A 144,179-nucleotide genomic window follows, 5' to 3' on the forward strand; every position below is an offset into this window, starting at 1 on the left:
TTTAAAAATTTCATTCTTGGTTTCTTCTGCTATCTATTCATCATTCAACAGCATATTATTTAGTCTCCAGGTATTAGAGTAGCTTTTATTCTTTATTTTATCATTGAATTCTAATTTCATTCCATTACAGTCTGATAGAATGTAGGGTAGTATCTCTATTTTTGTGTGTATTGGCTAAGAATTGCTTTGTGGCATAAGATATGTTCTATTTTAGAGAAGGATCTATGTGCTCCTGAGAAGAAAGTGTATTCACTCATTGATGGATGAAATATTCTATACATGTCTGTTAAGTCTCAATTATTGCATTTCTTAATTATATAGTTTCTTTATTTGGTTTTTGTTTTGAGGATCTATCCAGCAGTGAAAGAGGCATGTTAAAGGCACCATTGTGTTATGGTCTATTTGATTCTTGAAATTTGAGAAGGGTTTATTTGATTTATGTAGTTGCTCTATTGTTTGGGGCATAAATATTTACATTTGTTAAGTCTTGTTGATATATAATTCCCTTAAGCATATGAAATGTCGTTCTCTGTCCCTCTGATTAACTTTGGCTTGAAGTCCACTTTATCTGATATGACAATAGAAACCCCTGCTTATTTACTTGATCCATGTGAGTGATATGTTTTTTTTTTTCCATCCTTTCACCTTCAATCTGTGGACATCTTTGCCTATGAGGTGAGTCTCTTAGAGACAGAATATTGTTGGATCTTGGATTTTAATCCAATATGCCAGTCTATTTCTTTTAATGGATGCATTTAACTATTTGCATTCAAGGTTATTTTGGGATTCCACTAGTATTTTAAAAGTAATAATGCTAGTCCTGTACAGCTTTTCCAGAAATACAGGAATAGCGAAGATTCCCAAATCCATTCTATGAGGCAAGAATTGCCCTGATACCAAAGCAAAGATATGACAAGAAAAGACCAATATTTCTCATGAATACATGTAATTCCTAGTAAAATATTAGCAAGCCAAATCTAGCAACATATAGGAAGAACTATATATCATTGCTGTGGTTTGAGTGTGTCTCCAAGTGTTCATTTGTTGGAAGCTTTGTTCTCAATGCAGCAGAATTAAGAGGTGGTGGAACCTTGAAGGGGGAGCATCTAGTGCAAGATAATTAGGCCAGTGGATGCATTACCCTTGTTAATGACTAATGCTGGATTCAGGGTAAGTTAGTTCTTGTGAGAACAGGTTATTAAAAAAGAGCAAGGCTGACCTCTGAATCCCTCTGGCTTCCTGTCTTGTTATGTAACTTCTCCCTCTTGCTCCTGTTGTGATGCCACCCATCATGTCATGCAACACCCAAAAGGGCCCTCAGGAGAGCCAAGCAGATGTGGGCATCGTGCTTTTGAATTCTCCAAACCATAGGTTGAATAAAGTATTTTCTGTATAATGTATTCAGCTTCAGGTATTTTGTTATAGTGACAGAAAATGGATTGATGAAATGATCAAGTAAGATTTATCCCCAAGAATGCAAGATAGGTTTGTCATTTTAAAACGTTAATATAAATACCATATTCATAAAGACAAATTCTTGATAGATGCAAAAAAAAAGCATTAGACAAAGGCATTTAGCACCCAATCATAAAAACTTTCAACAAACTAGGAATAGGTGGAAACTTCCTCAACCTGGCAAAAAGCATCTTCAAAAAAAATCTATAATTAACATCATACTTAAGTAAAGGATGAAAATCTTCCTTTTAAGATCAGGAACATGGCAAACACTTCTCACCATTCCTTTTAACATTGTAATATTGTTTCTAGCTAGTGCAATCAGGTGTGAAAAAGAAATACAATGTACCCACAAATGAAAAAAGAAAACCCTGTCATTATTTAAAAAAGAACATGATCTAATATGTAGACAATTCTAAAGAACACAAAGAGACAGACATATACACACATACCTACTAAAATAAATGAGCTTAGCAAGATCACAGAATATAAGACCAATATACAAAAATCTATTGTTTTGAAATTAATTCCATTTGTAATAGCACTAGATAGAATAAAATACTCAGCAATAAATTTAACAAAAGAAACATAAGACTTGTAACTTGAAGAGCATAAAACATTTCTAAGAAAAATTTAAAAATCTGAATTAATGCAGAAATTTACAGATTCAAAGACAATATTGTTGATATGGCAACTCACCCAAAATTGAGATTCACTATAGATCACTTTGGAAATAATTAATCCCCATCAAAAATCCCAGCAGGCAATTTTTTTTTTGCAAAAAAACCTTGACAAGTTAATAAACTGACCCTAAATCTTACATCAAAATGCAAAGCATCCAAAAACCCAAAATAACCAAATCATCTTGAAATATGGAGGATTTTCATTTCTCAATATCAGAACTTACTATAAAGCTATGGTAATTAAGATTGTGTGGCAATGGATAAGGAATAACATAAATCAATGGAGAAGATATGAGTGTAAAAATATTCTTAAAGTTGATTTTCAACAAAGATGACAAGACAATTCAAAGAAGGAAAGAAAAGTTTTTCTTTTTCAGCAGATGGTGCTGAGATGATTAAAAAGTTGAATCCAGATGTTTATACCCCACAAAAGCATTAAGTAAAAACGGTTATAGACCTAGTTTAAAACCTAGAACTAAAAAAGTTTTAGAAGAAAATAAATGGTAAAATCTTCATAACCTTTTGTCAGACAAATATTTCTTAGATATGAAGCCAAAAGTATAATCCATAAAAGAAAAATATTGATGAATTGCATTTCATCAAAATTAAAAATGTATGTGCTTCAAAAGACAAGATTAAGAAACTGAAAGAAGCCACAAACTGGGAGAAACTATATTAAATAATATATCCAATAAAGAACTTTTATATGAAAGTTTTATGCAAAAATAAGTTTATATGAAAAATTCTTCAAGTTGAAAAGAGTATTCAATTATAAAATGGGCAAAAGATTTTAATGGATGTTTCACCAGAGAATATATGTGAATGGTCAAAAACCACACAAAAAGATACTCAACATCATTAGTCATTTGAGAAATGCAAGTTAAGATTGGGATGAAATACCACTGCACACACACACACAGACACACTGAAATAGCTATAGTAAAAAAAAAAATTCAAGCTGGGTGTGGTGGTGAGCACCTGTAATCCAGTCACTTGGGAGGTTCAGGCAGGGGGATGGCAAGTTTGAGGCCAGTCTCTGCAACTTATCAAGACTCTGTTTTGAAATAAAGACTAAAAAGGATTGCAGGTATGGCTCAGTGGTAAAGTGTCCTGAGGTCCAACCCCAGTATTGTAAGCAAAGGGGGAAGACTAACAAGTGAGGAAGAGGATTTGGAGAAACTGGAACTCTTACCATTGCTGGTGGGAACATAAATGGTGCAGCTACTTTAGAAAGAGTTGGATAGTTTTCTTACGAAACTTAAGCATGAATATACCATGTAACTCAAATTCCATTTCAAGGAAACTATTCAATAGAAATGAAAACATACATTTATACAGAAATTTGTATGTCAATGTCCACAGCAGTTTTGTTTGTAATATCCCTGAACTGAAAACAAAGTCCATCAGCTGTTGAAATGAATAAAAGAAATGTGGTTTATTCATGCAGTGGAATACTATTGAACAATAAGAACAAAATACTGCTATAATATATGAACCACAAAAACATTATGGTGAGAGAAGCCAAATATAAAAAGCCACTTATCATATGAATCCATTTACATGAAACGTCCAGTAAATTTCTATAGTAGTTCAGTGGCTGCCTGGGTTTGGGCATGGGAATAGTGAGACTGAAAATGGGCCCTAGAGATCTTTTGGGGGTGATGGGAACACTGTAAAAGTGATTTGTGGCAATGATTACACAACTCTTTAAACTTAGTAAAAATCATTAAATTGTACCATTGAAATGGGTGAATTTTATAATATGTAAAATAGTTCTTAATAACACTGTTAATGATTAAAGTAGTTTAACATGTAGTGGCATATTGTCCTCAAAAAATGATAGTATTCTTTAAGGACATTTATATCTTCTGGGCTCAGACCTAATGCTTCAGAAGGAAGGCGGACACGTGCTCACAGTCGGCCTGCACTGAACACGAGGCACTCTGTGCATACTATGGCCTTTCATCCTCCTAAACCTCTGACATGGGTAGTGGTATTCCTATTTAAAGATGAGGATATGGAAGCTCTATTAAGGTCACAGGGGCATGGCATGGGAAGCCTGTCTCCAACACATCTAACCTGTGGTACTGATAGCCTTAAAGACCTAAACATTACTGGTCTGGCCCTGGAATCAGTTGGTAGCTCTCAGAATCTCCTTAGTTCTGTGTGTTGCCTTGCTGAAGCCTTCCCTCTTTGAAAACAAGCTGACTTGGCTTTTGAAGTGTGTGGGGAGTTGTAACATTATCCATGAAATGGTTTCTGTGGGAAAATGTGTTCTGTGTAAGGTAATGACAGTATCCCTGTTAGTCCCTTCCATGATAGCATCCATGGAATCCCTTTGGCATACGGAGGGCAGGAGGCTAGAAGAGCTAAGAAGGGCAGGGATAAATAGCAGGGAGCCCCACTCTCTTCCTGTTTTTAAAGCTCAACTAGAAGTCCTTGTTTTTGATCTTGGTTATGTATGTGTTGGACTAGGGCATAGTCCAACATATACATAACTTGAATCTTACTGTTGAACACTGAATCTTACTGTTGAAGCAAAAATCATGCAAACCACTGTTTTAAGAAAGAAGGTATTGAGTGGAATGTTGAACTGGTGACTTAAAACAAGTTTTCCTTTGGTCTTCATGTAATAATCCACAAGGGCAAACTCAACATTAGTCCTGAGCACACTCCACATTCGTGCTGTCGTGACCCTGCTAACTTCTAAGACCTCTGCAGCCTAGAACTTTATTTCAGAATTTTCAGCCACGTCTTTATCCTGAAGAGACTGCTTAGATATAGAGGATTACAAAGATACATAGTATAGATATATTTTGCACTTTTTCATTGTTTCAGTTTGCATGAGAGAAACAAAAATTATATCATTTGTTAAAGGAATGCTGCTTTCCTAAATATACTTTTTCTTCTCATCTTCTTAAGATGACATTGAAAAATGTTTGGTTTTCTTTACATCCAGACTGGAAGAAATTACTGAATTATTTAAAAGTACTACAAGATCCTATTCTTTTCCTCATGTGGGGTTTTTATGGGAATATTAGTGAATTTGTATCCCTGAGATTTTGTCATCAAACCTGGCTTTGTGTACATAGCTTTGTTCACTGATGCTTGTTTATTTATTTTTTTTTGAATGACAGTTTATTTTTTTTAATTTTTTTTATTGTTGGTCGTTCAAAACATTACATAGTTCTTAATATATCATATTTCACAGTTTGATTCAAGTGGGTTATGAACTCCCATTTTTACCCCGTATACAGATTGCTGTATCACATCAGTTACACTTCCATTGATTTACATATTGCCATTCTAGTGTCTGATGTATTCTGCTGTGTATCCTATTCTCTACTATCCCCCTTCCCCACCCCTCCCCTCCCCTTTTCTCTCTCTACCCCCTCTACTGTAAATCATTTCTTCCATTTGTATTATTCTTCTTTTACCCCTCCTTTCCTCTTATATGTAATTTTGTATAACCCTGAGGATCACCTTCCATTTCCATGCGATTTCCCTTCTCACTCCCTTTCCTTCCCACCTCTCATCCCTGTTTAATGTTAATCTTCTTCTCAAGCTCTTCTTCCCTACCCTGTCCTTGGTTACTCCCCTTATATCAAAGAAGTCATTTGGCATTTGTTTTTTTAAGGATTGGCTAGCTTCACTTAGCATAATCTGCTCTAATGCCATCCATTTCCCTCTAAATTCTATGATTTTGTCCTTTTATAATGCAGAGTAATACTCCATTGTGTATAAATGCCACATTTTTTTTATCCATTCATCAATTGAAGGGCATCTAGGTTGGTTCCACAATCTTGCTATCGTGAATTGTGTTGCTATGAACATCAATGTAGCAGTGTCCCTGTAGCATGCTCTTATTAGGTCTTTAGGGAATAGACCGAGAAGGGGAATAGCTGGGTCACATGGTGGTTCCATTCCCAGCTTTCCAAGAAATCTCCATACTGCTTTCCAAATTGGCTGCACCAATTTGCAGTCCCACCAACAATGAACAAGTGTACCCTTTTCCCCGCATCCTATCCAGCACTTGTTGTTGTTGGACTTCATAATGGCTGCCAATCTTACTGGAGTGAGATGGTATCTTAGGGTGGTTTTGATTTGCATTTCTCTGACTGCTAGCGATGGTGAGCATTTTTTCATGTACTTATTGATTGATTGTATGTCCTCCTCTGAGAAGTGTCTGTTCAGGTCTTTGGCCCATTTGTTGATTGGGTTATTTGTTATCTTATTGTCTAATTTTTTGAGTTCTTTGTATACTCTGGATATTAGGGCTCTATCTGAAGTGTGTGGAGTAAAGATTTGTTCCCAGGATGTAGGCTCCGTTTATCTCTCTTATTGTTTCTCTTGCTGAGAAAAAACTTTTTAGTTTGAGTAAGTCCCACTTGTTGATTCTAGTTGTTAACTCTTGCGCTATGGGTGTCCTATTGAGGAATTTGGAGCCCGACCCCACAGTATGTAGATCATAGCCAACTTTTTCTTCTATCAGACGCCGTGTCTCTGATTTAATATCAAGCTCCTTGATCCATTTTGAGTTAACTTTTGTGCATGGCGAGAGAAAGGGATTCAGTTTCATTTTGATGCAAATGGATTTCCAGTTTTCCCAGCACCATTTGTTGAAGATGCTATCCTTCCTCCATTGCATGCTTTTAGCCCCTTTATCAAATATAAGAAAGTTGTAGTTTTGTGGATTGGTTACTGTGTCCTCTATTCTGTACCATTGGTCCACCCGCCTGTTTTGGTACCAGTATCATGCTGTTTTTGTTACTATTGCTCTGTAATATAGTTTGAAGTCTGGTATCGCTATACCGCCTGATTCACACTTCCTGCTTAGCATTGTTTTTGCTATTCTGGGTCTTTTATTATTCCATATGAATTTCATGATTGTTTTATATATTTCTACAAGAAATGCTGTTGGGATTTTGATTGGCATTGTATTGAACTTATAGAGAACTTTTGGTAATATCGCCATTTTGATGATGTTAGTTCTGCCTATCCATGAACAGGGTATGTTTTTCCATCTTCTGAGGTCTTCTTCTATATCTCTCTTTAGGGTTCTGTAGTTTTCATTGTATAAATCTTTCACCTCTTTTGTTAGGTTGATTCCCAAGTATTTCATTTTTTGGGGGGATATTGTGAATGGAGTAGTTGTCCTCATTTCCGTTTCAGAGGATTTGTCACTGATATACAGGAATGCATTTGATTTATGCGTGTTGATTTTATATCCTGCCACTTTGCTGAATTCATTTATTAGCTCTAATAGTTTCTTTGTAGACCCTTTTGGGTCTACTAGGTATAGAATCATGTCATCTGCAAATAGTGATAATTTAAGTTCTTCTTTTCCTATTTTTATGCCTTTAATTTCTTTCGTCTGTCTAATTGCTCTGGCCAGTGTTTCGAGGACTATGTTGAACAGAAGTGGTGAGAGAGGGCATCCCTGTCTTGTACCAGATCTTAGAGGGAATGCCTTCAATTTTTCTCTATTCAGAATGATGCTGGCCTGTGGCTTATCATAGATTGCTTTTACAATGTTGAGGTATGATCCTGTTATCCCTAATTTTTCTAGAGTTTTGAACATAAAGGGATGCTGTACTTTGTCGAATGCTTTCTCTGCATCTATTGAGATGATCATATGGTTCTTATTTTTAAGTCTATTGATGTGGTGAATAACATTTATTGATTTCCGTATATTGAACCAGCCTTGCATCCCAGGGATGAATCCTACTTGATCATGGTGTATAATTTTTTTGATATGTTTTTGAATCCGATTCGCCAGAATTTTATTGAGGATTTTTGCATCTAGGTTCATTAGAGATATTGGTCTGTAGTTTTCTTTGTCTGGTTTAGGCATCAGGGTGATGTTGGCCTCGTAGAATGTATTTGGAAGTTCTCCCTCTTTTTCTATTTCCTGAAATAGCTTGAAAAGTATTGGTGTTAGTTCCTCTTTAAAGGTTTTGTAAAACTCTGCTGTATACCCATCCGGTCCTGGGCTTTTCTTAGTTCGTAGTCTTTTGATGGTTTCTTCTATTTCCTCTATTGTTATTGGTCTGTTTAGGTTGTCTATATCCTCCTGACTCAATCTGGGCAGATCATATGACTTAAGAAATTTATCTATGCCTTCACTATCTTCTATTTTATTGGAGTATAAGGATTCAAAATAATTTCTGATTATCTTCTGTATTTCTGAAGTGTCTGTTGTGATATTGCCTTTTTCATCCCGTATGCTAGTAATTTGGGTTCTCTCTCTTCTTCTCTTCATTAGCATGGCTAAGGGTCTGTCGATTTTATTTATTTTTTCAAAGAACCAACTTTTAGTTTTGTCAATTTTTTCAATTGTTTCTTTTGTTTCGATTTCATTAATTTCAGCTCTGATTTTAATTATTTCTTGCCTTCTACTTCTTTTGCTGTTGTTTTGCTCTTCTTTTTCTAGGATTTTGAGATGAAGTATGAGATCATTTATTTGTTGGTTTTTTTCTTTTTTTAAGGAATGAGCTCCAAGCAATGAATTTTCCTCTTAGAACTGCTTTCAATGTGTCCCATAGATTCCGATATGTTGTGTCTGTGTTTTCATTTAACTCTAAGAAGTTTTTAATTTCCTCCTTGGTGTCTTCTAAAACCCATTGATCATTCAGTAACCTATTGTTCATTCTCCAAGTGATGCATGATTTTTCCTTCCTTCTTTTATCGTTGATTTTCAGTTTCATTCCATTATGATCAGATAAGATGCATGGTATTATCTCTACTCCTTTATATTGTCTAAGAGTTGCCCTGTGACATAATATATGATCTATTTTTGAGAAGGATCCATGTGCTGCTGAGAAAAAAGTGTAACTACTTGATGTTGGGTGGTATATTCTATATATGTCAATTAAGTCTAGGTTGTTAATTGTGTTATTGAGTTCTATAGTTTCCTTATTTAACTTTTGTTTGGAAGATCTGTCCAGTGGTGAGAGAGGTGTGTTGAAGTCTCCCATGATTATTGTATGGTGGTCTATTAGACTCTTGAACTTGAGAAGAGTTTGCTTGATGAACATAGCTGCACCATTGTTTGGGGCATATATATTTATGATTGTTATGTCTTGTTGGTGTATGGTTCCCTTGAGCAGTATGTAGTGTCCCTCTTTATCCCTTTTGATTAACTTTGGCTTGAAATCTATTTTATTGGATATGAGTATGGACACTCCTGCTTGTTTCCGCAGTCCATATGAGTGGTATGATTTTTCCCAACCTTTCACCTTCAGTCTATGTATATCTTTTCCTATCAAATGCATCTCCTGTAGGCAGCATATTGTTGGGTCTTGTTTTGTGATCCATTCAACTAGCCTGTGTCTCTTAATTGGTGAGTTTAAGCCATTAACATTTAGGGTATTATTGAGATATGGTTTGTTCTTCCAGCCATATTTGCTTATTAATGTTACTAAACCTGATTTGTTTTCCTCTTTGATTACTTTCCCCCCTTTACTGTCCTACCTCCCACTGTTGGTTTTCAATGTTATTTTCCATTTCCGCTTCCCGTAATGTTTTGCCAAGGATTTTTTGAAGAGATGGTTTTCTATCTGCGAATTCTTTTAACTTTTGTTTATCGTGGAAGGTTTTAATTTCCTCTTCCATCCTGAAGCTTAATTTCGCTGGATACACGATTCTTGGTTGGAACCCATTTTCTTTCAGTGTTTGAAATATATTATTCCAGGATCTTCTAGCTTTCAGAGTCTGTGTTGAGAGATCAGCTGTTATCCTGATTGGTTTACCCCTAAATGTAATCTGCTTCCTTTCTCTTGTAGCTTTTAAAATTCTCTCCTTATTCTGTATGTTAGACATCTTCATTATAATGTGTCTAGGTGTGGATCTCTTATGATTTTGCACATTCGGCGTCCTGTAGGCTTCTAGGATTTGGGATTCTGTTTCATTCTTCAAGTCTGGGAAGTTTTCTCGTATTATTTCATTGAATAGATTGTTTATTCCTTTGGTTTGGAGCTCTGTGCCTTCCTGTATCCCAATGACTCTTAAGTTTGGTCTTTTAATGTTATCCCATATTTCTTGGATGTTCTGCTTATGGTTTCTTAGCAGACTTGCTGAGCTGTCTATGTTCTTTTCAAGTTGAAATACTTTGTCTTCATTGTCTGATGTTCTATCTTCTAAGTGATCTACTCTGCTGGTAGTATTCTCAATTGAGTTTTTAAGTTGGTTTATTGCTTCCTGCATTTCTAGGATTTGTATTTGTTTGTTTTTTATTACCTCTATCTCCCTGTGAAATTGATCTTTTACTTCCTGGATTTGTTTATGTAGTTCCTTGTCAAAGTGATCTTTCATTGTCTGATTTTGCTGTCTCATGTCTTCCTTGAGACTCCAGATCATCTGAAGCATGTATATCCTGAACTCTTTATCTGACATTCCATCTGTTGCAGCTATTACCTCTTCTAAAGTTGAGTTGACCTGCATTGCTTGTGGTCCTTTCTTTCCTTGTCTTTTCATACTGCTCGCGTTTCTTTCTGCTTGGTGAAACTGTTGTGTTTTTGAAATTTTCCCCCTATTTATTTATATTGCTCTTGTATAGTTGGGAAATCTCCCTTGCAGATCTGTCTACCACTTTGGTCGGTCGCAGGTCTGCCCACCCTGCGGGCGCGGGTGGCGGCTCTGCTCTGCCCCCACTCCAATTGTGGTGACGTAACTACCATGCCCTCAGGTCGTTGGTCCTGGTCCGGATGTGGGCGGTGGCTCTGCTCGGCCCCTACTCCAATTGGTGTAACGTGTCTACCATGCTGGCAGGCCTCTAGGCCTGTTCCGCTGGTGGGTCGCAGGTCTGCCTACCTTGCGGGCTCGGGCGGCAATTCTGCTCAGCCCCCACTCCCAGTGGGCGTACCTGACTGCCTCTCCAACGGGTCGCTGGGCCTTTTCCGGACACGGGCGGTGGCTCTGCTCCACCCTCACTCCAACCCGTGTGACGTGACTGCCTCGGTGCTACTTGTCCACCACGCTGGCAGGCTACCGGGCCTGTCCTGCCAGTGGGTCACAGGTCTGCCTACCTTGCAGGCTCAGACGGCGGCTCTGCACAGCCCCTACTCCAAATGGGGTGACTTGGCTACCGCGCCGTCGGGTCACTGGTCCTGTTCTAGGCATGGGCGGCTACTCTCTTCGGCCCCAGCTGCAGTTGGGGTGTTGTGATACCACGCCGGCGGGTCACTTGGCCTGCTCTGGGCACAGGCGGCAGCTCCACTCTGCCCCTGGCCCCCACAGCACCCAGCAGGACCCGGACTGAGAAGCAGTCACCGCAGGTTCCCCAGCCCTGGGCCAAAGCAGCTTCGGGAGCCAGAACCTGGCCTCTCCAATCCCGGCCACGCTCCACTAGGAGCAGGCTCCATGGAGCGACCCCCGCGGGTTCCCCAGCCCCAGGCCAAAGCAGCCCCAGGAGCCAGAGCCCAGTGCCCGCTCCGCTGGGAGCAGGCTGAAAGACGCAGTCCCCTCGTGCTCCCCAGCCCCGGGCCAAAACTGTTCCGGGAGTCAGAGCCCAGCCGCCCCGAGCTCAGCGCCCGCTCCACTTGGAGCTGGCCTCAACACGCAGTCTCCGCAGGTTCCCCGGCCCTGGGCCAAAGCAGCCCGGGGAACCAGAATCCGGCCGCTCAAAGCCCGGTGCACGCCTTGCCAGGAGCGAGCCCCAAGGAGTATTCTCCACAGGTTCTCCAGCCCTGAGCCTGAGCGATCTGTCTGCGAGACGCAGGGAAGTACCATCCTGAAATCACCTGTTCCGTAGCTGAATGAGCTGAGATCAGTAGTGCCGCAGTCTGGCTGGGCACAATTCAGGAGCCTGAGCGATCTGTCTGCGAGACGCAGGCAAGTACCAGCCTGAAATCACCTGTTCTGTAGCTGAATGAGCTGAGATCAGTAGAAAATAGGGATGATTACATCAGCTCTCCAAGATGGCGGCTGCTGTCCTCCTCCGTGGTCCGACCAGTGTCGAGAATCGAACTGGACCGCTTCTCTCCTCTGTCTCAAAGCCGGAGCTCAGCACTAAGCACGGCCATTGCACCACTGGCAGGAGCCCCCAGAATCCGCATCGCTGCACTCCCGCTCCAGCACCTCGTCACTTCCCAGCGCGCGCCGCAGACTCCAGCTGCGGGGCGGTCCGCCGATCAGGCACTGCGACCCTCCGTGTGGAGAAATAGCCCGCGACTGAGCCCCCGCAGCCGAACCTCGCGCGATGGAAATCCGTCCACTAGATTCTGGAGCACCTCAATTTCACTGGAAATTCCCAAGATAGCCTTCAGCTGTTTCACCTCGTCTTTCTCCCGCACAGTGACGCGGCGCACTGGGGTGATGCACTCCCTTCTCCACCATCTTCCCCTCTCTTTCGATCCTTGTTTATAAGTAGTAGTACTGACAAGTAATAGAGCTAGGGTCAGGAACCAGAAAGCCAGCATTTCCTTTCTGAGCTTCTCTCTTACCATGATCTCGAGTACTTAATAGTTCTGGTTCACAGGGGCAAGGATAATAGCCTTATTGACACCACAGGCTTGTTTTAAATTTAAATGAAAAATGCTATATGAAGTTTTATGGGCCCAGTGTTGGTGTCCCCTCAAATTCGTGTGTTAAATACTAACCTTTGATGTGATGGTATTAGGGAATGGGGCCTTTAGGAACTAGTTAGTTCATGAGGGTGGCACCCCAAGAATAGAACGGATTAATGCTCTTATAAGAAGAGACATGAGGGCTGGGGTTGTGGCTTAGTGGTAGAGTGCTTGCCTAGCAAGCATGAAGCACTGAGTTCAATCCCTGGCACCACATAAAAATAAAACAAATGAAATAAAGGTATTTTTAAAAAGGGCATATAAAAAAAAAAGAGGAGACATGAAAGAGATGATTTTTTTCCTCCATCATGTGAGATTATAGCAAGTGAGTGGCTGTCCCTAAGAAAGAAACTGGGCTCTCACCAGACATCAGCTCATCTGGTACCTTGACCTTGAACTTTACAGCCTCCAGAGCTATGAGAAATAAATATTTGTTGTTTAAGCCACAGACAGCCTGTAGTGTTTTTGTTATAGCAGCCTGAATTAAGGAGACTGTTTCAAACACCAAGAGCTATACAAATACACGTGGTCATGTCACCTAAAGTGTATAATTCTCTGCATTTTTAACATGAAAATGACATTTGTTATCTATGGACATTTTGACTTCTCGTTCAGTATGTTGAGATTGTTTCTTTGAAAGGAAGGAAAACCATAAAAGTTGTAGGACTTAACTTGAATTTTCTTTCTATGTATAGTAGGATATAGAAAGATGAGCAAGAACAGATAATATAACCCATTTTTTAAGAAAAAATAGAATACTGGATTATCATTCTTATATATTTTATTGTTCACTACCATGCTATTACTGTCCAGTATAAACTTGGCATTTGTGTTTAAGTCCACTGAATTTGAATTTCTTTATTAATTAAAAACAGGTGATTACAAAGGAGAATGTAGAAACAGTATTGATTTATATTTTTTTTTCTTATTCATGTTTATGAAGTAACAGGAAAGCATTGATCTCTGACACATATTTTAAGTGTGTATACTGCACATTCTATGTCTTTTATGGTATTAAACCAGACATTACAAAGGTAAGTGTAAAAACAATATAGCTATATCTTTTTTTCCCCTAAAAGAAGTCTTACGATGTTTACATAGTTCAAAATATTTACATATTTTTCATTTTAAAAATTCCTTGAGTTCACACTTAGTACAACTGAGCTGCACTTGATTCATTGATATTTGAAATATGGCACTTCCTTTTCTCTCATTTTATGTTGTTAAAGAGGAAATGGGTTTTTAGTATACATGATTCAGGTGGGAAAAATTGAATTTTTAACTCCAAACTATTCCTCAGACTAGAAAAAAAATTCTCTTTTGGAGTAGTCATGTTTATTTTATAGCAATTCTATAGCAGAACAATTTAGTATGTTAATGCAGAAATACAAACAGTTTTATCAAACAAAATGCTATTTTCTAGCTGCCTTACAGAAATTATTTACTCAAGAAAATAGAACAAAATGTCTTAGCTCCTATACTCAGCATTGTAAATATTTTGCCAGAGCTTTTTTTCTTGGGGTTGGGGAGCAAATAAAAAAGTTTAAAAGCTCATATATGTCTATTTTGTTTTAGTTTGGTGTATTTATTAAGAGTAAATTCTGTATGTCTTTGCAGTTCATCAATATGTGTATTTAGAAGCTTTTCAAGTTCTTTTGCTCGCTTCTCTTCTTCCATAAGGAAATGCTGTGCAGCCAAAGAAGCAGGGAAGGAGATATCTGGGGGAGACTAAGGAGAGAAAGAAAGAAAAGTGAGATGAGGAATACAGAGCCTTTTAAAATCTTCATTTTTCTAGGCATGCTCCGTTTCTGACATGTTGTCAAATGCTGCAGCAGGTAATGAAATAATTCATGTTGGGCTAAAATCCTACCAGTGTAACATCGTCACCATTCATGAATCCTCATGGAACTAGGACACACATCACAGTACCATTACCTTAAAAGCTCTGGAAATGTTATAGTGGCCAATTGCAAATGCAGGGGCAATGTAATCACCAGGGAACTGCTTAAAACTTGTTCTACTCATTTGTAAAGCCAGTGATTCCCATCTGAAAATAGGCAACTCCAAAAACCTGAAGATTATAACAGAACTGGATTAAAGGTTTATGTAGAAAAATAAAAAGGATTAGTATAACACAGGAACCAACTGATACTTGGGACGTCTGGCTGCATGGCATATCTCAGGGGTAAGAGTGGTCCCATGTTAGGGAAGGCCATAGTGCTGAAATGCATCTTATCTGTTCTATTACAGTTGAGATGCCCCAACTCCATGTTTCTTATTAATGTGGAAATGCTATTTAGGTGTTTGTCATTTGTTTAGTGCTTATTTACATAAAAGAGAAAAAAATCTGTTTATTAAATAAAGGACAATATTAGATACTTTTTAAAATCCTTCATTATTAAAAAAAAGTTGGAGAAATTTGGACTTTAATTTTCCAATCCTGTGGTTCCTTCACTGGTCTTAGTTTTTATTTTATTACGAAGAATGAGATATTATGAAAGTGTTTGAAGAGTCAACAATCTGTATGGAGTTGAACCTTTTTATAAGGGGATTTAGTTTATAAATCTGGTCCCTGCCAAAACTAGGGACCTTTGCAGATGGTAGTGGAGTCCTAAAAAATTATCCAAGTGGCTGCTGCAATTATAACTGCTAGTACAGTATCTTTACTAAAGCAGCACATCACAGCCTTGGGTACAAGGCTGGTGTTGATCTGGCAAATGAATTCTTTCTAATATTAAATTTAAAGGAGGATCAGAAGCAATCAGCATTTGCATGGGATAGACAACAGTATACATCTATGGCCTTTGACCAAACTATGTTAATGATGTTGTCACAGTAAATTCTGAAGGGACCTGGACCATCTGGACCATTCCAAAGACTATCACATATAACATATGATATTAACACCAACATCATATGGATGAGGCCTAATAAGCAAGAAGTGGCAAGTTTGTCAAAGACATGTATACTCCAGATGGTGAAAGATAAATCCAATAAAAAATTCAAGGCCATGACATTGTTTTTAGGTGTCTAGCAGTATGGGGCATGTCAGGACATTTAAGTAAAGTACAAGTGAATCCATTGTGAAAACGCTCTACTTTCGGGTGGAATAATCTGACCCATTTATTGAGTGACACAGAAGTCCGGTTCTTGTTTTTTGAGCACTCCTAGAACAAGAAAGAGCTCAACAATAGTTTCAGCATAGAGTACAGAAATCCTGCTATTTGTGTCTTGGCAGTTCCCATAAGAGAAAAAAAAATCTCTAGTAGAAAAAATGCCATATGGAGTCTGGTAAGTTTCAGGGGAAAAGTTGTTCCTGCCATTCTATTAAGTTGTGACTGAGATAGAGCACTATCAAGTGGACAGGATGGCTTGATCTTATTTTGTCCTTGGCCACTCCAATGAAAATAATTTATGGATCCAACAATAAGGTTTCCCTTTCACCAAGAGTCACCTAACTTCTGTTGCTGTTGAACATCTGAATCTGCTCATAGTAGAAAATGCAGCTGAGCTCCTGAGATGCAGTACTCTTTAAGGGGACCAACCTGCCTCTTGGTGGCAACTTGATCACATCAAGTCCCTTACACCTTGGAAAGAGCAATGCTTTATCCTTACCAAAACTAATGTGCATTCTATGAGTCTGCCTTTTGCCTTTGCCAGCACCACTATCTGAGAGCTCATAGACTGATGGATATGCTGATGTTGAGTCCCGCTTAGTGGTAAAGGAACCCACTGTGCAGAAAACTGATGATCTTCAAATCCTAAATAAACTCACTGGATATTAGAATAATGAAGTAGTTAGCAGCTTATTACTTTTTCCCCCTATTGCTGGACCAGATACAAGATTTCTTTAAGTCATTAAAGATCAAAGTTTTTGCACAAGACCCTGGGTTTAATCCCTAGCAGCACACACACACATACATCCACACACACACACACACACACCACAAAAAAAAAAAAAAGATCAAAGTTTTTGTTGGTATAGATATTACAAAGTTTCCTTAGAGATTCCCATAATAAGTAAGGAAGTTTGTTTAGTTTATTAGTATGAAACTCTATTCTGTTTTAAAAGTTGACATTTTATGTTTTTATGAACACAATATGACGAGGCTTTAGAAATCTCTAAATCTTCAAAAGTTAATAGTTTAAAGCCTTCTCTTTCTACTATAATTGCTTAACTCTCACTTCCAGTCTCTACCAATATGAGGTGACATATTCCAAAAAAAAAAGAAAGAAAAATACTCATGGCACACCCTATTCAATTTAAATATTTTCTGTTGTATATTAATTTTTTTGTAATTTGTATGCTATATTAGGATACCATGGAGAGAACTCAACATTTACATAATATACTTTGAATACAAGGGAAGGTGATTGCTAAAAGTACTATTATTTCAATACTTTATGTACATATATTAAAACAAAAAGTATAAAAATTTCAGTGGAGAATTGTAAACTATAAAAAAAGTATCAAATAAAAATTCAAGAACCATGAAAAATGTTAAAACTAAAATTAAGAACACTTCCCTCCCACTTGCTTTATGAGGTCAGCATAATGACACTCGAACCTGATCAGGACAACTAAGGAAATCACAGGTCAATCTGTCTTGTGAACACCAAATAAAAATTCTAGACCAAATATTAAGAGACCAAATTTAGTGATTGAGTTAGGTTTATTCCAAGAACACAAATCTGGATTAATCTAAAATCAAGATAAAATATAATATAATAAAATATTATATTTTCATAGCAAAGGAGAAAAATTCTATGTTCATTTTAACAGAGATAGAAAAGGCATTTGATAAAACCTTGTATCGTGAAAAAGTTAGCAATACAGGAATAAAAGGGAATCTCCCTAATCGTTTAAAAGGGATCTACCACTTATCTACAAGAAATGTCATACACAATGGTGAAATGTTGAGAGCTTTCTTCTTGTAATGAGGCACAGGTAAAGGATGTTGGTAATATCATTTCTCAATATTTACTGGAGATACAAGTCAGTACAATAAGGGAAGGAAAAGGAAAAAATGTATAAAACTGGCATTATTTTGAGTGAATATAGAAAATCCAAAAGAATTGACAGGACTGGAATAAGTGTTTAGGGTTAATTGAACATTCCCAAAAGAAAAAGAGGCTGAGGATTTCCTTTGCATCATATGCAAAAATTAATTACAGTTAGATTATTTATCTAAATTTGAAACATAAATAAAGTTTCTAAAAGATAACACTATTTTATAACCTTCTGACAGGTTTAAATAGGAATCTTCAGAAACTATCAAATATATTAACTACAAAGGACAAGATTCATAAATTTGAGTATATTAAAATTAGGACTTCTGCTCATCAAAATAGAAGAGGCATGTAAGAGTAGAAGAAGGTATTTGCAATATATATGACCAATAAAGGACTTATATTCAGAATATGTTTAAAAAATCCTACTAACCAACAAGAATAAAGATAATCCAAAAGAAAATTGGGCAAGGACATTTAACAGACATGCCACAAAGGAAGATATAAAAATTACCAGTAAATATATAACAAGATGCTCAACCTCGTTTTTAGTAGAGAAATATTTATTAAAACAATCCAGTATTAACTATTGCAAGGCCATAATGGTCCAAATACAAAAGACTAATAACTGCAAGTGTTTGAAAAGATATAGAACAAGTGTTAGAGTCTGTAAACAAGTCTGGGTGGCGCCTGGCAAAATGCCAGAGGGAGTGGTTTGTGAAGTAACGCCAGCGAGCCATTAAGTGTGGAGATTTCTTATTGGTTGACTGATGTATCTAGTTTATGCTAATTAAGATAAGCTGTGTGGAATGTATAAATATCTCTCCAGTCCTACAATAAATGGCTCCCACTCCTGCTGTATCAATGTACACAAGTTGTTCATCACCCCCCGGTTATTTTGCTGCAGCCGGACTGCGGCAAACAAGGAAAGTTCTCATATACTACTTTATGAGGTATTCATTGGTTCAAATAGTAAACAGTCTGGTAATGTCTCCTATAGCTGACCATAACCATATCATATGATCTAATGATTCTAGATGCATCTTCAATAGAAACAACAGAAATGTGTACACATGTGCACCAAAAGGTATTGTTTTAGCAGCATTATTTGTAATAACCCCAAACTAGAAATAAATGCCCATCAAATGAATGCAGAATTAACTATAGCATCATTTTGTATTTATATACAATTTATATAGAAAAAATCTATAAACTAAAGTTATATAAAACAATATGGATAATGATTTTGAATCTCAGAAACAATATTGAGCAAAAGAAGCCAGGCATAAGAATACAGCCCAGTGCCATGGCACATGACTGTAATCCCAGTGGCTCAGGAAGTTGAGGCAGGAGGACTGCAGGTTTGAAGCCAGCATCAGCAACTTAGTAAAGGCGTGAGCAACCTAGTGAGACCCTGTCTCAAAATAAAAAATAAAAACAGCTAGGGATGTGGTTCATTGGTTAAATGCCCTTGGATTCAATCCCGTGTGTGTGTGTGTGTGTGTGTGTGATACAGTATGATACACTTTCCATAAAATTTAAAAATGGGCAAAACTGATCATGTTAAAAGTCAGGATAGTGGTTATTTTGGAAGAGATACAGGTGGGGCTTCTGAAGTTAATAATACTCTGTATTACCTGGGAGAGTTATATCAATATGTTTCATTGCATGATTCAAGCTTCCCATTTATGATTGGTACATGTATTTGCAAGTGTGTCAGAGTCTGTAAAAATATGCTTTTAAAAAGGAACAAAAGATCACTTACAGTTCTTAAAATATACAGATCTCTGAGGACTCATAGAATACCGAGGATGAGTTCCAAACACTTGCATTTTAAAAGAGCGTCACCAGTAATCCTGTTCTACACCAGAGGTTAAAAACCACTGACTGAAACACTCAATGAAATATTACGGGTCTCTTTTCCTTCCATAAATAGGTATGGCTGAGTGACTCACAAACTCATCTTGGAGTCTATTCAAGAAGTGACATTTTTTAAACTACTACATATATTAGTATATGGGTATCAGTACAAAAGTAATCACCCCTTAAAGGAAAAAAAAAATCCAGCAACCAGCAACTCACCAGTGGGAATACTTCATCATCACTAACCAAAGGACTTGCCATTTCTTTGGTTCGAAATGTCAAAGGTGGCATTGGAGGCGTGGTACTTCTATTTGGTTCATGATCTTGGCTAAGTCTATGAGAGAAAGAATAGTTGTCCTTATTGCTACCAAGGGTACGTGTTTGTTTATATTGTCAAGGATTTTAATATTCTGATGTCCAGCTAGGGGAAAACATAGCAAAATGTTTAGGCTTATTAACTGGTATTTCTTTGAAAACAATTTTTCTGAATAACAAAACAGTTTCTACTTTACATAAAAGACTGTGATTGGGGTTAGGAGGATGGGAATCAGTGGTAGAGAGCTTGTCAAAAAAAGACTTAGAAGTACTAATAATCATGCAGAAAACCTAATAATTCCTAAAGACATAATTCCTAATTCTGCTATCCTTATCACCTGAATTGCTCTACTCTCTGTGTTCTACTTTTGTATCTCTTGGTCATTTAAATAACTGAAGCTATTTGAGAGAAATCTCAAACAACAACTGCCACTGACATTTCTAAACAGACACACTTTTTTAATTCTCTGTTACTTTGACCTTGCTGGCTATCTTAATAGAACTATATATATTTTTAATGTTAAAACAAGTCTTTGTATAATGATAACTCTAATCTCAATAGGATTTAATAATTTATAGCATGTTTTCAATTTACATATTTCCCAAGCTCCTCCATTTACTAGTTTTGTGTTTTTGAGGAAATGGCTTTATCTTGCTGTGACTTTAATTTTATCACTTATAAGAAAGGGTTGCTATGAGAGTTAGATGATTAATATATGTAAAACATTTAGAACACAATGCCTGACACATACTAAATGCTCAATAAAGATTGGATGCTTTTATTTTAAACACATTTGATCTTCAAAATAATCCTAACTAGTGAACATTATCCACAGAAGAGGAAAGTAAAATTAAAAACTATATTTTTTATAGAATCATTTATTTTAAAATCAGGTTAAATTGCTAGGAAGTGATGATTCTGAATCTTTGACTCATTTCCAGGTTCACCTGATATTAAACTCCACAATTTTGATAAAAAACATAGCATGAAAAGTATGGTTTATGCCAAAATACAGGTAGAAGATGAGACTGAAAAAATACTAATAGATTTTAAATTTTGGTCTGCTAACCAGATAAATGAGTAATAAAACAAAGAAACAAATCAGTTTACCCTAAAAATTTTATTTTAAGAGTCCCAACAATATGGGCTATTTAGGATTAAATTGCTCTATTCCATAATAAATGTGGTTTACATTTAATCATCAAAGACCATGAAAATATAAAAATCTATCCAATTTGGAATTATTTATTTTTACTAACATCCAAATTTCCCACAGGTATTATGCATTTTCAAAGTCTTCAAAGTTTAAAAAATCCACATTATATTTCTCTGTTCTTATCCAAAGACCAATTCTACCTAGGCTTGTTTCTTATTATGCAAACATTTTCAAAGCTATTCATACAAATAGCAATAAAAGTTAAGTGAGGCATCTGTAAATTAGTACATAAAAACAAATACAACACGTTTCCCATTTTTACTTATCTTGAAATAAATCTTTTCCCCCATTCTTCCAAACCATGATTACCATGGAAACAGAACAGCAAATTAACTGAAATAACATGGTTTATGATGTGCACAATAAGATGGAACATCTCACAATTCAAACAGAATGATAACAGTTGCATAGTACATCTGCATTTAATCTTAGGCCAGACCTTTTAATTTGAGTGGCTGCCATCTATACTTCAGAGCAGAGTGGAAAAAACAAGATAATCATAGAAGTGATTCAAGAAACCTATATACATATATCTGTATTCTCAATTATACAGAGATTTCAGGCAAAGTATTATTTGTTCTAAATTATCTAAATAATTATCTCAATTATCCATTTTGCTATGGATGTATAGATACAGTTTTATGATGTTAATTACTAAAATTTATATAGGAACATTCTTTTTATAGTAAGATCAATAAAATGTAGAGATTGAAAGGAAAGACTACATTATGAACTAAAGTGCTTCTGTTTTAAATCATCTTTATATCTGACAAGCTCTTCTTCTAGAATATAGCTATTCAAATACTTCATAAAACCACCTTGCATAAAATGCTACATATATCAATTTAAAAGCTATCTTTAAAATTATTTCAGAAGGCTTCTAATATCCCTTCACAAGCTGATCTGTTCAATTAGCTTTCCCATGGATCCTATTTCAAGGCCCCAGTCCAATTTTGATAGGTCCCAGTTGCTGTGCTAGGGAGCAGAACTCTATCTACTGGAGTCTTGAGTCAGCTTTGCAGTTTTCTGTCCTCTGTATGTACAGGCAACCCTGGCTCCAGTGCTTTCCCTTTAGAATATGGGATCATCTCCTAAGCATAAAGCAAGATCCCATCACAAACTATGCCAGCGTTTTCCAGCCTCACATAAAACTCCACATGAGCTCCTGATTCTGTGAACTGTTCATTGTTGCCTGGCCTACAACCATTCAGCTGTGTTGCTTCTTTTTGAGCAATAGCATGGTATAAAATTTTCTCAACTTAGTTTTGGCTTCTAGGTGACTATTCACTCCCTGACAGGGAAACATGCAAGTGGTTATGACAAACCTATTGACTTTGTGGCTTTTTAGTATTAGAAACTTTTAATTTATTAGCTAGACTTGAAGCCATTTTAATGATTAATGTTTGTGACACTGAAATATTTCCAGTATATGATACAATTTTTAAAACCATAAATTCACTTTTAAGTGTATATCTCATAGATAGACAAGTTCCATTTATTATAAAATTGATTTATTAAAATTAGTTGAAAATTAATAGTTCTGAATACCACTATGCCAAATTTGCTTATAAGTCATTGAAACTTTAAAACTCTTAACTATTAAGGACAATACTCAGAACATCCTAACCAAATTCAACTAATTTGATAATTTTTTTAAAAAGTGCTGAGTAACTATCATATTAGAAAGTAAATGCTTTGGACTAGTGAGTGAACATTAAAAACATCACTTTGAAGAGAGTGAAAACCACCAAATTGGGTTAAGTGTGAATAAAAGATTACTTAATATACATTTTTTTCAGTTAAAAGCAAGAATTTCCCTACACTAGACTTTAAATTTTTGTGGAGCATTATCTTCATAAACCTTTATCTAAAAGGTTTTTCTTTCCTAAAATAGTTCAATAAAAATAGTTCAATAGCATTAGCTATTGATATATAACCATGACTTGTATATTTTCTGATCAATTTATGCCTAACAAATATATATCTATAGCATTTGACTACCTGACTTCACCAAGCTGTGTTTTGAGGAAAAGAATTATTTCATTTTTTACTTGCTAAAATAAATACAGAGGTTTCTGCTTTACAGTTCTCCACTGGTGAGTTCACAGTGTCCTTGCATCTCAACAACTCTTCCCCATACTGGGTTCTACATGTAATAATTTATTCAGAACATTTGAAATGCTGTTTCTTTTAAAAACGAGGTCACTGGAGAACACTGAAATCAGATGAGGCATTAAAACAAATTTAATGAAACTTTCAACAAATGAAACTGGCAGGACACAAGGCTTTACAGCAGGAACAGTCGTCCAAACTGCTTATTAAGATAATCTCCTGCTGAGCATTTTACCTCTTATGTTACTTTCTTTGTCCCCTACTGTCTTGTTTTTGTTAGGCACTTTTAACACATTCTGTACTGTCTGACAAAGAGAAAGAAAGGGGTACTGAAACAAGAAAAGTACTTTTTAGAAATAATAAAAGACACAGTTACTGTCTTTTTTTTCTAAATAACAACACCTGGACCCCTTATCTAAGGCTTTCAAAGTTATTTCCACAAGAAACTATAGGCAGCAGCGTGCTGCACCTAATGGGTGATCAGTACTAGACAGGTGACTGATGGTCACACAGGAAGACCCTTTATGGTATTTTTAGGGGCCTGTCTCTCTTTCCTGGGAGTCATCATTTGACCTGCAGAGAACTAAAAGTAGGGTAGCACTTTGAAAAGTGTTTATTTAATATTAGAAAATATATTCTTGTACCCAAATCAAGATTAGGGCCTTTGGATGGGTTTTCAGATAATGCTGGGTAATACACATTAGTATGGTAATACACATGAGCAGTTCTCATCAGAGAAGTGGTCTATGGCTGTGGCCAGTGAGTGGCCTCTTTCATCCTCTCTCTACTGCTTTTATACTGCTGCTGCCACCTTGCCACCACAGCACCCCACCACTGAGAACTCTTTTGGGATAGTGGTCAGTCTTCATCACCAGAAGAGGGTTATTAATTTGGCACTTTTGAACAGTTTTATTTCATGTAGCAGACGAATGTCTTTCCTTCTAATACGTACATAGGGCTGGCATGGTGAAAAGAGAGAACTGTGCTACACCCATGACAATCTTGAACAGACTTTGTTTTTTTTTTTAAATGTCCCATTAACTTTTGAATTTATCTCCTGTAGATATGCTTAGTTAACAACATGAGCCAAGCACACCTATCCCCCACAGGAGTATATTTGAGGAAATAACAGATCCGGCTATTAGTTTATTCACCAAAACATACAGTTTAGGTCCTGTGTGTTGTTAGAGAAGCACTACTATTATTATAAATACAATTTTGTTAGTAATAATATCAGTAATAACGGCTAACAACTTTTCTTTATCTTAGCCCAAAGACCAAGAAGCAATAATGACTAAACACCTAAAATGAATTAAAGATAAATGTCAATGTTTTAAACTTATGTCCTTATATAATGGAGCTGGCATACCTATCTTCATTTTTTTCCATTTTTATTTGGTTTTGATAGGAGTATCTTCCTGTTTCTTCATAGGTATTTTGATTAGACCATGCTGATTTTCCATTGATTTGAAGTTTTGCAAGATCACTTCGAAGTCTTTCGTTCTCATATTCCAGTTTGTTAATGGATGTATGCCTTGAATGTTCCCTGTTAGTGAAGTCCACACTCTAGAGAATGAAATAAACTATCATTGAATAAATTGGCCCTTATAAATGATGCATATTTTCTGTGTTTGGACACATGTGCTTTAAGGGCCTTTCATTTGAGCCACGTAATGCAGTTTTATTTTGCTTACTTCCTAAAAGCTCCTCCTTCCTCTCCTCACAAGAAGCAGATACTCAGTGAAAATAGCTGCTGAACACATTCGCAATGAAAGCAGGGCACACAGTACTGTCTGTGCTTCAATAGTGACAAGGTTTACTCTGTGCATTATCATTCTCTACAACAAATTGGCCAGAGTTAAAACTTATGTGTTTATAGGCATACCTCCTCGTGTTGATAAATAATGGAAACAAAATATAAAATTCAACTTTAAAGGAATATTTTTTCTGATTAAAATAACTCACATCCTTATATAAAATATGGATGATATTAAGAATAAATGTTCCATACTACCACACTCAGTGATAACTGGTAATATTATATCTTTCTGCCAATAGGAAATACATATACTCAACAAAAAAGTCAATATAATAATAATGTATGGATACTTATAAAATTAAAATAATAATTACAAAATTATAATGTACAAAGAGCAATAAAGTTTTGGAGTTTTGGAGACTGTTTTTCCCCATTGAAAATTAGATATACTTTAAAAATAAGATTTTTAATGACTGCATCAAAGAGGTATAAATGAATTCATTTAATCATTTCTATTACGGAAGATTTAGTTTGCCTTCAAAATTATAAATAACCCTCTTTGATTTTCTTATGCACGAATCTTGGTAGTTCTTTAGATAGATTCCAAGAGTGGGGATCACTAGGAAAAAATGTATGAATGTTTCTGAGGAACTTGATTAAGAAGTATGATTTTTTTTCCCCTATAAATTGGAGAAACCCAAGTATCATAATTTCACACCAGTAATGTATTAGGGGCCTATTTTATCACACTAACAATAATTTAATATTACTAACTTTTAAAATGTGCTACTTCGATACATTAAATAGTAATTTTTTAGTGAAGTTGGTTATATTTTCACACTTTTCTGGCAATATCTACTCCATCTTTAGTTGGTTGTCTATTTGTGTTCTTTGCTCAATTTTCCATTAGAGTGTTTATGTTTTTCTAATCTGAAATAATTTTCTAATATTAGGGATAATAATCCATTGTTTAATTGATGATTTTTAGTGTATGATGTGTTTTATCTAGAAAGTTTTTTTTCCATTGTTTAATTGGTGATTTTTTTAGTGTATGATGTGTTTTATCTAGAAAGTTTTTTTTTAAGTGAAATCTATTGTTTTTTTTCCTTTGTGACTTCTTCACTTTTAAATTGCAATTTTCTTTTTATCATAAAAGCAATTTTACTATCTTCTATTTGTTCATAATTTAATTCTTTAGTATACTTGTAATTAATTTGGTATGAGATTGAAAATAATAAATTATTCTAATTATTCAAACATCCATTTAATCATTAATGGATTATACTAAATCTATATAGAGTGGGGTCTGATTCAGGATTATTATATCCTGCTGATCCTACAGATGTGATTATGCCAGCACCACATCTGGTAGGGGATATTCAATTTTAATACATCCTCAAAATAGAAAGTGAAGCATGTTTAAATCACAGAAATGCGTTTTAGAGTAAGAATAGAGATTTCTGAGGCTTTTAAGTTAAATACTATAAGAAATTTCCTAGTGTCTAAACTTCTCAAAAAGTTTTAAAAGATAGTTTATATTTCAAAACAAAAACTCATAACATGCTTTACATGAAGCTATGTCATCCTCCTTATCCTATGATTTGCATGTCCAGGAGTAGCACAGCTGCTGATTAAATAATTGTTTTCTGATTTCAGAGGTAATATTCTTCCACAAAAAGCATAACTTAAGAAAGCATCTTTTTTGATATTTCAAAGTCTGTAAGACTATAAATGATGGAGCTTACACCTTTCTTTTTGAAGTTCCTAAGTATAAAGTTTTGAGTGCCGTTCATATAGGCTGCCACCCTATAAAGTCATTCTAAGTTTTCTAAATTTTTGACTAATTGCACATTGAAAATTATCCATATAATCTCATATTAATATCAAGGCTGATAAATATATGTAGAAATACATACATAGTATATTATGTATTAAATATGTTTGCCTGTTTATCTTTTTATTCAAAGGCCAAGTCTGCTTACTACACTTTCTTTTACTGCCTATTGCATTATGGAACTTTAGTAAATATGTAAGAAGATCTCATTATTGAATGGAAGAAGATGTTCCAGGAGAGCAAACTGTAAAATTTTTTTATTAGTCTATTATAGTTCTATATAATATGGTAGTTCATTTTGTCATAATCATACATGCCTGGAACATGATTTGCTCCACTTCAGTCCCTAGTACTTCCCCTTTCCCGCTCCTCTTCTCTCCCCTGAGCCTCTTCCTCTACTCCACTTGTCTTCCTTCTATTTATTTATAGTTTTTGAAAAAAAATGGTGCTTTATATATAAATGAAGGTGAAATTCACTGTGGTATATTCACATATGTACACAGCATAATTTGGTCAATTTCATTCCATCCTTCTTCCCCTTTCCTTTCTGTCCCTCCTTCCTCTCCTTCTTAATCTATTCCACTGATCTCCCTTCTATTTCACAAAACAATCCTGGGTGGGTTACATGCTTCTTAATCTTCAAAGAAGGTAGTCTTTGAGAAAAGAGGGGCTTTCTGTTAGGTATTTCTGTTAGGCCTTTGCCTTTAGAATTTTTCAATATTTACTCTTCTGAGATAACAGTGTAGATAAAAGAATCATCTATAATCTTTTGCTTTAAAGGAAGGATTGCTCATTTTTAAATTAGAGTAGATTTGCAGTAAACATAAAGAGGCAGAGTCTTATAAAATTTTGTCCTCCAAGGGGAAAAATTCATAAAGGCAAATCTGATTGAAAAAGGTAGACCACAAACTTATCTTTGGATGAGATTAAAAATATGACTCCAGATAAGACGTCTGTCAGTCAAAATATATAATTATTGATGGTTTGTTGCTCAATTGAAACTGTATTCAAGATTTTTCTATAAAATTAGATTTTATCTATGACTATTTTGGGTTCAGTGTTGATTTAAAGCAATTAAGAATAATAGCAATGATTTTTAAATACCCTCCAATTTTCTAAATGTACCATAATTAGATAAATGTTATGAACATAATCTAAAAGAATAAAACAGGTAATATATTTATGTTTTATATTTAAGAACATATTCCATTTTTCTTAACAAGGTTTATTGAGCTCTTGTTTTGTGTTTTCCTTAATTTTTTTTGTAATTTCAGAAATATATCCCCACTAGGTGGTTATCATTTGAAAACACACTTTAATTAAATTACATCTGTATTTCTTTCTCTACCCTCCCTTCCAACCCCATTCTCCACCCCTGCTTTTTTGGTAGTGCTGGGGATCTAACCCAGGACCTCATGCATGAAAGACAACTGAGTCAAGTGTTCTCCCACTGAGCCCCACAGGGCTACCTATGTATTTCTGATGGGTTCTTTTATTTAGACCTATTATTCAATTCTCATTTTTTTTTCAAAAATTTAGAGTTCTATAATTTTAATTCATTTCTTTGTTTTTAAAAGGGTTAAACGACCTGGTGCCTATCTATTGGGAAATGTTAGAATGAGGCAATTGAATTATCGAAATGCCTGAATTTTAGCATTTTGCATGTACGTTTTTTCTTTTTAGTTATGTATATTTGTTCTGGTTTGGAAGTGAGGTGTCCCTCAAAGCTCATGTGTGAGATAACAAGAAAGTTCAGAGGAGAAATTATTGGGTTATGAGAGCCCTAACCCAAACAGTGAATTAATCCCCTGATGGGATTCACTGAGTGGTGACTAAGGGCAGGTAGAGTGTGGCTTGAGGAGGTAGGTTATTGTTGTGATTCTGGGGTATATATTTTATATCTTTTGAGTCTCTCTCTGCCTTATGATCATCATGCGAGCTGCTTCCCTCCATATAATCTTCCACCAAGACGTCCTACCTCACCTTAAGCCCCAAGGAGGAATGGAGCCAGCTGTCTATGGACTGAGATCTCTGAAACTGAGAGCCCCTAAGTAAACTTTCCTCCTCTCCAGTTATTCTGGTCAGATCTTTTAGTCACAGCAGCAAAATAACTGACTAAAACAATATTCAACAATAATAATTAGGCTTACAAAATATTTCTACAGAAAGAAAGATTTTAGTATACTTTATGGTTAGCATGTTAGTTTACAGTACGTAAATGTATATTTAATCATTAGGAGGGTGCTAATTTTTATGCTACTACTTTATTTAGCTAACTTATGGATCCTGAAAAGCAAACTAGTTTTCTTAAAAAATTACCATAAATTCTAAGGTCTGATTAATTCAGTAAAACTTAATACAGTTTCCTTAAATCAAAGTAAAATTAATAATTACAATGATTGGACCAAGTAAATATAGAATCAAAGAAAATTATCAAGATAAACTTGATTATTTGTTAGCAATTGAGGAGAAGAATAAAAGAAAACCCCTGTTTTTTCTATGCAGTCGAATTTTAACATAAACTCAATGAAAACATCTCTTGCCAAGCCAGGAGCCTTTTGCTAGTTCTCAGATACTCTTAAGCATCTCACTGAGACCCGAGGGAACTTAAGACACCAGCTGGTTTTCCCAGCAGAACATTCCCTGCCTAAAAACAGGAACTGCTTAGCCCTGTCCATACACTGGTGACAACTGAGTGCAGACCACCTGCTCCTTCCACTGGGTGGGGTCCTTTTGATAAACTGTCTCCCCCTAAGTGAAAATGAGCAGGGAGCTTCACAGTTAGTAATGTAGAAATATTCTTGAAGCTATAGCTATTTAAATATGACCAATTAGAAGATCAGTAATTTCCTTGTCTAGAAAGGAAAAGGGAATTATTATTTTAATGTTATCCAAATATCACAAGCATTGAAGGCTTAAAAATAATGATGTAAATATTTTGTTTCTTATTGCCTGAGGTGAAATTTCAGTACCAGTTGTTTAAACCCATGTTTATTTTTCCTTTCCAATTATTTCAGAAACAACTACCTTGATATGGGATTTTTTTCACAAAACAGATATGATTTTTTAAGAAACTAGAAAAAGTACAACAAAATAAAACAAACTAGGGAAAAGAAATTAACTGATAAAAACTAAAAATAAATGAAGTGGGTAAAAAAATAAATTGATCTAAAAGCCAATGCTTTCAAACAACTAATAAAATGAATAAAACTCTTATGATTCAGAATTAAAACAAAAGATACATGTTTAGCTATATAACATTAGGAATAAGAAAAGAAATTTAAAGAATACAAAAGTGATGAAAAGATTGTAGGCTATTACTAACTGGTAACAAGAAAACAAATTGAAATGGCTAAAGATTTCCTAGAAAAATACAAATTATCAAAATGAACTAAGAAGTAGTGAAATTTTTGAATATACCAAGAACCTAAAAGAAAGTATAAATGAAATTTACCAAGTCTGGATGATTTTACAGCTACATTCTTTTTTTTTTTTAATGAGGTAACTTTTTTTCTTATAGCTTTATTTTATTCATTTATTTTTTATGTGATGCTGAGGATTGAACCCAGGGCCTCACACATGGTAGGCAAGTGCTCTACCACTGAGCCACAACCCCAGCCCACTACATTTTTTTAACCTTTAAGGAACTGATAATTTCAATATTGTATAAACTACTCTAGACTACTTATAAAATGAGAGAGCTCCCAATTTATATTATAAAGCCAGTTTAACTTTGAAAAAGAACTATATACAAATACCATGTATACATACAGATCTTAGTTTATAAGATCTGTTATTTATAAAACATTAACATAGAGAATCCAGGAATACATTAAAATTCCTAAAGTATGGCTATTATGAATTGAATTGTATGCTTTTAGAAAATATATGTTGAAGTCCTAATCCCTAGGTTCCTCATAATGTGTCATTATTGGAAAGAACGTTTTAGAGTTAAAATGAGGTCATAATGTGGGCCTTAATCCAATGTCATTAGTACATAAGCAGACACACATGGAGAGAAGACAATGTGAAGAAACACAAACACAGGAAGCAGATGCTCTTGTGAAATCAGAGATACATGAAGAGCACCATGCCAGCAAAGATTGAAGTGACACTTCTGCAAGCCCAGGAATACCAAAGATTGCTGGCAAACCCTCAAAAACCAGGAAGAGGTAAGGAAGAATCCTCCCATATGGATTTTGGATGGAGCACAGCCCTGCTGACTCCTTAATTTTGGACTTCAAGCCTCCAGAATTCTGAAAAAATAAATATTCTGTTGTTTGAAAGACACCCTGTTCATGGCCCTTTGTTATGGCAATCCTTATCAAATTAATACAATGACTGAAGATTTACTCCAGGATTCTAATTTGGGTCAATATCAACCATAGTTTATTACGCATGAAGATTTACTCCAGGATTCTAATTTGGGTCAATATCAACCATAGTTTATTACGCATTAACCATAGTTATTACACATCAACAAATAAAAGAACAAAATCCATGATGTCATCCATGCTGATAAAAACTGGCAGCAATTCTTAGTTAAAATTCTAAGTAAAACAGGAATAGGAGGAGTTAATTATCAAATGAGGAAGTAATGTTATACTAAGCAAAAATGTAAATTTAAAATCAGAAACAAGAAAACTTGCCAGCACACACTTTATTACTTAATATTTTCTTGTAAGTTTTAGCAAATGCAGTGTAACACACACACACACACACACACACACACACACACACCAAAAAAAAACTGTTATAAATAGCGGGAAAGAAGTGATACAACCATTTTTGTTGATAAGATTATATATCTTAAAAACATAAATACCTCTAGTAAAAATGTTATTAAAATTAATAAAATAATTTGGATTTTTTGTATATTGGAATAGGATTCTAGATATGGAAAAGGGAAAATATTTCCATTTATAATAATAACAAGAATTGTGAAATACCTGGGAAAAAGTTTTTTAAAAGGCACAGAACCAACATAAAGAAAAACTATAAAATACTTTAAAAAAACTATATGAAGAAACAGAAAACCATGCTCTACTCTTAGATGGAAAAACTAACTATAATAAAATTTCTAGCTGGGCACAGTGGTACACATCTGTAATCCCAGCAACTTGGGAGGCTGAGGCAAGATGATCTCAAGTTTGAGACCAGCCATAGCAACTTAGATCCTAAGCAACTTAGCAACACCATATTTCAAAATAAAAGATGATAAATAAAGGACTGGAGATATGTCTCAGTGGTTAATCACCCCTGGGTTCAATCCCCATGCCAAAAAGGAAGAAAGAAAGAAAGAAAATTAAAATGCCAGATCTTTTAAAATTAATATATAAATTTAATTCAATTCCAAATGTAATACAATAGGAAGTTATGAGAATAAACTGGATAAACTGAACTTAATGTTGATATAAACAATTAAATTTTGCTATTTTTTATCAATTCAAAATTCTAACTCAAATAGATTCAAGAGTTGGATAAAAAATATAAAAATCTTTGAAAAAACTCTAAAAGATTATATATTCATGTAGAGGTTGGGAAAACCCTGTTGTTCAAGAAAAGAAACTCCAAAGCAAGAAATTTTGGACAAATAAAAGTTTAAAACTGCATAATGGCAAAAACATATCATAAGCAAAGTTTCAATCAATCAACAGATTTATAAAATTGCTGCTATAAATTAGAAATAAAAAACAAATAACCCAAAATAAAAATGAGAAAAGACTATATTCTCATTCATATTAATACAAATTGCCAACAAATGAATAAAACTATGCTCAACTATTCTCAGAGAAGTGAAAATTAAAGTCTATTGAGAAATTATCTTATAACCATCATATTGACTGTGTTAGTCAGCTTTTTATCCCTGTGGCTAATACACCTGACAATAACTTAGAGGAGGGAAATTTTATTTTAGATAATTTTTGGAGTTTAGCCAATGGTTAGCCTACTACATTGCTCTAGGCTCAAGATGAGGCAGAACATCATGGTAGAAGGGTGTGGTGGAGAGCAGCTTCCCACCTCATGGCAGGCAAGAAGTACAAAGAGAAAGGGGAAGGGGCTAAAGGGAAGATGAACCCTTCCAGAACACAACCCCAATAGCCACACCCCACCCACCTACCAACAGTTATCACCCAGTTAGTCCATTAAAACTAGGTTGTATGAGATTAGGTCACAACTCTCATAATCTTTTTTTTTTTAAAAGAGAGTGAGAGAGGGAGAGAGAGAGAGAGAGAGAGAGAGAGAGAGAGAGAGAGAGAGAGAGAGAATTTTTAATATTTATTTTTAGTTCTCGGCGGACACAACATCTTTGTTGGTATGTGGTGCTGAGGATCGAACCTGGAGAGGCGAGTGCGCTACCGCATGAGCCACATCCCCAGCCCACAACTCTCATAATCTAATTTTTCCTTTCAATATTTCTGCATCAACACAGAAGCTTTGAGGAAGAACTCATTTCCAAACACTAACACTGACACAAACTAAAAAGAGCAATAACACATATTGTTGGTAAGGTTCAAAGAGAGAAAGTTAGAAATATGATTTAATAACAGCTATTAAAATGAAAATACATCCTGTGAATCAGCAATTCCAGTTCTAGGAAACCATTCCAAGACCGTGTGTGTGTGTGTGTGTGTGTGTGTGTGTGTGTGTGTGTGTATACATATATATGTGCATATACACACATATGTATATACATGTATATGTATATACATATATACATATACACATATATACACATATATGTGTGTATGTATATATACACACATACATGGATTTTTATATTATTCACTTAGGCAAAAAACTGAAAGCAGAGTTAAAATTATTATGAAAAATGTTTAATAGATTTTGATACATTTATATCATGGAATATTATAAAATATAAATAATGAAAGACTTGAACCAGTTGATTTGGAAGGATTCCAAGGGTTATACTTTTTTTTTATTAGTGCGTAATAATTGTATAGAATATTGGGTTTGATTTTGGTGCATTCATATTTGTCTATAACATACTTTGATCAATTTCATTCCCTAGTACCTCTCTTACCAATCTTTCCTCCGTTCTCCTGTTCTCCTTTCCCTACCCTACTGGTGTCTCTTCTATTTTTCATCAAATCCTCCCCACCAAGACCTTTTTTTTTTTTTCTTTTTAACTTCCACATAGAAGAAAAAAGGTATGACCCTTGACTTTCTGAGTCTGGCTTATTTCATTTAACATGATATTCTATTGTTGAGTGAACAAAAACAAGACATACAGAAGTAAGTAGTTCTTATTTTTGAAAATGATAAAATCCATAAATAGGCCCATGACTACACACACACACATGCATGCACACACACGAAAAAGTACAAAATGATAGCATATTTTAACTGGTGAATGGGGTATGATGTGAGTAGAGGAATGAAAGAAAGGGAAAGGGGCTAAAGCAAGCAAAAAAATTACTTCTGAAATTACTAGTATGTAACTTATGAATCAGTTTATAAAAATTATGTGTATTTTACATGAGTATATTTTTTTCCTAGAAAATTAGGAAAAATGAAGACATATTTACTGTCTTTTACAAATGTCTATGTAGGGCTGGGGTTGTGTGGCTCAGTGGTAGAGCACTTGCCTAGCATGTGTGAGGCACTAGGTTTAAACCTCAGCACACATAAAAATAAATAAATAAATGTATTGTGTCCATCTACAACTAAAAAAAATTTTTTTTAAATGTCTTTGTATATAGTCAAAGGCAGCTTTAGATAATGCATATATAATATATTTATATCTGTAAAAGAACACCCAACTCACCTTTCTAAAGTGATTGAATACTACACACTGCTTTGTTAGTACTGGATATCTCTGAAGTTCCAGTTGGGATTAGGGATAGAGATATAGATAATTAGCTTCTTCTTTACATATTGTTTGTATGTTTTATTTCTTTTTTTAAATTAAATTATTTATTCTAATTTGTTATACATGATGGCAGAATGCAATTCATTTCATATTACACATATAGAGCACAATTTCTCAAGTCACTGTACACAAAGTATTTTCACACCATTTGTGTCTTCATACATGTACTTAGGGTACATCCACCATCATTCCTACCCTCTGCCCCCTCCTTTTTTTCCCTCCCTCCCCTTTGCCCTATCTAAAGTTTCTCCATTCCTCCCATGCTCCCCTCCCATCGCCATTTTGAGTCAGCATCCTCATAACAAAGAAAACATTTGGCCTTTGGTTTTGGGGGGATTTGCTTGCTTCACTTAGCATTATATTCTCCAACTCCATCCATTTTCCTGCAAATGCCATAATTTTATTCTCTTTTAATGCTGAGTAATGTTCCACTGTGTATATACACCAAAGTTTCCCTATCCATGCATCTATGGAAGGGTATTCTAGGTTGGTTCCATAATTTAGCTATTATTAATTGTGTTGCTATACTCAACTCAAAGTGGATCAAGGACCTAGGAATTAAACCAGAGACCTTGCTTACACCTAATGGAAGAAACAGTAGGCCCTAATCTACATCATGTTGAATTTGGCACCAATGTTCTTAATAAGACTCCTGTAGCACAAGAATTAAAACCAAGAATCAATAAATCGGAATAGATTCAAACTGAAAAGCTTCTTCTTAGCAAAAGAAACAATCAGTGAGGTAAATAGAGAGCCTACAGAATGGGAGCAAATCTTTACTACAAGCACATCAGATAGAGCACTAATCTCTAGGATATATAAAGAACTCAAAAATCTTAACATCAAAAAAACAAATAACCCAATCAATAAATGGGCCAAGGAACTGAACAGACACTTATCAGAAGAGGATATACAATTAATCAACAAACATATGAAAAAAGTTCAATATCTCCAGCAATTAGAAAAATGCAAATCAAAACTACTCTAAGATATCATCTCACTCCAGTCAGAATGGCAGCTATTATGAAGACAAACAGCAATAATTGTTGGCGAGGATGTGGGGAGAAATGTACACTCATACACTGCTGGTGGGACTGCAAATTGGTGCAGCCAAAATTGAAAGCAGTAGGGAGATTTCTTGGAAAACCTGGAATGGAACCACCATTCAACCCAGCTCTCTTTTTCCTCGGTTTATATCCAAAGGACTTAAAAACAGCATTCTACAGGGACTCAGCCATAACAATGTTCTATGTTTTATTTATTTAAAAAATTTTTCAAAACAAATAAATAAACAAAACAAAATACCTACAGTTGCCAGAATGAAGCACCTCAGAGAGGGGAGAGGGCTGTGATGACCTTGAAAAAACACCTAAAAACATTCAGATTGAATCTTCAAAATAATACAAATACTATTTTATGATTTAAAAAATACACCCATGGAGCGAGGACCTTACTTAATTTTTTGTGTGGCTAGAGTTTAGAAATGAAACATCTTAGGTGACAAGCAGTGTTTTTCATGTAGCAGATAAGGAAACCATACATGTTTTACTTTTTACCCATTTGTACTCCAATTACAGGATCCATAACCATATTCAGAGAAGGTGGCAGAATGTTTCTAGATGCTTCTACTCTGCTAGAATATGGACTATTCTGAGAACAAGAATATCACAGAAATATAGACCCATGGCTTGAGAAGGCAGTGTGGAGAATGCCTAATCCAACTCCCTCACTTTATCACTGAAGAAACTGAGGCCAGGTTAAGCAATTATAATCTCATATCTTACCCTCTTCATTCTTGACTGGCAGAAAAATCATTTTAAAACTTCTCTCAGAGTAAGTAAATGATAAACATGGAATACTGGTATATCAGTTCAATGAATTAAAAATTCTCACATAAAAATCAACCATCAACTGTTAAACAATGGAATTGATACACAGAACCTGCTTAGGTTGCCTTGTGCAAACCTGTAAAACCATCAGTTCATTCATTCATTTATTCATGCCTCTTTGTATTCAACCAACATATATCAAAGACTTACTCTACACCTGATATTGTGAGGTGCTGCTGATACAAACAATAGAACCTGATCCCCGATTGTCATCCAGTGACAGGCTACAAAACAAGTCAGACCAAAACAGAAACCAAATGTTGATGAAATAATTCATTCTAACTGGATTTTGGGGAGTGGCTTCATTGAGGGGAAGGTTGACACTTAAATCAGGCATGTAGGATATAGGACTTCAAGGCAACAATAAGAGCAAAATCGAGGAAACAGCATATTTGGCATGTTTTGGGAAATTATCAGAATTGAGCTCAATTCAGGAAAAGAAGAAGGGAGAAAACTAGAAATTAAAATGTTCCAGCCTGAAGATAAAAGTGAATTCAACTGAAGTGTAAGACAATTTGCCACTCCAATTCCTGCATGCCTGATACATGGCAAGTGGTCAATAAACCGTATCTGGGTAAATCCACTGTGTAAACTCTTGTTCAATTTATTGAATGAATTCAGCATATTACCATATATTGCCCAGGGTCTAAATCTCCCATCATTCCTTTTAGATGTGTGTTTTCTGTTCTGATAGCTTTATATCTCATATCTGAGACCTGAAAAATGAGTAGATAAAAGGAAATGTAAAATTCATAGTGAAAACTTGTAATCTTATTAAAATTAAGGATGCACAGAAATATTTTCTAATTGCAGTGAAGAGAAACACTTCTGCTTAGGTTTATCTACTGGGTACTCTTATTTAGCTCTTCTATCTTTGGCCAGCCCCACTATAACCTCCTCTTATAAATTAAAAGCACATACTTATGATAATGATTCATTTACTTTTCCCCTTCCAGTCCCCAAATTCCATTTCTCATTGCTATTTTCTATTGTATACAAATTATCACCACAAAAATAGTTTAAAAATCACACTTAAAATAATACCATCTATTACATTTCTTTAATACCTAATTAAGTTTTCCAATATGTTACACATATCTTTCATATTTAATTTTGTTCTTTCTGGTATTTCTACCAAGTTTCCTTCCTTGTTTGTGACTCCTTCATTTTGTCTTCTAATTTTTCTTTCCCTGATATTTTCTACTTGAAAATACTTGGATATGGTACCTGTCCTTTTGTTTATTTAGGGCTAATTTCTATATAAAACACTTGCTTTAAAGATTTACTTTTGTAAATTACTAAGTATATGCTCATTGACAACATCTAGAAAATATTTAAGAGTAAAAAGTGAAAGTAAGAATCATTCATAATCCAACTACCCAGATCACTATACCCAGCTTTAAAATTCCTTTCCCACACAGCTACCACTGATGCTATTATCTTGTTGTTGCTGTTTTCTTGTGTGTTGTATATGTTAATCACAGTTTAAGGCTTATAATTGGGAAAAGGCTGAGTCTCTTCTGTTTCTGTAATATGCAGGATTTAATAGTTACACTATTTGTGAAGTGATCTTCGTATGCTTAGAAAGTTATTGAATTTTTTTCAATAAATGTTTTGTGCTCTGAAAACATCTAGATTTGGAGTAAAAAAGGCAGATAAATACTGTGTTCTCAATAGCAGGTTACCAATTTGATTATGAATAAAAGATTGAGAGATTTTAAAAAATAAATAGGAAGGAAGGAGGAAAGCTAGGCAGGCCTGGCAGAGAGGGAAGGAGAGAAAGAGAATAGAAGTTACTTGTGATATTTCAGTATTGAGATACTATTGCTGTTTTTCCTCAAGCACTAGGCTATTTATTGAGTGAGTGTTCAGTAAATATGAACTGATTTTCATGTTAGAGCACACATTTTTAAAACCCTAAAGGAATTCTTATAATGAAATGATGGGTAGGAAATGTCCCAGAAAAACTGGATTAGTTTTTTTTTAAAGAAAAATGTTAGTGAACAGGACATACAGAAAATAACTGAGAAAGAAAAGTTTAATTAGCACATATGTGGGAGGTGCTCAAAATATGGTTACAAGAAAATGGTAGGATGAGATTTGACATTACCTTGCACTGTTGCTTATTTCCCTAATTCTTTATTTTAGGAAACTTTATCTCACAATGGTTTTATGATTCTACAAAGCATTTCTATGACAACACAATAATTTCTGTGATGCCAAGTTCTAGAAACAATACCAAGCAATGCAAAGCTTTTATGAGTCAATAACAAAGCCCTCCGTGAGCACTGAACCAGAGTGTGCCCTGGAAAAGAGCTTTCTTCTTGCTTGCATACCTGTTGCTTTGCTAACATTTTTTCTTTTATTTCTAACTCCATCTTTAGCTGTTTTTCCAAAAGGGCAGCTTTCTTCATGACAGTTGCTATAGTGATCTCCTTCTGATGAAGCTCCTCTGTTAAGTCAGAGATTTCATTCCTCATTCTTTCCTGCTCAGAGCTGTGGAACTCTTCCTCTGGATAGAGCTGGCTTCTTATCTGCAGCACAGATACCATAAAACATGAGCAAATCCATTTATTTGTAGAGTAGCTCAAAGTTTTTCTTGGCCATGTTCAGTTCTCCTATCCTAAAACTTGAAGAGGACCTACTGTATCTTCCTTTTCTGACCCATGCAAAATTAAAAACAGGTACTTAGGGCTGGGATTGTAGCTCAGTGATAGAGCTCTTGTGTAGCATGTGTGAGGCACCAGATTTGATTCTCAGCATCACATATAAATAAATAATAAATATCCATTGACCACTAAAAAAATATTTTAAAAAAGGTACTTAACATGATTCATTTACTTTTTTCCTTCCAATTTCAACATTTTCTATTTCTTACTATATACAAATCATTATCTACTACTGACATTACTTTGGAAGGAACAGAAAGAATTATCAAGTGCTTTTTTATGTAGAAAAAAATTGGCTTAAAGAGGTTAAATGACTTGCTTAAAATCATAAAGCTAGTAGCTGATAGAGTTGGGACTGGAACTTACAGCTTTTGGCTTTTAATTTGGTGTTTTTTCTTTTTTAAACTAAATTATGCTGCACTATTTGCCACTAAATGCTGAGATTTTCAGAACCAATTTATAAAACATTTTAAGCTTAATGTGTTCATGAAAATGCATTACCTCCTCCCTGTGAACTCTCTTATATCCTTAATCTTGGCTATCTTTCTAAGCTCATCTGGAACTTCTCTTGTCCTTCCAAATCCAAGCAGGCAGCAAATTCTATCTATTCTATTTCAAGCTCTCCTAAATCTTGCCTCTGCTCTCCATTCCTACTGCTGCAATCTTGACTCAGCCTCCTAGCATCTTTCTAGAAACTACTCATTGTTTCTAATTCTTGAGATTCAGAGATAAAATAATCATCAATCTCAAAAAACATTGTCCATGGGGGAAACAGAAAAAATAGACAATTCCAGCACAGTGAAGTAATCAATGTTAGCAGTATGTAGTGGATAGTGCTTAACACAGCCTGGGGATGGATTCAGGACAGATTCCCAGAGGAGAGGGCATCGGACCAAATACTGATGAATGAATGGAAACCAGTCAGAAGGACTCCCAGAAAACAATGAAGTGAAAACATGGGGTGAATGAGTAATGCACACTTAGTGGAGTAAAAGGAGTTTGGAGTGGCTAGACCAAGTACATTATGAGGAATAAGGCTGCAGAGGCTAAGTGGAGTTGAGTCACAATGAGATTTGCAGGAATTTACCCCAAGGCAAGAGGTTTTTTTTTTTTTTTTCATTTAATATTGAAACTTTTTAGTCTATAAACTCTAAAAGAATAGGAACTCTGTTTCTCTCTTAACATAGCTAGAAAACATAATAACATATAAAAACTTAATTCCTTCACATCATTCACATCATCAAATATCCATGAAGAATTCAAATTTAAAATTGTATTAAAAATGTATCAAGTGTTCTTTAAGTTTTATTTAATTGACTTAGGCTCTAAATATGGTCCACCCCTTGAAACTGGTGCATACATCTTTTTAAATCCTCTCTTTATGTGTGTTCTAAATACTTTTCATGCTTCATTTTTTTTTCAATTCCCACAATCTTTTTCTGGTTTGTAGATCAAACCATTAAGGTGCATGACTTTTTAATCACATTACTGGTGAAAGACAGTTGATACCCAGACCTGTTGTTGTCTTGCCCGTTGTGCTCAGCAGCATGAAAGGGGCTTTTAAGATGGTTCACATGTTGGAAAAAGCTGGGTTCTAGGGAATGATACCTAGAATAGAACGACCTGACATGGAAAGTACACATGTCCAGAGGCAAATCTAACACATCACCAGGTTTTATACCATCCATCTTGTTTTAGTGAGCTTTTGCACTGCTGTGACTAAAAAGACCTGACAAGAACAATTTTTGAAGAGGAAAGTTTTTGGGGGGTTCACAATTTCCAAAGTGTCAGTCCATAGACAGCTGGTTCCATTCCTTGGGGCAATAGATGAGGCAGAACACCATGGTGGAAGAGTGTGGTAGAGGAAAGTGGCTCAGTAAGTTACCAGGAAGCAGAGATAAGCCAACAGAGAGGCCATATGGGCTGCAATCAGCAAAGCCATAGAGGTAGAACAAATTACACAGCCCTTTAGAGAGAGCATCATGATGCCATGTGCCCACATGCTGGACATGGAGCTACAAGGTTTGTTTGCCTATCTGTACTTAGGTCTTGCTTTAGTTCCATTCCTTCTTTCTATGCCCTAATTTCTCCTTTATGAGATGGAAATGTTTACTCTGTACCTGTACATATTGGATATATGCAACTTGTTTTTTACTTTTACAGGGGCTCACACTTAAAAGAGTTTGCCTTGAGTCTCAGTGGAGGTTTTGGACTTGTACTTTTGCATTGTGAGATAAGCATGAGGTTTTGGGTGTCAGGGAAAAATATTATGGTTTGTATTTTAGCTGTCCCCTACAAATTTATGTGTAAGACAATGCAAGAAGGTTTAGAGGTGAAATGATTGAGTTATGAGAGCCTTAACCTAATCAGTGAATTTATCCCCTGAAAGGGATTAAGTGAGTGGTGACTGAAGGCAGGCAGGGGGTGTGGCTGGAAGAGGTGGGTCATTAGGGGTGTGTGTCTTGGGGGTATACATTTTGTATCTGGTGAGTAATCTCTCTCTGCCTCCTAATCTTCATGTCTTGATCCACTTCCCTCCACCATACCATTCCACCAGGATGATCTGCCTCACCTGGAACCCTGAGGAAAAGAAGCAGCTGTCTAGGGACTGAGACCTCTGAAGCCTTAAGCCCCCAAGTAAATTTTTCCTCTTCTAAAATTGCTCTTGTCAAGTCTTTTAGTTTCAGCAGTGAAAAAGCTGATGAAAACACCTCACTTATCAGATTCCATTCTTATTAATAACATTTTTAGAGTTTCAAAGTTGGACATGACCTTAGAAATCACATGACCTTAACCATAACATTTAACAGAAGGTAAAGAAAAAAAGACTGAAAGGGAAGAAAACTGACTGGGCCTAATTCATACAGCTCCTGAAAGCAAGTGAGGAGAGTAGGAGACTGGAGTACAAACATGCTAACCCCAGGACAATGTAACAAATCTCCTTTCGTTTCTTCTGTCTTCAATTTTCTTCCCTTATAGTTTATTTGATAAAACAACAGCATTATTCTGGTGTTTGTCCCCATTTGGATTTTGCTGAGTGCATTCCTGTGGTACAGTTTAACATGTTCTCCTTAAAATGGAACTTTGAAAATGGAAAAAAATTAACACATTATTATGAAAAAGCAGTGAACACTTTTTATTATTTTTACAATGTTTAGATATTAAAACAACATGCAATACTGCAAAGCTTCCTTATAAATAAGATTAATTTACCTGAGCTTCAAATGACTTTTGGTTTATTAAAAATGTGAATTTTATTACAAAACAAATGGCTAAAAATAGTTTTGTATTGGAAAAAGAAAACACTTGCAGGATTCATAATACATGGCTCTTGTTGGTTTTATTGCAAGAGAATGAAAATGCTCTCCACAAACACTTCCTGGAAGCTATAGCTATTTATATACAATTCATTTTATCTTTTCAGTATAGTATTGAACTATCTATTGGTCTCCAAGAGCTCATAGAGACCTGAGCCTTATATTCTCTTCCTCCATGTCAAAACTGTGTGAAATCAGTAGGTTCTTCATATTATTGAAAATTTCATTACTACCAAATAATCTATAATGCTAAGAAGAGTATATCTATACAAGGCTTTAATCAATTTTTTATCATAATGCATTAACTAGAGACACATCAGTGAAGAACAGTTTCCTAAAGTTATATTCTTAAAATAAACAAAATCAGTTTCATGGGATTATATGTAATTACATATGAAAAATATAACAGAAATGATCATTAAGTTTTGGGCTAGGGTTGTGGCTCAGGGACAGAGTGCTTGCCTAGCATGTGTGAGGCATTGGGTTCAATTCTCAGCACCACATATAAATAAATAAAAAAATAAAGATTCATTGACAACTAACAAATGTTTTAACAAAAAAGAGAAATGATCATTAATTTGTAACTTTTCCTACACTGAACTTATATTTGTTCTCTGATAGTCAACTCTGTCATACAAGATCTTTCACATAATTTTATTTTCTATGGAAATTAACAGAATAGTTATAGTCCTACTAGATACTCAAAAAATGTTGACTTTACACAAACAGCAACTGAATTTATGGCTTTATGCATTTACAGGATAACTTAGTCTTAATTAATTCATTCTCTAAATGTTTATTTTCATTTACTATGTGTCAAGCCACGTGTAGGGCACTAGATGGTAGTTATAAGCCATGCTAACATTTGTTTAACAGTTGTTTAGATTTTATAGTATTGTATATTCTGTCTGATCCTCAAACCTAAAGACAAGAGAAATGAATAGCAGCTATGATAAATTCATGGAAAGAAAGATACTACTAAATCTTACTAGAAACAGAAGAGAAGAACATGCTTTTTGTAGGAGACTAGAGAATGACAGACGACTCTTTAAGAACAATGCCCAGGCCTTCCTCATTTTGTGGAAGAGTGCTTGACACACATCAGGCACTCAATGGAAAATGTGGTGTCACCCAAAATACTAACACCCAATATTTACTAGGTGCTTACTCTTAGCTAGGCCCTTGTTCTTTGCACTTCACAGGCATTATCTCAAAGATTTTAACTTAAGGTAAGAGTATGGAGTCTGGATGCAGGTTGACTAGATTCAAATTGAGCCTCACCTACTGATTAGTTGTGTAAAGTTGGGGAAAGTTACTTCTCTGTTCTTAGTTTCCTCACATGTACAAAGGAGATAATTTCAGGACCTATCATATAAGATGGATGTGAAGAATAAATGAATTAGGATTTGTTAAATCCTCAGAACAGTTGCTGGCACATAGTAAGGGCAATAAGTAGTAGTTGTTATTGGCTTTTTCTGTCCCCATCACGTACATCTCCTTATGATGTAGGTACAGATCATTCCCATTCTAGAAATGAGGATCTTGAGCAGTGTGCATAGGCAACCTTCCAAGGCTTGTACACATGGCCAAGCCCCAGGGTCTGTGCTACCAACCTTCTTGCTATAAACCATGTCTCACTGAGCCACTAGTCCTCCATATTTCATGGGCAATCTCCCACTGGCAGAGTGACAATCCAAGGTTTGTGTACATACAGAACAATGTCAGAATTATCAGACTGACAGATTTTTAATTTAGGAAAAAATACAGAAGAAAAAAGAAAGGAGTTAGAAGGAAGTTGTTGTTGTTGTTTTAACTGTTCATATTCAAAGACTTCTTCCTGGAAGAATAGAGCTCATTAGTTTCCATACCTTAGTTAATTCTTTTTCATGATTTGATTGGTCTGGGACCACTGGAAACATCTCTTTCCTTTTCCTTTCTGGTTCTTTAGTAGAAGGTGAATAAGATGGTTCAAGTCTACAAATTAAAAATAATAGGCTAAAATTAAGCTTAACTGGCCGACCATGGAGGCAGATGCCTTTACTCCCATGAATCAGGCAGCTGAGACAGGAGGATTGCAAGTCCAAGGCCAGCTTCAGCAATTTAGCAAGGCCCTGTCTCAAAAATAAAAAATAAAAAGGGTTGGGAGATGTAGCTCAGTAGTAAAGCATGCTTGGGTCCAATCCCTAGACGTCCCCTCAAAAAAATTAAGCTCAACTTAATAAATTGTTATGATTATATTATTAATTTAGACCATTGTAGGCTGCATAGATAGATAGATCATTACTTTGTTGGAAACATTTCTAGTTATATAAATTGCAAGTGCTAATACATTCAGATCCCATAAGTATTTACATCTTTAACTGAGTACAAATAGTTTTAATGGGGAACAAGTGTAGTAATTAGTATGAAATTTCAATTATTCATTAGAATTGCCAGAATACTGGAATTGCATAGGTAGATATGATTTTTGGATAAGAAGAAAAGCCTGCTTCCTGCGATAAAACAGCCCAGAAACCCATGCCCCGCAAAAGAAACAACCCAACTTGCTAATGCATTGCAGGGAGCATCTATATCATGAGTAGTATGAGGGAAACAACTATTCCATAAATATGCTTAAAAATGATTACATATGGCAGTCTAGTCAGATAAAAGGCAACTACCCTTTGATGACTCATTTATAAAATGGAATTGTAACCATGTATTAATACTGGAGAGGAGAAGCAGAGACTAGTATAAAAAGCACAATACCCCAAAAGAAGGTTGGAGAAGTATAGGCAAATAACGATCACTTCCATGTAAGGCAGGTTTATAAGATAAAAATCAGTAAAAAAAAAAATTAAAAAATAAAGATACCAGGTGGCAAAAAACATCAGCGTTCTCTTAGAAGTTAGGCTTGATTATGCCTGTATAGTCTGGTGTTTGAGGAATACACCCATTTGTAAGTAAAATTTTATATTGCCCAGAGTTTTTAGAAAGGTTCCACACATCAAAAAACACAAACCACACAAATAAAACAAGAAACCAAAATCTGAGTAATGATGTAGAAATAACTAATTCAAAGATTAAAAATAAAGGACCTCTCAAAAGGTAAAAATTATTAGTGATATTCCTGAAGTATAGATCAATTCTTTCTGATTATTGAGTATGTGTGTGTGTGCGTGCGTGTGTGTGCATGAGTGTTCATTCCACACAGTGTAGAAAACAGAGCATATTTGATAATATCACAGAAAGTTATCATCCAAGAAAAACTGTTGCTAACATTTTTGTGTATATTGCCTTTTTCCTTACGCATATGTGTGAATAAATAATATACATTTCCCCTATAATTAAAATACACTGTACACATTGATTTTCAATTTCTTTATTTTACACTTAGTAATATTTTGTGAACATTTTTCATCTTGTTTGATGTTCTTCTAAAAGATCATTTCAGGATTAGTTTTAAAATTTTCTTATTTGGTATGATTTGTAAAAAGTGAAAAATGAAATTTCCTATTTTTCAGTTCTTCCTATGTGATTTCAGGGGGAGTAATGCTGAACTGAATCCTCATGGTAAACTTGCAAAGTTCATTGAGTGAGGGGAAAAAATGTCAAACTCCAATTTAGAAAGGTGATAAAAAACAATAATTATGCTAATATAAGATGCTAATATGAATATGTAAAAAAGGATGTGGGAAAAGGATGTTTGAATTATTTTAAGAATTCAAAATATATCCATACAAGGTGCTTCTACATCTAAGAAAAGAAAAGGAAAAGCTAATGAAAATCTGCATTATTGACTAAGGTTTTGAAAAAGAAATGAAGACATTACTGTACTATTTATATAATGCTAGTGTGCATCTGCTCTCAGTAATCTGGGCTGCTTCACTTTAATACAGACACAAAAAGGAAACAAAGTCCAAATAAGAAACCAAAACAACAAAACAGAACAACATTTATATGAGAATAAACTAGAAGGATTCAAAAACTTGCAGTGGGAAGGATGGAGACTGAGAAGTCTAAAAGACAATGGAAACTGGAAATTTACATATATACCATTTCATCAAATCTCAGAATACTACAACTGAGGGATGCCCTCCAAATGAGAAAGATATGGCTTGAAGACCAAAATAAATACCAAATGACATGAAGGATGGCAAGGCAGAGCAAAAGTTTGTACTGACAAAATATGTGCATAAGTACAAGACTTTGGATCAAATTATGTCTTGAAGGAAAGCGGGCAATATTTACAGTTTAGCATTGGCCCTGTAAGAGTGGAACAGAAACTGCCTACAATATTCCTCACAAAACCAGAGGTAGACACTCGTTGGATGGTGTGCTTTTCTACAATTTTTTTTTTTTTTTTTTTTTATGTTTCTGGGTACATACATTTGTTTGTTTGTGTGAAGACATTTCTCACTGACTCACCACACTGGAACAGCAGCTTATACATAAAAAATAGCCAAGAGATTTATTAGTCATCAGGGATGATGATGTATAGCTTGTATACAGAGCACTCAATAATGCTGACTGGCTAATAGGCAGTCTACCATCCTTGGTGAGGCATACAATAGGTCACTTTGGGGGATCTTAGTTTGCCATTAGTTGTTAAGGATAGACCTCAAAGAAGTGCTAACATAACCCACAACTTTGAAGAAATTGAAACAATAATTATATTTCAATAAAATTTCCCTTACCATTTGGCTATTCAATTTTTAAAATCCTATCACTGCCCTAGCGTTAGCTTTTTGATCATGAGGAATAAAGTTCTATGCCAATGAACTATTAAAGCATTCAAACTGCCTATTCATAAGCAAAAACACTTAATAATCCTCAGCAGTCCAATTTTATTTGTGGTTATGGAGTACACAATATCTGATTTCAAAGAGGAAAAATTTCTGTTTAAAAAAAACCTTAATGGAATTGACAAGGTGTGAGTAAGGAGGTAAAATTACTACATTTACAAGTGAGAAAGCTAACATCAGGCTTATGGACAATAGAATGAAAAACATTTGGAAAAATCTTATTCTTTGCAAATATGTAATTGAATACCAGCTCTATACTATTGTTTTTTTAATTAGTGCATTTTAATTACATGGAGAAATGGGTTTTATTGTGGCATATTCATACATGTATATAAACACACTGTAATCATATCTACCCCTCCCCATATGTTCTCTTATGTACTATTGTTTTTATAATATGTATATTTTTTTCTTGGATTGAACCCAGGGTCACTTAACCACTGAGCCACATCACAATAACTAAAATTCAGTGTATTTTAATCATCTTATTTTGAGACAGGGTCTCACTAACTTGCTTAGGGCCTCACTAAATTGCTGAGGCTGACTTTGAACTTGCAATTCTCCTGCCTCAAGCCTCCCACGTTGCTGGGATTATAGGCGGATGCCATGATGCCCAGCTATGATATGTTGAAGAACAAAAGTTCTAAGAAAATTTCTGACTCAATGTGACAAATGCATCCACAGATCAGAATATTATATATGTTTCTGGGTAAATATTGAAAGATAAAATATCCATTATTTTTGTTTTAATATTTAATACTATCTACTAATAAATAGCATGTTAATTAAAAATAAATTTATTATTTTACTAGAAAATATAAAACTCTTAAAAATATACAAACATCATGTTTTAAATAGTTTCTCTCAGAGTATCAAATATTAAAACTGTACCTTTTTTTATTTTCTTGAGCATTTTGGCATTCTCCTATTTTTAATAATTCTCTGTGTAACTGCAATCGTTCCATTTCTATAATCCTCAAGAGATCATCACGTGACTGTAACTCATTTTTCACTTCTGAGAGTCCTGCTTCCATGGCCTGAATAAAAACATAAAATTTTTTGATGCCTACTTTTTACTGGTGGACTATAGTTATACATGATTGTGGAGTTAATTTTGACATGCTCATAAATACATAAAACATAGTTTGTTCCATTTCAATCCTCAATACTTCCTCTTTCCCTCCTCTCCTCTCTCCCCCTGCTCCTCTTCCTCTGGTCTATTGATCTTCCTTTAATTTATTTATAATTGATGCATTATAGTTATATATAAAATTAAAATACATCGTGATATATTCATACATGCACATAGCATAATTTGGTCAACTTAATTCCCCAGTTTTTCCCCTTTCTCCCCCTTCCTTCTTCCCCAGTGGTTCCCTTTTTCGACTCTACCAATCTCCCTTCTATTTTTTCGAGATTCACTTTTTTTATTCTTTTTTTTCTCTCTAGCTTCTATGTAGAAGAATAAACATTTGACCTTTTACTTTTTGAGTCTGGCTTATTTCTCTTAGCATGATGTTCTCCAGTTCTGTCCATTTACCAGCAAATGCCATAATTTCATTCTTCTTTATCAATGAGTAGAACTACATTGTGTAAATATATCACATTTTCTTTATCTGTTCTGCTTTTGATGGATTCCATAACTTGGCTCTTATGGGTTGTTCTGCTATAAACATTGGTGTGTATGTATTAAAATAACATGCTATTTTAGTTCTTTTGGAAAAAAAACAATGAGTGGGATAGATGGGTCATATTGTGTTTCCATTCTTGTAATTCCAGTTACTTGGGAGACTGAGGCAGGAGGATCCCAAGTTCAAGGCCAGCCTCAGCAACTTAGTGAGACCTTCAGCAATTTAGTGAGACCCTGTCTCAAAATAAAAAAAAAAAAAATAGAAAGGACTAGGGATGTAGCTCAGTGGTAAAGTACCCCTGGGTTCAATGTCCAGTACCAAAAACAAAACAAGAAAGATAATTGATCTTTAGAGAGTAGGCTGTATACTCTCCATATCCAGTCCTCAATATTAATTTTTATATCATAATATAAATATTTAAAAATATTTAACATATGTAAACCAGCCTACTTTTAAACAAACTGATATTTAGTCCTTTGTTTGGTCTTATAGAATTCCATTCCATCATTTATTTATTCAATAAATATTTATAGAGCTCTTATTATTTGCTCTTGGGATGCAGATACAAACTGTCCTCCATGAGCTTACTGTCTAGTGATAAAGACAATAATAATCATGCTTCTAATCAGTAACCAGAAATAACGGCAATCCTGTAGGGCCAATATTTTATATTGTTAAAGGGAGAGCCTTTCAAAAGTGCAAAAGCTATTGGGAAGGATCCAGTTAGGAACAAAGGCAGAGGTGGGGCAATAAGAGTGGTATTAAATTCCTGAGCAGGTAGTGGGATGAGCCCCAAAGCTCATCAGGCAAGTAGAAGAAATGCCTGAAGCAAAGGAGAGTCTTTCCTCTCTTGTAACAAAAAGGAAGGAAAATGTAATATAAACAGGTTTATGCATTTGGATATGGGAGATTAAGACTGGCTATCTGTTGGCTTCTATTTTCTTCTGTGAAGTAAAAGGTGACATGATGTGCTGACAGTGGAAGGGAGGTGGAGGTTAGGTATGGGAGTGATTCAGAGTGAAGGTTTGAAATGGTTTACAGTGGAAATGGGAGCATTTGAAAGGAGCAACAGTAGGATAGCCAGGCATTGTTGAATACCTATTTCAGGTTTATGATCATAGCCTATTAATTTTTCTGCAAAAGTGTTTGGCTATTCTTTAGGAGAAAACAAATGGTATCATTTAATATATGGCTTCTGTGATTGTGGCTGCTTTCACTTAGCATGTTTTCAAGGTTCAACGTACAGGCTTTTAATAGACATATTTTCTTATTTAGTAATTCTTATCCAAAAATTCACAATGTCTGGAAGAATAATTATGTAGGTGGTATAGCACATCTGAGTTCCCAGACAATTTTTTCCCCCAAACCTTGAGTATACACTGTTTTCCAGGAGTCCTAGAAGCTTGGGTCCAGTGAAGGGTCTAATGGCAATCAACACTTAAGCCCCAGAAATTACTGGTTGACTTGAAAATAAACATAAAAACAGATTCAAAATGCTGATTTAAGAGACTTGTTTGGAAAAGTCTGTTTTGAACAATAGATATTTTTCAGAAGGGGTTAAAATTTGAAAAATAAGAAAAGAGATGTGAAACAACAGATTATGTAGTAAACAAGCAATTCAATTTGTTGTCAGTGTCGCCCATTACTATACAGTTGAAGAAGGTATGATCTGGACTCCCTGGTTTACAAATTTGCCACCAGGAAATAGGAAACTGTGTATAAAAAGTGGGCTTACTTTACTTGGGGGAGAGAGGTACATGAATAGCTCTAATTCCAGGCCAATAAAATGTAGTGTCACCACAGGCCATAGTTAGCTTAAACTCTGAAATGTCATCATAAAAGAGTATTTGTTTGTTGTTAGTAGTATATAATATCTACAAGTTATCATGTTTAGAAAATAATATTTATGATGAAGGCATCATTGAGGAGGGCAAAACTCCTTGATGACTTAAATATACAGGTACAATAATGTATATGTTGAAATTGAAACTTTTTGTAATACAAATTGATAATAATGATTTGACAGATGAATGAATATTCAAGAAATTTTGATTATAATGGATTATATTATGTAAATTGACTGAGAAAGCATAATAAAAATTTGAAGGATTTGTCAATATTGGTACATTTAGGGGGTTGGGATTGTGGTAGCACTGTGAGGCACTGGGTTTGATCCTCAGCACCTCATAAAAATAAAGTTTCTGTGTCCATCTACAATTATATTTATTCATATACACACAAATACACACACACACACACACACAATTTATTTGTTTGCTTTTTTGTCATTGTTGGTGCTAGGGATTGAACACAGAGGCACTTTACCACTGAGCTATAACCCCAGGCCTTTTTATTTTTGAAAATTATTGCTTGGTACTTGATTCAGTTATTGGAATACTTCAACTTAGTTTGCAACAACTAAAGTATGTAAATCTATTTTTTTTTTTTTTTGGTGCTGGGATTGAACCCAGCAGTGCTTTGTCACTAGCTACATCCCCAGACATTTTTATTTTTTGAGACACATCTTGCTAAGTTGCTGAGGCTGGCCTCAAACTTACGATCCTCCTGCTTCAACCTCCTGAGTAGCTGGGATTACAAGCATGCACCACCATTCCCAGCTGTAAATCTTTCTAACTGTAAAATTTTATGAAATTTAGATGTCAATCAGACATTTCCAATGAATATTTCGCAACTAAATTTAAATAAGTTGTAAGTATAAAGTATACACCAGATTTGAAAGAATACATGAAAAATGTCAATATATCTTTAATAATTTTTATATGTTGATTACATGTTGAAAAAATAACAGTTTGGATCTATATATTGGAGTGAATGATGTATATCACTATTATATTAATTTTACTTATTTTTCTTTACTTCCTTAATGTGACTGATAGTAAAATTTAAAATTATATTTGTGGCTTGCATTATACTTTTTTTGGACAGTGTTGTTTTCATATCTTAATGACACATTAACTATTAACAAGCAAACAAAAAAAAAGATTGACTGTTTTGGCATGGACATTTGATAAATGCAGAAAATTTATTTTTTGTCATTAACCTCCAATGAGAAGTACTACATGTTAACAAACATAAATGTTGTGTAGCACAGCAAATAAATATACACAATTGAATTAATATGTATTTTGACACATTTCAAGGTTGTAGAAAAAAAAGAGGAGATGTGATTTATGTGACCATTCAGATGCATCTGACATTGAAATGTGTTGTAAACTAAAGAGAACTTGATATATAATAAATGATAATAATTCAAATTGAAATGGTTGTCTTTTTGCATTTATATGTAAGATGTTGAATATTCTGTCACGACAGTTTTGCAAAAGAGAAGATAAATTTCTTTCCAAATACATATCCTGGTTGTAGTATTATTTACCTCTAATCATTCCCGTTTGGTGAAATATAAATTTTGTAAAACAAGTTTAAGGCCCATCTCAAATAATGCTGGGTTTGAGATGGGGAACCCATCACTAAAAGAAGCTAGGAGCCTTGTGTTTCCATCCCCTCCCAAACGTGGGGAAAGAGGAGCACAGGAGAAGAGCAGAGGCTGGCAGACAAAGACGTCACAGGACTAATGCAACATATGACCCCACATACAATGTGGCAGGTAGAGGGATGAGCAGTTGGCCCAGGACTATAAAATGATTCTGGGATTTGAAGTGGCAGAAAATACAGGCATGCAATATCTTAGGGAAGAAGTAGTTTGCTCAGAGTGACTTCAAAAAGTGTATTTTAGGATGGGAAGGAATAAACAGGAGCATAGAGGTAGACCAATTAATTGCATGGAGGAAATGGTAAAAAGCAGCTGAATGTTTACAGTGAGAGAAAAAAAAAAACATAAAATGTTTCACTAGCTGGATATTTGTGAATAAGAAATGCACATTTAGTAAGAAACTCAGTAATAACCAATTTTGATGAATGCTATTTAATAACAATTACAAGAAGAAGAAAAGGTTCAAGATTGTTGGATTAAGAAAAAATGCTTGAATAAATAAATCATCAATCACATCTAATAAAATACAAAATAGGGCTCGGAAGTTACTTCTATGGTAAATGGTTATGATAAGGTCCAATAGTTTGGGTGTTTAAAGTCCCACATACAGGTTTGGTCCCTCAGCTTTCTGTCACTGTAACAAAATACCTGAGACAATCAACTTATAAAGGACAAGGTTTATTTTGGCTCTTAGTTTTGGAGGTTCCAGTCCAAAATTGGTTGGCCCTCACCTGGGAGCACTATTGGGAGGTGGTTAAACCTTCAAAAGGTGCGCCTGTGAGAGACTTTAAAGTCATAGGAGGTATGCCCTGGAAGGGTACTGTGGGACCCAACCCTTTCCTCATTCTCTCTTTTGCTCCCTGGCCATGAAATGAGTGGTTTTGCTCTACCATGCAGTCCTACCATTATGTTCCACCTAACCACAGGCCCAAAGTGAGGGTCAACCAATTATGGACTGGAACCTCCAAAACTATGAGCCAAAATAAACCGTGTCTCTTTATAAGTTGATTGTCTCAGATATTTTGGCATAGTGACAGAAAGTTGACTAATACTTCAAGTCACCAGTGATAAATCTCAAGGACTAACCCCCATGTCTCACACTGAGGTTACCAAATCATTTAATCTTTCATGATCTCCCATGTTTCTCATTCAGGATTCATGTTAATTAAAGAGGCACAGGTTCAGAGAAAATAATGAGGACAGAGGATGGTAGGTAACTAATAGGCCATGATTTTCAGGCACAGAGGTCTTTAAGTGACACTGTTATATGCACTGGTAATACATTCTTGTCAGAACCAAAGTACACTCCAGTGGGGTAAGGCACCTCTAGGATTACTCATCAAGTAATAATTAATTACTAGAAAGAAATATTAATTGAATTTCATATGTAATAGAAAACTAGGTTTCTAGAGCCTATTCCTGTTCAATCAACATGTATACAATTCAAAGGCAATTTCAGTTGGAAAATGAAAAAATAAACCTTCACCTGGCACTGTCTTTGGTACATTTTCAGTTCTTGTAAGAGCTTCTGATTTTCATCTTGTAATTTATTCCTGCTTAATGCTATTTCACTCACAGCTGATTTTAATTTTTCAATAATGAATTCATCTCTTTCAGTGGTTTCACAACTGGTATCTGATTCACATAACAAGTTAGGAATTTCAGAGCTGCTGACTTCTATGCTCTGTTTTTTACCATTTAGTTGAGTTTGGTAATTTTGTGCCTGTTTCTGAAAAATATAAAAACTGAGTAAATTAAGTAAAGAATATTATATTTAAGTTTACATGAAGTTAAAGAGTGAAAGAGAAGAACTAGTAAAATATCTGTAAATACATTACTAGACAGTGATGCTTGGCTTGTATAATGCAGTATTTAAGGTTGTTCTAAAATCTTAATTTCAGATGGTATACAGAGAAAGTATATTTGTATAAACTTAAGACAAAATTGTAGAGTATAAAAGGAGCTAGAGGTAGAGAACTCTTAATAAGCAAGAAAAACAGTAAATAAAACAAAAATGGGATAATAGAATAAAATTATCAATGCCTATAACAAAGTTTAATGATCTCTAATATATAAAATTCTACACATATTGATAAGGAAAAGGAAACATTAAAAAAATGAACCACGCAAGAATAGGTATTCCAGAAGAGAAAGTTTTAAAACCTATGATATAAATGAAGAGATGCTCATCCTTACATGTATCTAGGGAAATGCTAAACAAATCAAAGTCTTAGATACTCTTAAGTACCTGCCCTTATGCATTTGAGATATGCCATTTTATGATATAATAACAATGGAATTTTTATTAGCATCATTCTTTCAGACATGTAGACTAAACTCACCATTATAACTAGTACATGTACTGTTGCTATAGTCACCATTAGATTTAATCTGGTTATATCTCTTTGGTTCTATATGTAAATAGATAACATGCTGAGTGGCACAGGTACCAATATTTAGTCTCAAATATCTTCTAATTTAGATAATTTACCTGAAATTGATTACACTTCTCAGATAATAATTTTTGTTGAGCATCTAAAGAAACCAGATGAGTCTGATACAATATCTCTTGCTTGTCCCATTCTCTTGACTTTGCTCTAAATTCCTTTAAAAAAGGTAAGAGAAAAATCATAAATTGAAGAATATGATTCATTTATAGCAAAAAAATGAGTAGGGCTTCTTTCATTTGTGCATCTTAATTCTGAGAAAAAAGTTAAGTCTGCTCTTTATCTATTAGAAAATAAGAAGAAGAAGGAGAAGGAGAAGGAGAAAGAAAAGGAGAAGAAGAAGAAACAGTAACAAATCACTGATGATGTTGGATTTATTATTACAGGTTACGTATTCCTTATCTTAAAATGCTTGGGTCCATAGTGTTTCAGATTTAAGATTTTGGAATATTTGCATATATTTAAAGAGATATATTGGGGATGAGACCCAAGTTGAAACACAAAATTCATTTATTTCATATATATCTTATCTACATAGCCTGAGGGTAATTTAATACTCTTGGTTTGCTTGTGCTCTGACTGAAACTTATCATAAGACATCAGTCATGGAATTTTCCACTTGTGGTATCATGTTGGTGCTCATGAAGTTTTGGGTTTTAGAGCACTGGAGATTTAAGATTTTCAGATTAGGGATGCTCAATCTTTATCTCCTATTTTTTGCTAAGAAAATATGGAATATGTAACAATCCTTGTATAAAAACATTAAACATTTTATTTATTAAAATATAAATCTCTCTGACAACGTATGATGATTTTTAATAAGGGAGTTTCCAACAACTTTTCGCATCAACTAGTACTTTCTGACACAGTAAGTTTTTTCCTTCTTTCATCCCTAAACTCAGTCACTGAATGGACCTTGTTGTTTAATAGTGTGCAGCTTGGGTTTAGTGACTGCCAGGGACTGAATATTTGTGTCCTCAAATCTATATGTCAAAACCTAATGTGCACTGTAATGAAATGTGGAGGTGGGGGCTTATGGAGGTAATTAAGTTATGATGTTGAAGTCAACATGAATGGGATTAATTTCCTTGTAATAAGAGATATGAAAAAACTGCCTTTCTTTCTTCTACACCAGTAGAGAGCCATTTCTGAGCCAGAAGGAGGGCCCTTACCAGAATTTGACCATGCTAGCACTTAGCAAATTAGGATTGTTACAAATTTCATACTTTCTTAGCAAATTTGACCATGACCTTGGGCTTCTAGTTTTGAAGAACGTGAGATACAGGTTTGTTGTTTAAACAGTCTAGTGTATGGGGTTCTATTATAGCAGCCTGAACTTGGACTGTGACTTTATCCCTTTGTAACTTCCAAATCTACTTTCAAGGTGAAGCCAAAATCAACTCATTCTTGGGGACAGAAAAAACATTTCAGGCCTTATACCAACTGGGCTACCTGGAAAAGTAATAGTGGAACTAGTTTGATAAACAAAAAGTAATGCATAATTACCTGTTCACAACTTAATAACATGAGCAAAGGATAAGACTTTGGAACTGCCATTACACTTCAGTTTTACCTAGGACTGGCCATTATATCTTATCTTTCTTTCTAGTTTTTAAGCAACTTAAGGCTAAGGACTGTGTATTTATTACTTCTGTGCTTCTCACAGTGCCAGGTACCATTTATTTTTCATAATGTACAAACAAAAGCATAGTAGTAACATTTCCTAGAATTAAACATTTCTCACTAAAGAGTTGCAAAGAAAATAAGATGGTTGAAAACAAACTCTAGAACTACTAAGCCCATGGCTATATATTTTTGCATGTATACCTGGCATGAGTGTGTATTAATGTTCCCAACCATCGATATTTGTTAACAAATATCAGTAATATTTGTTAAGCACCTAACATCTATCTACCAGGTACTATGGAGAGAAGAGAATTGAAACTATTTTATGATTAAATTTTTTTGAAGAAAAAAGACAAGAAATGGTAAGGTAAGAAAATGTACACTTAAGCAAGTGATTTTACAGTATGACAAATACAATTAATATTGTCACATAAAAGCTATCCCTTAATATATAAAATTGGAACATAGCTAATTTAGGCATAGTAATCTGTACTGTTCTAAAGATGGCTGAATTTATCGGATTGGCTATGCTGGAAAATAAACATGCTAATTCTGAGAATGAGAGCTATATCTTACTGAAAATAAAAATATGGCAATTCATATTTTTCTACATAGAAATTATTTAAAAGAACATTTGAGGACATTTTTATTTTATAAATTCATAAGCCCCCAAATAATCAGTTAAAGAAACCTATAAGTTAGGAAGCTTTTACAATAGTTAAAGGTGATCTGAAATTAAGTGATGGTATAAGGCCTGAGAAATATGAATAGATACCCCCTCCTAAATATGTAGAAATGCCTTATGAGCAAAGACTGTCTTTGTAGGTCAAAGAGAGACAGTTTATTTAAAGCTTTTGACTTTGATTCTGATACTCAACGATATAAAAATTCAGTCCAGGAAAACAAGAGTCTTCAGTAATAGTGACCGATTTCCAAAATTAGGCGCTAGTAGAATATAGGTAACATTTTAAAATCAATGCAATCTAGGTTTTAAATTTTTTTCTTGGTTTTAACTTAAAAAGGCATCTTTGGATCAAGGTTGACTTAAGCAGGTTGACTTTAAGATAATATAAAGACTTAACATGGCCTACCCAATCTCAAGTAATGTTGAGAATAAAGATTCCCCAACATGCTTGAGGGAGAGGCAGGGGCATTAATTTTAATTCCTTATGAATGGTACAAAATGCAAAAATTGAGCCTAAGAATGGCTATAAAAGTATGTTACTGATGTATGAGCGGGTTCCTTTGTCATACAGATGTGTTGCTTTCAGCCAACACAATATAAACAATGGTGTAAAATCATGCAGAGCCCTAGAGAACTTTCCCCAGGTTTTTGTAGAGATGGGAGATGCTGCTGTTGGCTTAAAAACATCTGTAGCCTTGCCTAGACATTCATGGTCAGTTTTCCATGGGTCTTTATGGTTGAAGATGGATCAGGGTCATTAAATTAGTTTCTAGAGATAGCTATGTTATTACATTTTTAAAAGCCCTCTATGAGATGGTTAATAGTGATTACTACTTGTCAGGGACTTTATAAACCTCCATCTGTCAGATGGTTTTTACCTTTTATTAGAATTTTTTTTGTACTGGGGGTTGAATATAGGGGCACTTAACCACCAAGTCACATCCCAGCCCTTTTTAAAATGGTTTATTTTGAGACAGGGTCTCACCAAGTTGCTTATGGCCTTGCTAAGTTATTAAGGCTGGCTTTGAACTCATAATCATTCTGCCTCAGCCTCCAAAGCCACTGGAATTATAGGCATGTGCCCCAACTCCAGGCAAAGGAAAATTTTCATACTCACATAAAAGTAGAGAGTAAAACAAACTGCTCTGTAGTCTTAACCCAGTTTAACTACCACCGACTTACTCTATTTCTGCGATTTCTCCACCTTTTCCTTGTGAGTGTTTTAAGGCAACTTTATAACCTCATGTATTTTAACTCCTAAAAGCTTCAGTGTGCATCTAAATATATATGTGGATGTATATTTATATTTATATGTGTATGTATATATGCATATACATATATATATATTTATATTTACAATGAACATAATATCACCTCATGTATTTTTAAGCCTCATTTGTTGATGAAACAATAGAATCTCCATGAGGCTAATAACTTGTGAACTCACAGGTGAATAAATGAGTTGGTCTGGCATGATTTAAGTTATAAACTAACATATTCCTCCACTAGTACATGCTGCTCTCAATTGATATTATTATAGCAATGTATAAATCTTTATCCTAAAGGAATAACAAGCTTACTATAGACTAAAACTGAAATAGCCCATTTCCTACCTGTTAATTTTTCAAATGGCTACTAGTAAAAGCATCTATATGAATTGTTTTTGTAATTATGTAAGTTAAACTATATCTACATAGTATGCTTAAAATTTTTATATGAGTATAAACATATCAAAAGATATTTTGCTATTAATTTTCACTATAATTTCATGAGATTTAGTTTATTATATAATCCAGTAAATATGAGCGTACAAAAAGTACTTGATATTAACATAAGGCTTTTTTTTTTGTCAAAATGGATAAGAATGTAGTTCTCTACCAAAAGTCCATGAAAAGTCAGTCAAATGCATAATCAGTGACTTGATCTCCATTTTCAGTGAAAGAACATATGTATTGAAGAGCATATCTTTGGGTATCTTCTATGAGACCAGGATAATTTTGAGGGCATCTGGCTATATCTGTATTAGAGCCACAGAGTAAGTACTACATTGTACTTTTTCCTAGAGGGATAACTCACTTAGTGATAGTAATTTTATATTTGAAGAACTGTATATTATCCAGTAAGATATAAAATTTGCAGGAATTTTAAGGATGAAATCCAGAACTTTCTACAAAGTTCTTGCAACAGGCAAAGCTTTTAGGCTGTGATCACAGACCTTATTTTTGTTTGCTCTTGAAGCTATGCTGGCGATTTAGAGGAAGGCTGTATTTCTACTTGTTCCATGGCTTAGGATTCAAGTAGCAGGAGTAATGCTCCTTGATAGGTAGGTGAAAGAGGGATTTCATGAAAATTCAATATTAGAGTATCTTAGAGAATCCAAATTTTGTTTACGTTATACAAAAAAGAAAGAGTACACTGGAGCCAAGCTGATTACAGCATTGGCAGCTGTAGCAGTGCTGATTCACCACAGAAGGAGGGTAAACACAGACAGAAAATAAGATTTGGTACAGAAAAATCTGACACCAGAAAAGAGGTTGAACTTAACAGACTCAGAGGCTGCACCGTGCACCAGTGCCTTAAAAGTGTTCTCTTTCCCAACTGACCCTGGAGAGTGAAGTGGGAGACACCTTGAAGCAGCCACACTGCACTGCTGTCGGGCCAGGGCAATCATAGCAAACACTACCATATTGTCCTGGCAAGTACCTAACATGTGGCCTAGGGTGTACCTAACAAAAGCAGGAGTCAAATAGGCAAAGAGATTGTACCCAAGGGAGATTCTAGTTGGAAAATTGAAAGGGAGCCCAACTGACTTCTCCTTTGAGTCTGGCGGTTCACATGACTGGATGAAGTAGTTTGAATACTCTCAGGAACTAAGTTCAGGAAGGCTACATTCCTGGGCAGAAGAGTATATGGAAGATTGGTGTCCCTGCTGTAAGAGTAGAATTCTTGAGAGGCTCCTAAGATCCAGACTCCAGACAGATCTGCAACTGTCAGGCCCCAGGGGTGTATTGATTTAATCTCTTCAGAGCAGATACTACCTAACAACCTGCCTAAGGTCTGATTAGACCTAAGCCCCACCCACTGGAACTCCCTCTTAGAACTCTGCAGCAGTCCACCCTGGGGATGTACCAATCTGGTCTGTGAGGACAAAACTCCAACTGACAAAACATTCCACTCCATTCTACCTCTTACTGGTGAGAAGGGAAGCTGAGAATCATTCAGCCAGTTTCAAGCTTAAGCCACTCCAACTAGCAGCTCAGAGAGCAAAACAGAAAGAGGAAGGGGTTAACAACCCCCAGCCCTTGCTTTCACTCTCATAGCTCAAGAAGAAACAGAAAGAGAATTGGTCCATCCATTCTCATACACTATGGTGGCCATTTCAATGGAAATAATTCTATCATTTTTCATTAAGAATCTTTTTCTTCCTTTCTTCTTGTTTTTTCTTTGTTTTGTTGTTTGTTTGTGTGTGTGTGTGTGTGTGTGTGTGTGTGTGTGTGAGAGAGAGAGAGAGAGAGAGAGAGAGAGAGAGAGAGAGAGAGAGAGTGTTTTCTTGATGTATAGATTGGTTCAGGGACATGTATACATATACATATTCCTTTTTCTCATTTTTAGCAGTTTTTAATGTAGTTATTTTTCCTTGCATTGTCTTTTGAGGGTTAGGGTTTTGGGTTTGTATATTTTGGTTTAGTTTTGTATTGTCTTCATTTGTTTGCTTCTCTTGTTTCTCTTTCTCTCTTCTCTTCTAATATTAACAACCAAATTCTATTGTTCTCTATCTCTCTCTCCCTTTACTTTGTTTCTCCTATTTTTTCTCCTCCTTCCTTATAACCATCACCAGATACATCTCTTCTGCATCCTCTCTGTTCACTTTTTGAAATTCTAAGCTCTTTCATGCCATGATAGAACATGTTCTTTTCCCTTAATTAACTATATTTTTATCATCTTTTAAAATTGATTTATATTACTCCTGCCCCTACCATTAATGCTGATTAACTTATTATTACTGTAGATGACATAGCTGATACCTGCTATTTGCTTTAAAGCAAGATAAATTCATAGTTATTGTTTTTACAGCTGACAACTGCTGACCCCACCATTCCTGTTTTCTGTGGTAATTAATATTGATGTCATAATAGGAAGTGGTTGTTTATTTTAATGTTTATATTGTTTGCATCTGTTGTTGCTAGTATTTGTTTAACACCATTCTGTGAGGTGCTGGGAACCTACTAGGACAAGTTCACAGGGTAGAGACTCTGTTGTTGAACCAAACTCAACCAAAAGACAGTGCACCCTGATCCACACACAAATTAATGACACTTAATCTTCAGGTATACGTTAAAACAAAGAATTCAAGACATAAAAATCCAAACTAATGACTAGACCCAATTAGAAACATATAGGGGTGGATACACAGGTTATATCTATACAGACATCCACTGCCACAGCAAAAACAGAATTAAAACAAAGGCTTGAGGATATCATACATATGAGGGGTATCTCAATCTAGATCACTCTGGGACACTTGGGCAAGTAAAGATTGTGCTCTAAAATGGCCCATATATAGAAGCATATGAGAAATACCTCCAAAAAGATGCATAAAACCCAACGCAGAAATACAAGAAACATGAAAAAAGAAGGTAATATGATACCTACCCCAAAGTAGGAGCCAGCAACTGACACCAAAGATATTGAAGTGGCTGAAATATCAGATAAAGAACTCAAAAGAATAATGATAAAAGTGATCAATGAATTTCAAGAGAACACAGAAAAACACAATAAATCAATTAGATATTCAGTTGAAAGTTTCCCTAAGATAGTAGGCCATGAAGACAGAATTTCAGAAATGTAAGACAAAGTAGCCAGTCTTGAACATTTATACAACATGAAAGAAAATAAAATAAGTAACCATGGTCAGAATATACAAGAATTCTGGTACATTAAGAGACCAAATTTAAGAATCATTGGAATTGAGAAGGGTTGTGAGATGCAGACCAAGAAAACTGATAACTCCTTCAGGGAAAAAATTACAAAAATTTCCAAAACTTAGAATAAGATGAACATCCAGATACAGTAGGCACTCAGAACCCTAAATAGACAAGATCAAAAAAGAACCTCTCCATGACACATTACAATTAAAAAACCTAATATATAGAAAGGGATAGAATTTCAAAAGCCTCAAGAGAAAAATGTCAGGTCACATTTAGAGGTAAAGTGATTGACTTAAAGGTTAAGTGATTCCTATCAGAATCATTTCCAGTTTCTTAGCACAAACTCTAAAAGCCAGAAGGACTTGTAATTATGTGTTCCAAGAGTCCTGAAAGAAAATAACTGTCAACGAAGACTGCTATTTCCAGCAAAGTTATCCTTCAAAATTAAAAAGGAAATACAAACCTTCAAAGATAAGCAGAAACTGTAAGAATTCAAGACAAACTGACACTACAGAACTTCCTTAACAAAATACTCCACACAGAAGAATTCAAAACAAACCTCAGAGTTCACAAATGAACAAATCTCACTTTAAGACCAGCTAAGCAAATGAGGAGCATGACCAAATTAAACATTAAAAGTAAATCTAAAAGGCAGAAATTAATAAACATCTCTTTGTAATACCATTGAATGTAAATGGTCTCAACTCTACAGTTGAGACATAGGATGGTAGAATGGATTTAAAAACAAAACCCAACTACATGTTGTTTGCAAGACAGTCATAGGCTGAATGGATAGAAATTGATATACAATGTGAATATAACATGAAAACAAGCAGGAATAGTACTCTCATATCTGAAAAAGCAGACTTCAAACCAAAATTAATCAGAAGAGACAAATAAGGGTGCAAGTAATTACATATAAGAGAAACTACTCCAATCGAAGCCTCAATAGACCCAAGTACAATAATACTAGGTGATTTCACCACACCTCTTTCACCATTACATAAGTCATCCAGACATACACTCAATAAAGACTCTTTGGACTGGAAAATATTATAAATCAAATGGGATCTAAGAGAAATCTATAGACTATTTCATCCCAAAACAGTTGAATACACATTCTTCTCAGTGACTCATGGTACCTTTTCCAAACTTTAGCCAAACTAACCAAAATACAACATATTTTAGGTCATTAACATGACAAAACCCTACTTTAAAAAAATTATTCTTTTTAGATATATATGAGAGTGGAATATATTTTGACATATACATACATGGAGGATAAGTTATTCTAATTAGGATCTCATTCTTATGATTATACATGATATGGGGTTTAACTGGTCATGTATTATTAATAAGTGAACATAAGAAAGTTATGGACATGACTTATTCTGTCTTTCCTATTTTCATCCCTCTTCCCTTCCCTTCATTCCCTTTTGTCTAATCCAACAAACTTGTATTCTTCCCCACCTTGCCTCTTATTGTGTGTCAGAGAGAACATTCCGCCTTTTTTTTGGGGGGGGGGGGAATAGCTTTATTTCACTTAGAATGATAGTCTCCAGTTCCATCCATTTACCAGCAAATTCCACAATTTCATTCTTCCTTTATGCCTGAGTAATATTCCATTGTGTATATACCACATTTTCTTTACCCATTCATCTGTTGAGGGGCATCTACTTTGGTTCCATAGCTTGGCTATTGTGAATTTAGCTGCTATAAACACTGATGTGGCTGCATCATTATAGTATGCCGATTTTAAGTCCTTTGGGTATAAGCCAAGTAGTGGGATAACTGGGTCAAATGGTGGTTCTATTTCAAGTTATCTGAGGAATCTCCATACTACTTTCCAAAAGTGGTTGCACCATTTGCAATCCCACCAGCAATGTATGAGTGTACCTTTTCCCCCATATCCTTGCCAACATTTATTGTTTTTTGGGAACAATACACTTTTGAATGATAAATGAGTGATAGAATAAATCAAGGGAGAAATTTAACAATTCTTCAGGTAAAAGGAGAATAATGATACAACATACCAGAACCTCTGGGACACTATGAACACAGTTCTAAGAGGTAGCTTTATAGCTATGAGTGCCTATGTAAGAAAATCAGAAAAATTCCAAATGATCAACCTAATGATGTATCTCAAGGCCCTTGAAAAAGAGAAACAAACCAATTCCAAATGCCATAGAAGAAAGGAAATAATTAAAATCAGAGCCACAATAAATGAAATTGAAAATTTAAAAAAGGATTGATAAACAAAGAGTTGTTTTTTAAAAGATAAACAAGATTGATAAGACTTTAGCCAAACTGAACAAAAGAAAAAGGGAGAAAACCCAAATTAATAAAATTAGAGATAAAAATGAGAAATCACCACAGATATCACAGAAATCCAGTGGGACCCTAGAGAATATTTTAAAAATTTATATTCCAATAAACTGGAACACCTAGAGGAAATGTATACATTTCTAAACAAATCTGATCTGCCAAAACTGAATCAAGATGACATAGAAACCTAAACAGACCAATAACTAATAATGAGGTAGAAGCAGCAATAAAAAGCTTTCTAACACAGAAAAATCCCCGGATCAGATGGATTCTCAGCTGAATGCTTCCAAACTTTTAAAGAAATGATGCCAATACTCCTGAAATTATTCTATGAAATAGAAAAGGATGGAACACTTCCAGATTCATTCTCTGAAGCCAATATCACACTCATACCAAACCAGATAAGGACATCAAGAAAAGTATAGACCAATATCCCTGATAAACTTAGATTAAAAAATACTTAATAAAATATTAGCAACAACATATTAAGAAGATTACATACCATAGCCAAGTTGGTTTTATTTCAGAGATGCAAGAATGGTATAATAAATGCAAATTAATAAATGTAATTAGTCACATAAATAGAATTTAGGACAAAAAAAATCACTTAGTCATCTCAATAAATACAAAGAAAGCCTTTGACAAAATTCAGCACCCATTCATGATAAAAAACACTGAAGAAATTAGGGATAGAAGGAACCTACCTCAACATCACAGAGGCTACATATGAAAAACCCAAATCAAACCTCATAGTAAATGAGGGAAAATTGAAAGCATTTCCTTTAAAATATAGGACAAGACAAGAATGTTTACTTTCACCACTTCTACTTAATATAGTGCTAGAAATTCTAGCAGCACAATTAGGTAAGAGAAGGAAGTGCAAGGAATAAAAATAGGAAAGGAAGATGTCAAATTTTACTATTTTAGACAATATGGTCTTGTATCTAGAAGATCAAAAAACTTCACCAAAATGTTGCTAGAGCTAATAAACAAATTTGGTAAAACAGCAGTTTACAAAATCAACATGTAAAAATCATTAGCTTCCTACATACCAACAATGAAGCTGCTGAGAAAGAAATCCAGAAAACAATTCCATTCACAATAGCATCAAACCAACCAACCAACCAACAAAAACCAACCCGAGAATAAATCTAACCAAGGAGGTAAAAGACCTCTACAATAAAAACCATAGAACATTGAAGAATGAAATTGAAGAAGACCTCAGAAGATGAGAAGACCTACCATGTTCATAGACAGGCAGAATTAACATTGTTAAAATGGCCAGACTACCAAAAGCCATATACAGATTCAATGCAATTCTCATCAAAATACCAATGATGTTCTTCAAAAAACTAGAAAAAAACAGTTCTAAAATTTATTTGGAAGAATAAAAGACCCAGAATTGCCAATACAATTCTAAGCCAAAAAGATACTGTTGGAGGCATCACAATATCTGACTTCAAATTATCCTACAGAGATATAGTAACAAAAACTGCATGGTACTGGCATAAAAATAGACACATAGACCAATAGTACAGAATAGAAGACACAGAGACAAACCCACACATCTTTAGTCATCTTGTCTTTGACAAAAACATACATTGGAGAAAAGACAGCCTTTTAAACAAATGGTGCTGAGAAAACAGGTTATCCATATGTAGAAGAATAAAACTAGACTCTTATCTCTCACCCTGCATAAAAATCAACTCAAAATGGATTAAAGACCTAGGAATTAGAGCAGAAGCTATATAATTCTTAGAAGAAAGCATAGAGTCAACACTCTAGCATGTAGGCACAGGCAACATTTTCTAAATAGGACCCTTAAATCTCAGGAAATAATGCCAAGAGTTAATAAATGGGATGGCATCAAATTCAAAAACTCCTGCACAGCAAAGGAAACAATAAAGAATATGAAGACAGAACTTAAAGAATGGGAGAAAAATCTTTTCTAGCTACTCTTCTGACAGAGGGTTAATATATAGAATATATAAAGAACTTAAAAAACCTTACACCAAAAATCAAATAACTCAATTAATAAATGGACAACATGAATAAATGAGATACTTATCAAAAAATTACAAATAATAGCCAACAAATACAAGAAAAATCTCAGCATTATTAGCAATTAGTGAAATTCAAATCAAAACTACACTGAAATTGCATGTGACATCAGTCAGAATGTTAGTCATCAAGAAAACATATAATAAAAAATGCTAGAGATAATTTGGAGAAAAAGGAACACTTTTACACTGTTACTGGATTATAAATTAGTAAAACCACTATGGAAATCAGTATGGAGTTTCCTCAAAAGGCTAGCATCAAACTACCATATGACCCAGCAGTACCACTCCTCCGTATTTATCCTAGAATTAAAGTCATTGTATCTCTACAGTGATACGTGCATACCCACGTTTATAGCAGTACAATTCACAATACCCAAACTATGGAACCAATCTAGGTATCCATCAGCAGATGAATGGATAAAGAAATTGCTGTATGTATACACAATGGCATTTTATTCAGCCATAAAGAAAATGAATTGATGTCATTTTCAGGAAAATGGAACTAGAGATCATTATGTTAAGCAAAATAAGTCAAACTCAGAAGGTTAAGGGTTGTATATTTTCTCTCATGTGTAGAAGCAAGAAAGGGAAAGTAACAAAAAAAGGGCGGGGGTGGATCTCATGGAAATCAAAGGGATAAGAGTAGTGGAAAGGGACCAAGGGGTCGAAGATGGGGACGGAAGGGGAAAGTACTGGGGGTGATATTGGCCAGAACATTGTTATATTGGTACTGAGTGTATATACAAATGTGTAACAACAAATCCCGTCAGTATGTACAACTACAATGCACCAATAAAAATATGGGGGAAGAAGATCTTGGAGCAGAAGGATCATTAATTTAAGGGTAAGATGATGGCTTATGAAAGAGGGTAATGACAACCAGATAGGAAGAAAGGCAAGGGGGGCAAATATGGGCTAAAGTATGAAGAATAAATAAAAAGGAGAGATTCTACAAAGTTATCTAACCTTGATGGTTGGGAGGTACAGGATCATCATCAATCAATGAGTTGGAAAATGAGATCATTGGCTAGGGGTGGGGATGCTGAGGTTTAGGACTTGGGAAAAATGAAAAAAACTGAGATAATGTGAGGGTCAGCTTGAGGCCATTAAAAATAATTGAGCAGCACTGGGAACATAGCTAATGTCATGTGATAGAAATTTACAGTAGAATCTATGGGCTCTTACATGACCTGTAGCAGGAACACTCAAGAGCATAAAGAAACAAAATAGCTGGTTTTTAAGGTTGGAAAGCGCAAAGAGGGAGAACAAGTACAACTGTAGCCTGAGTCATTTTAGAGACTGAGAGTTTAGAAGTCCTGGGTGATGTGGGGTGACTTAATTAGAGTGGTGCTTTACCTTTAAGGAACAAACCCTGAAACTTCAAGCCCTGCTCTGAAACTGTTTTGAGGATTCATTGGGATTTAAGTACCTAATAGTTAAATGGCCACTAAAAGATTTATTAGATATTCGCTTTAACTGACCCCCGGGGTGTCCTTCAATTTCACTCAACAGCTGCAGTTTCTTTGAACTTTTTTTCTTTTTTTGGCTCTCCCACAATGCTGATATATATAAATGATACATAAATCAAAGTGATGTTTTAATTCACTAAGTGCTTGAGGGGAAGGTGCACTGGAAATACAGATATTCCACGAGAGTTGATTTGTTACCCCAGCTGTACATGCCACTCTGTACTCTACACACAGCCACATGGAAACCAATCCTAATACACACAAAGAAACTAAGGAAAGATCTCTTACCTCTAATTTTTGGTTTAAATTGCTCAGTTCAAAGGGCACTTCTTCTTTATGAGGTATTTCTTTTCGGTGAAGTTTGTTTTGTTTCATCTGATGTAATCTCAGTTTCTCAAAGCTATTTGTTAGTTTGGAAAACTGTAAATTATAGAAAACACTAACATTTTACTATTCACAGTTATTTCTAGCTTGATTTCACAATATTTCTTTTCTTGTGTACCTCTTCAAAAATTTAAGTCATGATTTGAAAGTGCAGTAAAGCTTAAATGTTCCAATTAGTGGAGATAGAACCAGTTATTAAAACTCAATTATTGAAGCTGAACATGATTCATCTTTGATGTAAATTTGGGAATTCATTAACTGCACAATTAAACAATGATTCATTTGATAAATGTTTTGTTCAGATTTGTTTTAACCATATGTAGTAAAGCCCACAATTTTGAAAAACTAAGTTTTTTCTTACTTTTATTTAGTGCTATCTTGTGTTGACAGTTTTAATTTCAGTAACTCAATCTACAAAATAAACAGCTTATGCTTCATTCATGAAAACCTAATATTTAATTTAAAATAATACTTCCTATAGGCAGCATCAACTTCTGTGAGGAAATTTCTATTTTTTTAGTGAAATAATTACAGGTTCACAGGAAGTTTCAAAGTAATTACAGAGAGGTTCTGGTTTTAAAAAACTGTTTCACCTAGTTTATCCAAATATTTACACCTTATTGAACTACGGTAAAACATCAACCCCAGGAAGGTAAAACTGGTCCAATATGTGTGTATGATTTAATGCCACTTTATCACATGTGGGGATTTGAGAGACCACAAGTATAAATAATATTCAGGACTAGGACATAAGGGTATAGATCAGTGGTTACACATAAAGTTCTGGGTTCAAACTCCAGAGCCACCCCCCCAAAGAAAACAAAAACAAAAACAAAAACCCCCAAAACAGAACTATTTAATCTTCACGAAGATCTCATTCATGGTTCCCCTTTAGAGTCTCACTTATTTCCCTCATTTCTTATCCTGCCAACTACTAATCTGTTTTCCATCTATATAATTTGTTACTTTGACTATTATAAAATGAAATCATATAATACATGACTATTGAAATTGATTTTTTTTACTCAATTTAATGTCCTTGAGATTCATGTATATTTCAATAGATTTTCATTTTCATTGCTGAGTAGTATTCCATGATATGAATGTATAACAGTTTGTTTAACCATTCACGTAGATTGAATTTTTTTAAAATATTTTCTATTTTGGGGCTGGTACAAATAAAACTGTAAACAACTATGTCTATATTTTCTGATATTGAAGTAACCATTTCTGGGTTTTTTTCCTCATAAAATTCTACTGAGGAATATTCCTATTACATAGCTATACCCCATTTTGTTTACCATTCATCAATTGATGGACATTTGAGTTATTTTTACTTTTGAATATTATGAACAATGCTGCTATGAACACTGGTATATAAGTTCTTGTGTGGATATATGTTTTCATTTCTCTCGGGTGTACACTTAGGAGTGAATTGCTGGCTCCTAAAGTAAGCTGTTTGACTTTTTGAGGAATAACCTGTTTTCCAAAGTGGCTGCACTATTGTCCATTCTCACTCAAAATGTATAGAGTTCCAATTTCTCCATATTTCACCAACACTTGTTATTGTCTGTATTATTAATATTATTTATTATTATTCCTAGTCATGTGAAGGGGTATCTTATTGAGTTTTTTTTTTTGTTGTTGTTCTTCTTCTTCTTTTTAGATATACATGACAGTACAGAGTATTTTGACATATATACATGGAGTTTAACTTATCCAAATTAGGATCCCAATCTTGTGGTTGTACATGACATAGAGTTACACTGGTCATGTATTCATATATAAGGGTAGAAAAATTATGTCCAATTCATTCTACTCTCTTTCCAATTCCCATCCCTCCTCCCTTCTTTTCATTTAAGTTTGTGTAATCAAATGAACTTCTAATCTTCCTCCTTGTCCTCTCCCTTGTTGTGAGTTAGCATCCGCATATCAGATATTTGACCTTTGGTTTTTTTGGGACTGGCTTATTTCACTTAGCATGATAGCCTCCAGTTCCATCCATTTACCAGCAAATGCCATAATTTCTTTATTCTTTATGCCTGAATAAATAACATTCTATTTAGTATATATACCATATTTTCTTTATCCATTCATCTGTTGAATGTTTTTTTTTTCCTCATAAAATTTTACTGAGGTATATATACTTACTTTAGTTCCATAGCTTAGCTATTGTGAATTGAGCTGCCATAAACATTGATGTGGCTGCACCACTAAAGTATGATGATTTTAAGTCCTTTGGGTATAGAGGGAGGAGTGGGATAGCTGGGTCAAGTGGTGGTTCCATTCCAAGTTTTCTGAGGAATTTTCACACTGCTTTCCAAAGTGTTTGCACCACTTTGCAGTCCCACCAGCAATGTGTATGTGCACCTTTTTCCTCACAATATCACCAACATTTATTATTGCTTGTATTCTTGATAATTGCCATTCTGACTGGAGTAAGATGAAATCTGTGTACTTTCAGTTTGCATTTCTCTAATTGCTAGAGATGTTGAACATTTTTTTCATATATTTGCTGACCATTCATGTTTCTTCTTCTGTGAAATACCTGTCCACTTCCTTTGCCCATTTGTTGATTGGGTTTTTTGTTGTTATTGTTTGACTTGGTGTTAAGTTTTTGAGTTATTCATATATCCTAAATATTCTCTTTGTGAGATGCAGGTGGCAAAGATTTTCTCCCATTCTGTAGGTTCTCTCTTCATATTCCTGTTTTCTTTGCTGTGAAGAAGCTTTTTAGTTTGATATCATACTATTTATTGATTTTATTTCTTGTGCTTTAGTAATCTTATTGAGGAAGTTAGTTACTAAGTCAACATAATGGAGAGTTGGGCCTACTTTTTCTTCTAATAAGTGTAGGGTCTCTGGTATAATGCCTGGGTCCTTGATCCACTTTGAGTTGACTTTTGTGCAGGATGAGAGATAAGTGTTCATTTCATTCTATTATATATGGATTTCCAGTTTCCCCAGCACCATTTATTGAAAGGGCTATCTTTCCCACAATGTATGTTTATGGCACCTTTTTCTAGTGTGAGATAACTGTATTTATATGGGTTTGTCTCTGTGTCTTCTATTCTTTACCTATGGTCTCATGTCTATTTTGGTGCCAATACCATGCCGTTTTTGTTACCAAAGCTCTGTAGTATAATTTAAGGTCTGGTATTGTGATGCCTCCTGCTTCACTTTTTTTTTTAGTAAGGATTACTTTGGCTATTCTGGGTCTTTTATTTTTCCAAATGAATTTCATGACTTTTTTTCTATTTCTATGAATAACATCATTGGAATTTTAATAGGAATTGCATTATATCTGTATAGCATTTTTGGTGGTATAGCCATTTTGAAAATGTTAATTCTGCCTATCCAGGAGCATGGGAGATCTTTCCATCTTCAAAGGTCTTCTTCCATTTCTTTCTTTAGTGTTCTATACTTTTCATTTTAGAGGACTTTCACCTCCTTGGTTAGATTTATTTCTTTTTTTTTTTTTGATGCTATTGTGAATAAAATTGTTTTCCTGATTTCTTTCTTGGCAGCTTTATTTTTGGTATGAAGGAAGGTAATGATTTTTGCATGTTAATTACATCTGCTACTTTGCCAAATTTGTTTATTTGCTCTGGAAGTCTTTTGATGGAGTTTGATTGACAGTTCCTTAATGACTAATGATGTTGAACATTTTTTAATGTGAATATTGTTCATTTGTATACATTCTTTGGAGAAATTTCTATTTATCTTTGTCCACTTTAAAATTTTGTCATTTGTCTTTTTATTATTGACTAGCATTATGGGGTGGATATGGTCTGAGTGTGTCCCCCAAAGGTTCATGTGCTGAATTGGTTCTTAGCCTGATGGTGCTGACAGATAGTGGAACCTTTAAGAAGTGATGCTTAGTGGAAGGTGATGAGGTTGTTAGGGCTACTTTCCTTGAAGGGATTAATGTAGTTCTTACAGGACCCTGCTTAATTCCTAATAGAGTTGTTATAAAAAGAACAAGTCTAGCTTCTGAATCTCTCTGGCTTTCTATTTTTCCAGGTGATCACTCTCAGGGGCAGACTTCCACCATTGTGATGCCATCCACCATATTTTGACACATCCAAGGGAGCCCTTACCAGAGGACATAAGAGGGGCAATGGGGTTGCCTGATCTTGGATTTTCAGCTTCTAAAACTGAACTATTATATGAACCACTTATAAAATTCCCAGTCTCAGGTATTTTGTTATAGTGATGGGTAATGAAATAATAAAACATCATGTTCTTTTATTCTGCCCCATTTACAATATAATTGTCTTAAGTGTTTCCTCTATATCCTCCATATTAATAAATACCTTAAATATCGCTGTGATTTTTTTTTATAATAAAACAACAGGAAACTCAAAAGAAGAAAAAAGTATATTGCTATTTTCCTACTTTTTTTTTCTTCTAATGTTTTCCCTTCCTGATGTCTTCAGAATTATTTATTATTTTTCTTCTGCAAAGAGAAAACCCTTAAGCCATTCTTTTAGGGTAGGTCTACTAACGACAAATGCTCCGAGTTTTCCTTCATTTGACAATGTCTTGATCTCCCTTCATTTCTGAAGGATATTTTCACTGAGCATACAATTCTGTGCTCTTTCAGCATTTGAAATAAGTTGTCCCAACTTGCTTCTGGCCTCCATGGTTTCTGATGAGAGATCTATTATGTGAATTTGTTTTAAGGTGTCATTTCCCTCTTGTTGCTTCCAAATTTTTTGTTGTGGTTTGTTTCTTTCTTTCATGGTTTTCAGAACTTTGACTATGATATGTCTTGCCATTGATTCCCCTGGGTTTATCCTGTGTGACGTTTACTCAATTTCTTGAAAATTTGGAACTTTCCAGGTACTATTTTTTTAAATACTTTCCCACCTATTCCTCTCCTTCTGAAATTCTGATGATGTGAACTTTCAGTCTTTTGTCATAATATTGCATGTCCCCTAAGGGTTTATTTTCTTTTAGTCTTTCTGCTGTTCACATGGGGTAATTCCTATGTACTTATAGCCTATCTTTCCTACTGACCATTCCCTTTGTCTTCAACATTTTGAACCCCTCCACTAATTTTTTTTAGTTTGATTATTTTATTTTTCAGCTATAAAATTTCTAACTAGTTCTTTAGATTTAAATTTATTTGCTACAACTTTCTAATTTTTTGTTCATTTCAAGCTTGTTTGTAATTGCTCATTAAAACATTTTTAATAGCTACTTTCAAATCCTTGTCAGATAATTCTAACATCTGTATGACCTTGACATTGGCATCTATTGATTATGTTTTCCTATTCAAGTTGAGATTTTCCTGTTTTTTGCTATCATGAAGCATTTTCTATTGAAACTTGGACATTTTGGGTATTGTGTTATGAGACTCTGAATTTTATTTAAATATTGTGTTTTAGCCATTCTAGTCTGACAATGTTCCTTCAGGGACCACCTTGTTATTGCCAGGTGGTAGTAGAAGTCCAGGTCTTGAGCTACTTCCACTGGTACCCAGAGGGAGATGCTCCTTATTCCTGCTAAGTGGGATTGAGAGTTTAGGGACCTCTAGCCTTTAGCTGAGGGAGGGTCATGAGTTCCTTCCTACTGCTTCTCATATGGCCATCTGTGCAGTGATACTCTAGTGATGGTGGTGGACTTGTTAGCACTAAGCAGTAACTGATCACAAGGTTCCTTGTCATACTATGAGAATGACGGGGAGGGACACCATATTACCATGAAGTGGGTGTAGAGACTAGGCTCCATATGGTTTCCAGTGACACGATTGGTTTAGGAAGGCCATGACTGCTGGTGATGAAAATCCAGGCCTCCCACTCAGTCTGCTCACATCTCCCAGGCAAGGGGCTCAGGCCACTTTGTTATAGCCTGGAGAGGTGGAGGTCTGGGTTTTCCACTCAGCACTTGTTGATGGGGGTCGGGGTGGGGCTGTCTTACCTGTGGTATTTGGCTGGAGTGGAGCAGTAAATGTATAAGAGTGTTTGATGTTGCCTCTTTCCTGGTCTTTTGGCTAAAGACAACAGGCTTCTGCTAGGCTTGTTTGCACCCACTGGTGTGTCTAATTTGCTAGCTTCTCTATCACCTAGTCTGGAGTAGATAAGGAAAAAAGAAATCCTAGGGAATTCACTGCTGTGTCATTCTTTGGGTCCCAGGGTTTTCAACCAATCTATCTTTTCTCCCCACTTCTCAGAGTCTTATGTTGTTTTTAACTGTATTCAGGAGGATGATAGGAAAAGTACTTATAGCCTATCTTTCCAGAAACAAAAGTCTCAAATAGTGATTTGATGTTTATGTTGTTATATTCATAGAAAAAACCCAGTTGGTTTACTTAAGGTTTAAATCTTAGGGTTTTAGCTAGGAAAAACTATGCATAATTTCATAACTTGGACACAATTAGTGGCTGTTACTTAGATTATAGGCAAAATGTCCAGGTAGATTATCTAATAAATGTCATATAAGATTAAGTCTGATATAAGCATACCAGTTAAGTGATATCAAATTGTTTCATATTCCAGTATTAATGGCCAAATAAGGAGAAGCATTAAATAATTTGGGCTCTATTGACAAGATTATCATATATGAAATCTTCGTACTCCAAGAAAAGTTATAAAGTGAAATTTCACAATCAAACTATATTTCTCATTGATTCATTTCCCAGTTTAAGCAAGGACGTAGCTAGCATCTGCTAGATTTGAGATGTCCAGATGAGTACTGCCCTGTGTGATAACTGTGGTAAGGAAAGAAGACTTTTGCTTGCCAGTACAGTAGAAAAGAATTTGGTATCCCTCTCATGACATATGAAGAAGCACTATCGCTTATGAAATAGCCTTACCAGTAATAAAGACCAGTTTTATTCTTTTAATTATCGATTTCATTATAGCAAGCTTCCACATTACAAATTTCCATAGAATTTAAGACATCCCTATTAGGTAGTAATAACCATGAAAGATAGTTTTTTGCTTCCCATTCACACAGCTAATAATTCTAATTTAATTAATCAACAAGCCTCTGTAGACCTAGACAGCTATTTGTTTAGCACAGTGCTAACAGTTAAAGGACACAGAAGGTATAAGAAACTGACAATTTAGTAAAAGAGACAAAATCAGTATATAAACAATGACAGGGGCAAACATATAATTAAACATGTAATTAAAATATATGAACAATCAGTTTTAATAAAATTAACACACTTTTATAGGAAAAACATATCAGAGTGATACTGGCCAAATTATATTGTTACATTGTATGCATGTATGAATATAGCAAATCCCATCATTATGTACAATTATAATATAGGCACAAAAATGTGGGAAAAATATCAAAATGTTTAACACTAAATTGTAACAAGTTTTCTTACTTGAGCTTTTAGGGTTTGTAGTTGTCCTTCATAATTCTGAGTCATTGCTAAATTACATTTTTCCAGACTGTCCAACTTCTGTCGAAGTAATCCCACCTGCAGTAAGAATAAATTTTAATTTTTCTTTCTCTAAATTTTGCCTGACAAAATCAGAAAATGTGCAAAAGAGAGCATAATTTAAATAAATCTGCTGTACCAGAACAAGAATAAATATTTGTACTGCAGTTCTTAAAATAGCTATTAATAATTAAATTCACAAAACCCAAACATTGCCAGCACTATTCCACCAGATATACATTATGACAGTGCAATATGGATATTTAACAAAAGATCCTTATCACCATCACATTTTAAACTAAGATTTAGAACTTACTTACTTTGCATTATCTTTTGGGGAAATTATATCATCAATACTTAGGCAAAACCTCTACTAGCATAATTCATTTTTTTCCTGCCTGCAAAGTGAGCTCTGCTTTAGTGGTGCTATAAACAGCTGTTACATTTTTATAAGAATGAACATATTAAAAAGAAAAATGGCTACGGACAGTTGTTAAGGATTTGACTTATTAAATTTGTCTGCTTAAAATGTAGGTAAGGCAACTGTTTACATATCTGTGTTCTTACAGGTATAGAAGTAAGAGAATAATCCCTTGCATATGCCAGGACTGATAACTTCCTCTTAGGAGAAAGGAAACTAGATCCCCAAAACTAAGGTAACCATGCCAAATGATAATATAGTTAACTATGCAAATAACAAGATCTATTGAAAGGCCAATAAAGGTAGAAAAGTAGCCAATGAATAAATTAACTGATGAAGTTTTAATATATGATTAGTAAACATTTCTCTTATGCTTCATTCACCAACCTCACCCCTTTGCCAAATACAGACACACACAAGTCAGTGCTAGGTAAGGCATATGGTTTCCCTGAACTTCCCAGGCCTAAGAACTCTCTCACATTCTCTGACCACCAGTTTGGCAATGAGCAGCCCAGCAGGGTCTGAGGGAGCTCCTGGAGGGTGGGTGCCTCAGCTGCACACACATCTTAACCATACTCTATTCTTCTTTGTCCTACCACAATCAATTCTTACACCTAATTTTCAGGAAGTATTTTTCTCCCAGATTAGAGGAGGCAAATGCTCTTGAACTCTGCCTTGAAGAAAGACACAGTTTTGATAGCCACTTCTTTGTTTCTATAGTAGCAAGCACTTACATCTTTGTTTGGAAACAATATTTATTTCACATATACAGTAATTTTTTTTTACTTTTATAGATGGCATTGACACTATATGACCATCTTCATCAGTAAGTATCTATGGATTTATTCTCTATGCTTATTTCTTAGAGTACATTAAGCATAGTATTTGTTGGCAGAATGTCCAAGTAATAAATGCTGTTGCAGATGCCTGAGTAAAAGTATCTATAATTAAAAATGTTATAATAGAATAAATATTATTTGTAAGAGTCTGATGAATTATGATTTATTAATACATGCATTAAGTACCTCTTGACCTTTCTGATCCAAACAAGTTTGTGCATTTGCCAACTCTTGATCCCGAAGATCTAATCGTGTCTCCAAAGCCCTCATCTTTCTTTCCCAATCCAATTTCTTGTTGCTTACCATGATGTCAATTTGTTCCATTAATTCCTGAAGCTCAGCCTCACAAGGAGAAGCTCTGGCAATTGTAGAAAAGTAAAATACATTTTAAAAGACTGAATTGTGGGGGCAAGAAAAATTATTAATTACTTGGTCTAGCTTGATCATTTCCTCAAATTATTCAATTATTTAAATAGGAAGAAGTCTAAAAGCTAGAGGTTAATTTTTTAAATTAAAACTAAAAGCTAATTTCGGAGCTAGTAGTATGTATACACTTAATTTTTTAAAATAACGTTTCTAGAGTGGACTAATTATGAAAACTGGTAAGATTTAGCTGAAGGATTGTTACAAGTAAGTATATATGTACCTCTGTCTCATGTGTGTATGTGTGTGTGTATGTGTGTGTGTGTGTGTGTGTGTGTGTGTGTGTGTAACTGTCCACACATCTTGGGAAGATTTTAGAGGCAAATTGGGACATCAAAAGAGCAAACCTGAGCTAGAGAGGACCAGATTCATAAGTACTAACTATGCTGTCATACTGCTCCTCAAAAAGGGGGAACCTGGGCATGATGTCTATTTGGAAGAAATTTTGATCAGACAGGTGTGGACAGTGTAGCATAAGTCTTTAGACAATGGGAATACTATAAGTGATATAGATGGCATTGTATTTGGTCTAGAAAGGTCTATTGAGGTTGAAACTTGGTAACAGTGAATATTATAGACACTGAAATCTGGGAAGAAGACAGATTGCTAGGTCTTCTCAGTACTGGGTTCTTTTTCTAGAAAGTTGAATCTTCACAGAGAGTCCAGTCTCTTAGACTGGATAAGCAGGTGGATATTAAGACCTCAGACTTCAGTCGAGGGTCACAAAAATATCCTTATTAGGAAAGTGAATTATTTCATCATTCATTTCAATGGTGTTGATCAAGCTTCTAATACATTATTGCAGTAGAGAGGAGGGCAGGAGGAGAGGCAAGTGTGAAATAACATTTCCCCATTTAGTTTAACCAAATCAGAATTTTAGGGCTAATTAAGGATTATTTAACATTTTGGGAAAAAAATAAAAATAAAAATGAGACCCACAGAGGCCCAAGGTCACACACAGCTAATTGTTCAAAGAGCTGGATCCTAGGCAGCTATTTCTTACCTTTCATGCCTTGCTGTATATTACACAGCAGAAGACATGGTGTTATGGACAAGAACATGTTTAAAAAATACAGCATAAATTCATTCCATTACAATAGGGTTAGAAACAGGTGTCAGAACCTAATGGATTCAGAATCCGAAATCATTTCCTAAAATACCCAGAATCATCCTGGTTTATTCAACAATGTATTTACTGATTTTGATATCAGAGAGGTTTTAAGTACAAAGTGCCATTTTGAAGTCTCATAGTAGTCCTGGAATAAGGCCCCAAAGCTTTTTCAACTTTAACTTAACACCTAAACCAAATCTGAGGAAATACATCATACTAATTCCTCTATAAATAATATGATTGATTTGAATTTAAATTATGATGTAGAGCAAAAGTACAGAACTGGCCTGGTGTTCTCACAACTTTTCCTTGTTGTTGTTATCAGGTACCATCATTTCCTACACATACATTTTGTATATTTCTTTTACTAGTTTAAGCTCTGTAAAAAGGGGCCTTTATCAGTTTGGTTCATCTCTATCTCACCAGAGCCTAGTGCAATACCCTAGCACATATTAGATACTCAATAAAACTTTGAAAAAAGAATAAATGAGCTATTTTTTCATTACTGTCTCCTTGGAATATAGGAATGCCCCATGCTAATACATAAAAATGCAGGCCTAGAGTGTGGACATAATGTAATCTACCCAATTAATTTTATTAAATAATTTATTTATTAAATAATTAATTATTAAATAAGTGAATGAGTGGCTTACTTTCCTGGTTATGACAATGGTATAAAAAAGTTAGAATATTAGACTCTCAGGTGGAAGGACTCTTACAAACCATCTAGTCGACTGCTTTTACAGCGTGTGCATTCTTTCTACAAATACTTCTTGAGAAAATCATCTGGCATACAACATGAATCAGATTCATCAGATCTAGGACAGAGTCCAAAATTCTGCATTACTAACAAAAGTATCAAGTAATTCAATACCTGCTGAAGTTTGTGATTTATTTTTGCAACATCACTGCGAAGAACTCACCCAGCCTATATCTGGATTATTCCCTTAACTAATAGTTCCTGTCTGAGATTGCTTCTAGATGACAATAAGTTAGAATTTTTTTTTATATTGAACAACTTTTCCATGCACAGGTCCTAATTTGATCCATTGAGACCATTCAAAACTTTTCAACACAGAATGTTGAAGGTTAACATACTTGAATACAGTCATCAATGTACTGAATGCAATTTTCAGTGTTCCCTGTCTTTTCTTCTCAATGTTAAATATTAGAGACTGAATATACAAATGAATGATGGCCAGACCACATGATAGACTATGACTTGCAACTTTTGCAACAACTAGTTTGCAGCAATCATGCCAGAAAGGTCAGAACTTGGTCCCTGACTGCCAGCTTCCCCAATTTTTGCTCCCACTTCCAACTCACAACCAACAGGCCACATAGAATCTCCAAACTAGTCACATAGAAAGCCCTGCTTCTAGTTATTCTGTTCTTAGCTTCTCCATGCCACTAGTCTCCAGTCACAGCAGACCTGAAGCCTCCTGGGCCACTTTTTTTTTTTTCCCCACTATAAAGCTTTCTCATTTCCCTTCCTGCCTTTGAGTCTGCCAAGTAGTGATCATGGGTGATTACCTTGGTGATATAGCAAACTCGAAATAAATAGCTTTTGCTTGTTCTCATCTGGGTTATCTTGCTTATCCAAAAAATACCTTTGTTTCTTTTGATTGATACTAGACATTTTTCTCCACTGCTCTATACTCTTTACCCAGTTGCCCGGAAAATATTACATATTTAGAATAAATTTCTTAAATTAATGAAAAAATTAATAACTATTGTAATATTTTCAGCCTCTTCAAAATCCTAGTGATTTGCCTTTGAACAAATTGTTTTTTTATTTCCTACTTGGAATGTACCTCTCAAGACTTTAACATAACACCATAGGTATGTCTCTTCAGCTCAGACAGGGACTCACATCTGTTGTTTTAGGTATCATATACTTTCATTCAACTTGATAGAGGTCACAATAGTTTAGAATTTTGGAGGGGAAAGGAAAAAGTGATATCTACTATTACAGGGTGGGTTTATTCTTTTTTAAATATTTTTTTAAGTTGTAGACAGACACAATACCATTATTTATTTAGTTTTATGTGGCTTGAACCTAGTGCCTCACATGTGCTAGGCAAGCACTCTAGCACTGAGTCAAAACCCCAGCAAACCAGGTGCCATCTTATCTAAATTTATTTATTCTTACCTAAATTTATCTTTCTTTTTCCATGCAAGCTCTGAGTAAGCCACTTATTCACTATCTTCTGCTTGTTTAGTTTCTTAAGGGGGATCCAAGGGCAGGGCTTTACAGTCATCCCTATTGAATTTCAGTTTCACAGTTTCAGGTTTTCAGCCTGGGTAAGTGGTTCATTAACCACTGTATGAGATACTGGGAAAATTGACAGGAAGCCAACGGCTACCTGTACATAGAAAGGGACATTCAAGGAAGGCAGAAGAAAAGACTGATGAATACATGCAGGTATCTTAGAAAGGAGGAGTCCTGAACACAGACCTAGAAGAGAGATTGGGCTATCTCAGGTGTCCTAAATGAGGTGATATCTGAGCTTATATTTGGGTTCCTGCTTCCATCAGAGAATGTCTTTACTAAACCATCCAGTTTTGGGTCAGCTGCAGATTAGCTATTTTGTATAGAGACATTCACAACATTTATATATTAAAGAAATAGGGATATATAAAATATATACTTTCATGTACTACATGTGTATATAAAAGCTATTAATAAAGTGCCATCAAGAATAAAATTGAGGACAGAGCCTTGTGACATTCTACTATCAAGCCCTTCATGGTGACAGTCATCCATTGATTACTCCCCTTTATTATTATCAGATACTAATCCATTTAATTAACTTTGCAACTTTTTCTTTCTTTCCTACAAAAATGAAAAGCCCTGTAAAATATGATGGTAAAACTCAAATACAACAGCAAACTGCCCACATTCCTGTTCTACTGACACAGCAGCACCAGCACCCACCATGGCCACCATTCAGCATCTGGAAGGAAGATGGCACCTGATGGACTATAAAGGCTTTGATGGCTACACGAATGAATTAAGAGAGGGATTTACTATGAGGAAAATGGGTGCAATGGCTAAGTCAGATTGTATCATCACTCTTGAAAACCAGAAATTCATATAGAAATGGAAAGCACCTTGAAAACAACATAGTTTTTTTTTTTTTTTTTTTTTTGTACCCTGGGAGAGAAGAAACTGTAGCTGATGGCATAAAAACTCAGATGTTTTGCAGCTTTGTAGACAGCACATTGGTTCAGCATCAGGAGTGGGATGGGAAGGAAAGCACAATTATAAGAAAATTGAAAGATGGGAAATTAGTGGTGAAATGTGTCATGAAAAATGTCACCTGTACTTGGTTCTATGAAAAATCAGACAAAATTTCTATCATCACTGTGGACAGGAATTAACTGCAAGAATGAAGAAGCTTAGTTCAATGAGCAAATCTCCCTACTGCTGCTGCTTTTTTTTTTTTCATTGCTGTGTTCAATTATCTCTTTATCATAAACATTTTACATGCAACTTTCAAAGTGTTGGTGTAACTAGTATAATCCCTTCAGTTAGTAAATATTGAATGTATTTGTGGTTAAAAAAACAAAACAAAAAAAATTCAAATACAACTCTTGTTTCCTTGAGGTACCAACATATTAATCCTATAAACTGGGACCCGTCTAGTATGTGGAACTTAACTTGCTTAACATCCCTTAAGAACATGTGTCTGCTAAAGGATCAACCCCACCCCAGTTTATGATGGAACTCCTAAGCAGCTTATGAAATTCCTCTTGCAGGCTATAAAGCTGCTCTGTGAGTGCTCGACTCGCTGCTGCTCTCCTCTGAGAAACAGCCTTGTCAGTTTACCTCATGCTACTGACAATAAATCTCTTGTGAGAGACTCTGGCGCGTGGTGTGGTCTTTGGACTTTGTGTGGACTCTGCAAGTGTCCTTTCACACTGCCCTTTCTCCATTGTATACTCCTTTGTTAAAAATCAGTTGGCTGAAAGTAATGCTTTGCTGTATTGTTTACTGATGTCTTAGCATCATCCTGCTCTATGTATACCTTGTTCAATCACCTACTATCTGCTATGTGGACCTCTGGACTGCTCTGATGCTGAATGCCCTTAACTGTTCTGTCCACATCCCACCTGATAACAACAAGGACTTGGGGTTACTTCCCCCAACTTTACCCTCTTTAAGCAGGAAGCAGCTTGGAGATGTTATCACCCATTTTTCCACAGAAACCGGATGTAGAAATTGACAGTGGAATAATGTAACAGTGGTTCATTTTATGCTTTCAACATAGCCCTTGCTGCTCTGCCACTGCAACTTATTTTTTAAATGCACATATTTCTTTCTCTTCTTCTCTCCTTGCTCTTTCCTAATCTCTCCTCCTCCCTAATCTTGGGGGAAAGCAGGATTACCTTTCTTCCTTATTTTAGGCAGATTCATCTGTCCATGAGTACACACCCCTACCATAAGAATGAAGTAATCCAGACTTTGGAATGGTACTAGAAGATCTCAGAAACGATTATCTCCCAAATTAACAAGTGAATTACAACTCCAACAGAGAACATGTAGAATGTAATCTTTGAATTACCTCTTTAAAAGCCCCCAGTTCCTGCTGATGGACAGATTCACAGCCTCTGGGACAGGAGTCCCCTCTGTTTCTCCTTTGCTAGCAAAGCAAAACAACTTTCTTCCTTTTCCTCAAATAAATAAATAAATAAATAAAATAAAATCTGTTGGCTGTAAATGTGTGGGGTTATCTCTGGGCTCTCTGTTCTCTTCCACTGGTCTGTATGTTTTTATGCCAGTGATGCTGTTTTGATTACTCTTGTTTTGTAGTGTATTTTGAAGTGAGTTGGTATATTGCTTCTTGATTTGTTTTTTATTGTTTTTGTTTTTGCTCAGCATTGTATTAGCTATTCAGGGTCTCACTGCAGTAAGAATGGCTATTTTCAAAGAGAAAATAAGAAGTGCTGGTGTAACAGGGGTTCACTTGATGTTTTGACTATATCCCTTGTGGCTTTGAAACTTAATTTTTTTTCTTTTTCCCAATCTCCTTTTCCCTAAAATTCTCCTCCCTGATCTTCTTTTTCTCTCTAATCTCATTTTCTCTGAATCACTTCTATAAAAGCCCCCTATATTCCTCCAGATGGGAAGAATCACAGCTTTGGGACAGGACTCCCCTATTTTTCTCCCTTGCTAGCAAAGCAATAAACCTTCTTTTTCCTTTTTCTCAAAACTGTGTCTTCATTAATGGATTGGCATTGGGGACAAGGACTGAACTTTCAGCAACACTGGCAAGGATACGAAGAAAGACAAACCCTTTTCAATGTTGCTGAAAATTTAGTAGAGTCATTATGGAGATCAGTATAGAGTTTTGTTTTGTTTTGTTTTTTAACCTGAAAACAGAATACCATATAATCCAGCAGTCCCATATACACAATGGAAATGAACTTGTTGAAAAGACACCTGAAATCCCATGTTTAATACTATTCACAATAGCCAGGGTATATAATCAACTAAATATCTATCAGGAGATGAATGGATAAAGGAAATGTGGTTTATATACATAATAGAATTCTACTGAGCCACAAAAAGCATGAAATCCTGTTATTAGCTACAACATGGGCAGACCTGGAGGACAGTGCAAAGCTAAATAAGTACAGAAATATAAGCAGTATGAATAGAGAGCCTATAGAATGGGAGCAAATTTTTAACATACATACATCAGATAGAGCACTAATCTCTAGGATATATACATAACTCAAAAATCAAAGATTTCTTCTCACTCCAGTCAGAATGTCAGCTACTAAGAATACAAACAACAATAGGTGTTGGCGAGAATGTGGGGGGAAAGACACACTCATACATTGCTGGTGGGACTGCAAATTGGTGCAGCCAATCTGGAAAACAGTATGGAGATTCCTTGGAAAGCTTTGAATGGAACTACCATTTCACCCAGCTATTCCACTCCTCAGTTTATACCCAAAGGGCTTAAAAACAGCATACTACAGGGACACAGCCACATCAATGTTTATAGCAGCACAATTCACAATAGCTAAATTGTGGAGCCAACTTAGATGCCCCTCTGTAGATGTATGGGTAAAGAAAATGTGGAACATATACAAAATGGAATATTACTCAGCATAAAAGAGAATAAAATCATGACATTTGCAGGTAAATTCTAAGTGAAGTAAACCAATCCCAAAAAACCAAATGTCAAATGTTTCTGATATAACGATGTGATTCATAATGGGGATGGGAGGGGAAGCATGGGAGGAATAGACAAACTTTAGATAGGGCAAAGGGGAGGGAGGGGAAGGGAGGGGGCATAGGGGCAGGAAAGACAGTGGAATGAGATAGACATCATTACCCTAGGTACATGTATGAAGACACGAGTGATGTCCCTCTACTTTGTGTACAACCAGAGACATGATAAATTTTGCTCTATATGTATAATATGAATTGAATTGCATTCTGCTGTCATATGTAACAAATTAGATTAAATAAAGTAAACAAAAATTTAAAATAAGCACTATATGATCTCATTCATGTGGAGTTTAAAAAAGGTTAATCTTAGAGCAGTTGACAGCAGAATGATGGTTTCCAGATACTGGAAGAGCAGTGAGAAATGCAGAAGAGAAGAGATTGATCATCCAGCACAATGCTATTGTTGTTTGATAGGAAGAATAAGATTTTAATTTGTTCTTTTTAGATAGACATAACAGTAGAGCATATTTTGACCTATTATACATACATGGACCATATCTTATTCTAATTAGGATCCCATTCTTGTGGTTTTATATGATATGAAGATTCACTGTAGTAGTTATTCATATATGAACATAGAAAAGTTCTATCTGATTCATTCCATTGTCTTTCCTATTCCTACCCCTCTCCCTTCCCTTCATTTCCTTTTGTCTAATCCACTGAACTTCATTTCTACCCCACCCTTTAATGTGTGTTAGCATCCATATATTAAAGAGAATATTCAATTTTTTGTTTCTTGAACTTGGCTTATTTCACTTAGCATGATAGTCTCCAGATCTACTCATTTACCAGCAAAAGTCAATATTATGGCTAATATTCCATTGTGTATTCATACCAAATTTTCTTTATCCATTCATCTATTGAAGGGCACCTATGTTAGCTCCATAGGTTAGCTATTTATTGTGAGTTGAGTTGCTATAAACACTGATGTGGCTGTGTCACTGTAGTATGCTGATTTTAAGTCCTTTGGGTATATGTTGAGGAGTGGGATAACTGGATCAAATGGTGGTTCTGTTCCATGTTTCTGAGGAATCTCCATACTGCTTTCCATAGTAGTTGTACCAATTTTCAGTCCCACCAGCACTGTATGAATGTACCCTTTTTCCCATATCAGGAGAAATAAGTTTTGGTATTCCAGGGCACAGCAGGGTCAATATGATTAACAAAAAACACTATATGTCTTAAAATAGAGGAAAGGAATTTAAATGTACTACTCATAAAGAAATGATAAAAGTTTAAGGTGATAGATACATTAATTACCTTGAGTTGATCATTATATGATGCACACATAAATCAAAACATCATATTATATCTCATAAATATATAAAAACATTATGTGCAAATAAATAAAATACCTTTTTTTTTAAAAAAAAGAGCCAGGGTAAGATGCATGGTTATTCATGGAGGTAACCCACAGCAGTTTTGTGGCTGGTGGGCTCCTTAACACCCAAATCCTTTAAAATATAAGCTTACATACTGACTCTTAGAAAAGGCAGACCCTCTCCAGATGGACTGCTACAATGACTGTATGGCCTGTTATCTACACCAAGATGGTTTTGAAAGTGAAAGGGGTATTAATAATAATTATGCTAGGATACCAGTTGGAAACAGTGATTATTCTGGGCAAATTGAAATGTAAGGTCATTGTACTATTCATAGATCTGGAAAATGGAGGTGGAAAGACAGGTTTATAAAATAGAAAAGAGAAAAGGAAATAGAGAGTGAGTTCAGTTTGGGAATTTAAAAGACAAATAGAGAAGTAATCATGGAGGGAAAGGAGGAGGCAGGGAGAAACAGAGAAAAGAGAGTAGACTATTTCATGAAACATGGAATGGTCTAAGAAATGTGTTTCCAAATGGGTCGATAAGCAATTGCATTAGGTCTTAACTTTTTCAAAATCTTTTTAGTGAAACTCATTCTAAAATATATTACATACTTATTTGCCTAAGCTAATAGGCTATACTAAATATAATTTAACCTTTCCATGGTGACTCACAGACCCTGTTCTGTACATCAAATTCTGTACCCCACAAGAAACATTAACAAGACCAAGTAGGAGAGACTCTAGGAGAAGTCTCAGAACACACATTCATAGACATTGCTGTGATATCAATCTGTTCTTTAGTCAGTTGTGTCTCCTACAGTAGTAAAGTGAAAGATTTGTTATTTTAGGACTTTTAGGTCATAGTTTCATAGTTACCCTTCTTCAAAATTAATTACTGAGTAGTAGATTTAAAAAATTTTTCTCAATCCTTTTCTTGTCATCCAAAAAATGTTATTTACTGTCATCATTAGTGTTTGCTGAGTTAGCAGCACTAAAATGCCTATTTTTAAAAATATATATATTTTTAGTTGTGGATGGACACAATACATTTATTTATTTATTTATTTATTTATTTATTTATTTATTTATTTATTTATGGTGCTGAGGATCAAACCCAGTGCCTCACACATGCCAGATGAGTGTGCTACCACTGAGCCACAAACCCAGCCCCTAAAATGCCTATTTTTACATATTGATGTCTGTTGTATTCTGCTGCCTTTCCTATCCTCTACTATCCCCCCTCCCCTCCCCTCCCCTCCCCTCTTCTCAGTGGAAGTGTAACTGATGTGATTCTGCAATCTGTATACAGGGTAAAAATGGGAGTTCATAACCCACTTGAATCAAAGTGTGAAATATGATATATCAAGAACTATGTAATGTTTTGAACAACCAATAAAAAAAATGCCTATTTTTACTGCATAATTGAGATGGTGGCTCATATTCAGTCCATTCTTTTCTCTTGTTTGCAAGAAGCTTAATGCTGTGATGTGGAGGAGGCATAAACCTCACTATTAAAAAAAATGGGTGCTTAAATGTACTTATAAAAACCTCTCTAAAGCCTTTATCATGACAATAAAAGGGAGGCATTAATAGAAATAAAATGCAATGCCATATCCTCCAAGTTCCTATCAATGTTTTATAAGAATACTAGGAATGTACAAATTTAAAAATTTCTTTTTTTGTGTGTTCTAAAGAGAACATAAATACCTACATTAAAATACCTACATTACAAATGATTTTTTAAAAATAGCTTTTCACATTTCAAATAACTTCTTAGTGACCAATGAAAGGAGGTGAGAAGACAGTGACAGTGAAATATTAGTATCACCATCTTTACTTTCAAGTGGTTCTTGATGATTATTTAGAAGTATAAATAGCTTCAATGTCTTCATAAACTTATGCACCTAAATCATTACTTCACAGTAATATACACAAATATATAATACAATTAATAGTAATGTTTATCTATACATGCATCACTTGGGCTCTGAAAGCCAATCTCTAGGACAATTGAATTTCCTCTTGAAATAAAGCCTATTTGATAAGAAACCAGCATTAGTACACGTGAGGCTAGTCATTTTATTCTTTGCTCTTTAAAATTGGAGCCAGCTATTTCACTAGATCCCAACAGGGAAGAACTAGCTAAGAAATGATAAGAACGGTTTTTCCAATACCAGACAATTTTTAAAAATTTCTTTTCTTTCTTTCTTTTTTTTTTTTTTTTTTTTTTTGGTATTGGAGATTGAACCCAGGTCTCTTAACCACAGAGCTACATCTCCTACCCTTTTTAAATTTTGATACGGATCTAACCAAGCCTTGCTAAACTGCTGAAGCTGGCCTTGAACTTGTGATCTTCCTGCTTCAGCCTCTGGAGGCACATGCACCACTGTACCTGGCTGAACGTTGGGAATTGCTAATGGACCTCTTATGACAGCTTGTTGTGATAATTTCTTAATGTGCACCTGCAGCCAAAGCTCCTGAGCTCCAGATTTCTATATCTTCCTACCTATTCGACATTGACATTTCCATAGAGTGTCTAGTTGCCTCTCAAATATCATGAATTCAAAACAGAGCTCTTGACTCCCTGCACCAGAAACTTGTTCCCAGCCCAGGGCTTCCTAACTGGCATAACTGCTACTGGTCGCGTAAGATAAAAATTCTTCATGATTTGTTTCTCCCTCAAACCACTCAAACAACAGTATATCTTACTAGTGCTACTTCCACTATATGTCCTAAGTTCTAACCACTTTTTACCATATCTAGTGATAAAGGTTGATCTGGATTATCCTTATCACTCATCTGCTAGTTTTCTACTGCTATAGTTTGGAGATGACTTCATTGTTTCCCCCAAAGATTCACGTGTTGAAAGTTTGGTGCCTACTGTAGTGATGTTGAGAAGTGATGTAATCTTTAAGAGGTGTAGTCTAGTGAGAGACAATTATGTCATTGGAAATATTCCCTTCAAAGAGATGAATGTAGTTCTCACAGGATCCTCATTAGTTCCTATGGGGGTGAGTTATAAAAAAGAGAAAGCCTGGCCACTGAATCTTTCTGACTTCTTTCCATGTGATGTCTTCAGAACCTGCTCCCACCATCCTGATGCCATCTGCCGTAAGACCCTCCTATAGGGCTTCCTGATCTTGGACTTTCAGCCTCCAAAACTGTGAGGTAAATGTGTGCCTTTTCTTTATAAAGTGCACAACATTAAGTGTTTTGTTATAGTAACAGAAGATGAAATAGTGACTACCTTAGATATCCATCTTTCCTTACTTTCATATTTACAGTGCTCTGATATTATTCAGAGTAGAAATGTATACAGTTAAGAAATAGATACATTTCTCAGTGTTCCTTCAGAGAGACATGGCCATGTAACAAAATCTGGCCTGTGAAAGGTAAGAAATATTACTAAAAAGTTATTAAAAAGAGGATTGTTGCAGATGTTGTGGATGCTCTATATATCCTCATGTTTACCACTTCAGGACACTGGCCTGATTTCCAGTGGATAAATTCCTTTGGCTGGGTGCCTTCCATAGCTACTAGTATCTTGTCACCTGTGTGATTACAAGAGTTTTTGCTTTGCTTGTCTGTGTTTCCTACCCTTGCCCTCCAATGTGCTATTCTTCCCAAGGAATTAGAAGGAACATTTGAAAACAGAAAATATCATGTAAAATGTTTAAAACTAGATGATAATTTTTAATGGAAAATGTCATATCTTTTCTCTAAGTCCTCCAGTGATTTTTACACAGTGAAATCCAAAGTTTTTACCCAGGTCTACGGTGTCCTATAGGATCTGGCCCTATTTGCCTTTTTGATTTCACCTCTTACCAGATTTCTCCTTGCTTGCTTCTTTCTAATCTTACTGGCCTCCTTTCTGTTCCTTGAAAACACCAAGCATGTACCATCTTCAGAAGCTTGGCTTTTGCTTATTCCTTTATGTGGAATACTGATCCCCAGCATATCCATGTGTCTAGTTTTCTCACTTTCTTCAGGTCTTTTCAAATGCCTCCTTCAGATTTATTCTGTAACTTTTTATTCTAATAATTTGCTTACTTTTTCTTCCTAACAGCTATTATCCTGGCCTCCAATATAAAGAAAATTGTACATCTATAAAATGTACTATAGTAAGAACCCTCCCACTAGATTGTAAGCTCCATGAGGTCCTGGATATCATTGTGTAGCCACAGTATCAGTCTTGAACTACCAACCATAAGAAAAATATGAATACTAATTTATTTGGGTATTATAAGACTCTGAACACTTACTTAAAATTTGTGTTCCAATAGGCCTGTTCTAACGTTTTGCATCAGGAGAATGGGGTACAGCCTTATCACTATAAGTTGGTGGTGAAAGTTCAGTTTCTTGATTCAGTCTATTGTCACTTGGAGGAAGAGAGTCCTCAGCACAGCTATGTGGAGTTGGCACTGAGGCTTTCCAACAGCTCTTTACGGATACTATCTTGGTTGGGAAGGGCAAGAGTGCCTCTTTATTCCCCATCACATGGCCTCTACTGACATTGAGTTAGTGGCCTTATTACCATTTTTGCTCAAAGTGTCTTGCTTTTCTTTGCAATTGTAAGTGTGTATGTATCTCAATTTCATTATTCCTGAGTTCATGGGTTATAGCACCAGTCTCATATCCCACCTCAGTTTCTATTAAGATACTCACTGCATGGACAATCCTACCAGCTATTTTCTAGAAGTTAAGTGTTCTGCTGATCCACCAATTTCTTCCTATTCTTGAATCATTTTAAGAAGCATATAATTTGAAAATTATAAGATTAGAATAAAAGTATTTTCATTTCTCCTTATAGAAAATTTAGAAGCCATTTCACTTTATGGATTCTATAGTATACCTGGCTCTGTCCTCTTATGCACATTGGCATTTGTATAGTTTAAGGTTAGACACTCCATTGCACTATGGCTTGGCTAATGAATTTCCCCAGGGACAGTTATGGTGCATGTTTGTACTTGAGTATGGCATGTATGAAATGTATTTTTCCTCATTCTATAACGCTTCCTATTGTAAGAAACAATAACAACTTAATAATTGCTTTTAGAAGAAAATGAGAATAATAATCAAATATTCCTATTAATTTCAGGATATAATATAATTTAAGTAACACTAAAAGATGAAAGCAATGTACCTTAGTATGTTATCTTCAGAGACTCCATAAAAGCATACCCTAGTCTAACTTGTCTCTGACCATGAAGCCATTCCTACATAACCATGTTCCACACACTCCCCAATTAATGGTAAATCTTCAATGCCCCAAAAGAATCTCTAAAACATTTCCAGCATTCATTTTTTCACACCCTGCTTTCATACAACTCTACTTCTAATTCTGAACTCTTGACTCCACTTTTCCCTGGTCCTTTGAATGTTGTATTTATATCTGATCTCCCTTTGTTTGACACTATTACTCATTATAGGTTCTCATTCTTTCAGTTCATTTATTCATTCACATACGCTGACTGCATACCCACACCTGGCAGGCACTGTGCTGGACCCTGTGATGCAGTAGGGAAGAAGACTAACAGTGCTGAATAGAACTGGAGCTCCTGGAATCCACTGACATACAGTGTTGCTGAATTGACTCCATGTTCCTATTTTCACTGCTGCTTTTTCCTATTTTCCCATTTTTGTCTCTATTTCTCCCTTTTTGCTTCATAAGTTTACCATTCAATGAGACTGCTCCTTTCGTCTAGGGAGATGATAAGTGTTGTGCTCACATCTTTGTAACCTTCATGTGTTTAGCACTTCTCTGGTTTATAAATGCTCTGATAGAGGTTCACAAATGTTCCAGGTAGTTTTAAGGTGACAGAAAACTGAGCACCACAGAACACCAGGCCAGGTGAACTGTACTTATACATATCAGGCCCTTTTCTTCTCCTTTTCCTCCCCCCACCCTCTCCTCTCTTCCCCCTCCTTCCTCCTTCATGATACTTCCTGTAACGCATGTAACAATCTTACTGTTCTGTAAAAGTCACCTGCAAATGTATCTACACAGTGGTGTTTTTTCACCTTTCCCTAAACTCGACAAGAGCTTAATTATTCTCCCCAAAGAGTCTTAACTTCTTTATTTTCTTCCTCCCTTTCTCCCTTCTTTTTGAATTTCCTTTCAAAACCACTCACTGAATTCCTATAATCATTTAGCATTGTGCTAACATTTCAGACTCTACCTTCAAGTTAGATGTCCAGATTTTTACCCCAGGTCTACTTCACTTTATTTCTTCACTAGGGAAATAAGAAATTAGAAGAAGTTGTCAAATTTGATAACTCTGGAGAATAAATTTATGTACGGAATGGAAGGTAAAGTATGATGGAGAGAGAATAGCCTGGGTCATCCAGAAATCAAGAGAATCAATCAAATTATAAGGAACTCTCAATGTGCAAGAATAATAATACTAAAATTTATTAAAGTTGTATATATTGACATATCAGAAAAAATGAGTTTTTACAAACTAATAAAAACTATATTTAACTAATCAAGAAATGCCAGTAAGTAAAGTTGTGATTCTGAATGAATGTATCTCACAGGGAAAGGGCACTTTAAGGGTTAAGAAAGATGTACACATAGAAAAGCAGTGTTTTGAAGGACCTTTCTTTATTCAGATGTGAAAAGCTAAGCTTTATATTCATCTATCTTGTTTCGTTGAAAATATGGCTCTCGGGCTGGGGATGTGGCTCAAGCAGTAACGTGCTCGCCTGGCATGTGTGGGGTGGGTGCTGGGTTCGATCCTCAGAACCACATAAAAATAAAATAAAGATGTTGTGTCCACCAAAAACTGAAAAATAAATATTAAAAAATTCTCTCTCTAAAAAAAAAAAGAAAAGAAAATATGATTCTCATGGTAAATAAGAAGAATTTAGTGGATGGTGTAGCATACTTAGATTTTTAGGAAGCATCCAACAAAGTCCTATGAAAGAGATCAATGGCTAAGGTATAAGTCACAGAATAAAAAATATAGAATATTCAGTAGAAAAAAAATGAGACTTTTAGTTAAAGATGGATGAATACACACACTTTTCTCCCTTCCTAAATTCTACTAAAATAAAACAAGGGGATATTTTTAACATACAAGGTTAGGTCTACAAGGACAAAAATAATGAGAATAATGGGAGCTGGTGGTAGAGAAAAACAAGAAGCACCCCAAGTAGGTACTTCTGGAAGCAGGGCGTGAGTGTAAACCTGAAGTTAGGAGGAATGACTAAGAAGGAGTTGGGCTCCTAGGTCTTCTCGCTGGCATTAGACTCAAGGCATATTCTCTGGGAAAAGGGAAAACACAGAGGCTCTGGACTGAGGGACTACCAGGCACAGTGGGGGTAGGGCTACTATGCTGGAAACTGGGGGAGAGGGTTAAGTTAAAGTCTCACAGTGTTAGTCTAAATTTCCAGCATCCTCCTCTTCCTCAGCTCCCAGAATGCTAGCAACCCAACGTACATCCTCTAGGAAGGAGGATGAAGATCTGATCAGCCTGACATCAAATCCTGCAAACAAACAGCCTACCTCAAATGGCCACACAATGATGACCACTGTTATTAAGCCCCTCCATGTGTACCTGCTTTCTTCCCACCTACTTTCTACTCTATTATTATTATTATTATTATTATTATTATTATTATTATTATTTTGGTACTAAAGATTGAACTTGGGGGCACTTGACCACTAATCCTCGGCCCTACTTTGTATTTTATTTAGAGACAGGGTCTCAACTGAGTTGCTTAGGGCATCACTTTTGTTGAGGCTGGCTTTGAACTTGGGATCCTCCTGCCTCAGTCTCCCAAACCACTGGGATTACAGGTGCATGCCACTGTGCCTGGCTACTCTATCATTCTTAAATAAGAGAAAGCAGAGGGATCCCAGGGTTATGTGAAGAAAGCCACTCACCTGAAAAAGAAGGTAGGTCAAATACAAACAGACAGTTTTGAAGATACATAATCTGTGTCTTAATTCTTAATGTCATCATCATTGCAGAGAGCCAACATGTAATCAATCCAGAATTCTAACACTTGGCTCTGCTATGGATCATAGAGTATTCCCTGAATCTCACTGCCATTCATTTCCAACAGAGAGGGAATCAGAGCCAAACATATCTGAATTCAATTGTATATTCTGGGTAGAAATTTGTGTTTTCTTTTCTGTTTCTGAGCCTCAATGTGGCAGAGTAATACTCATTCTTTTATAGATGCTCCTTGACTTAAAATGGGGTTACATCTGGATATGCTGAAAGTATCATAAATTGAAAATGCTTGATACACTAACCTATTGAATACTGTAGTTTAGCAACACAGTACACTGTGTGTAGTATCAGTATCTACTCGCTAGCTGCTGCTGTGCAGCATTGTCAAATAGAATTATACCACGTATTAGGAAGAGATACAGACTCCAAATTTGAACTATGGTTTCTATTGAATGTATATCTCTTCAGTACCAATCATGGAGCTGATCATAAGTCAAAGCATCATGAGTAGGGGATGTCTCTATTATACAGCATTTAAGTTTAGACATATGGCTGCCTGGTAAGAGACCAAATTTCCTAGTGTTCTCACCTCTACCTGGGACTAAGTTATGACCAATGGATAATAAAACCTCAGTGAGGCCTGCCACTTCCAGGTCATACTCCCAGAAGGAAAAGTCTTGTTCTTTCCTCTTGCCCTTATCCTTCGCTCCATTAAGAGCACAGTCGTGATTGTGGGAATTTATTTCCAGAGATGGAAATAAGGTAATGAGATGGCAAAGCTGCCCTACCAGTCCTGGTCTGCTTATCTCTGGACTAATGTATAAAATAGAAATAAACTGTAATCTTACTTAAGGCACTATATTTGGGGAGTCTATTATAACAACTCAGATTACATAATAATATATTCTATTTTCTTACTGTAAAATGAGAATGATACCTAGCAGGACTGTTTTAAGGAAAAGGAATGGAAAGAGTGATAGTTGTTACTATGCACCATCCAGACTTGTAAAGCTTTCCTTCAGAGCCATATGTCAAAGTCATGGTCTGAGCAGAATCACGGAAAGTGGGACACCTGGAGTGGTGTGACTAGTGCCAAAGTTCATCACAATGAAGATTGAGCGCTATAGTACACCTTCCAGATCTGAGGTCAGTTAGGGGCAAGTTAGTTAATAAAACAAAAGGAAGAAAAACCTTTGTGGCACTGGTGGCAGCGAGGGATATGGACATAATTATGAAAAAGAATTTGGTTCATTTTGCAAGCTGTTTGTTCTTGAAACTTTTGACAAAATATCCAGCTATTACTGTTTGAGAATCTGGATCTATTTTGAGACTGTGTTTAAGTGTTGAGTTTAGTTTTAAGAGCAAAAGTAGAGGTAAACTAGGGACACTCAATGCAGTTAGAAAGGAGCAAGCTGTCTAGGAGTTGCTGCACTGCGGAAATGGAGAGCATCTCAGGCCAGCCTGGGCATCATCACCATACTAGACATTGGACAAAGTCATTAAAAGTTGAAAAATAGTGATTTTCAAGTACAAGACTGAGTCAAAATTGGAAAGACTTACACTAATGAATTTTAATAAGTCTCTTGAATTTTCCTCAAGTCTCCTAACCAAAAATAATTGGCACATCCTTCTATTAATAATACATTTCAAAATTCATGTTTCATCAAGGTGGTGTGGCATAATTAAATATTAATTTATTAAATAGAAATTTCTCAGCACTTACCCCACTGTAGTATGGGCTTGGTTCTCCATGTCAAGAAACTGCTACATCTGGTTTATATTTCTTGGTTTTGGATCTGTTGGGGGAAAATGATCTAGATTCCTAAAATGCTTACATTTTTTTAACCTACAAAACATGAAAATTAGCTTGCTATTGGCAAATTTAGTGTTAGTTTTTCTGAGTATGGTAGCTCTTAGTATTACAAAACGTAGAAATTGGGATTTTTTTGTTGTTGTTCTTTTATTTTCCTTCTTTTTAAAAAAACACTCCTGTACACTTATGGTGGGTGTTACTGACAGAAACGAGCATTAATTTACTATTCAATGATCAATAGCTTGGTACCAGGTCCTTTTCAAAGAGCTCAGTACAGGTTGATGAGTAAAATAGAATTCCTGTTTCAGAGGAGGTACAGCTAGAGGTTTTGAAACTTTCCATCCAGGTAGATCGCCTAAAGTTTTCCCTTTATTTGAATACATTCATTCTTTATTCCTTTCTGCATTTTGTCAGAAAGACTGTATCATGAGATTTAGGTAAAAAAAAAAAATTAAGAAATGCCTTGAGATAGAAAGAAAATGGATTTAAAATAGAACAAAAAGGATTTTGTGGGTACCGACTTACCTCTTGCCTAAAGTAAAATAATGTTTGTCAGAGCAACAAAGTTTAGTTAAAAAATAGTGCATGAGGATAAGTGGACAAAGTATTGAAAGATGCGACAACTCTTCTGAATCACTACATAAAAGTCAATTAAAGAGTATTTGGGGGTGGTGGAGGAGGAAGACGACTCTGGGGATCCTATCACATCAAAGGAATTGGACCTGTGTGGAATTGTGGAGGGCCGGGCAAGGATGGTGAATGAAAACCTGGCCGCAGGTAGAGATGAGTAAATGATTCTGCAGGTTTTCCGGGAAAGAGGCCCTGACGGGGTAAGTGACCTGCCCAGGTCCACACAGCTAGCTCCTAGACCTTCCCGCCTGGGCAGAACCTTGCGCTCTGGGTTCCGCAAGGCGGGTCCAGGCGTCCGGGTCGCCGTCCACCCGCCGCGCGCCCCGTCTGGCCCCGCGCAGGGGTCCAGCCGGCCTCCCGCCGGGCGACCTCGCAGTTGAGCCGCACGCCGCTGTCCCGGGGCAGCACCAGCCAGAGCAGCCGGGCCGGCGAGGGAGAGGGCGAGGACCCGGGGACGAGGGGACCTGGGAGCCCCGGGGCGGGTTACCTGCGTCCCGCCCGCCGCGCCGCGCTCGCCCTAGAGGTCTGAAGACCGACCGCCCAGGTCAGTGCCGCCCGCCTGGGCCCGCCCCGTGGGGCCGGCCACCTGCCTTCAGCGCCCACCGCCGCGCTCCCGCCGCTCAGGCCCGCCGGCCGAGGCTTGGCGGTTAGGGCCTCTCCCTCCCCGCCTGCCGGCCGCCAGGGGTTGCCATGGAGACGCGGCCCCGCTGGCCGCCGCGGGAAGGGGGATGGGCGCGGCGGGCGCAGCCCCGCTTTCTGCGGGCTCCCGGCCGCTGCAAACTTCCCCGCAGCCCGCGCCACTCTCTGTCACTCTCTGCCTGGTGTCTGCCCACTAGACAGAGGAGACCGCCTTCTGGTCCTTTGCTCTTTGTAGTCCAACAACCAAGGGCGCCTTAGAAATATTTGAGTGTTGGAACCAAGGAGATAACCAAGGAACCGAGTAAAGGGCTGGGAAATTCTGCACCCAAGTTTCTTAAATCCCCCGGCCCTCTTGCCTCCTACCCAGATTTGAAATGGTGTGGAAGAAGAAAAAAAAAAATGATTGGGGGTAAAGAGGTCTGCCTTTCTCTTTTCATCAAAGTGTCTTCTAGCTGGGAAGAGCTGGATTTCTTTTAACCTCTCAGTCCTCAGTTACTTCGACGGTGCTAACAGCAGCATCTGTACCTGTCTTTCCCATAAGGCACATTGATTGGGTCCTGGAAATCTGCCAGTTAGGCAATAGTCTATATTTTTAGGGAAGAGGAAATTGCTTCTCAGTGGGGGGAACTGGAACAGAACTGAAGTGACTGATTCCAAATTCTACTTTTTTCACCAAATTCTAAGACTAATTGATGACAGAATCTGTCTCATCCTCTTGATTTCACAGAGAAAATGACGGGAAGTGGGTGTACACATACACACACACACACACACACACACACACATGATTTATATTGTATATATGATTATACTCATATATATGATTATATTATATGATTATATATTATATATGATTATATGATTTACTTCTACTGGTATGTAGAGCGATTTTTTTTAAACTAGCACTTGAATTTTGTGTTTGAGAAACATTGCTACAATTAAAAAACAGAATTTCTTCCCAATACAACCAGTTAATTTCTAATTCTTTTATTTGCACTCTACTTACATGCCTTTAACGTCAATTTGCTACTTGAATATAGCTATCATTCTTAAACTAATCTATATCCCTCCAACTAGATTCCATATGAATTTCATAAAACCATTTCTGTTTCCTGAAAAATCAGGTTTCATAGATGAATTGTGTACAGTACTAAATAGTGTTTCGCAGCTTTCACATTTCATTCTGAAAACCTTAGTCATGTTCATTATTGTCTAAATTAAATGGGTCAGTGTATTTTTCCTGACTCAGGAAGGGAAAATGAACTAGGGAGGAAATTTAAAAATTTCAGGATGGCCAAGATCATTTATACAGTGTAGTGCTTTACCATTGGTAAGGACTTTCACCTGCTCATTATTTCAGGCTCAGAAATATCCTTTCAGGCAATTGTAACACATGACATTAATAGTTCCTTTTAGTAGATTGCGAAATCTAGGCTTAGAGAGAATAAATGATTTTTCCAAGATGATACATCTAGATCAAGTGCAACTACTGTATGAACCTAGGTCATCTTACTCCAAATCCAGTGCTCTTCAAATTTCAACCAAATATTAGACTTTGAATAGGTGTCTTCAAGTCTTGTATGGGTAAATGTATGTAAAATTCACATTTTCAGAAGAAGGAATGGATGTGGAAAAGGCTAGCCAAACCTGTGAGAAGATGTAGTGTAATGGATTTTAGAAAAATTTAAATATAGACAAGACCCCTGATATGGTTTGGATCTGGAAAGTCCCCTGAAAACCTCATGTTTTTGAAAACATTGTCTCTTGTGCTGTGGCATGATTCAGACATAGGACTTCTAGGCAAGGAAGAGAGCTGTAACTTTACCCATGAATCCATTTGAGAGATTAATAATTTGAATGGGTGGCAACCATAGGCAGGTGGGGTAGGAGGAAGTAGATTACTAGTGTGCCTTTGGGGTTTCTATCCCCCTCCCTCACTCCTTGTGTTGTGGGGGACAGACCAGGAAAGGCACCAAAGATAGCAGGAAACAGTTTTATTTGACTGCAGCCAGGTTCAGAGGGTACAGCTTTCAGAACTTTATACCCAATGTGTAAGGGGAGGGGCTCAGAAGTTCACAGTCTGCAGAAGTTCACACAAAAGCAGCTTTTTCTTTCACTGTTTGGGCAAGTTAACCCTTCAAGGACAACATCTGAGAAAGGGAGAGCTTCTTCTCCCCTTTCTTCCCTCCCCCTGCCAGCTGTTACCATGGAGCCCAATTGGTAACTTCTCTTAGAAATGTAGACATCTCTGTGAAGCTCCAGCTCAAGGCCAAAGGCCTTATTAAAAGATTTGTCTTTTTTTTTTTTTAATCACATTTTGCATTTGTAAACACACTTCTACAAACTACTATACTGGATAAATGTGTATGAAAAACTAGTAAAGGGGTGTTCAGCACCTGGAGTGCAGATTTCTTCCAAGCCAGTGGCCAAGTGAAACAGAGCAACAGGGAAATAGGAAGTTTACCTACATTGAACTCTATTGTAGAGACTCTTTTACTGGTAGTCCTAAAATCAATTGTGGTAAAGATTTCTGGAGAAGCTTAGTTAAGATTTTTCTGTGGAGTAGGGGGTGCCATTACACTTGAGTTCTCTCTCTCTGCTCTAGGGCTGCCATGAGCTGATAGCTTTCCTCCTTCATGCCCTTCCACCAGGAGGTACTGCCTTACTTCAGCTCCAGAACAATGGAGTCTGTGAATCATACACTGAACTTCTGAAACTGTGAGCCCAAAATAAACTTTTCTTCCTTTAAGTTGTTCGGTCAGGTATTTTGATCACAGCAATAAAAAGCTGATGAATGCAACCCCCTTTCCATTTGATTTAATAATATAAAGATTTTCATTTAATCCCAAGTGCAAAGACTTGAATTTGCACCAAAATACACCCATTATTAGATCCTTTCACATGAATTTATTTTGAAAGGGGTGAGGAGATTAGGAAGGCCTCAAGAGTAAAGGAGAGGAAGAGGGTGCTGAGCATGAAAAACTTTCTAAAGGTAGCTGGTAAGAGGTGGTAAAAGAGCTTAGTCCTGAAGGAGTACTGGAGGACACAGCCCAGAGTAAGGTACAAAATATAACCAGAATATTCAGAAGAGGAGGCAATACCTGAAGGACAAGGATGAACTATGGAAGAAAAGTTAATGGCCCATTTATAGAAATAAATAATAATCATAACAACAGTCTGAATTTATTTTCTTCTTTTTCTCCTGTCATGAGCCATTGTGGGCTGGATGTGTGAACTATGCACATAGTTGCCATATGAGGGGATAGGACTGTCATTGCACACTGATTGGGCTGCACATGCAAGTGCATCTTCCATTTAGCTCTGCCTGTGATCCCACATAGCACCTGAGATGGGTGTGACTTGCCATGATGTCAATCAATCTGCTGACCACAGGACATCATGAAGCAAGATTCCACCCTTGAAACCTTATACCCTGCCTTATTTGGTGAAGAATATTCTATTGAAACTCCTTTGTGAGTCCCCCTATAAAAATAAAGAGATTCCAGCACATGCTCTCTTTCCAGCATGGAAGCTGACCTTTGAGGTTGCAGAGCAGTCCTGCCCTCGATATGAAAATTACTTCTGTGTCCTATGCTTTTTTGCCATTTTCTTAGCTCAATGTTGCAGCCAGCTCTTTTAAGCCCAGCTTATCTTGTCAGCACGGGTCACTGGCAAGATTCCCCCTAGAACAGACTGAATCTTAACAATTGAAAACCTTCTTAACAAAACTATTTTCATGGGAAAATTTTCAATAGAAATATAGAAAATGAATGTGTAGCCTTAATATGCGCGGCTATGTAGAATAATTTGATGTGGGTTTTGTATCCATATGTGATACACAGGTTTATTATTTTGTTTCTGAAAACAAGTTCAAAAATTGTATGGGAAGATATTTATGTATAAACTAAGTATATCTTATGCATGGAAGATAATTTAGGAAAAGACTTAATACTACCAAATAATCATATAACTATGTAGAGGAGAAATAATCTAATTCCTTCATTTTACATAAGGAAATTCAAACCCAAAGAATAATAATTATTTTACTAGTCTCACTGCTAGCTAATGGCAAGAATAAAAATTATAAACCAGATTTTTTTCTTATTATACAATACTACTAAAATGGCAGCTGGTTTAAGGAACTTTCTGGAAATGCTTCAATAATATTTAAGAAAATCAGCATGCAACAAAAGGAGATTTAGCATTCAGAACCAAGATCACCCTACTGCAATGATGTCCAACAGAAAAATAATGCAAATTGATTGTGTAATTTTTAAATATCCTAGTAGTCAAATTAAAAAGGTTAAAAAATCCATATGAAGTAAATTGTAATAATAGATTTAACCCAATATGTCTAAAATGTTATATCAACATGTAATCAGAATAAAAGTTGTTGAGATATTTTATTTTTTATACTAGGTCCTCAGAGTCTAATGTATAATTCATATTTATAGCTCAGTCATTTCAAACATGTTCAAATCCTCAATGGTCACACATGACTAGTGGCTAACATGGACTCATGGCTAATATATTAGGCAGGAAAGCCCAAGAATTTTGGTGTCTGGTCAATATACTAAAGCCCTTTGTTAAATGTGAATGGCCATACAAGAAGAAAGATTCTAAATTATTTGAGTGTGATTTGGGAAGGTCTATGAAAATATCCCACCTCAAAATCTTCACTAACCTCTTTCCCACCTCAAAATCCTCACTATCATCTTCTAGATTGAGAAAATGATTGGATATCAAAAGAGAAATGTATTAATTGGTGCCCTTAGCCAGGCAGGGTTGACCTTTTATTCATAATGCCTTTCTATATGTCTCTTGTCTCTATTCAGGGATGATTTTCAAAAGAGAATTCAGACTAGATGGGAGGACCTTACCTCTTGGTCTTTATTGTCCGGGACTTACGTACCAAGGGAACATGTCCTCCTAATAGGAATTAGAAACACCAGGTCTCGTTTTAGGTTCAGAAAATGGCTATTGTGACTTTTTCACCCTATACTTTTCCTTTTTATGGACCCATAGTATTTTGTAACCATGGTTTTGAAAAAGGTAAATATTTCTCCAAATATTCGGGGAGATGAGAGAGATTTTTATGCAATAATAAGCTAAAGTTTTATATATGTAATATTTATTTCCAGGAGCTGGGCATGGCATGGACATTGGCAAAGTGAAAGTTCCTAATGGTGAAAATAGATTTGTAACTAGCAAGGAAAGTTGTGTTTGTCTGTTTTTGTTTGTTTGTTCGTTTTTGATTTTGGGTTTTTTTTTTGGCATGAATCATAATTTATTGAATAATTTGTCTTACTGGTTTAAAATGTCACTTTGAGATTCTAGATACATCCAAGAGAGCAGGATAGTGGAGGTCACGTTCCTGGATGCTATGTGGCATGAAACCAAGAAAGCAAACATGCAGCTTCTCTGCAAAGTGGGTGGACAAAATAAAAGGGTGGGGGAATTTATTGGAATTTAAAACTGGACATCAAAGCAGATTGGAGACAAAGGAGGCTGGATAAAATAAGGAAAATATCCCCAGAGGCATAGCCACTACTGTGGCCAGGCAGAAAGCACCAGCCGGAGGGTCCCTCTGTGAGCATAGTAGAGGGATAAGGGAATGAAAGGAATCTGCATTTTGGAGAGGCATGAGGCCTGTCTGGGTACAGAGCATTTAGAGACCAAGGACATTGCCCAGAAAACCTAAAAGACCTGCTCCAGGATGACCATGTGCAGTGAAAGAAGACATCATCTCTCCAGATGGCCTGCAGAGGACAAAAGGAGGAACATTTTTGCAATAATGAGGCTGGGGTCCAGCAGCTGAGGGGGCTGATTCCTGGAAAGCCCAAGTTTGGCCCAAAATACAGGCCTGGTAAGCATGACATAGAGTGTGCTTAAGTGACCAGGAGAAAAATCAAACAAGGAGAGAGGTTTATACAGGGGACAACTGGTCGCCAAAACCCTACCCCTTCACCTTCAATCAGATTGCTTGTAGAACCTGCTGGGAGAGACGCATTTGGCAGGGAACTTGGAAGAGTAGGGGTGGGAGAAATTGTTTGGAGACTGAAAGGAAAGTGAGAAAGCAAGAGATGGGAGAGTGAGAAATGAAGGACCAGGCAGAGATCCACACAAAGGTGTATTTGTCAGAGCTGACAAATAAAGGCCATCTCTTTATAGGAGAGAGAGCCCCTGAGATGATCAGGTGTTCAGCTGTTGTGAGGTAAGGGTTTGGAATTGTAGCTGTGGTGCTATGGGAGAGGCTCAGGGGTGCTTGCATCAGAACTAGGCAGGTGATAATAGCATTGGAAAGGCTTAGGTCGATGGCACCATGGGGCTTTCCAGAGTCAAGAGGTCATGTCCTTCTGGGATTGGCTTAGGGTTATGGTACCATGGGGTAGGTCACTAATGGGGATGGGGGCAGTTTGTGTAAGAGGAAGTACAGGAAAGCAGAACTTATAAGATGGCAGTTAACATTTAAGATGGCTGCTCGTATGTTAAATCAATACCTATAGAGACTGAATCCAAGACCAGGAAACATGGGGTCTGCAGGTGACGTAGGAGACTAAGAATTGGTTCTCCTACCACAGGAGAAGAACCCAGGGGAGATTCCCAGGGTAAAGTCTTACAATGTGGAGAAGCAAATACTGGGCACTGGAGGGGAGCTCATTTAAAATCTCCTGACCAGTTGGCATTCAGCAAGGACTCTGGAGCCCACCTAAGCCTAAACCCTTCCTCTAGGAATTGTGCCTACTGGATTGCCTGTCTCACTCCAGCAATCCAGAGAGGGTGGAGCATCACACTCCATCTAAAACTACTGAGAAGCTGATAATATTTTGAATTGCAACAGAAAAAAAATTCTTTACCTTTTCATCAAGTTTCTTTTTTTTTTTTATTCTTGTTCTCTGTTTAATTGTGGCCTTGATGGTACATGGACATTTAAACATTTTCATATTTTTTTTCTCATTTCTAGCATTTTTGACACCAGTTAATTTTCATGGATTAGTTTTTTTGTGATCTAGGGTGTTTCATTAGTATATTTTAGTTCTGTTTTGTATTCTATTATTTTTATTTTTAATTTTTAAAATTTTTACTTTATATATATAATTTTTCTCCTACCTATCTGTTTCCCTTGATTCTCTCTTCTCTTCCACTAACAGCCAATCTCTATTGTTCACTTTCACTCTTCCTTCAATCTTTTACATCTGTCTTTACTCCTCTTCCCTTACAATTATCACATTCCGAATCACTTCTGTTCTCTCCCTGTCCACCATCTGAAATTACAAACTCTTTTGCAAACCTGCTATTTTTATTTTAGGCAATAACTGATCATTCCATTTCTGTTTATTGCGATAATTAACATTGTAGACATCATAGTAGGAACTATTTGGTTTAATGCTGTATATTGTTTTATTAGTTGTTATTATTTCTCTCTCCTTAAACAGTGAGGTACTGGAAAACTTCAGGGACACTGTATGTCCATAGGGCAGAAACTCTACTGCTTCAGATTCGTACTATTAGATGGTCAGATGTCACTAGGCGTCCATGGGCTGTGTGTGAACTATAGCACATAGTAGTCAAATGAGGGGATAGGTCTGGCATTTGGAACTCCCTGTAGCACCCCCTCAGGGATTGATTGCCTCATGCAAGTGATCCTTCCCCTCAAGCTCTGCCTAAGATCCCACACAGCACCTGAGAGGGGTGTGACCTACCAAGATGTCAATCAATCTGCTGACCAGAAGACATCACAAAGCAAGACTCCACCCTTGAAACCTTACCCCTGCCTTTGACATACCCCCTAAAATAAACCTCAGGAGCCATTTTGTCTTTGTCTAGTTCAAGAACCCATGTGGACTAGATCTATCAGGGTTTTGCTTTTGTAAATATATTTCTGAGTGTTTGTGTTTTATTATTTGTTAATTATTTGAGATATTAAGATTTAGGGGGCCATTTAGGGTGGTTTGGGTTCCTCTGGGCTGAAGAACCCCCCCAATGAGACACTGGCCATCATCCCCCCCCCCTCCTGAAAGGCAGACACACCCAGAAAAAACAAGGCAACACATTTCCCCAAGCAAAACAAGATACTCCAATAATAGAATCCTTCCACACCATAGAGAAAGAAATGTCTGAGAAGAGTTTAGAGTGTACGTAGTTAAACTGATCTGCAAAGTAAGTAGTGATATCAGGGAAAATACAAAAGGTGAAAGATCACTTCAATAAAGAGAGATTCTGAAAAAAAAATAAAGAAAAGAAAAAAGCCATGCAGAAATCCTTGAAATGAAGGAAACAATAAATCACGTTAAAAAAATCAAGAGAGACCATCACCAACAGACTAGACCACTTTGAATTCAGAACCTCAGGCAATGAAGACAATATGCAATCTTAAAAATAGAATTGGCCATGGAGAGAAGATATTAAGAAACCATGAACAGAACTTCTAAGAATTATAGAGTTACATGAAAAGACTAAATTTAAGATTTACTGGGATAAATGAAAGTGTGGAGATACAAACCAAAGGAATGCACAATCTTGTCAATGAAATAATATCAGAAAATTTCTAAAGCTACGAAATGAAATGGGAAATTAAATACAAGAGGCTTACAGGACGTCAAATGTACAAAATTACAACAGACACACATCAAGGCATATTATAATGAAAATGCCTAGCATACAGAATAAGTATAGAATTTTAAAGGCTGTAATAAAAAAATCAGATTATGAATGGGGGAAACCAATTCAGATCTCAGCTGATTTCTTAACCCAGACCCTCAAAGATAGGGGGTCATAGAATAACATATACCAAGCCCTGAAGGAAAATAGATAATAACCAAGAATCCTATATCCAACCAAATTAAGATTCAAATTTGAAGATTAAAAAATACCTTCCATGATAAACAAAAGTTAATAGAATTTGTAACTAGAAAGCCTATACTACAGAATATTCTCAACAAAATAATCCATGAAGATGAGATTTTTAAAAAGTGAAAAACCAGCAAAAAGAAGAATTACACTAAAGAAATAGTTAATTAAAGGAGATACAAACCAAAGGAATGCACAATCTTGTCAATGAAATGATATCAGAAAATTTATCAGTAATAACCATAAATGTTAATAGCCTTAACTTATCAATCAAAGACATAGATTGGCAGATTGAATTAAAAAACAAGACCCAACTAAGAGACTCACCTCATAGGCAAAGACATCCACAGACTGAAGGTGAAAGGATGTGAAAAAAACATACCACTCACATTCAGTAAACAAGCAGGGGTTTCTATCCTCATATCAGATAAAGTGGGCTTCAAGTCAAAGTTAATCAGAAAGGATAAAGAAGGACATTTCATACTGCTTAAGGAGATCATACATCAACAAGATATAACAATTATAATATTTATTCCCCAAACAATGAAGCATCTATATATATACAAAAATCCCCTCTCAATCTTAAGAATCAAATAGACCACAACACAATAATACTGGGTGATTTAAAACACCTCTCTCATTACTGGATAGGTCCTCCAAACCAAAACTAAACCAAAAAACTATAGAACTAAATAATACAATCAATAATTTAGATTTAACAGAATATATAGAATATTTCATCCATCAATGAGCAAATATACTTTCTTCTCAGCAGCACATGGATCCTTCTATAAAATGAGCCATATCTTATGCCACAAGGCAATTCTTTGCAAATACAGAAAATAGAGATAATACCCTGCATTCTATCAGATAAGATGGAATGAAATTAGAAATAAATTATAGAATTAAAAAGTAGAAACTAAAACCAGGAGACTAACTTATACTCTATTTAATGATAATGGATAGCGGAAGAAATCAGGGATGAAACAAAAAAATACTTAGAGGTAAATAAGAATAGTGATACAACATATCATGATCTCTGGGACTATGAAGTCAGTGCATTGAGCTCATTCATTAAAAGATTAGAAAGTCAATAAATAAATGACCTAATATTATATCTCAAAGCCTAGGGGGGAAAAGGAACAAATCAACAATAAAAGCAGTAGAAAGCAGAAAATAATTTAAAATCAATGAAATTGAAATTAAAAGAAACAATTCAAAAAATTGACAAAACAGGGGCTGGGATTATGGTAGAGTGCTTGCCTAGCATGCATGAGGCACTAGATTTGATCCTCAGTACCATATAAATGAAAAATAAAGATACTGTGTCCACCTAAAACTAAAAAATAAATATCAAAAAAATTGACAAAACAAAAAAATGGTTCTTTGAAAAAAATAAATAAAATTGATGAACCCTTAGCCATGCTAACAAAGAGAAAGAAAGTGAAAACTCAAATTACTTAAATTCATTGTGAAAAAGAAAATACCAGGACAGACACTATTGAAATACACAAGATAAGGGCTGGGGATGTGGCTCAAGTGGTAGCGCGCTCTCCTGGCATGTGTGCGGCCCGGGTTCGATCCTCAGCACCACATACCAACAAAGATGTTGTGTCCGCTGAGAACTAAAAAAAATAAATATTAAAAATTCTCTCTCTCTCTCTCTCTCCCTCCTCTCTCACTCTCTCTTAAAAAAAAAAAGAAATACACAAGATAATCAGAAACTATGTTAAAAAATTATTCTCCAATAAAATAGAAAATATTGAAGACATCAACAAATTTCTAGACGTGTATGACCAACCCAAACTGAATCAGGAAGACATACACAATAGAAACAGATAAATTCCAATCCATGATACCAGCCTATGTCGCTTTATTGGAGAGTTTAAGCCATTAACATTTAGAGTTACTATTGATATATGGTTTGTACTTCCAGCCATGTTTGATTATTTATCCTTTTTTTAAAAAAAAATTTAGTTTGTTTCTCCATGATTATCTTTCCCCTCGCCCTCTGTCTTTACTGAGGCACTTCCCACTGATGGTTTTGGTTATTGTTTTTCATTTCTTCCTCATGTAGTGTTTTGCTCAAAATGCTTTGCAATGCTGGTTTTCTGGCTGCAAATTACTTTTAACTTTTGTTTATCATGAAAGATTTTTATTTCGTTGTCATACCTGAAGCTTAATTTTGCTGGATACAGAATTCTTGGTTGGCATCCATTGTCTTTCAGTGTTTTATACACCATGGAATATTACGCAGCACTAAAAATGACAAAATCATGGAATTTGCAGGGAAATTGATGGCACTAGAGCAGATTATGCTTAGTGAAGCTAGCCAATCCCTAAAAAACAAATACCAAATGTCTTCTTTGATATAATGAGAGCAACTATGAACAGAGCAGGGAGGAAGAGCAGGAAGAAAAGATTAACATTAAAAGAGACATGAGATGGGAGGGAAAGGGAGAGAAAAGGGAAATTGCATGGAAATGAAGGGAGACCCTCATTGCTATACAAAATTACATATAAGAGGTTGTGAGGGGAATGGGAAAATAAACAAGGAGAGAAATGAATTACAGTAGATGGGGTAGAGGGAGAAGATGTGAGGGAAGGGGAGGGGGGATAGTAGGGGATAGAAAAGGTAGCAGAATACAACAATTACTAATAGGGCATTATGTAAAATTGTGGATGTGTAACCAACGTGATTCTGCAATCTGCATTTGGGGTAAAATTGGGAGTTCATAACCCACTTCAATCTAATGTATAAAATATGATATGTCAAGAGCTTTGTAATGTTGTGAACAACCAATAAAAAAAAAGAAACAGATAAATTCCAAGCAATGAAATAAAAGACACCATCAAAAGCCTACCAACTAATTGAAGCCCAGAGCCAGATGTATTCTCAGCTGAGTCCTAAAAGAACTTCAAAGAAAAATTAACACCAATACTTCTCAAATTATTCCATAAAACAGAAAAGGAGGGAACCCTTCCAAACTCATTCTATGAAGCAAGCATCATCTTGATACCAAAACCAGACAAAGAAACATCAATGAAAAAAAACTTCAGACCAGTATCCCTGATGAGCAAAGATGCAAAAATTCTCAATAAAATTCTGGCAAATCACATACAAAAACATATTGAAAAGAGTATACTACAATCAAGTGAGATTCATCCCAGGAATGAAAGGTTGGTTTAGCATATGGAATTAATAAACATAATTCAGCACATCAATAAACCTAGAGACAAGAATCACATGAATATCTCAATAGATGCTGAAAAAGCATTTAACAAAATATAGCACCCCTTCATATTCAAAACACTAGAAATACTATGGATAGTAGGGATATACCTCAACATTATAAAAGCTATCTATGCTAAACCCAAGGCCAACATCATTCTAGATGAAGAACAATTGAAAGCATTCCCTCTAAGAACTGGAAAAAGAACAGGATGCCCTCTTTCACCACTTTTATTCAAAATAGTCCTTGAAACTCTGCCAGAGCAATTAGAGAGAAGAAAGAAATTAAAGGGATATGAATAGGAAAATAACTCAAACTATAACTATTTGCCAATGACATAATTCTACACTTAGAAGATCCAAAAACTTCTACCAGAAAACTTCTAGAACTCAAAAGAATTCAGCAAAGTAACAGGATATACAATTAACAACCATAAATCAAATGTGTTCCTATACATCAGTGATGAGACACTGAAAGAGAAATTGGGGAAACTACCCCACTCACAATAACTTAAAAAACAATTTTTGGGCCAGACACGGTGGCACACTCCTATAATTTCAGCAGCTCGGGAGGCTGATACAGGAGAATTTCAAGTTCAAAGTCAGCTTCAGCAACCAGAGGCGCTAAGCAACTCAGTGAGACCCTGTCTCGAAATAAAATACAAAATAGGGCTGGGGATGTGCCTCAATGGTTAAGTGCCCCTGAGTTCAATACGAGTACCCTCCCCCCAGGGGAAAAAAAAGCAATATTTGGGAATCAATCTAACAAAAGAGGTGAAAGACCTGTACAATGAAAACTACAGAACCCTAAAGAAAAAAATAAGGAAGACCTTTGAAGATGGAAAGATCTCCCATGTCTTGAATAGACAGACTTAACATTCTCAAAATGGCCATATTAGCAAAAGTGTTATACAGATTTAATGCATTTCCTATTAAAATTTCAATGATGTTCTTCATAGAAATAGGAAAGGCAATCATGAAATTCATTTGTAAAAATAAGAAACCCAGAATAGTCAAAACAGTCCTTAGCAGGAAAAGTGAAGCAGGAGGCATCACAACACCAGAACTTAAATTATACTACAGAACCCTAATAACAAAAATCACATGAGATAGGCACCAAAACAGATACATAGACCAATGGCACAGAATAGAAGACTCAGAGACATATCCACATAATTACAGTTATCTCATACTAGACAAAGTCTCCAAAAATATACATTGGAGAAAAAAATAGCCTCTTTAACAAATGGTGCTGAGAAAACTGAAAATTCACATGTATAAAAATTAAATTAAACCCCTATCTCTCACTCATGACAAAAATCAACTCAAAGTGGATCAAGGTCATAAGTTCTAGAACAGAGACCCTGTGCCTAATAGAAGAAAAAGTAGGCCCAAATCATGCTGACTTATGAAGTGACTTCCTTAAAAGATCACTAAAGCATAAGAAGTAAAATGAAGAATCAACAAATGGGATGGAATCAAACTAAAAACTTATTCACAGAAAAGGAAACAATCAATAATGTGGAAAGAGAGCCTACAGAATAGGAGAAAATCTTTAATATACGTAGCTCAGATGGAGCATTAATCTCTGGGATACATAAAGAACTAAAAAACTTTAACACCAAAAAAAAAAAAAATCCAACCAATAAATGGGCAAAGGAACCGAAACAGACACTTCACAGAAGAAGAAATACAACTAGTCAACTATATGAGAAAATGTTCAGCATCTCTAGCAATTAGAGAAATGCAAATCAAAACTATTGTAAGATTTCATCTCATTCCAGTCAGAATGGCAGCTATTAAGAATACAAACAACAAGTGTTGTCAAGGATGTGGGGAAAAAGGCACACTCCTACATTGCTGGTGGGACTGCAAATTGGTGCAGTCAATCTGGAAAGTAGTATGGAGATTCCTTGGAAAGTTTGAATGGAACCACCATTTGACCCAACTATCCCACTCCTTGGTTTATACCCCAGAGACTTGAAATCAGCATACTACAGTAATGCAGCCACATCCGTATTTATAGCAGCTCAACTCACAATAGCTAAACTATGGAACCAACCTAGGTACCCTTCAACAGATGAATGGATAAAGAAAATATGGTATATACACACACACACACACAAAATATTACCCTCAAAGAAAAATGAAATTATGGCATTTTCCTGTAAATGGATGGAACTGGAGAATATTATGCTAAAGTGAAACAAGCCAATCCCCCCAAAAAAACAAAGTCCTAATATTTTATCTGATATGCAGACGCTAATTCACAATGTTGGGGGACAGATAGAGGATTAGACAGAGGGGAGTGAAGGAAGAGGAGTAGGTATGGGGGTAGGAAGGATAGTAGAACGAGTTAAGCATTATTGCCCTATGTGCTTATATGATTACATGACATGTACACCAGAAGAATGAGAAGTTATACTTCATTTATGTATGATGTGTCCAAATGCATTCTGCTCTCATATATAGCTAATTAGAACAAATGACAAAAATAAAATAAATGCCAGTTTCACATGCCTATCTGGTTAATGACTTCTTTTTACTTGGGCCAGTTTCTTCCAAGAGCTTATCTTTGTTAAAACAGTCCATGTTCCTAGCTAACATGATAGTGAAAAAGTGTTGGGTCAAAATCTGGGAAAAGATAAGAACTTAGTGAAGTAAGCCTAGCCTTCAATGCTGTATTTTTTTTTTTTTTTTTTTTTGCCTCCAAGGCATTTGATGCTCAGGAAGTAGTTAGTAGCTGTACAACTAAGCAGGAAAAGTTTTGGTAGTTTTATGAAGCAATAGGGACAAAAGACAAAGCCCGGCTCATCCAAGGTTGTAAATCAATAAATAAAATTCTGTCTTCAAGCTGGACATTTATATGATGAAGTAAAAATAGCTCAATAATTTTCATTGTTTGCAGTCCTGGTTTGGATCACCTAGATAATTTGGAACAACTTTAATAATTAAACTTGAAGTGGGTGGTTCTGGACTGGTAGATTAAGATCAGATTAAGAATCAGACAAAGGGGCTGGGGATGTGGCTCAAGCGGTAGCGCGCTCGCCTGGCATGCGTGCGGCCCGGGTTCGATCCTCAGCACCACATACCAACAAAGATGTTGTGTCCGCCGAGAACTAAAAAAAAAAAATAAATATTAAAAAAATTCTCTCTCTCTCTCTCTCCCCTCACTCTCTCTTTAAAAAAAAAAAAAGAATCAAACAAAAATTCTCTCTGGTGAAGATAAAATCTTTCTTGGCTTCAGAATAATTTACTTTTATTCCTAAAAATAATTTTTCAAATCCAATGACCAGAATAAACATGTACTACAGGACCAGGAAATGAGACACTGGAATGGAAAACCAGTGGAACAGATCACAGAAACAGAACCACCAAAGCTTCAGATACGGGAATTAGACAAATTATTTTAAAATATGCATATTTAAAGAACTAAAAGACAAGATTGAAAAAATCTTCAGGGAACATTGAATGTAAAAAGTGATTTAACATATTTGAAAAGAAACTAAATAGAGATCCTAAGACTAAAAATTATTAAGAGCAAAATCATAAGAATATGATATATATATATATATATATATATATATATAATGGTAGATTTTATATAGTTGAAGGAGAATTTGTGAAATGGAAAATAGATTAGAAGAAAGTATTCAGATTGTAGGTAAAGAAAAATAATGAAAAACATTTTCATATGAAGTGTTTATAATACTAGTATTTATTAATAAAAATATTTACTGATATTTAAATAGACAATATATTGGGAAGTATTTACAACAAGCCCTGGCATGTAGAAAGTACTCAAAAAGTACTTGTTTTAAATTAATTAAGTTATTTTGCAAATCATCTGTATCATTTCTTATAACTTCCATTTTTTCTGTCAAAATATTTCTTTTAATTTCTAAATTCTAATTTAAAAACATATTAATAATAGGCATATTCTGTTTTGTGTCTTATAATTCTAACCTCTAAAATATTTGGGCTCTATTATTGCTAGCTCTCACTTACACTCTCTTGTTTTCTAGTTTTTGACTGTGAGATCCTCTACTGAGAGAACCTTCTTTTGGGGACAACTTGGAGGCCAGGATTAAAGTTTGATTCCTCCAGAGAGGATTTACATTTGTTTTTGATAGTTGCCTGTGGGCATGACCAACTCCACATCACTTTATTATATTAAAATTTTCAGACAACACAGGTAATATGAATAAATGAAAAAAAGCGTTAGCCTCGTTTTATGATATAGATTTCAAAGGATTTCCCCCATTCCTTTTCTTTGTTTTCCCTCACTCAGTGCTAAAACCAAAATAGGCATAATTTTGCTGTTTTATTTTGGGCCTTTTTTAGGTGAGCACTCTACCACTGAGCCACAACCCCAGCCCCTTGGGCCTTTTTTTTTTCAATGAACTTTTTACTTTAGAAGGGTTTTACATTTACAGGAAAAAAAATGGAAATAGTACAGAGAGTTACCACATACCTCACATCCAGTAGCCCCTATTATTAACATTTTATATTAGTATGGCTTATTTATTCCAACTAATTATTACTATCAATTAAAGTCCATGACTTATTCAGATTTCCTTAGTTTTTATTTACATCTTTTGTGTTATGGGATCCTGTGACTACATTTAGTCATCATGTCTCCTTAGGCATCTGTTGGTTGTGACAGTTTCCAATATTTATTTTTTAAAATGATTTTGATGATGTTTTTGATGATCCTGGAAGTTTTGAAGAGTGCTAGCCAAGTATTTTGTAGACTGTCCCTCAAATGGAATTTGTGTATTTTTTCTCAGGATTAAACCGAGAAGAAGACCACAGAAATAAATGGTTATTTTCAGTCATGTTATATCAAGTGCACCTACTATAAACATAATTTATTTCGGTTGATGTTGACTTTGGTCATCTGTTTGGGACAGTGTTCATCATGTCTCTCACTGTGGAGTTACTCATTTTTCCTCCTTCCAAACTGAAATCTTTAGATGGCAGTCATTATGTGCTCACACTTAAGGAGTGGGGAGTCATGCTCTACAATTTATACAGAGTATCTGCATAAATCACTTGGAATCCTTCTGCATTCAAGATTTGTCTCTTCACTTCCATGGTTTATATCAATATGGACTCATGGATATTTATTGTGTGCTTTAAATTATAATCCAAAGGTACTTTTTTTTTTCTCTCTCAAGTTATGCCATCTTTGGTCATTGAGAACTCTTTCAGTTGCTCCTCTATCGTGTTTGCATACCCTCATCATTGTGGAATTTTTGTTTTGGCTTGGAAATTTTTTAAAAGATTGATTGTTTTGGAGAACTTCAATATTTTCTACATTATAAGATGTTCCAGAATAATTATAAATATATACATGCCCTATTCCAGTCCTATAATCAACTATTTCTCCAATAAACCCTGGTTCCTTTAATTAAAAATGCAACTAGAAAACAATATCTGGCATTAAATGTGCTCATGGCTAATGTGTCATTGCTTCTAGGTCTTCTCAGCTGACAGAGCAATAAAATATTTGCATAATAATAACCTTGGTATATTCAAATATCTATGAGTATTTCCATATGTAACCATTTGTTTCTTTATTGAGCTAAATATGAGCATACCCAGATCTCCATTTCTATTATTTACATAGATCACTCTAGCCTCTTCTGGCTTATTGTAAACTCCTACTTAACAGTGAAAAACTGGCTCCCATCATTTGCCACCCATTTCTTTAACTATGCAACTGTAGCATGTATGTATACAATACCAGAATTGTTAGTTGATACTTTATGAGGAACAGTGCTATGTACAGTTAATCTTGCCTTTACTCTTACAGATTCCACTCATTTCCAAAGATACTTACATCAGTACCTTTTCCTTCCACTTCTTTCTAAATATTTTTTTAAGTATTTGCATACATTAAGGCCCACCATTTGTGCCTCACTTACTTCTATTGTGAAGGTGGATTTTGCAATTCCAATTTTATGCAGAAGTCTTGTATTGAAGTTATCACCTAAGCTAATTCTGGACTTCATGTCCTTCTTCATGTAGAAATCACAGTGTAAGCAGAGCACACACGACAAAAGCTATTCTTAGCACTCACTCCTTTGTTAGGGTTTGGGTTCATTTTGACATAATCATACATGCTTGGAATTCAGTGTACTCCATTTCAGTCCCCAGTGTTCCCCTCTTTTCCTCTTTCCTCCCCAGTTTCCTCCTCTACTCTGCTCTACTGATCTACTTTCTGCTCATTTGTATATTTTTTAAAACATATTTTTTAGTTGTAGATCACTTGTATATTTTTAATTGGTACTTTAAATATGGAATTCATTGTGGTATATTTATATATGCACAAGTGTAATTTTGTCAGATTGATTCTGAATTTTCTCCCCTTTCACATCCATCTCTCTCCCCCCAATCTTCCTCTACTCCAATATTGATCTTCCCTCTATCTTTATATCTTACCCCTCCATCTGTCCTACTTTGCTCTAATTTCTGCAGATAAGAGAGAACCTTCAAACCTTGATTTTTGGAGTTTAGATTTTGAAATCTATAGATATCTTTTTTTTTTCATTTCAACTGAGCAATACTTTTATATTTTATATATTATTTCACTTGTTTCAATTAGGACGGTTATTCAAGGAACTAACCCAACATGCTGTCAGAAAAAAGAAAGTCTTTTCTACACACTCTTAAAGTTTTTAAATATTTTGTTACACATAAATATCTTTTAAGTTTCCTCTGCTTTTTATTTTTGGAAGCAGGGTGGTAAAATTATGCATGGGTTAAATAATCAGATCAGATTCCATTTGTTATAAATACCAACGTTAGGGAAACACTAATGAATAACTATGTATTAGTTATAAAATGAGAGACTATGTCTTTAAAATATATTTAGTACATAAAATTTTGTATTAGAAAACCCATTTCTTTTGTTGCTATTTAATTTTATTGAGATGATTTCCATGAATTGAGAATTACTTTCTTTGTATCTCCGAATGTCATGTTTTCTGGTTTCCCTGTAAATAATAGTTAACATGCAGCTGGCTGAATGGAACTGAGCTAGAGATACATGAGCAAGTCCTTCAAGTAATATTGATGAATAAACATTCTGTCGTTACCAGGAGAGACTGCAGCACCTGTTTTAGAGAGATACCAGTGTTTTATCCATGTTAGTGTCACCCTTCAGTTTTCACATGCAGGCTCAAAAAAAAAAAAAGGACGCCCAGCGCCCTTGTCTCTTAGGTTTGTGCTGCAGACTCCTCATCGTGCTCTCACCATCACTCCTCTCTTTGTTTCTCTTTTTGTCCCTGGTTCCAACATTATTGTTGTTGTTGCTGCTGCTGCTAGGCCTATAATAAAACATTATTCCAGGACACATCTGAGGTCAGCCTTGAGGGAATGAGTTCGCCCCATTCAAAAGGAAAAAAGAAAACAGCAACAATTTTCTTTTGTCCTTTTTCTGGACTAAATTTATGAAAACTCTTAGACATGTCTCTGAAAAGGAAGCAGAGAAATGCTCAAACATGAAATCTAATTCATAGTGCCCTCACGTACAGGGCCGCTTACTCTCTACTTGGTTGCTTTTCATCATACTATGATCTGTTTGGAAACAACTTTGACCATTAGGGGAGTTATCTCCTCTAAAAAATAAATTTACATAATCCTGATGGAATACTTTAGAACTTCACCTGAAATATATACTCACCTTTAGTCTGAGGTGACCTCAACATCCAGAAACCCAAATTATCTCTGAAAGTTTGCAAATTGCTTTCTAAAGAAAGAATCAATCTCATTTTCATGACGTTGTGTTAAAATTCATTATTCAGTCTTATTTCTGATCTAACTGGGAGAATTTTCACAGTTTGACACACATCCTTAAATGGTAAAGACTGATCATTTTGAGAAGAAACCACATTTTATTTTTTTTTTCTCCTTTCACAGTTAAATGTTTCAACTGCATTTTCTCATTTGTAACCGGGTACAAGTCACACTATGGTTTGGATATAGTTTGTTACCCAAAGGTTCATATGCTGGAACCTGTCTCCAATGGAACGATATTGAGAGGTGGTGGAACCCTTAGCTGGTGGGGCCTGTTGGAAGATAATGAGGTGATGGAGGCACTGTCTTCAGAAGGGATGAATACTCATTTCCTGAGAGTAGATTAGGTCTTGCAGGACTGGTAGGTCTTGCAGGACTGGTTTAGTTTGCACGAGGACAGGTTCTTTATTTTTATTTTTTTTTTAATTTTATTGTTGGTTGTTCAAAACATTACATAGTTCTTAATATACCATATTTCACAGATTGATTCAAGTGGGTTATGAACTCCCATTTTTACCCCGTATACAGATTGCTGTGTCACATCAGTTACATTTCCATTGATTTACAAATTGCCTTTCTAGTGACTGATGTATTCTGCTGTCTATCCCATTCTCCACTGTCCCCTCATCCCTCCCCTCCCCTCCCCTCCCCTTCTCTCTCTCCATCCCCTCTACTATAAATCGTTTCTTCCACTTATATAATTTTTCTCCTACTCCTCCTTTCCTCTTATATGTAATTGTGTATAACCCTGAGGCTCACCTTCCAATTCCATGCGGGAGAAACACGAGGTGAAATGGCTGAAGTAAACAGGTTCTTTATTAATTTGGCCTTGCTTGCCATGCCTCTTGCCTCTCTTGCACACAATACTGTCATGTGATCCTGTCTGCCATGTTATGAGGCAGCATGAGGCTCATGTCAGATTTTTCAGCTTCCTAAACCATAAGTTGAAATAGGTATCTTCTCCTTACAAAGCATTCAGCCTCAGCTATTTTGTCATAGCAACACAAAATGGATTAAAACAAGTCACTTGCCCACTGGTGGCTAAATTGTTTGTAAACTATGAAAGAAAGGAAATAGTCATTCTTCTTACTTAATCTTTTTTTTTATTTCTAGTAATTGTTTTGAAAAGAATCAATAGCAGTAAGCAACTTCACTCCCAGGCAGAAAAAATATACAATTTTAATGCTCATTATTTTAAATCATGGAATTTTTTTTCAAACTCCCATTTTTCTTTCATCATACAGTATGACAAAACAATGATATAAGTGCCTTATTTCTAAGAAAATCTGCTGAGAATTATAGAAAGAATATTGAATTTGAATTCATAAAAATAAGACTTTGAATTCCAACTCTATCATTTAAAGCTATATGGCCATAGCTAATTTATTTGACCTCATCATATGTTAGTTTTCTTATTCTTATAGTGGAGAATAACGATATTTATAGGCTGTAGTAAAGATTAAATTAGGTCAGTTATGTATACAATGCACTTGTCATGTAGCAACTACTCAAGAATAGTTGAAAGTTTATCATTGTTGTTACTATTATTACCCATCATATAATTACTCCATTTTGTTTTTTGTATTCTGCTATTTTAAAATTATTCAGAAAGAAGTGGTATATGGCTACTTTTAGAAACAGGCAGGCCTGAATAAGTTGTAAAGATAAAGAGCTTGATCAGAGGAACACTTGAATGATAAGTGAATAGTGATCAAGGGGAAGTGAAAAGATGATCAATTAGTTGAATATGTTTTTTACTAATTATAAGTCAACTCCACAGGAGTAAATGAAGACTTTCTGCTTGCCTGAATTTTACTTATTCAATCTCTTATCCACTCAAAATCTGAAAATTCATGTAATATAAACTTCCAAGCCATAAACATGCAAAAAGCCCTCACCAATAATTAAAGAAAAAAAAATTCAACAAAATTATGAACTACTTTCTCTCATTGGATTGGGAAAAAGTTTAAAAACGAATAACATTTAAAATGTTATTCACTGTTGGAAATATGTAATTTGTTATAATTATTTTGTGGAATATTTGGGTAATTTAATAATAGTTTTCTAACTTTTAGATGTGCATAACCAGAAATTCCAGTTTTAAAAATTTGTCCCACAGAAACAATCACAAATGTGAAGAGAGAGCCTACAGAATGGGAGAAAATCTTTACCACATGCACTTCAGAAAAGCATTAATCTTCAGGATATATAAAGAAATCAAAAGAACTTAATATAAAAAAACCACAATCAATAAATGGGGAAAAGAACTGAACAGGCACTTCACAGAAGAAATACAATTGATCAACAAATATATGAAACAATGTTCAACATATCTAGCAGTTAGAGAAATGCAAACTAAAACTACACTGAGATTCCATATCACTCCAGTTGGAATGGCAATTATCAAGAATACAAGTAACAATGAATGTTGGCCAGGATGTGGAGATAAGGGCATACAGTTATTGGTGGAACTGCAAATCGGTGCAACCATTATGGAAAGCAGTATGAAGATTCCTCAGAAAACTTGGAATGGAAATGCCAGTTGTCCCAGTTATCCCACTCCTCGTTATATACCCAAAGGACTTAAAATCAGCATACAATAGTGATGCAGCCACATCGATATTTACAGCAGCTCAATTCATAATAGCTAAATTATGGAACCAATCTAGGTGTCCTCCAAAAGATGAATAGATAAAGAAAGTGTAAATATACACAATGCAATATTACTCAGCCATAAAGAATAGTGAAATTATGGCATTTGCCAGTAAATGAGTGGAGCTATCATGCTAAGTGAAATAAGCCAATCCCCCCAAATCAAAGGCCAAATGTTTTCTCTGATATGTGGATGCTAACTCACAATAATGGGGGTGGATAGGGAAGAATAGAAGTACTTTGGATTAGACAAAGGGGAATGAAGGGAAAGGAGAGGAAATGGGATTAAGAAAGATAGTAGAATGAATCAGATATTACTATCCTATGTGCATAAATGATTACATGACCAATGTATTTCTATATCATGATAACCAGAAGAATGAGAAGTTATACTCCATGTGTATATGTCAAAGTACATTCTATTGTCTTGTATAACTAGTAAGAACAAATAAAAATTTTTAAAAATTTGTCCTACAGAAATAATATCATGAGAACATAAAGATTCTATATAAAGATGTTTGTCATAACATTGTTCCTAATTGTATAAAAGTAAGAGGGAAAAACAATAGTGTACACTTACATTATTTATCTATTTCTGTGTAACAAATTTTACCAGTAATTAGTTCAAAACAACAATCATTTATTATCTCAGTGTTTATTGGTCAGAAATCTGGGAGTGTTTATGGAACAGGCATAAGATAATCAATCTTGTTATTTCTGGTTAAAAGAGAAAAATGGTGGTGGGGGAGGAAAAGCAATCACTGGTCCATAGTAGTTCTTAATCCATCAGGCACAAAGGCTGGAAGTTTCTTGTTTCTAACTCCAGGAACTTCCCAGGAATGATTCTTCCTGGCTCTTGGTTCCACCCTCTAAACTCTTGTTTTCCTCCTTCAATACATCATTCCTTCTCCCTGAAAAATAGCTTGTTTTGGAACTGTATAGTTTCTTCAGCCAAATTTTGGGATTCTAAGTGACTGATTTCACTGTGTACTTTCTGTCCTCTGTACTCTGTGCTGCTGATATTTGTGTCAACCTTATTATTTTAGAAACTTTGTTAGTCTCCTATGTATCTTATTGGAATTCACATCACTAGATGAAAATCACATCCATAAATCTTTTCCAAGTAAGTTCTTCTCTACTTTGGGATCTTTCTGAGGTTGTAAACAAAGTATTTTTCTCAGCTTCATCTCTGGCTCATGTTTTCCTGGAAGTGCCCTGGATTTGATCTTTTCTGGGCAGTCATTCCTTAATTTTAGGTTTGTTTGTCATCTGAAGAAGATAAGAATTTTTTAAAACCATTCAATTCTGGCTTCTCTTGTTAACATGTATTCCTTTAATTTATCTCTTTCTTCTCACATTTAACAATAAACAGCAAGAAGAAATCAGGTAAAAACCTTCAACAAGGAAATCTGGAAATCTCCTTGGCTAGATTCCCTAGATCATTAGGTATATTTTCCACATTACCACAGGGGATGGTGTCGCTCACTTTCCATTACTTTATAACCAGGATCCCCCTTTCTCCAATAGGTTTTTTTTCTCAATTTCCTCTAAGCCCCCAGTGTCAACCTATCAATGACCAGGAGTCTTCTACTAATACTTTTTCTCAAAGCCCTTAAGCTGTTACTCACTACCTGGTTCCAAAGCTACTTTCACATTTTTAGGTAGTATGACAACATCTCATTTCCAAGTACCAAAATCTATAGTCATCTATCTTCAGGCAATGAATTACTCTAAAACATACCAACTTGTAACAACCATTTGTTATACCAGAATTTCTCATATCTGTACAGAATTTCTGTCGATCAGAAATCGGGAGCTGCTTAAATGGGTGGTTTGGGCTTGAGGTCTCTCATGAGACTACATTCAGGGCATCAGTTAGGGCTGTAGTGATCTGAAGGCTTGCCTAGGGCTGGAGTATCCACTTCCAAGGTGGCTCACTCAAATAAACTTTGGCAGAGGCCAAAGGTCCTCATGGGCTATTAGCAGAAGTCCTTTGTTCCTTGCCATATAGGCCATTCCTTAGGGCTACTTAAGTGATTATATGACACAGAAGTTGTACCAAGCCAAAATAAGTTGGCTTCTATCAGAATGAGTGAACTCAGAGAGGGACTGAGGAGGACAGAAGGAAGAGTGTGTCAGAGAGTACACAAGCAAAAGGGAATCTACAATGCCCTCTATGGTTTAGTGTCAGAGCCACACTCGTTTACTATATTCTATCCATTAGAGGTGAGGCACAAAGTTCAGCCCACACTTAGGAAGGGGAATCAGACTCTATTTTTTGGAGGATGGAGTATCAAGAATTAGTGGACTTATTTTATTTTGTGGATACATTTTAAAACTTCTGCACTACTCATTAAAAAGAACGAGATATATATATATATAATTATTCACTTAGAAAAACATTAATGTATGTACAGCATGATCCTATATTTTTTAAGAAAGAAACTTAACCTTACTTATGTAGGCAAAAAGCATAAAAATTTCAAGAAACCTATAGTTAAAGTGTTGCTCAAGATTAGAGATATATGGCATATGGCAGGTCATTGGAAATGAACCTAACAGTTTTATATATCACCTTGAAAAATAAATAGAATTTATGTTTTTTAGTTTCTTCTTGTGTTTTTCTGTGCTTTTCAAATTGTCTAAAACTTGCAGTGTACTCAGTTAACAATTGTGTTAATGGAGATACATTTAACATTTAGCTATAAACTTTGAATTGGGACTGAAAAAGAATGGAGATGAAGGCATAACTCACCTCAAGTCTCAAAAGAACAATTTGTTAAAAATTGAGAGAAGCATAGCTTCATTTCTATTTGATATACTACAGGTAGTGTTGACAAGATTTTAAGGTACAATATAAAACAAAAGACTTCTCATTAAAACAGATACATGACAGAATGAAACATGCTTTAACCTATTCTTCCCTCTTGAAACTCCACAATTATGTCCATAAAACCTTGTGCAAGCCACACACACACACACACACACACACACACACACACACACAGAGAGAGAGAGAGAGAGAGAGAGAGAGAGAGAAGATACAATTGGTGTCATTTTGATAGTTGGAAAGCTGAGGGATGACTGGTAATTGACTTCACAGATTGGAGGAAGATAAACTTTAAGCCCACAAGGGCTATGGTTAGAAGCCTATCAACTCATGCTAGGGATTTCAAAATGTTTTAGAAATTGAATCTTCTACAATCAGTATATAGGAGGCACAGGTAGAGAAGAAAACAAGAAGGTTGGTTGAGAGTTGACATCAGATGTCATTTGTGTTTCAAATCCTTCTCTAGCACCAGTCCACAGTTGGGCAACACCCACTTCTTTACCTTAGCCAAAAATTTAAAGTTTATTCCCTGGAAATTTAAACCAGAGGACTCTGGACTTAAGGCATCAGGCAGAAAGGAGGATAAGAGTACCAAACCAAAAACAGGGCAACTGAATGAAAGTCTCTATTCTGAACAACCTTTTTCATGACAGTAGAATGTTAGCACCCATGTTTAAAGTTAGGGAATTGAAGGGCTCCTTGCTGGCCAAGTGATCAGCCCAGGAGAAAAGCAGAAAACAAAACAAAATACTGGCAGATGGTTAGTCCTCTAATTAAGTGATGTGTTCTCCTCAATTATTCTTAAGTGAAGTTTTAATAAGCCCTACTTTCTCTCTCTCTCTCTCTCTCTCTCTCTCTCACACACACACACACACACACACACACACACACACACACACACATTTTAGGACTTCTCTCTTAATATGAGCCAAAATAAGAATGATACGAGATTTGGGGAAAACTGTTAATATTAGTTAGCAGGAAATACCTGAATAATAGCTAAAGAACTTCACAATAGTTGCCTCTGGGAGTGAACAATCAGAGGTGGGAAGAGGTTGATCAAGTTAACTACTGGTTTTCATTTTAAACCTTTGAAAGGTATTTGACTATTTAACTATATACATATATAAAGTTGATAAAAATTAAAATTGAAATAAGAAGAAAGCAAACAAAGAGGTGATAAGAATCATCTTTTGGAGAGTGTAATGCACTGGAAATGCTGTCTATTTTTGACTACCGATTGATACCTTTTTCCCATGCCTCGAGACAGACTCACTCATATGGATTAACTGATGGTAACTGTGGGCAGGTAGGATGTATCTGGAAGGAGCAGGTCACTGGGGGTGTGCTTTTGGGGTTCATATTTTGTCCCTGGTCCTGGCTCTCTCTCTCTCTCTCTCTCCCTCTTTGCTTCCTGTCTGTCATGTCCTAAGCCACTTTCTTCCTCCACATCCTTCTGCCATGATGTTCTGCCTCACTTTAGGCAGAACAGAGCTGTGGAGTCAGTGGATCATGGACTACACCTTTGAAACTGTGAGCCAAAGTACACTTTTCCTCCTCTATATTGCTGTTGTCAGGTATTTGGGTCACAGTCATGAAAAGCTAAAACACCGTTGTTGGTCCAAGAAAAAATTCTCAATATCATATAGGCTCAGCTTTCGTTGCTTTCCTAAGTGAAACCAAGCCCAGAATGTTCTATGGTATGCCAAACAAGAGCCTATATATATTAATTCTGAAGAATACCTTAATTAGAGAGTGGTCTCACTACTTCAGAACTCTATCATTACAGTGAAATTGCTACAACTGAAAAAAAATCATCTAGGATTTTTAAATATCTTTTTATGCATATTAACATGAAGATATTTTTTGAAGCTTTACAGCACTATGATTAATAGAATTTTATTACTGAGGGTTTTCAAAGGAGTGAAGATCTCTTCACTAGCTATATTCATACTATTTCATAAGAAAATCATGTTTCTTCAGGTCAACATATGGTTAATTCACATTTGAAGATGAAACTACCATGACAATATGACAATTTAATGAGAGTTGGACAACTTTAGAAGAGGAATTATTAAAAGAAAGAGAAAAAAAAACATGTCTCGTGATAGAAAAGTAGAATACCTGAATTATCTGGACAATGTTTAATAGTCATTTACAAGGACTTATTGTCACTCTTTCATCATGTTTTTTTCCTTCTTTTTTTTTTTCATTTTTGCTACCATGGCATTGGGATTCTTTATTCTATGATGACAATGAGTTTCTCTACATAATCCAAGAAGCACACTCAGATACATCAAGCACAGAAACTGTTAAGATCTCTCAACATTTTTCAATGTACTTTTACATTCCCTGGAATTTGGTTGTGACTGCCTCATCTTTATATTGTCACATGGCTGGTGAACAAGGGGGCCCACAGTGGCTCAGAGGAGATTGTCCCCAGGTCTTAGAGAGGAAGACTTAAGTAGTGCCTGGAAAATGAGACATGGTAGGTACAACGTTAGAAAATTCACCAGAAGTCCTACAGGCCCCAATTCTGCCAAATTAATTATGTGACAGTGGACAAATACCTTAACCTCTGAATTTCATTTCTCTTCTCTATAAAATAAGATGGTTGAGTTCAATAATCTCTAAGGTCTTTCTTTACCCCTAACTTTTAATGTTGATGTGACACTTAATATTTTTTGAAATTCCTATGGACAGGTGTTTAAACATAGAAAGTATGTGGGTAGGGAAGTATGTGGATTTCTTAGGGAAACCAAGAAGCATGCCCAGTGTTAAGAACTCTGCCATGAGGGGTTCAGAGTATTCTGGAATCTGTTTGGGTAATTTAAAACTGGTTCAAGTATGTATAGTTGGAGAAAGATAATAATAAGCTGAGTACCATTTAGAAAATATCTTTGCTGAGACTATATAAAGAATAAAGCTTCAAGAAAAAATAAATAACAAAATTCCTAAAGGCATGAAGGGATTTACATCTGATTATTTATGGGCAATATTTGGAAAGTAAAAGTTTATTTTTCTTGGTAAGGAGATTTAACTAAGTTGGGAAGGACATGGGATGGCAATTCAGGCTATAACCTTAGCCATAGATCACAAATTTGGGTAAATTAATTACTTTCTTTATTTTAGTTTCATTATCAGTTAAATTCTTAGTGTTGATTTTTCAGTGCTGCATAAAGAAATAGGCCTCACAGAGTGTTAAGGGATGAAGTTTCTCAAGTCAGACAGAGCTGGACTTGAATTCCAGCACCATCATCAACCCTCTGAATATCCTTGTAGAAATAAAGTCATATCTCTGAACTTTCTTTATTCAAATGATCATATCTGTGGTGGAATTTTCAATTTTTTCTTCCTGGTGTTTTCTCACATTCTTCTGGAACCCCTCTTTCCTGCATGGACATTCATTCCATGTGGTTAGTTCAGGTAGGGGCTGAATTCACCTTGTCCTATTCACAAGGTGGAGCATGAACTCCTGGATAACCTTTTTCTGTTCATGGATAAACAAAATAATGACCCACTACAACCAGTCAGTTTGAGTATGTTGATGTCTATCAGGATTTCTGTAAAGGGAGACTCTAAATGAAGTAGGAATAAGGATAAAAACAGAGATGGAGATATGGGTGAGGTTAGAGATTGAGATGAGAGGTGGGATAAAGGTAGAGATAGGAGTGGAGTTAAGAGAGAAGGGTAGAGATAACACCTTAATAGCATCACTTGAACCCTGGATCAAGCTGGACCACTGCCTTTAGATCTTTTGGCTACATGAACCAAGGAATTCCTGTTGTATAAACCAGGTTGACTTTGTTTCTTATCACTTAACACTGAAAGTGTCCTGATACAATATTTACTCCATAGGGCTAAAGCAAAAATCAAGTAAGACAAAACATAGAAAGTACTTGGTGCCAAATTGCTGCTGTAAGAAGCTGAATACACAATAGCCATTTTTTTCAGTTATATTTATTTATTTATTTGTTCTAATCAGTTTTACATGACATTAGAATGCTCTTCCATTCATTGTACACAAATGGAGCGCAATTTTTCACTTCTCTGGTTGTACACGAAATAGTCATACCATTTGTACAATCATATATGTACCTAGAGTCATGATGTCTGTTTCATCCCACCATCTTGCCTACCCCCGTGTCCCCTCCCCTCCTCTCACTCCCTTCTGCCCAATCCAAAGTTCCTCCATTCTTCCCATGCCCCCTCCTCCCCTTATGGATCAGCATCTACTTATTAGAGAGAACATTCGGCCTTTGGTTTTTTGGGATTGGCTTACTTAGCATGATATTCTCCAACTCCAACCATTTTCCTGCAAATGCGATAATTTAATTCTCTTTTCACAATAGCCATTACTAAAGGTAATCAAGTATAAAATGTACTTATATCTACATTTATGTCATTTTACTCACCCTAGAAGATGCAAGATAAAGAAGACAAAACATAAGAAAAACTAGTATACTATAGTTCTAGTATTTAAAAAATATCATCAAAGCCTATTGTCACCTATGCAACTAAAAAATTAAAGCCAGGTTAGGTAAAGGGCAAGGGTGTACTTTTTAATGAAATGGGTTCCTAGTAGAATCACTCATGGTTCATTCAGTGTTTTTCATTCAGCATGGATACATTGAATGGCTATAATGTGCATTTTTGTAAGATGTACAGTGAAGAAATAAATGAGTCCCTGATTTTTAGAAACTCGTTGTTTAACACAGAGGAAGACATACAAAGATTTCAATGCAATTAGTCAATTGCTGTCATGTGGGTATGTATCCAGCACAGAGGCACCTAAGAGAAAGGACACATGTCTAGGGGAATTTTGGAAAGTTTCTAAGAGGGTGAGTGTTTTATCTGAGACTTGAGTTTCCCGGGCTGTTGAGCACAGAGAGGACTTTCTAGACAGAATGAACAAACACAAATCTGAAATGAGAGGAACAGGGGCAGTATTGCGGAAACATGGAGTTTGAAGGTTAGAAGGAATGGCAGACATGAAGCTGGACAGGGAAACAGTCATCACATCATGGCAGACCTCAGTGGTCAGTTGGGGGTATTAGACAGGCACAAGGGGCTCCCAGAGGAGCAGTGAATAACAAGGATGGCAGGGCTCAGAGCAGTGGACATCTGCAGAGCAGTGGTTCTGCAGCGCCCAGGGCAACTGCAGGAGCACTACCAGGGAATTTTCATCTTTTAGGACTCAGCTTGCCTGCACATACAACAACAGCAAAAGAAACAGTGCTTCAGAAAAGAAAGAGGTTTGTTTCTCTCTTATAGAAAATAAGAAGAAGATCGGCAGCCAGAGACTGGTGAGATCCACAGTTGTCAGAGAACAAGCCTCCTTCTAGCTCAGTGTATGAACTTCACTTGATATCTGCACAATGTGGCTGCTAGTGCCCAAGTCATTGAGTTGGTGATCCAGGCAGCAAATTGATGGAAGGAGTCAAAGAAGTAAAGTGCATGCGTTTCACATAAGTCTGTTTATGTCTTATTGTCTAAAATGAGATCACTTGGCCATATCCAGTTATAAGAAAGATGGGAAAGTGTACTAGTTGGGTGGACAACAATTATTTAGCTGAAAACCAAGGGTTTTTTTTTACCATAGAGATGATAAAAGGGATATGAGAAAGAAATTACGAGTCCCTGACAGTACTGAAGGAATGAAGCAGGATGGCTGGGTTGGGGCTAAGAGCAAAGCTATCTGTCATTGATTAAAGGGAGGAAGCAAGAACTGAGTTGACTTCTGCAGACAATGATCACAGCAACAAGGCTATGCTCAGGCACTCACTAGTATATTTGCTTTGTTTCATAAAGATCTGGGCACATAGGCTCATGTGCACATACAGACACACATACATGTACTTAAATGTACACACTACATAATAAGGTCAAAAATATAGTATAGCTCTGAATAGTTCTGTCACCCAGAGTAATGATAGGCATGAAGCAGCCCTGTTAATTGTAAAATTCAGATGATTTATCTTTCTCTTTAATAATAAAAGCAGAAATATTCAATAATTTTAAACATGAACTCCTATGCTATGCTCTCTACAAAAGTTTTCAAGCTTGGGGGAACTCTGAATATTCTATGATGTGAAAAGATTTTTAGAAATTTGGGGATATTTTAAGAGCTAAGATTTAAATATTTGAGGTGATAGTCAAACTAAGTTTAGCCATTAAACTACTATTTTGTACACTGTGTGTATCTGTCAGTCAGAGACTGGTTTTCAGAGTCCCAAGAGAACAGATCATTAAAATAAATATTCCAGGGGGTAAGCATCAGCAAAGAACAAACTTAAGAAATCTATGACACTGTTAGATTTCCATCTGTTCTGGGAGCCACTGACAATACATGTGGGGTTATCCAGGCACTAATTCAAAATGAAGTGAGTAGTAGGGACCGTTAATCATCTGCAGACTCACTTTGGGGGAAGAACATGGTGCCAGGTGCAGTAAAAGCAGATGCTGTCCCCAATTTACCTGTATCATGTCAGAATTCATTCACATTATGGCAGTCTGGTGTTCAAAATCTGCTTGCAACTAGGCAAACATATGCTGGATGACTGCTAGGTAAGCATGTATCTCAGAGTAATATATTATACCTAGCAAGTTGCTGGATCAATTAATTTATTCTGGATCTACAGGAATCATTTGGAATTGTCTTTGGATACCCAGGTCAAAAACCTTAAAGTTCTGGAAAATAGACTAGGATGAAACCCACAGGCTTGCCAAGACCATGACAGAGTATTTCACATTTGATGCTAATATATTGTAAAGTATGTGCTAATGAATTACAAATGGTGCCACACAGTCTTTGCACGTTGTCATATTAATTCAAAATTTCAGAATTTTAAAATGCATTTTCAATATGACTCAAGTACATAAATATTAAGGAGGCATTAACCTTTATCAAAATGATTTTTTCTTGCATTAAAAAGATCAAAATTTAGCATAACAGGGCATGCAATTTGACTTTGCTGTAGTGTGGTTGATGAGAAGAACAGTATCTGTCCCCAAATTATTCATGTAGAAACTGTGAAACCTTTCATTTACACTTCTTTGGGAATGGCAGGAGTGGGGATGGGAGTTGGAGGAGAAAAGGGAATATTGCAAATAGTGAGAAAAAAGTACATTGAAGGATGTCAGTTCTTTAATTAACATGCTGCTTGTCACCCTTTAGCAGAGAGAGTAACAAAACCCCTGCAGGCACTAAATAAAATGAGCCTTAGAGAGTTTTCTCATCCCAGGCAACCTTCAGGGCTTGTGTCAGTTTGGAGTCAGTGATGCAAACATTTTGTGCAAATGCTTTATTTGTTTTCTACCTACATGGCATCAACAAGAATGTTTTCAAGGTCAAATGTATATTTTGATAAGTTAGAATGTGAAATTCTGTGAACCAGTCTCCTTGAGGCTGATCAGGGACCTTGGTGAAGCAAATTGGGGTTTAAGCTCATCCTCAGACCAGTGATTCACTTACACAGCTATCAATTCCCTTTAAAAAAAAAAAAAAGAAAAAGAAGAAGAACGCATTTTCTATCACCAACTGGATTTGCTACAGATTTCCAGCCTTGAGGAAACTCAGACCATGAAAAAATAAAACAACAAAATGACTCATTTTTGCTCTATTTTGTCAGAATCTTCAAATCTGGGGGCAACACTTTTAGGCAGCATCAGGGATACCACATTATTTCCCACACCATGAAGGCAGCAATCACATCAGACTTGTCCCCATCATCTGGATCAGTACCTGGTACAAAGCAGGTATTCAATAAATATTTATTGGACAAAAAATAATCAGTCTTAAGGATCAAAGAAGGAAAACCACCTCTTTGAATTAATCTAGGAAACATCCCAAGGAGTAGTAAGTTGTAATTAAAATCTTATATTATGATCCATGTCCCAGATGCTTCTAAGGGATTTGTCAATTTCTAACATACTAAGTTCTTATTTTAAGAACTTAAAATTACTGTATAAAGAAATCTCTGTTTATATTTCTGCACTCAAGCACAATAAATAACTGGATTATTTATGAACTCTAAAGTATAAAAATAAGCCCAAATTACAGGCTTCCTATACTAAACAGGAATTATATGGATTGTGGTGCATTCTTAATTGTGGTTACAAAAATAATTTTAATAGTATGCTACCCCATGACAAATAATATGTTTTCCCCAACTACTTTCATCTCTTGCATTTTAAGGGAAGAAGTCCTTTTCATAAAAGCAGCCCACACAAACATTTGTTGCAGGGCACCATTAATGTGGTCATGGCACTGGGGCCTCTGTTCCCCATCATACTGACGACTAACACTTTAGTTTGGGCATCTTGAGTTGAACACTAATTAGAGTGACACTGGATTACTATGTTTGCCATGGATTTATTTGGAAGAGAAGGGGGAGAAAGAATGGAGATTTCATTTCTGAATAAAAACACAGTGGGACATCTAGTCTGACTTTATATATCATCATTATTTGAGCCAACAATTGCCTCCCTGAATCCCCATTCTCAAGTACTGCCATCACCAATCACATTACTTCTTCCCTTCATAGTTCATAATTCTAAAGGATAAGTCTTGTCATTTGCTGAAGTACCTCCTAAATTGTGGATGTTTAATACTTGTGAATGGTTACTGTAGCAATGAATGTTAGTTATCTCTCAATGTGTTATATAAATGAGCCAAAGGTGTTCTCTGTGTATGGGATTGTTTATTCCTTTCCTTCACACAGAGACCTGTTAGTTCAAAAGCTGACTATGCCAGACTCAAATTTTTACACACTCAAATTATTAACAAAATGCCTAAGCAAGCAAAGTTTTAGTCATTTAGAGCCTATTGCTTGCATACTCCATGAAACCTCACCCTACATCTGTTTGCCATTGGTGATAGGGTTTTGTTATAATCCCCCAAGTTGGTATGATTCCTGTCCAAAGATTCCACACTACACTGCAGAGCAGCTTCACCTAGACACCTTCCTACGTTTCCCTGCTCTCCTTCTCTTTAGGCTGGTGACACTGAAGCATTTGGTCAGTCTTCAGCTGTGAAGGACTTCCCCTTTCATGCAGCCCTGTCCAAGAGCTAGCCAATAAAGTCAGTGTGTTATGCTCTCTTGCATTCATGTCTTTTTCCTTGATCAGCTTCCAAATTCCTTGAACCCCCCTCAAAATATCATTCTTACCTCCTCCTATAGGAAGAGAAACTTGTTTTTCCTTAAACTCAGGGCCATCTAGAATAAAGACTAAACTTTACAACTGTCTTGGTGGTGGAGTAGTCATGTGATTAAGTACTGCCAGATGGGGAGATAGGTATCTTAGCAATGGCTTTTAGGAATCTTTTTTAAAAGACTATTGGCTATGGTGAATTGTGCTGCTGTAAATATTGAGGTGACTGTATGCTGATCTTAGATCTTTTGGGAAAATACCAAGGAGTGAGATAGCTGGGTCCCATGGTGGTTCCATCCCTAGTTTTTTCAAGAATCTCTCTACTGCTTTCCAGAGTGGTTATAATAGTTTGCAGTCCCACTGACAATATACAAGTGTACCTTTTTCTCTACAATATCACCAGCATTTATTATTGTTTATATTCTTGATCATTGCCATTCTGATTAGAACCAGATGAAATCTTAGTGTATTTTTGATTTGCATTTTCCTGATTGCTAGAGAAGTTGAACATTTTGTCATGTATTTGTTGGACTTGAGTTTCTTCTTTTGAGAAGTTTTTGTTTAGTTATTTTGTCCATTTATTTATTGGATTTTTTTGTGTTTGTGTCAATTTTTTTTGAGTTACTATATATTCTGGTTACTAATTCCCTATCAGAGGAGAAGCTGGCCAAGATTTTCTCCCATTCTGTAGCCTCTCTTTTCAGACTCTTAATCTTTTACTCAGTCATTAAGAAGAATGAAATTATGGCATTTGCCAGTAAATGGGTGGAAATGAAGAATATTATGCTAGGTGAAATAAGCCAAACTCAGAAACTCAAAGGTTGTCTATTTTCTCTCATATGTGGAATATAGAGTTAAATAAAGGGGTAGAGAAGGATAGGATATCATAAACAGAACATAAGATCAGTAGTGTAGAAAAAGGAGATTGAAAGGCAGAATGGAAAGATGGGAAAGGGGAGGTAATGTGAGATGAATTCTCAAAGATCATGTTATGTGCATATATAAACATACCACAGGGAATTTCATCTGTATGTATAGATGAGTGAAGGGTTGGGGAGGGGGATAATGATCTGAAATCAAATTCCATGCATGTATGAGTTTATTGGGATAAACCTAACTACCATGCAAAACTATAAAGTGCTAATTAAAAAATTAAAAAAGACTATTAGAATCCACCTTTGTCCTTTTTCCTTTTTCCGCCCTTCTCTCTCTCTCTCTCTCTCTCTCTCTCTCTCTCTCTCTCTCTCTCCTCTCTTTTTACTGATTATAATGTAGACAAGATGATTGGAATGGAAGCAGACAACCTGGAATATAAAATAACCTTGGGAACACAAGTCATGCAAAGATGAGGAACATAGGAAGACTCTGGTTCCTTGAAGACTTTTTTGGAGCTGATCTGCCATATCAGACCCGGAAGGCTTAGAAGAAAGAAACTCCTAATTTTTTTTAAAGCCATTGTTATTTTAGATCTCTTATACTTCCAGCTAAGATGAAAATGATCTGATGTTATTGGATTACATGGTAGTGTTAGGTAAGTGGAAAAGTCAAGGGGGAAAGTAGAGAAGTCCTCTATGAGTAAGATGAAGGTAAAGAATGATAGAAGAAAATCTAGCAATAATAGCACAAATGTGATCACTCAGCTGCTAGGCGGTGAAGGCAAGATGCACACACAAGTCCGTCTGACTGCGAATTCTATGTTCTTCACTATAATATTCAGTTCCACACCTATAAAATTGAATTATTGTAATGATTAAGTCAGATAACAAAGCAACTTCTTTGCATGAAGTTCAGAGCATGAACCATTTGATATATGCTGGTTTTTCCTTCTTCTTCTTTTAAATTATCTTTATGCACACATTTTCCAATCTATCCGGGATGTCCTTTCTTCCCTCTTTTTCAGGAATCAACTTAAGCACTTCTCCCATGAACCTTACAATGACTACTACTGTCCCTCTACCACTTCTTTATCTTCTAGAATCCTTAATTCTCTGTACTATCATCATTTCCTTAGCAAGGATACCAATGTATTATCACTTGGGATGTACTAGAAACTCATTTAATCATAGAAGATGGATGTTTAAAATGCTAATTTTCAACTTTTCTCTGGATATTCCAATTTGGTGGGTCTGAGGTGATGCCAAGGAATCTCTGTACCTTTTTAGCAAGCCCCTTAGTGACATACATATATCCTCACTTTTGCAACTGGTCATGAAGTTATATCTGGTATTTTTTACTTACCTTCTCCTATGTATTCCATATTCCTTTCTCTCCCAGCAAGCACATCAGCTTGTGATAGTTCTTTACCTGGTAGGGTTACCCAAACCTTTAGTCCTAAAGTCTCTGGCCATTAGTGGTCCTGTCTGAATTGGGATCTTGTAGTTTTCCATTGACTTCAAGCACAGGCTATGATATGATATGATGGAACTCTGGTATTTCACATATATGCTTCCTTAGCTCCTTTGCCTAGTAGATATCCAGCTTCCCTTCCCATCGGATCAATCACTTGAGCCACTTCTGCAGTTCTCTTCTTGACTTGCTGATTCAGAAGCACAAGGAGCCCCAATGTGGACAAGTGGTCGTTTTCATTGGAATTATTGTTGCATTACCTAGTGAAAACATTCCTCCCTTTGAAGTTAAGATCTCTGGACCATTGAAATACACAGTTTCAGGAACAGTGTCTTAGATTTCTGTCAATATAATAATCAAGTTATAAAGAGAAAAGATTTTTTTTCTGTTGTTGTGTTTTTTTTTCTCTCACTATTTTAGAGGTTATTGTCTATGATTGGGTAGGGCCTCTCTTTTGGGCCTCTGGTAGGTAACAGATGATGATAGCAGAGAGTATGTGGTAGATAAACTGCTCACCCCTGATCAGGAAGCAAAAGAGGAAGAGGCTGGGGTCATACACTCTCCTCCAAGGACATGCCTTCAATTACATAAAGACTTCCCACTAGGGCCCACCAACTAAAGATTCAGTACCTCCTAATGGCACCAATTTGAGGCCTAAGCCTTTAACATGAACACTTGAGGGTCACTCAAGATCCAAAATGGCAGACAGGAAGCAAAACTTCTGCTAGTGGTGACAAAGAATCTCTCTTTTGACCAAACTTTAATCAAAATCTTTTTATTCCTCTTTTTGACTAGGCCCTGACCTTGGGTTTAGTCCTTGGCCCTGTTAGTCTAGGTTTATGAATAATCCTGAGGAATCAGTTTAGCAAAATTTCCTTTGGTTTCTGATCAACTTCCTCATTCCCCATTCCTGATACCTCATCATCTTGTTCTGCCTTCTGTAAGAATCCAGTTGAGTTGGTCTAGCCAGAATTCATCCAGCCTTGATGCTTCCTCTGACCTCCAACCTGCTTCTTGGCTATAAATCTCAACTTGTTCTTGTTGTATCTGGCATTGAGAGTGCTTTCTTTCCACTACAGCAAAAATCCCCTATTGCAGTGGTCTCACTTGAGTCTTCCTTACCACCTTTAACAAGTGATATGAATACTTTTCTTTAAGAGTCAGGCACTGAGGATAATAATGAGTAGTGCCTCTCCCTTTTGGAGGTTCTCATGATTAGTAGTTTGGGAAACTGCCTTTTAGATGATATGCCCCTCGAAGGCAGAGGCAGACCTTATGGCTGTTTTCCCCCTCTGTGCTTGATAAATATATGTGGAATGAATTACTTACCTTTAGATGGCTCTGAAGGAAGAGGTCAAAGGCATAGGCAAAGAGTGATGATGGAGTGGCAGGACTGGCGGGCAGGCACCTGAGGAGGATCACAGCCACGGCTCAGAGGAGTGGAGGCAGGTGTGGTAGTCAGGGACTAGCAAGCAGTCCAGTTGATTGAATCACGGGCTACATGCAGGGAAAGAGTGGGAGAAAAGTTTGAAAAGCTCATTTGGGTCACACAACGAGGCCCTTGAACACCAGGGCCCTGAATGTCATTGATTTTGGTTGACAGTGGAGGGTCCCTGAAGGCTCTCGAGTGAGACAGTGATGCAGTGGGAGCTGTATGTCTCTAAGATTTATCTGGAAATAGCATGAAGTCTGCACTGAAGAAAGACAGAAGATTAAAAAGATACCACTTCAGTGGCTTTGCAGTAATCCAGCAAGATAATGAAAGTCTGAACTAAAGTGGTGGAGGGGGGCAATTCGAGAGACACTCAGAGGTTATTGATCATTTCTCCAAATGTAGCACAGTTGATGCCCCCTGTCTCATTCCCATCTATTTTTATCATTGATGCTGTAGGTATCTAGGAGCAAAATGGCATTGCTTATAGTGTGATCATATTTCTTTTCAGCATGCATCAAATACTCATAGAAATCCTGAGCTTCCCAGAAATACACGGAGTACATAGGTAATTTACCAAACGGATAGAATTAAATACTCTAATAGAATAACAACAGAAGGGTTAACTAAAGAGCCTTGTTGGCTGGAAACAGCAACTTCCCATAAAGACATTTATTTAATTAAAAATGAAGTTCAGAAGGTCATGTGCTGATTTGGTATCTTCCTTTAAAATACATTTACAGGCTCTTTTTTTTTTCAATACCTACTAGCCTCATAAATTAATAAAATTTAGGTTAAAAATTTCTCTGGGAAGGAAATAATCAAGCATAATGGACCTCCGAGACGTACGTGAAGCAATTATCCCAAATAACAGTAATTGTCCAGGTGCTGTTAATCAGTACCCAGGTATTTAGAATGTAAAAACTGCAGTCTAACTTCCCCCCACAAAAGAGAATGGTTTCAGAGATGAGTTTTAAAAGCTTTGGCTCATTGTTTAGGTAGGGAGTTTATCTTCCTGGAATTCCTTTACTTATTCCCCTTCCTTAAAATGTGGGAAAGCCCTTTGGTTCCAGGAAAGGCATTTCTACCCCCAGTTCCAGAAAGAACAAGTGATCTACACTATGACAATTAATATTTTCCACCACTATGTCTTCCATTACCAAATGTTTCCATGTCCACAAGTTAATGCTTTAGGACTGATGACTTGACACAGGGAATCCACTGAAGACCATTAGTTCTGGGTTGCTTGTAACAGAAACTCTTGACTCAAATTGGCTAAAATGATGACATTTGTTCTGTCTTACAATAAGAAGTCTAAAGGTAAAGGAGTTCCAGTCACACCTTGACAAGGGTTCAAAGTCTCAGCTCTGCCATTTCAGCAGCTTGTTATTGTCCTTGTGATATTATTGCACACAACTACAAGAAGGCTTCCGGTAGCCTATAGCTACATGCTTTCTTTCTTATACCATGCAGGTGAAGTAGAGAGGAAGGTTCTTGTCTTTGAATATAACTGGAAATAGTTTAAAACATATGCTCAACCTGAGCCAATAACTGGCCAGGAGAATATTTTTATCGGCTTATGCCATGATTCTTGATTTAATTACTGATAAAAGGACAAAACTACTAAAATTGGATTTCATTAGTCAGCATCCTGGGATGGAATGAATATCTGAAAAGAGCAGCATTCTCTTAGGAAAGCCGAAGTTAAAAGAGAGGAATGCTAGTACAAAAAGATGCTAAAACCCACGCAGGAACAGAGGCAGCAACATGATCAGTGAGTTGTAAGACAGTTTACACTGCAGACATTTAAAATAGGATGACAGAGAACCGATTAGATGAATCAGTCATATCAAGGACATAAAATGGTAGAGAAAATAGAGATTGAGAGGATTTGGTGTGAGTGATTTATAAAGAAAGATATTGGTGTGTTGTGAGTTTCAAATCCCCACCCTAAAAGGGAGGGGTGTCAAATCTTGGCACAACCTGAGTAAGAAGGGCTGTCCTGAAATGATGTGGTTAGCTTGTTGTTTCCTCTGCAGTTAAAGAATCAGTGTGAATGTGGTTTGACCCCACACTGAAAATAAAGGATGTAGGTGGGCTGGCAAGCTGTTTTGGTGGCAAAGTGAAGGAAGGTTGCTGCTATTCTTTGATGTATCTGCACTCATAGAGTTTGGGGGACAAGGAATGTGTGTAAGAATGTTTCCTGTGGCCAGGGAATGAGCTACATGTGTTCACCTAAAAGTCAGTATAGGAATCATCTTAGATCCATTCTATTTAAATGTCAGAAGAACAATTACATTCAACAGAAATGAAGCAGAGGAAAATCACCCATCTCCTAGGACTTGTAGAAGGATGTGAGGAATAGCATGCATTTGCCCAGATCAGAGAAACTGCAAAAAAGACTTCTGTGACATCAAGGTTTCTAAATGAGTACCCAAACTGAGTCAACTTTAAATGTTTGCCAGTTCCAGCAAGCATGAACCTGTCTTACCATAGTACTGGTCAAACAGAGACTCAGCTGTCCCTTTCCTTTCCAACCTCCCTGTGGTAGTCAACTTTTCATCACTGTGACTAAAATACCTAACAAGAACAACTTAGTGGAGAAAAAGTTTATTTGGGGCTCACAATTTCAGTGATTTCAAAGGTTTCAATCTTATTATTCTGGGCCTGAGATGAGGCAGAACATTGTGGTGAAAAGGCATGGTGGAGGAAAGCTGTCCAGCTCATGGTAGCCAGGAGAGAGAGGTGGGGGGAGAGCGCTCTGACAAGGAGCCAGAGACAAGATATAGCCCCTAGTGAACTATGCCTTCCAGCCATGCCCACCTGCATTCAGTAGGTACTACCCAGTAATCCATTCAAATTATTAATCTATCAAGTGGGTTCATCTATTGATGAGGTTGTAGTCTCATATTTTCACTTCTAAATATTGCTTCCTTGCCTAATGCATGGCTTCTTTGGGATACATTTTTAGATCTAAACCATAACACTTTGTGATCTCTAGTCCTAGGGATAGTCAGAAACTGGAAAGCACATGGAGAAAGGAAGGAAAAAGGAATGAAGGACCAAACCCCCTAACTTCTGCAGCCATCGGCCTATAACTCATCCTAGTTTCATTGTGGGAGAAGAGATGTTTTTAAATTTAATCAAGTTCAGAGCTTTAATTGTTATCTGGAGCTGAATACTTTAAATGATTGAACTAACACTGTGTCTATATCCTAAAGTGATTTAAAACTTTTTATTAGTTAAAAGAGAATCCCTGAATCATGGGCTTCCAGGAGTTTTCGTCCTGGCACCCCTTTACCTTGACTGTGATCTGTATGAACAAATGGGCTGCTCTGCACTGTGCCTTTCAATAAACAGGAAACTAATGACTACACCCTGATATCTTTACTGCAGCTGCCTCAGAAACACAAGCGTCTTGACTGCTGTGCTTGCAGAAAGAAGCTGCAGAGGTATGGCCTCTTAGGCATGATATTCCTTCCTCCTGTATCTGGTCCAGCGGGATCTGCCTGACAGAATCTAGATCAGCTGAAGGGAACTGACGGACATAGTTAGCTTTCTAGATGCAAGGAGGCCCCAAGTGTACCCTTGCAAGTATTGGCATGGAACCGAGGCAGTCAGCAGGCAGTCTCTGCCACAGCATCCACACCACGGCTCAGTGATCCATATCTTGGGTAGTCCATGACATGAATGTATTTTTTAAGAGATGGGATTAATAATAAATTTGTTGCTTCATGGCCTCCTTGTTACACTTGGAAGCTGACCACTCACTGACATCCAGGTGTGACCATCTCACGGTCTCCTTTTTCCCAGTGGCTACCTTCCCCCAGTCCTGTTCTTTTCTTGAGCAATGAGGCTTTTCTCCATGGCCCACTTGAGTCCATTAATATCTTACCCATCACCTTGGATGCAGGTAGGAGCCTTTCCTTAGCTCTTCCTGTCTCCTGGGTGTCTTCCTTCCTATGATTTCATGGCACTTACCAGAACATCAGTTTTACATGGAATCAAGTAAGCCTTGGCTATATTTGCCCATTACTTCATTAATTAAATTATTCAAGAAGTCTTGAAGGAGTCACTTAAAGTGCTTTTCGGGTGCTGGTGATGAACAGGACAGGTATGGTCCATAGCTGCTTAAAATTTACAAATTTGAGTAGAGGAGACAGACATTGAACAAGTAAGCAATTATGTAATTTTGCATTCAGATTGCAGTAAGAATTATGAAGGAAAACTACCAGATGCTTTGAGGGAGTAAATCAGGGTGTCTATCTTTTTTTTTTAAAATTTGTTCCTTTTAGTCATACATGACAGTAGAATGTATTTTGACATATTATACATACATGTAGTGTAACTTCCCATTTTTGTGGTTGCAAAGGATGTGGACTTAACACTGGTCGTGCATTCATATATGAACATAGGAAAGTTATGTTCAATTCATTCTATTGTCTTTTCCATTCCCATCCCTCCTCCATTCCCCTGCTCTGCCTTGTCTAATATAATGAACATCCCCTCCCCTCTCCCCAGCTTATTATGAGTCAGCATCCATATATATCAGAGAGAACATTGGTTTTTGGTTTTGGGGGATTGGATTGCCCTTAACATGATATTCTCTAGTTCTATTCATTTACCAGCAAATGCCATAATTTCATTCTTCTTTATGGCTGAGTAGTATTCCATTGTTTATCTGTACCACAATTTCTTTGCCATTCATCTGTTATTGGGTACCTAGGTTGGTTCCATAGCTTAGCTGTCATGAACTGAGCTTCTATAAACACTGATGTGGCCATGTCACTATGGTATGTTGATTTTAAGTCTTTTAGGTATATAGCAAGGAGTGGGATAACTGGATCAAATGGTGGTTCCATTCCAAGTTTTCTGAGGCAGGGGTCTATTTTAAAAAAAGATCTCTCTGAGGAGGTAATGTTTTAAAAAAGGAAGTATAAGTAGGTGGTAGATAAGTAAGCAGTAAGAGGATCATATCCCAGACAGAAGGAATCAAAGTGTTTAAAAAACTTGAGTCAGGAAAGAGATTGATGCCCAGTGCTGTGGTGCATGCCTTTAATCCCAGTGGCTCAAGAAGCTGAGGCAGGAGGATCTTGAGTTCAAAGCCAGCCTGAGCAACTTAGTGATGCCCTAAGCAACTTAATGAGACTCTGTCTCAAAATAAAAAAAAAAAAAAAATTAAAAAGGGGTTGGGGATGTTGCTCAGTGGTTAAACACTTCTGGGTTCAATTCCTGGTACTAAAAAAGAAAGAGATCAAAGCATCCTAGGAAGGAAGACTAGTATGTTTGGGGCATTGTGGCAGAAGGCTGGTAGCAGGAGTAAGATAAGATGAGAAATATAGGCAGTTCTTGTGGGGCCTTCCTGGCTGTTAAGAACTTGAGATTTAAAGCTAAGGATATTAGGAAGTTTCTAAAGGGTTTATAGCAGAGCAAGGCTGTCACCTAATTAATGGTATGAAAGAATGCCATAGTTTCTCACAGTTCCTCATAGTTCCTTATAGAGTAGCATGAGTGGCGGGGGTCGGGGGGAGAATGTGCTAGGAAGTAATCAGAGAAATCCAGAGAAGAGGCTGTTGTAGTTGGCTGTGAAAGTGGTTTGCAGGCAAGATGGAAAGAATTGTTTGTAATTATATTGTCTCCCTAGACAGATCATAAGCTTTCTGTCTTTTGTGCATGCTGGGTATCTTGCTTGGTAAAAATCTACAGCTATGCTCAGTCTGTAAACACAATGAATCAATACATTAATTAGTTAATTAATTACATGCTGTTTTAGACTCTTAAAAAGAGAAGTTGGTCTATATTGTTAACTAGATCAAGAATTTCACAACTGCTGAGAAAGCAATTATAAGACACATGGTCAATCCATTTCCTTTGCTAAGAAGTCAGACTTGTTACAAGAGTCAGTTTGGTTGCTTTGGGCATTTTAACAACCAAATTATATGACTACATAGCTATCCAGAAATATGTTTAGTCACTATACTATTTCAAGAGAAAATCAATTCTAGTTAAGTCAGTTTAATTATTTATTAGATAGAACTTTGCACAGTGTTAACATTGTTGTAGAAAATAGTGGTTCCTAAATATTTTCAGAAATTTTATAAAACAATACATTTTTTAAAAAATATTGGGGAACTGCTTAGTACTGATGCCTTTTAGATTGTCAATAAGGAACAATAAAATAACCAAACAACTGCTTCTGCAGTTAGGGTTCTTAACTACGAGAACAGAAACTAATTCTGGCTGACTTAAGTAGCAAAGAATTTATGATAAGGGTTTTGTGTGGCTTACAGAATCAACAGGGGATCTGGGGGCTTAGGGTAAAGATATCAAAAACATCACTCCAAAACTTTGATATGAAGGCATCACTGACCTCTAGTGCCACTAGACAGATGATGCCACAGGTACACTGCTAGCATCATTGATACTGCCCACTGATGGCACCACTGATGCATTTATGGCCCTTAGAACCTGAAAGCAGCCATTACTGCTGCTACCACTCATTCCAGAATGAATTCTGAGCAGTGCTTTCTTCCCATAAAGGGATTGGATGGTGCTCGCCTACATTAGAAAACAGATCTTTGCCCAGTCTACTGGTCCAAATCAGAAATGCTCATCTCTTCCAGAAACACCTTCACAGACATGCTCACAAATAATGTTTTACCAGCTCTCTGGGTCTCCTTTTGCCCAGCCAAGTTGACACATTTCTCCAGTGTAGAGAACACTGGAGAATGCTGCCAATATAGGGATTTTTTTTTCTGAAGAATTTCATGCCAATAAGTTAAGATATCTTAAAAAGACAAAACAACACCTAGGAAAAAAATGTTACCAAATTTAACTCAAAAAGGAAGAAACATCAAGAACTTGAGTTTTAATATGTGACCAAAAGTTTTCCACAAAGGAAACAGCAGGCCAGATTACTTGGCTCAGAGCTTTACCAGACTTTAAAGAAAAACTGTCTAATCTCACAAAAGATTTTAAAAAATGTAAAAAGTACACTCTCCTACGTTTTATGAGTTTAACAAAAACTTGAGACAAAAACCTGACAAGGAAAATATAAGAAAAGAAACCTACAGGCCAGCATTTAACAAGTCCACAGCTAAAACAGTGTGGAATAGGGCAAAGCTGAAAGCTTTCTCTCTAAGATCTGGAACAAGTCAAGAAGGCTCACTTTCTTCATTTTTTGTTCAACAAAGTACTGGAAGTCCTAACCAGAACATTCAGGCAAGAGAAAAAAAAGAAAAGCCATCTAAATTGGAAGCCAAAGTGTCATTTTTGCATACAACGTGATGATATTATGTATAGGGAACCCCCAAAACTCTACCAAAAAAAAAAACTATTAGAACTAATAATTAAATTCAGCTAAGTTTCAGGATACAAAATCACATATAAACCAGTCACATTTCTATGTGCCAAGAGCAAATTATATGAAAAATAAATCAGAAAGCAACCCTATTTACAATAGTGACAAAAAATACCTAGGAATAAATTTAAATAAAGAAATGAAAGATCCCCACAATGAAAACTATAAAATGTGGATGAAAGAAATTGAAGAGGACACAAAAAAATGGAAAGATACCCCATGTTCATGAATTGGAAGAATCGTTATTGTTAAAATGTTCATACTACCCAAAGTGATCTTCAGATCCTACTCAATTTCTATCAAAATACCAGTGATATTCTTCACAGAACTAGAAAAGCAATTTTAAAATTTATGGAAGTACAAAAACAAACAAACAAAATCCTGAATAGACAAAATGATCTTGAGAAATAAGAATAAAATAGGGGAATTACATTACTTGTTTAAAATATACTACAATGCAATAATAATCAGAACAGCATGGAACCAATATTAAAAAGACCAATGGAACAGAATAGAGAGCTTAGAAGTAAACCCACAGCTTACAGCCAGCTGATCTCTGACAAAGGCGCTAAGAACACACAGTAGGGAAAGGACAGTTTCTTCGGTAAATGAGTGCTGGAAAAATTGAGTATCCACATGAAGAAGAATGAAACTTGACCCCTATCTCTCACCAGTTAAAGAAAAATCAAACTTCCTGGAAATGTTCAAACTTCCCATTAAGTAATTTAGGTCAAAGGGAAAATCAAACTCAAAGACTATTTAAAAGATAACAATGCTACTAGTACATATAAAACTTTTGAGTTAACTCAGAGGTAAGTTTATCTTTTAAAATTCTTTGTTATTAAATAATAATAAATGGAGGTATAAACACTCTAAAGATAAAGAATCAAAAAAAGAGAACCATAAAACAAACGTAAGGGAAACATAAAAATGGAATTTGTTAGAGTCTGTAAACAAGTCTGGATGGCGCCTGGCAAAATGCCAGAGGGAGTGGTTTGTGAAGTAGCCAGCGAGCCGTTAAGTGTGGAGATTCCTTATTGGTTGACTGCTGTATCTAGTTTATGCTAATTAAGATAAGCTGTGTGGAATGTATATATACCGCTCCTGTCCTACAATAAATGGCTTCCACTCCTGCTGTATCAATGTACACAAGTTGTTCGTCACCCCCAGGTTATTTTGCTACAGCCGGACTGCGGCAGAATTAGTTAAGATTAAAAAAGAAGTTGGTGGGCTGGGGTTGTGGCTCAGCAGTAGAGCGTTAGGCATGGGGAGGAAA

The 144,179-nt window shown here is 35.9% G+C and overlaps 1 protein-coding gene and 1 pseudogene across 2 annotated transcripts; one reads left to right on the top strand and one right to left on the bottom strand.

Annotated features, from left to right (window-relative positions):
* Positions 1-14,254: 14,254 nt before the first annotated feature.
* On the bottom strand, positions 14,255-97,214 carry DEUP1 (deuterosome assembly protein 1; the record flags this gene model as incomplete). Its single annotated transcript, XM_081281706.1, has 14 exons — positions 97,094-97,214; positions 95,887-95,959; positions 77,284-77,455; positions 75,781-75,876; positions 68,340-68,471; positions 55,000-55,113; positions 53,995-54,237; positions 48,258-48,403; positions 44,451-44,556; positions 38,933-39,130; positions 37,226-37,312; positions 24,590-24,786; positions 19,796-19,910; positions 14,255-14,431 (listed from the first exon to the last, which is right to left on the bottom strand). Exons 2-14 carry the CDS (start codon positions 95,913-95,915, stop codon positions 14,255-14,257), a joined length of 1,812 nt encoding a protein of 603 aa, XP_081137832.1. The 5' UTR covers positions 95,916-95,959; positions 97,094-97,214.
* LOC308634552 (fatty acid-binding protein 5-like) lies at positions 81,571-82,015 on the top strand (annotated as a pseudogene). The gene has a single exon. The product of its transcript is annotated as a fatty acid-binding protein 5-like (transcript).
* Positions 97,215-144,179: the final 46,965 nt, after the last annotated feature.

This window comes from Spermophilus citellus (genome assembly GCF_964194105.1).
Source record: "Spermophilus citellus genome assembly, chromosome: 2".
NCBI classification, from domain to species: Eukaryota; Metazoa; Chordata; class Mammalia; order Rodentia; family Sciuridae; genus Spermophilus; species Spermophilus citellus.